The sequence below is a fragment of the Lissotriton helveticus genome, chromosome 1_2 (genome assembly GCF_964261635.1).
Source record: "Lissotriton helveticus chromosome 1_2, aLisHel1.1, whole genome shotgun sequence".
Taxonomy (NCBI): Eukaryota; Metazoa; Chordata; class Amphibia; order Caudata; family Salamandridae; genus Lissotriton; species Lissotriton helveticus.
The window spans coordinates 342758456-342902634 of record NC_136058.1 but is presented as its reverse complement, the minus strand read 5'-3'; the positions used below and the strand labels follow the sequence as shown (position 1 = coordinate 342902634).

The 144179-nt window shown below is 46.6% G+C and overlaps 1 long non-coding RNA gene across 1 annotated transcript; it reads left to right on the top strand.

The window, feature by feature from the left end:
- Positions 1–29268: 29268 nt before the first annotated feature.
- LOC144807894 (uncharacterized) lies at positions 29269–96166 on the top strand. The gene is made up of 4 exons (XR_013606504.1): positions 29269–29353; positions 64372–64464; positions 87430–87531; positions 95914–96166. It is a non-coding gene; the product is annotated as an uncharacterized LOC144807894 (long non-coding RNA).
- Positions 96167–144179: the final 48013 nt, after the last annotated feature.

Genomic DNA, 144179 nt, shown 5'->3' with positions numbered 1-144179 from the left:
TTAGAAAATTTGCGGAGAAAAGTCAAAAGGCTAACATCTATCTCCGGCGTTTCTGCCACCTTGTCCGGGAGTTCCGGCCATGGACACTCCGATTTTAGGCGATTGCGCACCTCTCTTGTGAAACTCCTTCTAAGGTTCTCATGCAGATATGCTGAGACTGCGGTGGGAGGCACCCAGTCCGAGGACCTGGGATGCATGATATCAGAAGGGTCAAAGGTGAATGGGGTGTTTGTAGGTACCGCTCCAGACGGCTGAGATGGTCTAGCCTTCTTTGGGGGAGGAGGTTCCTCCGAAGTATCAGTGTCGGTGTCTGTATTAGTGGTTGTAGTGTCAGTATCCGTGTCGGCATGGGCCCTATGCTTAGCCTTGGCCTTGCCTTCCGAATATGAGTGATCAACTGCCTTGCCGGCAGGTAACGCAGATAGTACTCGTGCGTGGGGCCAAGTTGCAGAGTCAGACGAGGCCTGAGCAGAGGTAGATGCCTCTGCCTTCTTTTTCTGCGGCTTTTTATCGTAGCCGTGCCTCTTTGCGAAGCCCTCAAGCTGCTTTCTAATAGGGCGTAACGCTGCTGCTAGAGCTTGTTGGACCGTTTGTGGGACCGTGGTCTCCATAGCTTTGTTCACCGAGGACTGGACCGAGGCGTCCAATGCATTAACTAGATTGTCCTCCAAGACAGCTTCCTGCTGTCCCTCATATGTCTCCTCCTCAGCATACTCCTCAGGGTACTGCTCCCACTCAGCCATTATCAGGGGTGGCGAGAAACCTCTATAGGTATTTGATAGAATTGAAATAGGGTCTGGTAAGCCCTTATTTAGCCACAAGGAGGGTAATGGGGGGGGGGTCAGCCCACATGCATACCAAGATCAGTCACAATGAAAACCCCCTCAGCAAAGCTGTAATCCGATGGGTCATAGACCCTGGCCAAACAAATGATCCTCTGAGCGGGTGCACACTCAATTCAGGCCAGTATTTTACTACCTTCACCAGGCGATCGTAAGGGCAGAGCGAAGAACGTCCCTAAATGCAAGGAAAACTACTCGGAAATTCGCTCGTAACGCGCGCCGCCCAAAAGCGCCTGAAAATCGCCCAAAAGTAGCCCAATTCAGTGCTTTGAGGAGCGCGTGTACGCCGAGAGCTACCCGGTCCACTACGCGTCATAGGGCGATCAGGGGAGCCCTTGCGCATGGAGCGCGCTACCGTGAGGGGAGAAGACAATCCCGGGAACAAAGGCTCACTACGAATAAGGTATCGGTCTGCCCGCGGTCAATTACCGCTACCTCCGCACGCTAAATTGCGTGAATCTATGCCACACAGGAATGCATTAGCAAAAGAAATAATTAATTAAATAGTTAAAGCAGATCAGAGCGACGCGCTCTTGGCGAGCGCTCGCCTGCTAAGCACAATCCCTCAACGTTATGAAGTGGTTTTCTGACACCTTCAATTAACGCAAAACGTGCATAAATAGTCTTAAACAATGAAAAAACAATTGCTAAACAGAAGATAGAGGGAACAAGTGCACTTATCTCGCTGTGAGCAGCAAAGAAAGAGGAAGATGGCTGCACGCAAGGGGTACTTTTGGACTATGGGGGCATGCCTATGTACAGGTCATCATGGGAAATGTAGTTGTTTAATTGTTATTTAATGAAAATACGCATTTTCATTGGCTGCTGTGATGTTTGCAGTAAAGAATGAGAAGCATAATCTGAAGCCTCCGGTCCTGTAATAGAATCCCAGCTGTCGTACCACGACTCTCCCACACAGATTAAGAAACTGAAAGAGGAGAAAGTCAGGAGAGCGCAGACAAAATGGCATGGCTAGCGCACACATATAGCACACTTCTTTATGAGACAGTGTAGGCCTCCATGAGTGGCAATTGAAGGCACAGCACAAAGCAAGAAGAGTGCAGACGGTGGTGAAAGGCAGGCTTACCCTCACTGAAGGACCAGCAGAAAGTGTAGACTTTTGCAAGCAGGCTTACCTTCACTGAAGGCACAGCACAGGACACAAGCACAGCACAAAATGTGAAGAGTTAGTGGGAAGTGGACGCCCAAGCTTGAATGGGCAGCTCCTGTAGTAGTAGTTCGACAGACGCACAGGCAGGCTAAAGTGGGCGACCGATGAGAGGTCACTGGTTGGGTCAAGGATGCCAGTTTAAGGTAGATGCTTAGCTTGAGTTACTGTAGAGTCTGTACTTTGAGTTGCTTGAAGTTTGAAGAGGTGATAGATGCAGGTTCTTTTGAAGATCGTCGCCAAACATTATAGTGATCAAGACCACGCAGGTAGATGTGATTATAGAGGTTTTATTCAAGATGGTACAAGATCACAGCAAGAGCATATCAAGACCTCATCAGGAGCAGCCAGCAGACAGCTCAGCCCAGTCAACTGTGACTCATTTGACTTACAACATTCCAAGGCATGTCATCAATGTAAGATTCTACAGGCAGGGCATGCATAACATTGAAATCAGGATGTAACACACTGTAAATAACAGGCACCTGGGTTCTGCTTTTCCAAGCTTCACAGTAAAATTTGATGGTTCTTATAAACGGCGTATAGTTACAATAAGTGAAGGAAAAGTGTCATTTCAGGGTTCCAAGTAGTGCTCTACTAACTGCTGATTGATTTATTCTAACAAGTGTAACATGAAATAAGTTGGCATAATTTAAATTTCACCCAGGCATAAACCTCAACTCTTTGCTCTTCAAAATCCTCTTTTTCCCTCTCTCCTAAATGCACATCCTCGCATCTCTTCTCCAGCCCCAAACACACAACACACCTATTCACATGTAAACACTGCATTTAGTTAATATTTTGACAACTGTTTATCTCCCTCATGCACATTTACACATGATCTTAATTGCAACTGGGATAAATTATCGTTGCTCTGTAGGCTCAGCAGAGAGGCCAATGTTTAGATGACCATGAATTCCGAACACCTTTTTGACCCATTGACAGGCACTGTGAGAAGGTGGCAGTGCCTTCAGTCTCAACGCGGGTGCTGTCAATCATGGCCCATTAAAAACACCTGAAGGAGACTCAGTTCAAAGTAGGAACTATACAAGAGCAACATGCTACACAGAAAAAAATGAATAAACAATATATAAAAAATAAAAATTCTAATATTTTAAACATGTAAAAAGAACACATAATATAATATTAATTACATATAACTAAAACCTACAAATATTATATAAAATAAAATGATAAATACATTTATAAAAAATAATTCTTTTAAACTAGAAATTATTTACAAACACATTTGTTTATTACAACATAAATATATATATTTTTTTCTTACCCAATAAAACCACACCAATAACAAAACACTTCAAACATTTTTTATTAGATGTATTTCCACAATTAACATAATTATTACACAATAAAAAATATTAATAATAAAAAATTAATAAACATGAATGGACTACACACACTTTAACACTATAATATCCCCAACACACCCCTAACTTAAACTATAAAGTATTAGAATACAATTAAAACGTATTTTTAAATTAAAAACGATCACTATTAACAACTAATAATTAAATAATTTAAATGTATTAAATAATTTAAATGTATTTAATACCCACCCTTTACCCCTTTAAAAGTAAAAACAACACACAAAACAATAAACAATTACCATAAATATTGATCCAATAATTAACATTAATTAACAACTATATATTAATTATTTAAACTGGAATTACTTCCCACCCTTTACTCCTATCAACACCACAACACACACATTAAAATTAATTACACAATTACCATCATTAATTACCAAAAGCTGAACTAAAATTAATTAACAATTAGTTATTAATTCATAAATACGCTTTAAACCTATAAAAACCACAACACACACCTAAAATGAATTACACAACTACCATAAATAATTACCAATTAATTAATTATAATTAACTAACAGCCAAATATTAATTCATAAATTATAAATATGTTACTTCCCCCCTTTACACCTATAAACACCACAAAACACACCTAAAATGTCCTACACAATTACCATAATAATTACCAAATAATTAATTTAATTGAATTGACAACCAATTATTAGATTATTAATAATGCATTGCACTACACTTTTAACACTATAACAACTCCATTAACCAAATATTAATAAATTAAAAAAATTAATACATTTAATATAATTAAATTACTTTTTACCCTATTCCCCCATAAACCCACAACCCGCTACGAAACTAAAACCGCAAAATTCAAATTAAAAAAAAATAATATATTACTAAAAATGTAACACATTTATCAAAAATACAAAGAATTCTTATACAAAAAACGTAGATTTCATATATATAAAATATATACTAAAATACATAACATTAATAAAAAAACTATATTTTTAACAACTATATTTTTGCAAATGATATTAAACACTTCAATGTTTTTTAAATCGATATTACTTATCTTAGGTCAATACTCTTGACCACAATATTCTTGCTGTAAATATTTCTGAACCATGATATTAATGACTTGATATTTGTGCAACTCGATATTTTTTAGTCGATATTCTGTCTCTGCACCCGTTTTAATTACCACTGGGTGTGAGGAAGGTAAGGGTCCCATCCACTCAAAGCCTTGGTTTTAAATACAAAGTTTCCTGAGGAGCTTGGGGTCTCCTCCGGGCATGGATTGCACTTCTAGCCTTTTTAGAGAACACAGAGAGAAAGGAATCAGTTTGGTCTTATGCGGCAAATACCAAGCAAGTGAGATGTCCAACCTTCATGTGTAATGCACACCCAGTTGTGTAAGAAAGAGAGGGTCACCCTGCAAGGCACAACAGAGGACAAGGGGCTGCTCTAAGCCTGTTTATTTAATGGAATGACCCGTAATAAAATTATGTGGTAGTTTCTGAAACTGCCTCTTACCCGAAGGTGTCTCATAGGAAGGAATGATTACAGTGAAGTCCATTGTTATTACTCTCTTAGTGACGGCAGAGCTTTCTAGGCCCAGAATCTTCAGAGCCCTTGTTGCACATGCGTTTCCAATTGACTCCATGCGTTTCTGGGTCCACCTCATGCTCTCAAAATGTGTTCCTCCCCATTAAGTAGTGTGGCTCACTGGTTAGAGGCGGCAGACCCGAGAGCAGAGGACGGCCCGGGACCAGGGTTCGATTCCCGGCGCGGCAGGTTTCTGGACCAGGGTCAGCGGACTCGATAATTCTCTCGCCTCGGTGCCCACTCTGATCAGCGATCACACTCGGCAACTCTGGGCATTAGCTTGCCTCATCTGCACTAACGGCCCCACCAGACCGCCGGGGATGCCTGGTCTCACCCTGGAGATACCCATTAAGGGACCATCTCTCAGGGAAGCCAGGAAGGGTTTCGCAGCGGTCGAAGCGCCTTGGGACCCTACGGGTAAGTAGTGCGCTATATAAATGCCTATACATTTACATTTACATTTACATTAAGACAAATAGTCCTCACTTAGCTCTATTCCTGTTGGAGGTAAGATTCATCTGCTATTGGTGAGTGAATGGGAGCAGGAGTGACAGATGGAAAGTAAATTAAATTAATACTGTCATTTATCTTCCAAATGGAGATCCCTGAAAGGAGGGCACTCTGGGTAAAAACATTCTATTTATTTTCTTTTTGTAAATTGCTGAAGTCAGATCTGGGGGCCTTTCATCTCACTCCTTTCTCAAGAGTTTAAGGAACTGACCTCCCCTACCTACCTTAGATTACTTCGCCTGACTGACCCAATATCCACACCATCAGGTATGGGCTCATTTTGTCATCATTAACATTTTTGATTATGTGTTCATTGCCCGTGGGGGAGAGGGGAGCATGGGAGTGGAGTGGTATTTGGGGTTGGTTGAAAATTGCTTGTGCTTGTGTAAGCTCGGGAGTGCACCCTTGTGCGATCTCGTATATGTCATTGACTTGTACTACCTTTGCATTGCGACAATAAAGAAAATTTGAACATAAAGTGCTGAAGTCATGGAATTTTCGCAGTCTACAGTGTTACCTGGTATTATTGCCCATGCTCATTTTTAGGTCTTGGCTAGGCAGCGCATGCGCTGTCTTTTCGAGGCTATTGTTAGCTTATGTTGGGTATTGATCCCACCTATTATTTACTATTAGTTGATGTTATTCTCACTGTCATTTCCTTGCTTCTTATTGGTTAGCAGCTGTAGGCGTCCTACTTCATTGTGTGTATCTTCACGGCACCCCAGGAGCATGGATGCATTACTTATGTCCCTCCACTGCTCATTTATTTAGGTGCTATTTTTTTCTTGGTGTGGAAGCACTCTACCAGCAGTGTTAAAAGTACCAACGCTCGAGAGCCAGCTGGCTCTGGGTAGAGGGCTGCCAGTGGGAGCGGCAGGTAATTGGAATGTCTCTGTGTAAGCACTGTTGGCTGCAAAGCATGGCACATCGTTGAGGGGGAGAGCCCCGCCTACTCATAGTGTCACTCAAAAAGGGCTATTTATGGAAAGGAGTTTCCCATATTCATGAGTATCACCCATATTGAACATCAGGGTGTGCCAGGCAGAGACTGGTGTCCAACCTATGAATTCACAGTGTGGCTCACACCTCCAGGGCATCCACTCCTGACTTTTCAGTTCATCCAAAAATCTAGGTGGTGACTGGCTGTGCCTAAGGGCAAAGTCCAGAATTTAATTCAGAGCATCATTCACTGTAGGCTATAGTCCAGTCCTCCAGCCTCCCCTCTCCTCCTCATTCTGTCCCTAGTTCACAACATGACAACTGTTGTTCCGCGCACTGCCACCATTGCAGTGCTTAATTTAAACCTGTGGTTTCCAGCGCTCGTAACTGGCACTTAGTTGTCAACAAAAGCACCAGTTGTTTATTAAACACAACATACATTAAAAATGACTTATACATTCCGCCCAAGGCATTGTTATAACTTGGGGGGCCGGGAACAGCCTGGAGTCACACTTGCAGGAGTGCGAAGGTCAGTGGTTGTGTGGGTAGTGGTACTGTCATTGGCATCCCTGGGAGGGGCACTGGGTGGTGCAAGATAAAGTGGCCTCCTGGCAAGAGCCCTGCCACTTATAATTTTACAAATTAACCACAAATTAACCACTGCTTGCCTGTAACCACTGGTGATCAGAACATACTGCCTCTACTGTAAGCATTGAAGATCTCTGCAGTGCCCCCACTCTAGGTACTTAAGAGAGATCCCAGCAGTGTCTCCACTGTAAGCAATGCAGATATATCCAGTAGTGCCTCCCATGTAATCGCTGCACATCCCAACCGTGCCTTCAATGTAAATATGTTATCACTGTAAGCAATGTAGATCCCAGCTGTGCTTTAACTCTAAGCACTGGAGGCAGATCCCTGCAGTGCCTCTGATTTAAGCATAACAATAGACTTCAGTTTCTCTACTTTTTTTGTTGTATAAGCTTTATTCGAAACAATTTTCATAAAAGCACATGACATTTAAAACAATTACACAATAATACATAATAACAGTAAAAAGACATTAAACTTACAGTGCAGCTCATACAATATTGCATATAAAAACCATTGATAAAATATATTACATTAACCGTTATTAAAAGGGATCCCTAATTACATAATTTTCCCCAGAGCCCGTCGTCTGATTGCCCAGGCCCAGCCTAGATATTTGGCCACCCCTATGACTATCGAATCCTGGGTAGTTGTACATAAGATTCTTAAAGCCACAGTACTATCGCGTGTCCCCAGGTTTTTGCATACCGGCGTAAGCCATTTAGCCCTTGGTTTAATATAGGCTTGACATACGAATAGGAAGTGGCCTATGCTCTCTTCGGCATTTTCACATGCAGGGCATAAGTTATTGGTCGATTTATTCCAGCCAGCTGTCATTTTCTTCAGGGGGATAGATCCTGACCTTAACTGGAAAACCAATTTCCTATCCATTGGTACCGTGATGTTATCCCAATAAGTTTCTAGGGCAGGTAAAATTTTTGACTCCAGAAAGCGGCCAGACATAGAGTCGGTCCTTGTGTCTTTCAGCAATTTAACACCCACCCAATCCCAGTACTGTTTTTTTAGGATTCCTTGCTAGGGAAGATCTCTCCCACAGGATTGTTCCAAAGATTTGAGAACCCTAGGTTAACTAGCATAGACTTCAGATGTTTTAACCATTTTATCTTGTGGAAGGTATCTTCCTGGATTATCCACAGAAAGCCCTCCGCATATTGTCTGATTTCTGGAGTCGTCCAGAGGCGCCTCCAGTAAAGGACTGGGCGCAATCGGGCTCTATCTATGATAGAGCGCCTACCCAGTTCCAAAAACAGTGGAGTTAACGGGGTGCTCTGTGGAAGTCCTGTGATCCCTCGCAGGAACTTATTCTCAGAAGTCTGTAATGCCGCAATACTTTCCCAGGCCCATAACTCTGCGCCGTATAATGTAGCACCCAAGACCTTTGCATCATACACCGTGAGTGCGGGTTTTATAGGCTTTGTCTTAGATTTACGGTGCTCGCCCCTAAGGGCACCTGAGAGCTGCTGGTGTCTAAGGACCACTTTGTCCACGTGATGTGCCCAACCAGTGCCCTCTGCAATCTGAACCCCCAGATACGTGAATTCTGCAACAGTATCTAACCTGCTGTTATTCAAGGTTACTTTGGGGTGATTCCTACGGCCAGATGAAAAGGCCATTAATTTTGTTTTTCTCACGTTCACCTCTAGGCCATGTTCAGCGCAAAAAGCATCGAAAATGTTCAATGCACGCTGCAGCCCCATAGGAGTCTTAGATAAAATAAGAGTATCGTCAGCGAACATCAGGATAGGAACCCTGGTGTCCGCTAACGATGGGGCATCAACGCTCGCCTCCAACATTCTCTCAACAATCCCGTTGATAAATAACGAGAACAATAGGGGGGCCATGGAGCAGCCCTGCCGGACGCCCCTTTCCACTGGGAAGTCCATAGTTGTTTCCCCACTTCCACCCCACTGGACTCTTGCAAAGTTGGACTCGTGCAGTCGCATGATTAATGTAAGCAGATCTGCGGGAATCCCCATCTTTTGCAGAACCGACCATAGCTTGCACCGAGGGACTAGGTCGAATGCCGCCCTTAGGTCGACAAACGCGACGTACAGGCAGCCCCTTCCCAGTACAACAGTCTTCCACCGCAGTATGGTGAACCGAAAGACCTGGTCAATGGTACTGGTTGCTCGCCTAAATCCAGCTTGATATGGGGAAAGGGCGTTGTTGTTATCAACCCAGTCCATAAGCTGGTTTGTTATCATCCTCCCAACTACTTTCTGCATAGTAGCTATTAAGCTTATAGGCCTATAATTAGCAGGCAGCGAACGGTCGCCCTTCTTGTGAATAGGGATAATGGTTGCACCTTTCCAGAGGTCTGGGACCACTTCCCCCTTTGCCAGGGCATTTGCTACGAGGAAGGTATACCTCGCCCATCTTGTCACATCATATTTAAAAATGTCAGAGGGAATCCCATCTGGGCCTGGGGCCCTCCCACACTTCACAGTCTTGATGGCAATTTCCGCCTCTCTAAGAGAAAACAGATTATCAGTTGCATAGACAGGTATTATACTGCTCGCCACCGTAGGATGATTAACATTGGCATACTGTGGTCTAAAGTAATCGACCCAAGCATCTTCTGCCACGTTGTTATCAGGCTTTCCGGGACCAGCTCCTCTACCCCACTTAATGATTTCCCAGAACCTTTTGGAGTCTTTATTGCCCGAGGCCTCTTTCAGTTCTGCCCAATGGTCTTCATCCCATTTCTTTTTCGCTAAATGGATGGCCCTCTTGTATAGTTTCCTTTGCTCTATTACTGCTTCACGGTCCCTACTCCTTATGGCTTGTCCCAATTCAAGTCGTGCCAATCTACACTGACTGTCAAACCACCTTCCCACCTCTTTTACTTTCTTCACTTTCCTGTTTTTGGTGAAGAAGCACGGTCTTAGGAGGGAGAACAACTCGTTATGAATTTCCGTGATACCACTATCTCCTGGTACCACTGGGGCCGTTGCTTCCATTGCAGAAATTGCACTGTCGACCACATTATTAATAAAGATCATAGTAACCTCATTTGCCACTACTTTTGGCCATTTTAACCTACGTTCGTCATTACTCATGGCCGGGATGTCATCATTGGTTTCGGAAGAGTTTCCCGCCCCTGCATTCCACCACCTGTGAATCACACAGAGGGGGTTGTGATCACTTTCGACCCTGGGCCTAATAGTCATATCAACAACTCCCTCCCACAGCTGGAGACTACACAATATGTAGTTAATTCTGCTCCTGTAAATACCATTATCATAGGTATACCCACCCTCCTTGTCCCCTTGTGTCCTCCCATTGAGTGCTCTTAAACCATGTTCCATACAAATATAATAATGGGCAATTGGCTGGCCATGGTACAGTTGGGGGTATTAGGGGTTCACTAAGCAGGCTAGTTGTTACGCTACTGGATCGGGGGTAAAAAAAGGTAAGGTCTACAATTCCAATACCTCCCTTATTTATTCCCCATCCCTGCCTAGTTATCCATCCCGCCACCCTAGGGTCTTGGAAATTGACCACTATACAGTCTCCACCAAAGGTTTTCGCTGTGTATCCCATCCAGTCTATTCTCCTTACCCCTATGATTAGCCCATCAATATCACCAGGGAGAGGACGATTGTCCTTTAACCAGTGCATGGTCTTGTTTTTAAGCGTCTGGAAAGTTTCTCTCTGCCCTGGCGCTAATGATGGTACATTTATTAGGACTGCTACATAGGGGAAGGAATCAGGAGTGAGATTAATCGGGGGTTTTCTGTAAGTTGGCTTTACTAAGGGAGGCGGGATAGATGTAGGAAATTGAGGGACTGGTTGGGAGGAGAGCCTCAACGCCTGTTGGTTATTATTTTGTTGAATTGGTACTGAGTTCTTATCTACCACAGGGCGGGCATTAGCCCTATTCCCTCCCACCTGAGTGTTTGAGGCAACTTGCATGCTAGTGGTTGCTTCTGCAGTTGACAGTGCTTTGTCCACACTCATAACAATTGGGGGATTTAGTACCTGCTGTGTTGGGGACTGTATATGATGTATTATAGTCGGCTGAGTTAAAACAGAGCCGACTTTCGATTTGTCCGATTTTTCTGAGGGTTTTGTAACTACTGCAACTAATGATTTACCTTGCTTTGGGGGTAAAGGAGAGTTATTTTGAGGCCTTCTTCCCTTTTCCTGGTTAGCAGGGTTATTAGAAACCTGGGGATTTATCCTTGCATCCACCCCAACATTCGCTTTAATCAGCGATTTTGTAGAATAGAAATTGTCTAATGTAGACTGTTCAAAATGATTAAGCCTTTCTGAGAGCTTATTAATTCTATCCTCTATAGGGTTAAGCAAGGATCTTAATAATTTTTCCAACTCAGGGAGCACATTTACAAATGAGAACACATTATCATTGTTTTGTACGGTGGAATCAGTACCAGAGTTGACTTCAATATCCTGTCTGTCCAAAAGGGCAGGATTGGTGTGTAAAACATTTTCTACACTCTCTGTTTCTTTTGTAACTACCTCTCCAGTGTTCACGATTTTATGTAACTTCCTATGCTTTTGCGGTGGTTTCGCCGCCGTTTTGCATCTCCTTGCTGGGGCTGATCTTTTCCTTTTAGACCCCAGCTTAGATTGGGCCAATATTGCCTGTGCACCAGAGTCAGGGAGCATAGTAGATTGAATGTTACTCCCGCAAGAGTTATTTGATTCTGTTGCAACATCCTTATTTCTTGTTTGAGCTTGGCCCTCAAAATATTCGGTTGCAATAGGAAGGTTCAATGATGACAAGGGGGTCACCAGGGTGGGGTACGCCAGATTTGGGAGTTTGTCAACAGAATTCTTAAGTAACTCTATGGACAATCTGCGCTCTGCGCGCTTCTCAGCCAGAGACAGCTCCTTGTCAATTGATAATGAACGGCTAAAAAATAATTTATCTAGAGGGCCAATTGCTGATGGGGCATCCTCGACCGAGTTAGTTATCAAGTGGCTAGATACAGGACTTATCGATGTAGACGTTGCCATAGTCAGCATCAAGCTCAACCACAATGACACTTACTGTAGAAAGTACGGTCCAGCAGGAATTAGGGGGGTAGCCCGGCCCGGCCTCCTGCGGCCCCGGACGGCCACAGACGGTCCCGCCCTTGTCCCGGGCTTCTCCCGGCGCCCTCCCGCGCGCTCCCGCGCAGCGGAAGTAGCCCCTGTTCTTAAAAGGTGTGATGAGCGCAGGGGGCGTGGCTAGCAGGGAGAGCGGGGCCAGGTGTTCCAAATTGGCCAAGCAGGGACTCCTGGTCAATGGAGTCCCTGCACTCGCGCTCGCAGCCCTGCCCTGCCCCTACGCTCACCGGTAACAGTTCCACCAAGCAGGGACACACCTCCTCACGAAGCGGGACCCGCGAAGCGGGTTCCGCGAGCAGTAGGCAGTCAAATAGCACGAAGGTACACACAGCGGGCAGCCCAGCAGGGACGTCGATTATCCAGCAAGCAGGTTGTAGGAGTCCCGCCGGTCAGCAGATGAAAGGGAGTTTTAAAGACCTCCTCACAGCAGCGCAGGGGGCGTGGCTAGCAGGGAGAGCGGGGCCAGGTGTTCCAAATTGGCCAAGCAGGGACTCCTGGTCAATGGAGTCCCTGCACTCGCGCTCGCAGCCCTGCCCTGCCCCTACGCTCACCGGTAACAGTTCCACCAAGCAGGGACACACCTCCTCACGAAGCGGAACCCGCGAAGCGGGTTCCGCGAGCAGTAGGCAGTCAAATAGCACGAAGGTACACACAGCGGGCAGCCCAGCAGGGACGTCGATTATCCAGCAAGCAGGTTGTAGGAGTCCCGCCGGTCAGCAGATGAAAGGGAGTTTTAAAGACCTCCTCACAGCAGCGCAGGGGGCGTGGCTAGCAGGGAGAGCGGGGCTAGGTGTTCCAAATTGGCCAAGCAGGGACTCCTGGTCAATGGAGTCCCTGCACTCGCGCTCGCAGCCCTGCCCTGCCCCTACGCTCACCGGTAACAGTTCCACCAAGCAGGGACACACCTCCTCACGAAGCGGGACCCGCGAAGCGGGTTCCGCGAGCAGTAGGCAGTCAAATAGCACGAAGGTACACACAGCGGGCAGCCCAGCAGGGACGTCGATTATCCAGCAAGCAGGTTGTAGGAGTCCCTTTCTCACTGCTCCATCAGGATTCAAGCAAGCCGGGCCGAAGAGGCTGAAATGCCAGAAACCGGTCCCCGGTAGCTTGTCTCCTTTCTGGTGAAGAATTGGCTTGGTAGTTTGGTCTGCCCTGTTCCCATGATGCACTGGGCCAGGGACAGACTAATTTGCATATAGCCAGGTTCTGAGCTGGGATGGGGCAGTGAGATAAATAACGGTGATGGATCAAGCCCTGATCTTTGGACTGGGTAAGAGTGGTCTGCTTAATTCAGACACTCTGTTCATCACCACCCCCTTTTCTGTATCGTTTTTGGCCACTATAGGTGTGGCAGGGTATACTCAGACATGAGTCCCTTTCTCACTGCTCCATCAGGATTCAAGCAAGCCGGGCCGAAGAGGCTGAAATGCCAGAAACCGGTCCCCGGTAGCTTGTCTCCTTTCTGGTGAAGAATTGGCTTGGTAGTTTGGTCTGCCCTGTTCCCATGATGCACTGGGCCAGGGACAGACTAATTTGCATATAGCCAGGTTCTGAGCTGGGATGGGGCAGTGAGATAAATAACGGTGATGGATCAAGCCCTGATCTTTGGACTGGGTAAGAGTGGTCTGCTTAATTCAGACACTCTGTTCATCACCACCCCCTTTTCTGTATCGTTTTTGGCCACTATAGGTGTGGCAGGGTATACTCAGACATGAGTCCCTTTCTCACTGCTCCATCAGGATTCAAGCAAGCCGGGCTGAAGAGGCTGAAATGCCAGAAACCGGTCCCCGGTAGCTTGTCTCCTTTCTGGTGAAGAATTGGCTTGGTAGTTTGGTCTGCCCTGTTCCCATGATGCACTGGGCCAGGGACAGACTAATTTGCATATAGCCAGGTTCTGAGCTGGGATGGGGCAGTGAGATAAATAACGGTGATGGATCAAGCCCTAATCTTTGGACTGGGTAAGAGTGGTCTGCTTAATTCAGACACTCTGTTCATCACCACCCCCTTTTCTGTATCGTTTTTGGCCACTATAGGTGTGGCAGGGTATACTCAGACATGAGTCCCTTTCTCACTGCTCCATCAGGATTCAAGCAAGCCGGGCCGAAGAGGATGAAATGCCAGAAACCGGTCCCCGGTAGCTTGTCTCCTTTCTGGTGAAGAATTGGCTTGGTAGTTTGGTCTGCCCTGTTCCCATGATGCACTGGGCCAGGGACAGACTAATTTGCATATAGCCAGGTTCTGAGCTGGGATGGGGCAGTGAGATAAATAACGGTGATGGATCAAGCCCTGATCTTTGGACTGGGTAAGAGTGGTCTGCTTAATTCAGACACTCTGTTCATCACCACCCCCTTTTCTGTATCGTTTTTGGCCACTATAGGTGTGGCAGGGTATACTCAGACATGAGTCCCTTTCTCACTGCTCCATCAGGATTCAAGCAAGCCGGGCCGAAGAGGCTGAAATGCCAGAAACCGGTCCCCGGTAGCTTGTCTCCTTTCTGGTGAAGAATTGGCTTGGTAGTTTGGTCTGCCCTGTTCCCATGGTGCACTGGGCCAGGGACAGACTAATTTCCATATAGCCAGGTTCTGAGCTGGGATGGGGCAGTGAGATAAATAACGGTGATGGATCAAGCCCTGATCTTTGGACTGGGTAAGAGTGGTCTGCTTAATTCAGACACTCTGTTCATCACCACCCCCTTTTCTGTATCGTTTTTGGCCACTATAGGTGTGGCAGGGTATACTCAGACATGAGTCCCTTTCTCACTGCTCCATCAGGATTCAAGCAAGCAGGGCCGAAGAGGCTGAAATGCCAGAAACCGGTCCCCGGTAGCTTGTCTCCTTTCTGGTGAAGAATTGGCTTGGTAGTTTGGTCTGCCCTGTACCCATGATGCACTGGGCCAGGGACAGACTAATTTGCATATAGCCAGGTTCTGAGCTGGGATGGGGCAGTGAGATAAATAACGGTGATGGATCAAGCCCTGATCTTTGGACTGGGTAAGAGTGGTCTGCTTAATTCAGACACTCTGTTCATCACCACCCCCTTTTCTGTATCGTTTTTGGCCACTATAGGTGTGGCAGGGTATACTCAGACATGAGTCCCTTTCTCACTGCTCCATCAGGATTCAAGCAAGCCGGGCCGAAGAGGCTGAAATGCCAGAAACCGGTCCCCGGTAGCTTGTCTCCTTTCTGGTGAAGAATTGGCTTGGTAGTTTGGTCTGCCCTGTTCCCATGATGTACTGGGCCAGGGACAGACTAATTTGCATATAGCCAGGTTCTGAGCTGGGATGGGGCAGTGAGATAAATAACGGTGATGGATCAAGCCCTGATCTTTGGACTGGGTAAGAGTGGTCTGCTTAATTCAGACACTCTGTTCATCACCACCCCCTTTTCTGTATCGTTTTTGGCCACTATAGGTGTGGCAGGGTATACTCAGACATGAGTCCCTTTCTCACTGCTCCATCAGGATTCAAGCAAGCCGGGCCGAAGAGGCTGAAATGCCAGAAACCGGTCCCCGGTAGCTTGTCTCCTTTCTGGTGAAGAATTGGCTTGGTAGTTTGGTCTGCCCTGTTCCCATGATGCACTGGGCCAGGGACAGACTAATTTGCATATAGCCAGGTTCTGAGCTGGGATGGGGCAGTGAGATAAATAACGGTGATGGATCAAGCCCTGATCTTTGGACTGGGTAAGAGTGGTCTGCTTAATTCAGACACTCTGTTCATCACCACCCCCTTTTCTGTATCAGTAATCAGTGCCTCCACAGAATGCACCGCAGGTCACAGCAGTGTCTCCACTTTAGACACTGCAGACAAAAACTAGCACTGCCATTGCTTTAAGGACTGCCAATCCCTAAAATGGTTCTCCTGTGTTCACTGCTGACTGATCTAGCAGGGTCTCCACTGTATGCAGGGCACATCCCATCAGTGTCCTAGCTGTAAGCACTGATGATCTGAGTAACACCTCCACTGCAAGCACTGCATGCATCCCAGGAGTGCCTCTACTGCAATCACTGCATATTCCATTACTACATTTACTGTACGCACTGCAGACACCCCAGGGGTGCATCTACTGCAATCACTGCATATTTCATTACTGCCTTTACTGTACGCACTGAAACACCCCAGGGGTTCCTCTACTGTAGTCACTGCATATTACATTACTACCTTCAGTGTACGCACTGCATGCATCCCAGGTGTGCCTCTACTGCAATCACTGCATACTCCATTACTACCTTTACTGTACGCACTGCAGACACCCCAGGGGTGCCTCTACTGCAATCACTGCATATTCCATTATTACCTTTACTGTACGCACTGCAGACACCCGAGGGGTGCCTCTACTGCAATCACTGCATATTCCATTACTACCTTTACTGTACGCACTGCAGACACCCCAGGGGTGCCTCTACTGATCTGAGTGACACCTCCACTGCAAGCACTGCATGTATCCCAGGAGTGCCTCTACTGCAATCACTGCATACTCCATTACTACTTTTACTGTATGCACTGCTGACACCCCAGGGGTGCCTCTACTGCAATCACTGCATATTCCATTACTACCTTTACCGTATGCACTGCAGACACCCCAGGGGTGCCGCTACTGCAATCACTGCATATTCCATTACTACCTTTACTGTACGCACTGCAGACACCCCAGGGGTGCCTCAACTGCAATCGCTGCATATTCCATTACTACCTTTACTGTAAGCACTGACAACCGAACTGAGTCTTTACTGAAAGCAATGCAGGTCCCAGCAGTGCCTCCACTGTAAGCACTGCAGGCAGATATAGTGGTGTCTCCACTGTATGCAGGACACATCCCATCTGTGTCCAATCTGTAAGCACTACTGATCTGAGCGTCCCCTCCACTGCAAACACAGCAGACACCCCAGGGGTGCCTCTATTGCAATCACGGCATATTCCATTACTATCTTTACTGTACGCACTGCAGACACCCCAGGGGTGCCTCTACTGCAACCACTGCATATTCCATTACTACCTTCATTGTACGCACTGCATGCATCCCAGGGGTGCCTCTACTGCAGTTACTGCATATTCCATTACTACCTTTACTGTAAACACTAACAACCAAACTGTGCCTTTACTGAAAGCAATGCAGGTCCCAGCAGTGCCTCTACTGTAAGCACTGCAGACAAATCGAGTGGTGTCTCCACTGTATGCAGGACACATCCCATCTGTGTCCAATCTGTAAGCACTACTGATCTGAGCGTCCCCTCCACTGCAAGCACAGCAGACAACCCCGGGGTGCCTCTACTGCAATCACTGCATATTCCATTACTACCTTCACTGTACACACTGCATGCTTCCCTGGGGTGCCTCTACTGCAATTACTGCATATTGCATTACTACCTTCAATGTACGCACTGTAAGCATGGGCGTAAAATCGTTTCGCGGGTGAATTTGCGGATTATTGACGATTTCGCGATCCGCAAATCGCGCAAATTCACCCAATAATCGGCAAATTCGCAAGCTGCAAATTATTTTCGTGCTTGAAAAATACAATATCGCGCGGGCGGCGTTGACTTACCGTGATTCTGAGTCCGCCGAGTTGTTTTTCTCCCGGTTTTGCATGTGCTGCGCCATTTTGGATCTTGCTGCTTGATCGCGCGAGAGTTTTTCAAACGCAATTACGTTATCGCGGCTTGCCATCTTGCACAGCGAGAGTTTGACAATGCGAGTACGTCATAAAGGCCAGCAATCACGCATTGCTGGAGTAAACAATGCCGAACACGTAGATGCACCGCGCAGCTGACTTCCCGCGGGAGATTTAAACAGCTCGCGTTCCGGAAATTGCATAAATTGCAATTCTGCACAAGAAATCCACAGCAGGAAGCATAAACCTTGTGAAAATGATGATTTTTGATCAGAATAACTCCTCAGATTGACATTTGGCTGCACTTTTAGGTGCAGGAGTCCATTTTGTGGGGTGGGGTGGGAGGAAGGAAGTGCCCCAGAGTCTCCAACTTCCTGTTCCTGCCCAGCAGGCTGCTCCCAGTGCTTTGTCCATGTCCTGGTCACTTTTTATTTGGCTGTGGAGCTGGAAGGATTACTTTTTGTGACTGCTGCTGGATATTTGTATTTGAGGACTTTTTGGAGTTTGGATCAGTTTTGGACTTGAGATTTTACAAGTAAGTTGGTGTTGTTTGTTTGGGGCATTGCAGTTGAGGCAACTACAGTTCTAAAACTTTTTTCACAACTTTAACAAAATATATATTGTGGTGGGTAGCCACAGTATCCAGCAGGCCCAGGGTTAGTCATGGGTGCATGATACAACTGTTTCTGTGATTTTTTTTTTAAACTTAATTCTTATTTCAATCAATCAATCAGGTCATTTGTAGAGCGCACTACTCACCCGTAGGGTCTCAAGGCGCTGGGAGGGGGGGGGTGCCGCTACTGCTCGAACAGCCAGGTCTTGAGCTTCTTCCTGAAGGAGAGGTGGTCTTGGGTCAGGCGCAGATTGGTCGGGAGTGAGTTCCAGGTCTTGGCGGCCAGGTAGGAGAAGGATCTTCCTCCTGTTGTCGCTCTTCGGATGCGGGGGACGGCGGCGAGGGCGTGGTTGGTTGATCTGAGGAGGCGCTTGGGAGTGTAGAAGTTGATCCGGTTGTTGAGGTAGCTCGGGCCTTGGTCGTGTAGGGCTTTGTGCGCGTGGGTGAGGAGCCGGAAGGTGATTCTCTTGTTGACCGGGAGCCAGTGCAGATCTCTCAGGTGTCCGGAGATGTGGCTGCGTCGGGGGATGTCGAGGATGAGTCTCGCCGAGGCGTTCTGGATCCGCTGGAGTCTCTTCTGGATTTATGTCATGGAACTTTAGCTCACTGTCATATGTAGGTTTTTTAAAAAAATGTTGGGGTGCCTGTAAAGCCTCACTAGCCAGTAGGCCCAGGTGTAGTGAGTGGTGTATGGACCTAGTCATTCTATGGGGTGTCTTGAATTTAAACATCATTGAGGGCATGGATGGCATGGGATAGTGGTGATTTTTGAGTGTTTTTCGACTTTTTGGGTGCTGTTGGTGCCTGGCCATGTGGGTGGGGGCCATTTTGAGGGCTGGTCCAGGCAGGGCCTGGCCATGTGGCTGGGGGTCAAGGGCCCATTTTGAAGCCAGGCACTGTGCTCAGGCCTGCACCCATTTGCCTTGCTTTCATCCATTATGCCCAGGGGTACTCTGTGGTGCATGGACCAAGTCTTTCTGTGGGGTGTCTTGAATTTAAACATCATTGAGGGCATGGATGGCATTGGATTGTGGTGATTTATATGTGTTTATCGACTTTTTGGGGTGTTGTTGGGTCCTGGCCATGTAGGTGGGGGCGATTTTGAGCCCTGGTACAGGCAGGGCCTGGCCATGTGGTGGGGGTCAAGGGGCCATTTTGAAGGCAGGCAGTGTGCTCAGGCCTGCACCCATTTTGCCTTGCTTTCATCCATTATGCCCAGGGGTACTCAGTGGTGCATGGACCAAGTCTTTCTGTGGGGTGTCTTGAATTTAAACATCATTGAGGGCATGGATGGCATTGGATTGTGGTGATTTATATGTGATTTTTGACTTTTTGGGGTGTTGTTGGGGCCTGGCCATGTGGGTGGGGGCCAGTTTGAGCCCTGGTACAGACAGGGCCTGGCCATGTGGTGGGGGTCAAGGGGCCATTTTGAAGGCAGGCAGTGTGCTCAGGCCTGCACCCAGTTTGCCTTGATTTCATCCATTATGCCCAGGGGTACTCAGTGGTGCATGGACCAAGTCTTTCTGTGGGGAGTCTTGAATTTAAACATCATTGAGGGCATGGATGGCATTGGATTGCGGTGATTTTTGTGTGTTTATCGACTTTTTGGGGTGTTGTTGGGGCCTGGCCATGTGGGTGGGGGCCATTTTGAGCCCTGGTACAGGCAGGACCCGGCCATGTGCTGGGGGTCAAGGGGCCATTTTGAAGGCAGGCAGTGTGCTCAGGGCTGCACCCAGTTTGCCTTGATTTCATCCATTATGCCCAGGGGTACCCAGTAGTGCATGGACCAAGTCTTTCTGTTGGGTGTCTTGAATTTGATCATCATTGAGGGCATGTATGGCATTGGATTGTGGTGATTTTTGTGTGTTTTTCGATTTTTTGGGTGCTGTTGGGGCCTGGCCGTGTGGGTGGAGGCCATTTTGAGGGCTGGTCCAGGCAGGGCCTGGCCATGTGGCTGGGGGGCAAGGGGCCATTTTGAAGCCAGGCAGTGTGCTCAGGCCTGCACCCAGTTTGCCTTGCTTTCAACCATTATGCCCGGGGGTACTCAGTGGTGCATGGGCCTAGTCTTTCTGTGGGGTGTCTTGAATCTAAACATCATTGAGGGCATGGATGGCATGGGATTGTGATGATTTTTGAGTGTTTTTGACTTTTTGTGGTGTATAACCTCTGGCTTCCATTGCTTTTAGGTGCACAAGAGAACCACCAGTGCCAGGAAGAAGTCCTGCAGCGGTGTGTGCAGCACAACGGCACGTGATGGCACGTGTGGCCACAGACAAGACAACTCTGCAACTCGTGCAACTGCAGCCTACTGTTCTGACATCTCAAGAAGATGGCCCCAAAGAAAGTTGACCGTAGCGCCTCAGCGAAAAAAGTTTCCAGTGCCACTGCCAGTAAGAAGGAGCAGAAGAAGCAAGTGGTACCACCTACCAAGGAAACTGGTGTGCCCACCTACACCTTTTTTGGGGAAAAAAAACTACGCCTGCAGCAGCAGCGGTGTCTACCGGGGACCAAGCTGGAAGCAGCACCTCCGCTTCATTGGGCTCAGTGCCACCATGCAAACTTAGGTCCAAGACCATGAGTTCTGCTGCGGCAGCCACTTTGGTTGTTCAATCACCATCGACCAGTGATGTTGGCTCATCACAAGAAAGTACCGTCCAATCAACGCCGGGTGTAACTCTGCTGACGAGTGTTCAACAACCACAGCCGCAATGACAACCACACGTGCAACGAGTACAAGCGCAAGTACATGGGCAAGGAGAGGCGCAAGTAGAGGCGCAAGTAGAGCCGCAAGGAGAGGCGCAAGTAGTGCTGCAAGGAGAGGCGCAAGTAGTGCCACAAGGAGAGGCGCAATTAGAGCCGCAAGGAGAGGCGCAAGTAGAGGCTGTTCACACTATCCACTTGACAACAGACATGTGGACCAGTTGCCAAGCCCTTGATTACATGTGCATCACTGCACACTGGGTCTCTTTTGCACGGTCTTTTGCAGGGGTTAGAGACAAGTCAAGTGCAGTTGACCTGGACACAGTTTTCCAAGCTACTCGGAAACATGCAACATTAGCCATGTTTGCCATGGAGAAAACTCATACTGCAAAAAACATTTTGGAGGAGTTTAACAGTAAAGTCTCTGAATGGCTGCAACCAAGAAATCGCAAAGTTGGTTATGTTTCCACGGATAATGGCAGTAATATAGTTAAGGCCATGCAGGACGGTGAATATTTCAGAGTGCCGTGTTTGGCACACTGTATAAACCTGGTTGTGCAAGATTTCTTGAAAACTGAAAACACAGTCAAAAAGTTACTGACCACCTGCCGAAGAATCTGCACACATTTCAGCCATTCTTTTAAGGCCGGAAGGAGCTGAGGAGCATTCAACATGAACGTAAAGTGCCAGTCAAAGGACTCATCCAGGAGGTGGCAACACGTTGGAACTCAACCTCTTACATGCTTGAGCGTCTGTCTGAGCAGTGCATGGTAATCAATGACTATGTCTTTCAACTAGGTTCTGATCATAAAGACAAGAGGCTAGAGTTGGAGGAATGGAAGCTAGTTAAAAGCCTGACAGACATGCTTAGTCCTTTTGAGGTCTTCACGCGTGAAGTCAGCAGGGAGGACTGTTCTTTGAGCAAAGCTATCCCATTGTTGGTCATGCTAGAGCACAAACTGAAGGCGGTGTCTTCGACGGTCAGAGATGATGATGGAAAGCAAGATGCATATCGGTTGGCGGAGAACTTATTAAGCCGCCTAGTTGCCAATGAAAGGCTTCAAAACATACATACAGAACAACAGTACATTTGTGCCACTATTCTGGATCCACGGTACAAAAAGGCAGTGGCCAGCAAAACATTCATTCCTTTTGATGAAGCAGATGTTTCAAAGTACAAACATTGGCTAGCTGTGTCAGCCACTCGGTTCGAAAAAGAAAATTCAAGGAGCCATCAGAAGTCCAACTGAATCAGCAGGCCACCCAGCATCAAGTTCCACTTCTGAATCTGTGGGCGGAGGGAGTCACTTTCCCTCACGGTCGTTACCGACACCAGCAGCAACCGTATCATCATCCTCACCTGCACCAGGCCCAGCCATAATATTGTCGGAAGGGGATTGGCTAACTCATAAAGGGTTTGTTTGCTCCAGTGCTGAGAAGGCCACAGATGGTACGCAAAGTGGAGCAACCGTGGAGAACCTTGCATTGATGGTGCAGGCCTATCTGGATGAACCAACACAGGTCTTTGTTAATACGAACCCATTGCTGTATTGGTACAGGAAAATGGCTATATGGCACCGATCACCAACCTGGCTATAAATTATTTGTCTTGCCCACTCGCAAGTGTGTCTTCAGAACGTGTTTTCAGTGCTGCTGGTGCCGTTGTAACTTCAAAAAGGACCCGCCTCTCGGCCAAAAATGTGGGGAGGTTAACACTGATCAAGATGAATCAGCACTTGATACCACCAAATTACAAAGTACGTGAATGCACGCACGAAGAAGAGGACACCGACTTAGGTGACCGAAGTTCTTCTCTGTTACCTGACCTACTCCCGTCTCAATTCATGGAGTTTGAGGACGAGCTCTACTTCCCAGACACCGAGCCCTGAAAATGAATTCCTTTTTTTTCGTCCTTATTCACTTTTATTCCTGTGTGTCTTTCTTTGTTTTGCAACTTTTACCACAACAAAACTCTAATCACCTAATCACAACAAGTCCATCAGCAGCACTGTCTTCATCTTATATTCCTTATTGATTTGAAAGTGCCTCAGTCTGCATTCCTGAGGTTCACAAGTTCACAACTCAATCATGCTCCTTTATACTCCTCCTCCAGACACCCCCTATCCATTTCCCTCAAGGCAGATGGCTGGATTACGACGAGTCCCCTCAAGTGGGACTGAAATTACTGACTGACTATCTGGCTTGCTGATTTGCTGACAGAGTTACTTCTGTGTGTTTGGGTGAAAACTAAGTGAAAACTAGTCGTAGACCTTCTTCTTCAAAGAGCGCAGTGGTTTGATTTTGTTCTGCCTTGCTGAGATTCTTGTGAATCGCTGGAACAAGAGACTGTCCAGGTGAGTTTCAAGAGAATCGAAGTAGTGGAAGTGCTGAAAACAGCAATGTTTTGTGAACAGCGCAATTTGCCATGTTTTGAATATACCAGTATTGCATGTTTTTGGGGGGCTGTTTGGGGGGCTTCTAGTTTTCTGTGGGTGGGTTTTGGGGTCTGGGAGCACTGCTGGCACAGTCTAATGTTGATTGCATTTGTTTTTCAGGAAATCCATGGTGGAAAAGGGGAGTTAGGGCCTAGCTGCAGAGCGTATTTGGACTGAATTCCAGGTATGCCCATTTTTGCTTTTTGCCTGTTTGGGGGTGTTCTGCTTTTTGGCGGGTGGCTGCAGGGGTCTGGGGGCATAGCTCGGAAGGTCTAATATCGGATAAAATTTTTGGGATAAAATCCATGGGGAAAAGGTTTTGCGTTTTTGCTTACTTTCCTGTCTTTGGGGTGCTGTTTGGGGGGCTTCTAGGTTTCTGTGGGGGTGTTTTAGGGTCTGGGAGCACTGCTGGCACAGTCTAATGTTGATTGCATTTGTTTTTCAGGAAATCCATGGTGGAAAAGGGGAGTTAGGGCCTAGCTGCAGAGCGTATTTGGACTGAATTCCAGGTATGCCCATTTTTGCTTTTTGCCTGTTTGGGGGTGTTCTGCTTTTTGGCGGGTGGCTGCAGGGGTCTGGGGGCATAGCTTGGAAGGTCTAATATCGGATAAAAGTGTTTTGGATAAAATCCATGGTGAAAACGTTTTTGCGTTTTTGATCACTTGCCTGTCTTTGGGGTGATGTTTGGGGGGCTTCTAGGTTTCTGTGGGTGCGGTTTGGGGTCTGGGAGCACTGGTGGCACAGTCTAATGTTGATTGCATTTGTTTTGCAGAAAATCTATGGTGGAAAAGGGGAGTTAGGGTCTAGCTGCAGAGCGTATTTGGACTGAATTCCAGGTATGCCCATTTTTGCTTTTTGCCTGTTTGGGGGTGTTCTGCTTTTTGGCGGATGGCTGCAGGGGTCTGGGGGCATAACTCGGAAGGTCTAATATCGGATAAAAGTGTTTTGGATAAAATCCATGGTGAAAAAGTTTTTAACTTTTCAGAGTTTTTGCTCACTTTCGTGTTTTCGGGGGCCTGCTTGGGGGGGGGGGGGTCCTGGTGTTATGGGTGGGTTTTGGGGTCTTGCAGTAATGCGGGGTATGGATACTTTTGATTGCAAGAGGTTTGAAGAAAATCCATGGTGGCAAAGGGGAGTTAGGGCCTAGCTGCAGAGCGCGCACAGAGTGATCTGGGAAGTATGCAGAAATTTGTCAAAGTGCCCATTTTTCCATTTTTGCTTTTTGGCTGTTGGGGGGTTAAACTTGTTTTCGCCTGGGTTGGCGGGTCTGGGGGCTTTGCTAGGAAGGTCTAATACCGGATAAAAGTGTTTTGGATAAAATCCATGCTGAAAAAGTTTTTAACTTTTCAGAGTTTTCGCTCACATTCGTGTTTTCAGGGGCCTGCTGGGGGGTTCCTGGTGTTTGTGGGTGGGTTTTGGGGTCTTGGAGCAATGCTGGGTATGGATACTTTTGATTGCAAGAGGTATGAAGAAAATCCATGGTGGCAAAGGGGAGTTAGGGCCTAGTTGAAGAAAGCGTTTGACTCTATTTTTAACTTAGGGCTAGTTAGGGTTAGCAGTATTGCATGTGTTTGGGGGTGTTCGAGATTTTGGCAACTGGGTTCTGGGCTCCACTCTTGGAGCACTTGTCGAGAAATGTCTAATTTTGGTTGCAAGTGGTTTGAAGAAAATCCATGGTGGGAAAGGGGGGATTTGGGCCTACTTTACTTTCAAAGTACGTTTTGTCACAATTTTCCACTAGGCCTCAGACAGGTAGCAGTATCGCATGTTTTTTGTGGTTTGATTGGAGGTATTCTACATTTTTTAAGGGTCTGGGAGCACTGCTGGGAAGGTCTAATTTTGTTCTAAAATCGTAGTTTACACTACACCTAGCTTGAGGGGAAAGATCTGCAAAATTCGCCCATACTTATTTATCCTTGAAAAGGAGACTCAGAGTACGCCCTTTCGAAACTATTGTACTGTCGATTCTGAAACTGAAAGTGTGACTTTTTCAGCGTACGTACCTTATATTTTTTTCTCAGTGGTGTTTTAATATCACTTCCTGTTTTTCCATCAACATTTACAGGGTGGCTTTCACCCTGTGCAATGGAAAAAAGGATGAAGTCAGGCTTCACATTAGCGACCCGCAATTCAGCATCTGCCAGGCAGGCAGTGGACAGGGTGTCTTCTGGTCACCAACATTGATCGAACGAGCGTCAGATGGAACGGAGGAGTACCGCAAATAAGAGGAATGGCTTGATGCATGCAACTTCCCAAATTCAACAGGACAAGTACAACAACATACAGTAACAGTATCCATTCATTTCTACTTATCTTTTAAGTAATGTTATTGCTGTGAACTTCTATGAGTGTGACTTCTTTGCTCTCTGCTTCTAAATTAATCTCTCCAGCCATTGTATAGTTTTACTTTGCTATTTTTCAAACTAATTTCATTTGTTGTTTGTACATGCTGTGTTTTTTTTTCCTCTCTCAACAAAACTTTCCCAAAAAACCCATTCCCATCCAATTTCCAAACCCTAGCCCTCTTCCCCCGGGCTGTGTGGTTTTCATTGATGTGTGAGTAAATGACAGCAATAATTCCACACACTTGCTGGAGAGGATAAGGTCATAGCAACTGAAAATGAATTGCATTTCAAGGCTGGTGAAGGAATCAAAGGATATATTCTTACTCAGCTTGACACAGACCGATGACTATTGGCAAATCAAAGCAGATTTTCGTGGGCGCCATGAAATGGATTGATAATGGAGACCATCCTCCTCCTACACGTGGCAAATGATTACGCTGCTGTGTCCTTCACCTTCAGTACTATTTCTTGTAGTAGTAGGCAATGTCAAATTCCACGCAAGTAGTAGTTATACTTTCAATACTTTAGCATTTAAAAGGCTACATTTTGGCACTGTTCTAGTGTACTGTCACGTGCTATAGTATCTATCGTACCGTTCTAATGCTCCGCTCAGGCCAAACAAGGTTTCAATTTCTTTTTTTTCATATGCTGCAAATGCCACTGTGTACCACCACTAGTACCACCGCAATGATGCCATTTCAACCGCCCAGGATTGCCAACCTTAATCGCCATTTGCCATGCAGCCAGCCCTGTGCCTAGCCCTATTTTCAAACACGAATTACAGGTAAGATAAGCGTTTGGTGGGAGGAAGAATAATGGAGTAATATGAGAGACGAGAGACTGGCGGTAGTACTGGTAAAGTCCTAGGACAATTGAATTCACTAACTCTGTGAGAGGCACTTACTTTTGTAAACATTTGGGTAATTACTTACACAATTAACAAATAACCCCCCCCTCCAGCCTCAACTGCAGTAAAAACACGTATGCTATATTTAGGTTGAAAGTAATAATTATTTATATCCCTAACAAAAATAAACTATCCCGCAAGACCCGACCCACCCCCCTACCTAACCCCAAAGAATGTCCGTGAAATAAAAAGCCCCCAAAGTCCCAAAAACCCAACTCCCAATTCCCACCCCCCAAAAGTCTTTAAAAAAGGGGCAAGGGACAGTCTCTCCTTCTCTAATGCCGCCGGCGGCATACTTTTTGGGCCAGGTGGTCATGTTCCTTGCGGAGGTTCTTGAGCAGGATTCTCAGTTTCTTCTGCTCCTGCTCAAGGTAGGACACCCTGAGGGTTAGGCGGTGCACGCGTGCCTTGCACCTGCTGTGGGGGGCAGCTGATTTTTTGGCTGCTTGGCGGTGGCGGGTGGCTGCGGTACCACGGCTCCATACCGCTGGAGGCCTGCGCTGACTGGCTGACCCAGGGAGCGCGGAGGAGGTTGCAGCTGTCCCTGTGGATGTTGTGGTGGTCTGCGACTGCGTGTCCTCCTCCTCCTGGGCCACCAGCCGCCGATATTCGGCGACAGTCGCCTCCAGTTTCCGTTGCCGGGCCCGTTTCGCCAGCTCCTTCTGCGACCGTTTGGAAGGAGCATCTATATGAAGAAAGAAAAACATAGTCTGTAACCAATGCTCTTTAAGATTAACACAAAATAATTCAGCAGAAAGTTGTGTCACAGTAGAACTAGCAACTTGCAAGCACAGTACATAACATTTGTGGCCTGTATCTATCTAACCTCCCACTTCTTCAGCCTTGCTCTAACATTAGTGGGAGTTTCAGGAATCAATTCTATGAGCACTATGGACTCACTACATTAGAGTCGACTATGACAGTACACCAGTCTTCTTCTTCTTCTTCTCTCTTGTTTAGCGAAATTGGTACGTAAACTTCTGGAATCTGGCAGAAGGCCAGCGCAGTCAACTTGCACCCGAGAAAAACAGACGCACGCCATGATGACACAGGTTTGCGTTACTGTACCAGTCCAGTACATGCAGCTGGTGAAGCTCTTACTTTTCTATTACGGGTGGCACTGAGAATACTCTGTTACAAGGGCTACTGCTTAATTAATTTAACTTTTACTCTATAGTGCCAATGACTACTATAAAATGAAAATGAAGAAGATAAATAATATGATTATCTATCCCTTCACAGGATAAGTATTTGATTACATATGGGATGACTTTAGGTGCTTTGTTTTTTATTGAGTGAACACTGATAGGCCACACATGAATGACAGAGTTGTACTAAAATTATTAACAGAGGTAGTGAGTGGCCCCCGTAATCGCCGCATATATGCTGTGCTTGCAATACAAAGTACTGCTACTATTCATAGTAGTATTCAGAAAAATTACAACTTCTTTTCCTTGCCTTTCCTACGCTGGAACAGACGTGCGGGTGCGGTGTTACATGCTCTTCAAAGTAACACTTAGTTCATCCAGTGACCGTCTACTCTCTCTACATACACATATGTACCATGATCCAGGCATCCATCCATTCAAAGTAAATGTCAATCATTCTTCTTAATGTCTCAAGTGGACAAACCTTATTTTTTCTCACGGGAAAACAACATTTTCATTTTATTTTGGAAACGCAAGCCATGCATCCGTGCTTGACTTGCATTTGAATTTCAACCAAAGGATATATTGCGCACACATACAGTTTCTGTTTCACCCACCCAGGCAGTCCTCTTTCCTTTCTCCTTCCACCCATCCTTGCTATATCCTTCAACCGGCCATGCATCATATTCCCAGCCACCTCGGGCAGCATTCAAAAACACGTATCATTCTTAGCCAGTCATCATTACTTTTAACTTGCTCGTCCTTCCACACTTACTTACACCCTTCTTTCCCTTTTCGTTCATCCCATCCATTAAGTTCATCTCTGATCTGACTTGGATTCTCGAAAAAACTTTCACAGCTGAGTTGAAGTCAATTTAGAGGAGGCTACTACCTGGTTAATAAATACTTAGTTCTAAATTTGTAAGTCTTCTTAACAGTATAGTATACTTGTACTATACAACATATACAGAGTACGCCCGTGCAGAGAGCACACTCTGCAGTCTGCTATCTCAATAAGTAAGGAATATAATAGCTTACCACTGGCCACCACTACTGTGGCATCCCCCACAGCTGCTTCCGCTGCCTGTTGCACCGCCTCCGCCCCAGGAGTGCCAACCTCCGCGCTGGCCCCGGCACCGGTAGATGGTTGTGCCGATGTTCCGCCTAGAAAATACATTTCAGATTCTTAGATGCCGTATACACCACTCCCTAGTATTTTGTCTAGGAATGAAAACATTTCACTACGACTGCACAAACAAATGTAATAATTTGTGACTGTATAGTCAAAACAAAAAATTGCACTTTTTTTCAGGGAAGGGTGTTGCTTGTCTTGCTACACTTTTTTGCACAACTGATGAATGCTTGCTTTTTAACATGCACCGTTTTTCTCATAACAGACAGAAGCTTCCCTTCTAAGAACAAGAGCAACATCAGATCATCATCACTAGGACAGAGTCAGCAACGATTCAGCAACACAAAGAAGATTTGAAGTTCCAACCAGGTGAGTGCTCGCCCACAATTAATGTATGAAATCACTAAGCACTTTTCCATTTTCAATCCACCGTTTATGTTGTATGATGAACTTGATTTTAATAAATGTTTTTACTTTTAATAAAGCTTTAAAACGTACATAGACTCTGTGGTTTTTAGTCATGAGTGAGTGAGCGAAAGGGTTTGCAATTTGCAAGCATGAGTCCTTGGCTCTGACAGTTCTGGACTCTGACTCCGTAGTCTTATGTCCTGGGTTGGATAATCATCATTGGGGATCAATCTTTGATGAATTAGGGAGCTAAATGACTCTGTCACACTAGCTAGTCAGTAAGGAGATTGGGGGTTCAAATTCTGTTATGACTGAGGTATGTGGAAAGTCTAACTGCGCCTATTATAATTGATAAACAATGCACTATTTAGTGTCCATAGTTATGTTTGTGCAGAATTGTCCCTGCAACAATAGTAGTATAGATTGTCCTCCTAGTCCTATCCAATTAAAAAGTAAACTAGTATCTTATTCTTTCTTGGTGGTTATTGACAGTTTATTGTTGGGAATTGTCAAAGCATAAACATTTAGAAGACTTCAAAAGACATTATGGACAACCCAGAGGACTGCACTCAGTGCATAGAGCTATTGCTGAATAGAATGGGAGTTTCGTTTAACACCTTTTGCCAACTGTGCAAGCTTAGTTAGCTACACAGACAGACTAATAATAATAATCTAGTAGTACCACAGGGAGTCATAGTAGAGGCAGGATAAGAATTTAGAAACAGTCTACAAGAAGATCAAAGACGATGTAGGAAAAATCGAATGAGGAACGTTAGTAAAAAATAGGTACTCTAAAAGGTAGGGAAGTATAATTATTAATATTAACATGAAAACTTACTGGGGCCAGCAGAGGAGCCCTCGCCGGACCGATCCCGGCCTTACTGGTCCTCGTCCGCCGGCGCCGCTACCTCCTCCTCTGTCCTCTTGCCCCTGGGGGGAGCTGATGTATAACATGAAAGAAAGACCCAAACATGGATGATTGTTGCAACCAAATCAAACATTTCAAAAGAACAATAACAAATTATTTCATGGAAATAGTAAATAGAGAACATTTGCACTACATTTATTGACCTATCTGGTGTGGTCTACTCGGATATTAGTATTGCTGGATTCACGGACCGTCGACTTGGAAAGTTATGTAACTCACTAAACCAACTACAAAAAGGTTTGACTAGGACGGCAGGCAGCACTCCGCAGCACGCGAAGTGACAGACAAAGTCCATCGTGATTGCAGACCAGTGAGAACACTAAAAAGTAAGTTTCCTACTACATAACCAGTCATTAAAATACTCAAACTATCAATCCACCACCACTATCTCTTCTTAGTGGCAGGTGTACAAAGGAAGGACTGGACTTGAGTCTCTAGGGGCAGATTTACAAGTCCCTTGCGGCTCTTTTGCTCTGTCGTTGCGTGACGTTTGTGACGCAGCGGCAGCGCTAAAGAGGCGCCATGGTGCGGGGTATATTAACAACGTGACGCATCTGGGAGATGCATCAGGTTGTAAAGCCCTGCGCCATCAGGGGGCGTTCCGGCGCAAGGGAGTGCGTTCCTGCGCAGGAACGCATCCTAAAAGTGGCTGAGTGAAATCTACAAGATTTCACTCAGTCACTTTTAGGCCAATGCTGCGTCACTCAAAACCCTACGCCTGCTTGAAGCAGACGTACGGCTTGACGCAGCATTGGGGAGATAGGGCACCCCAGAGCATTGCTGGAGCTGCGTCGTGGTTGCGACGCAACTCCAGCAATGCGCTCCCTTTAGGCCCCGATGCGTGACGCTTCTGTGTCATTTTTGCCCCATGGTGCGCCGCATTGTAAATGCGGCGCACCATGGGTGGTGGAGGCGTGGCGCACAGTTACTGGCGCATCCCTGCTAATTTGCAGGGCTGCGCCAGTAATTGTAAATGTGCCCCTTAGTGTCTAGCATTACGCAGTTCTGTAAAGTACACTCATACATAATTACTCAGGCCAATGAAATGAGCAAAAAAAATCAAAAACAAATAATCATAGTATTACCGCCACTGAGCAGGAGAGCAGTGCACCTGAAATGCAATCACAGAACGTTTTGAAACATAATTTACCTACAATCTAATCGGCAGCATTATTGCTCTTCGGAAAAAACAAAAATGTGAAATATGATAACACATAGAGCAGGAGAAAACAGAGTAGTTTATTTATTTATGGGTTTGTTACGCGCCGGCATCACACCCGAAGGTGTATCTCCGCGCGGTGCTGCGATGTGGACAGGTAGAGAAGCCTCCTCCTAGAATAGTACAGTTTTTAGGCGCTTCCTGAAAGCTGGGTGACTGGGGCACTCTCTGAGGGAGAGGGGGAGGCAGTTCCATAGACGTGGACCCATGATGGAGAGGGCGCGGCCTCCCTGTCTGGTCTTATAATGTCTGGGAACCTGCAACAGCTGTTGGTTGGTAGACCTGAGGATACGAGACGGACGATGAAAGACAAATTTATCTGCCAGGTAATGGGGTCCCAGATTATGAAGGCTCTTGTGTATCACACAGCAGATCTTGAATTCTACCCGTTTCCGGATAGGAAGCCAGTGAAGGGCTTTGAGGAGGGGGAGGGAAGGAGTTCTAGGGGGGGAGTTGGTCACCAGCCGTGCTGCGGTGTTCTGCACCACCTGTAGTTTGTTGAGCACTCCCTCACTGGCCGCTAAGAGTAGGCCATTACAGTAGTCCAGGCGGCTCAAAACGAGGGCCTGGACCAAGGTCTTCCGGGTGTCATCGGGTAGAAGGGGGAACACCTTCCGAAGGAGGCCAATAACGTGGAAGCATGAACCCGCAGTAGTGCCGGCATGGTGAGAAAGGGTGAGGTCCTGGTCTAGACGAACCCCCAGGTTTTTGACCACCTGTTTAGGGAGCGGGGCATGTCCCAGGCTTGAAGGCCACCAGTCTGGGGTCCAGAGGATTTTCGCCTCCCCAAATAACATGACCTCAGACTTTCCCACGTTGCACTGTAGAAAATTCTTGGCCATCCAGCTGGCAATTGCAGTCATGCCGTTGGAGAATGCTTGTCTTATCTCCGGGGTAAAGGTTTTAAAAGTGAACAGCAGCTGCGTGTCGTCAGCGTAGGAGATAGGCATAAACCCAAAGGACCTAATCATGTTGGCCAGAGAGGAGACATATACGTTAAACAACGTAGGGCTAAGGCAGGAGCCCTGCGGGACTCCTCTGATGATGTTGGCCGAGGCGGAAGTAAAGGAGCCCATGTTCACCTTTTGGGTCCGCTCTGAGAGAAAGCTGGTGAACCACGCCAGGGCAGATCTGTCAATGCCTATCTCCTTTAATCTGGAGAGGAGAATGTCGTGGGATATGGTGTCGAATGCTGCGGACAAGTCCAACAGCACCAACACCACAGACAAACCTCTGTCCAGGGACAGGCGTATGGCATCCGTAACAGAGAGGAGGGCGGTCTCGGTACTATGCCTAGGCCTGAACCCGGACTGAGAGTGGTCAAGGCTGCCAGTCTGCTCAATAAAAGCGGAGAGATGATGGTTGACGTGCTTCTCCGTCAATTTGCCGATGAATGGCAGCAGAGAGATTGGCCGCAGATTGGTCAAGTCCGACCAGGGAATGGTGGAATTCTTCCTGATAGCCTGATAGGTAGTGATTAAATAGCTACTACTACTCACCAAGCCCGGGGATCTCGACGCCGAGCAGGTCGAGCAGGTCGCGTTCACGGTCCAGGAGGTCGAACCACAGGTGCGTGGCCTGGTTGTAGGTGCGCCGGACCCGAGAGTGTTGATAGATGGCCCGGCACACCTTCTCCCACCGCTTCCGACGCTCCCGGAGCCCGTACCCGCTAACGATCCTGCCGCCTGCCGCGATGGTCTTGGGGAGGTGGCGCTGCACATAGTAAACCAGTGCGGCCACCTCCTCCGCGCTGAAGATCTCCCAGGCTGTGACTAGCTCCCCCCGCAATCGCCCGCATGGGAGCCGGGTACGGGGTGCGGGACCCTTCCCCTTCTCCTTCCCGGCTTCCTTTGCCAGGGTCCTGTACAGCAGAAAGAAAAAAAAGGAAAGAATAGGGAAAAGTAAAGTAAAAAAAAAAGTTTTAAAAAGTAGCTTTAAAAGTAACAAAAAGTTGAAAAAAAAACACAAAATATAGATCTAGAAAAAAAGAGGGATAGATATAGAGTAGAAAAGATAAAAAAAAGTCCAAAGAAACAAAGGATTGCACAGATGAAAGGAGGATTAGAAAGCATGCACAGAACCATAGCAATGAATGAAAAACAAGATGGCCGCGCCCATTGAGGACCGCGTGGGTAAGTTTGCGCGATTTTTCCCCCGCGAGTACGCAAAAACACGCTTGAACTCATAATAGCGTGTCGCACACATCGCGACATTGTCAATAGCGCCCGGAAACGGAAATACGCAACGCGCACAAGATGGCCGCGCCCATGTACGACTGCATGGGCAACCTCGCGGTTGGTGTGCTGCAAGCGGTCCGTGAATAAGCATAAATCCGGGCAAACACGCCAAAAAAAGGATTCCGCAAATTCGCACAAATTCGCGGATTGCAAGTTCGATATAGAGCGAATTCGCGCCCCCCAAATCTCGCGAAATTGCAGAAAAACTAATTTTGCAAAACTGAAAGCACTTAGCAGGTGCAAAAGTTTGTAACCATTCCCTGTAGTACTTCCCGAGGGGCCCCTCCAGAGTTCAGTTGCCTACTTGCAACTATTCTCTGACCCTGCTCTGACCCTCAAAGCAGGGTCAGAGTATAGTTACAAGAATGGCACAATGCTCCTGTAAAAAAAATTAAACTGCAACAGGAAGCACTTACAGCTAAGGAAGCAGGTGCCAGACTTGAAGCTCAAATTCAGTGACACGTTAACCAGCCCCAAATTAATTCATCTCAGTTGAGGCTGGGAAGGTATGCTTTCCCCCCATAATCTACAGTGGTGGTAGTGGTGAACCAGAGGGTGACAGTGGTGAACCAGAGGGTGCTGTGATGAACCAGAGGGTGGCAGTGGTGAGTGCTGAACCAGAGGGGGGCAGGGGTGAACCAGAGGGTGCTGTGATGAACCAGAGGGTGGCAGTGGTGAACAAGAGGGTAGTAGTGGAGAACCAGAGGGTGGCAGTAATGAACCAGAGGGTGGCAGTAATGAACCAGAGGGTGGCAGTGATGAACCAGAGGGTGGCACTGGTGAACCAGAGGGTGCTGTGATGACCCAGAGGGGGACAGTGAGGATCCAGAGGGTGGCAGTGGCAAACCAGAGGGTGGCAGTGATGAACCAGAGGGTGGCAGTGATGATCCTGAGGGTGGCAGTGGCGAACCAGAGGGTGGCAGTAATGAACCAGAGGGTAGCAGTGATGAACCAAAGGGTGGCAGTGCTGAACCAGAGGGTGGCAGTGATAAACCAGAGGGTGGCACTGGTGATCCAGAGGGTGCTGTGATGAACCAGAGTGGGACAGTGATGATCCAGAAGGTGGCAGTGGCAAACCAGAGGGTGGCAGTGAGGAACCAGAGGGTGGCAGTGATGATCCTGAGGGTGGCAGTGATGATCCTGAGGGTGGCAGTGGCGAACCAGAGGTTGGCAGTAATGAACCAGAGGGTGGCAGTGATGAACCAAAGGGTGGCAGCGATGAACCAAAGGGTGGCAGTGCTGAACCAGAGGGTGGAAGTGATGAACCAGAGGGTGGAACTGGTGAACCAGAGAGTGCTTTGATGAACCAGAGGGGGACAGTGATGATCCAGAGGGTGGCAGTGGCAAACCAGAGGGTGACAGTGATGAACCAGAGGGTGGCAGTGATGATCCTGAGGTTGGCAGTGGCGAACCAGAAGGTGGCAGTAATGAACCAAAGGGTGGCAGTGATGATCTTGAGGGTGGCAGTGGCGAACCAGAGGGTGGCAGTGATGAACCAGAGGGTGGCACTGGTGAACCAGAGGGTGCTGTGATGAACCAGAGGGGGACAGTGAGGTCCAGAGGGTGGCAGTGGCAAACCAGAGGGTGGCAGTGATGAACCAGAGGGTGGCAGTGATGATCCAGAGGGTGGCAGTGGCGAACCAGAGGGTGGCAGTAATAAACCAGAGGGTGGCAGTGATGAACCAGAGGGTGGCAGTGGTGAACCAGAGGATGATGAACCAGAGGATAGCAGTGATGAACCAGAGGGTGGCAGTCTTGAACCAGAGGGTGGCAGTGGTGAACCAGCTGTGATGAACCAGAGGGTGGCAGTGGTGAACCAGAGGGTGGTAGTGGTGAACCAGAGGGTGACAGTGGTGAACCAGAGAGTGACAGTGGTGAACCAGAGAGTATCAGTGGTGAACCAGAGGGTGCTGTGATGAACCAGAGGGTGGCAGTGGTGAACCAAAGGGTGATAGTGATGAACCAGAGGGTGGCAGTGGTGAACCAGAGGGTGGCATTGATGACCCAAGGGGTGGCCGCGATCAACCACAGGGTCGCAAACAAGCTGGACATGTAGACAACATGGTCGCTACTGTTGCGACCACACAAGTAAGTTTGCGTTCCCGAGCTTGTAAAAAACCCTCGTGAACTGGCAAACCAAATTTGCAAATTCGCACGAATTTGTGCAAATTTTGCGAATTGCGAATTCGCTTTCGCGCGAAATCGCGGAACGCGAATTTGCAAATTTTGCCCATACTTAATGCACTGCATGCATCCCAGGGGTGCCTCTACTGCAATCACTGCATATTCCATTACTACCTTCACTGTACGCACTGAAGACACCCCAGGGATGCCTCTACTGCAATCACTGCATATTCCATTAGTACCTTTACTGTACGCACTGCCGTTCAAAATAGGGCATTTACTAGAATAATGCAGGACCCAGTGGTGTCCCTACATGGTCGGCTGGTCTAAAATGCAATCAGTTTGACAGTGACAGAAGAGCTCGTCGGAACAGTTTGTGTGTGGGCTGTATTTGTGGATGTGTGTGGGCCTGTTTAATGGTCTGGTGGGCAGGATTTTAATGTTATTTTCCAAGATATTACCAGAAACACTTCATGCAGCAAGCACAAATGTATGCAGTCTCCTATACATTCCTTATGTACTTCCCCACCTCCCTGTCCCTCCCAGCTGCCCTCCATCTGTTCTCTGTAGTGTTTCCACCTGCCATGCACCCGTTCACCTTTCTTTCACTCATTCATTGTGTTGTTCTCAATCTGAAAACCTCCCATTTTCCTTCCCATTGCCCAGACCTGTCAACTTGTGAATTTTTTATTCCGCGTGAGGAGGGGGCATGGCCATGAAGGGGCAGGTCTTAGTGCCAGCACAGCCCGAGAAACTTCTAATTGTACAGCCCTGTAGTAATTACCAGAATTCAAATTGGTGGTAATTTAAGTTGTATATTTCCAAGAATGCTGCACCCACGTCCGGACACTCACGCCGCATACCAGGATCTCCGACAACTGACTAACGTTGTTGGAATCCTGGCATGCCGCGCTCTGCCTCAGATCATGGAACGACTTACAAATAATGCACAGTGTAAGAGTAACATCCTCGTGCCATGTTTCCAGCACGAGGATGTTAACATAGAAGATATAATACAGCATCTTCCCCTTTTAATGAAATAAAAACAAATTGTAAAACACATTAAAAATATGAACAGTATTAGAACAGGATTTCAAATGAACAAAATTAGAAAGAACAGGTGTTCCAGATATTAAGACATCACATAGTCATTAAATCTTGATGGTAACTTTCTGCATTGAGTTTTCAAATCACTTGAAGAGACTTGAGAGTTATTATTTGTTGCAACAGAAATGGTGTCAGAAACACATTTATGACTAGAATCTGAATCACGAAGGGAAGAAGCATTTTCATAATTAGGAACAGTGTCATGAACAAAATGAATCCAATCAGAATCATCTAAATCGTGACGGTAAAGCTTAATCAAAGAATCAGCTTTGTTAGTCAGAAAGCAAAACAAGCGATCTTTGATTCCACCAGCCCTTTTTACCAAGAAGAGCTGAGTTTTTGCTGACACCAGTGACTTGAACAGGTGGAGAAAATTTAGAAAACCCCATAAGAAATTTTTGGGATTCTTAATGAGAACCCATTCGCCAACCTTGAGTAACGTGGAATTGAAATGTTTGCCAGCATCATGAAAAGATTTCATATAAGACTGTTTATTAGCAACTCTAAATGCTATTTCTTTGTTACAATGATGAATATTGACATGCTTCTTAACTAACCAATTCGGAAACAAATTGGTATGACGAGTTCTGCCTCTCAATAGAGAAAACGGGGAAACACCTGTAGTGCAATGAGGAGATAAATTGTACGACCAAAGTCTTGACTCCAAAAAATCTTGAACATCTTGTTGAGAGGAAATAGCAGTTTGAATTGCATCTTTCACTAGTCAGTTAGCTCTCTCCACCAGGCTGTTAGATGTTGGGGAATAAAGAGCAACTTTAAAGTGTTTCACATCGCAATCAGTGAGAAATTAAGTGAATTTTTGAGAAATGAAATGGGTGCCATTATCTGACACTAAAACAGAAGGGAATCCTTCTACAGAAAAAACCTTTTTCAAAAACTTTATGGCATTAGAAGAAGTGGGAGCATCACATAACATGTGATAAATCCACTTAGAGTGATAATCAATCAGCAAAATTATGTACCTTATATCATGAGGTAATAAGTCATAGTGTCCAGAGAAATCTAAGATAACTTTGCTCCAAGGCTTTAAAGAAAAAGACACTGGATGTAAAGGGGTGTTGATGAGTTTCCATTTTTTGTCTGACAATAAACATTCAAGACAAGAGTCAATGTGAAATTTCACTTAATATTCCAAGGATGGCCACCAATAGTAAGTCTTAAGGAGTTGAGAAGTTTTGGATATCCCCAAATGACCCTGATGAGCAAATTTAATGATTTAATTCCTGATATCAAAAGGTGGAACAAACAAATCATGTCTCATGATCATATTATTAACGAGGGATAATTCAGAAGCCGCCATTGCAAATGCTTTCAACTCATTAGACAGTTTCCTAATTTCTGGCCAACCTTTAACAATATAATTTGAAACTAGTTTGAGATTCTCATCCTTTTCTTGCGCTCTTACCCAGGATTCTTCAGTGATGCTAGAGAATGAATTAATGGCATCAAGAGTTGCAATAACACATTCTGTGTCTTCTGAACTCTCATTTTCTGAAGAATCATGCAAAGCCATACGAGAAAGGCAGTCAGCTCTGAAATTTCTTCCACCAGATATATGTTTTATGACAAAATGAAACTCTTGAAGCTTAGAGAAAAGTCTAACTAACCTCGATGAGCTTTTTTCCCAAACCATTGCCAGTTAAAAGTTGAGTAAGAGGCTTATGATCTGTGAAAAGTACAAATTCTCATCCCCAAATGTAATTTCTGAATTTTTCAATGGCCTAAACACAGGCAAGAGCCTCGTGTTCGATAGTGCTGTAGTGAGTTTCAGAAGGTTTTAACATCCTTGATGAAAAAGCTATGGTGTGTTCCTTGCCTGAGACCCATTGGCCAAGAACCGCACCCAAACCAGTGAGACTACCATAATAAAGCATTTTGAGGAGTCATGAAAAGGGTGAAGAGCAGGTGCATCAATAATGAGATTCTTCACCTGAGCAAAAGAAGAAGAAACTTCCTCAGACCAGTCAAATTTTGATCCTTTGCGTAAAAGAGCACGTAAAGGCTCCACTGTCAGGGCATAACCTTTCACAAAACGTGCATAATACTCTGCAAGCCCAAGGAAAGATCGGAGAGAATCTTTATCTTTGGGAGGAGTGGCATGACTAATGGCTTTAATGAGAAAAGTTTTGGGCTTAATACCCTCAGAGGAAATTGTATGGCCCAAATATTCTAGATATTGAGTGCCAAATTTGCATTTATCAAGGCTGATTGTCATACCTGCATCATTAAGCTTGCTGAGGACAGAATGTAAATTGTTTAAATGTGATTCCCAATCATCAGCGTATACCAAGATGTCATCTTGATAAGCCTGGACTCCTGAGATGTTTTTGAAAAGGTTGTCCATGATTTTCTGAAAAACGCTGGCTGCAGAAGCCAGGCCAAAGGGTAATTTAAGATACTTGAAGACACCAAAAGGTGTAACGAATGTGGTGAACTCTTGAGAATCAACTGTCAGGGGAACTTGATGATAAGCTGACCAAAGGTCAATGAGTGAAACATTTTTTGCCCCTCCCAAGTTAGCAAGAAGTTTGTGTATTTTAGGAAGGGGGTGGCAATCAATGAGAATGTTTTTATTTAATACGCGCAAATCTGCACATAATCTGACCTCACCATTTTTCTTCCGGACAATCACAATGGGAGAAACCCACTCAGAAGAGTCAGAAGGAGCAATTACACCCTCATCACATAAAGTTTTAAGAACAGACTTAAGTTCATCTTTGGCGCTAATAGGTACAGGACGAACCTTATGCACAACAGGTTGAGCATCAGACTTCAACCTAATTTGATGTTGGAATCCTTTGACAGTTCCCAATTTCTTTGAAAATAAATTTGGAAATGTATTTAAAACCTTTTTAACTTCAGATGAATGATCTATGAGAGATAAACATTCTGTATTGGGAAATAAGTCATCTCTAGAGCTAGGAGGAACATAACCCTGAGGAGGGTCACCTAAAGAAATAGTATTATCAGAACCTGGAATAAGACGTAAGCCCATTTTTGCGAGGTCTTGCCAACCTATGATGTTGCGTCCTTTGACTGCAGCATAAACCTTTGTGAAAATCGACCTTCCTAAACATTCAAGTCTGTAATTAAAGTAACCAAGCATATCAATGCCTTTGGGTTGACATCCATTGGAGATAAAGAAATAGATCCTTGCCATTTGTTATGAAACATAACGTCAGAGAGAATGGTTAAAAGAGAACCTGAATCAGCCATGATGGGAATTTCAATACGGCCAAAGAATGCAGTACCCAATAGACCCTTGACACATTGAGAAGTGGAGATGGAATTACATTCTATAGAAACTACCATGTCTTGAAAGTGATCAGAGCAGTCGGCAATTGATTCAGAAAAGTCAACATTATTGACTCTGGTGGTTTTCTTAGAAGATCTGCAGAACCCTTGAAAGTGACCAACCTTCTTGCAAAGAATACATATGTTACCAATTGCAGGAAAATGAGGGTAATTACTTAAATTTAGATTCACATCTAAAACAATAAGTACCTTTCTTTACAAACTGTTTGGTAGATCTCTGTGTGGAAACAATATTAACTGAGTTAACGTCTTGTGAAGAAACTTTAAAAGCATTCATAGGATGTTCTTGTTGAAGTACTTTAGAGGTAACAATTGACCCTTCAACACTTTTGGCGATGTCTATTGTTTCTTGAAGAGACGGTTTCCTACAGCTAAGAAGTCGCTCCTGAATCTTCCTAGAAAAACAAGCGAACACAAATTGGTCTCAAATATAAATTTCAGGATCAGTTTCAAATTCACATGTTGATGCTAGAACTCGCAATTCTGCAATATACTCCTTCACAGACTCATCTTCTCGCTGTTTTCTTTTAAAGAAATTGTGTCTTTCTAGCATTATATTTGGTTCCTGGTCATAATGTCTAGCATGGCGTGATAGGGCTTCTTTATATGATTTCCAGTGGTCAGCATCACCACTTACACGGAGTAGGAAAGTTAGGCAAGTTTTCAAAGACGTGTTGAGCCGCAAGACCAAGACAACCATACAAAAGTGCAACTTTGCGTTCTGGTGAAAAGTTAACAGGGTCAATGGCCACAATATGATTTTTGAACGCTTTTACCCATTGCCGCCAAGGAATGCTGGGCTGTCTAGGACGTTGCAGAAAAGGAGGTGGTTGTGCAAATTGTTGAGAAGAAGCCATGTTTGAGTCTTAAGACAAGCGATTAAAGAAACTTGTATACTGTAAAATACTAGCGAGGTTTTGAATAAATGAATAAATAAAATTACGTAACAACATGAAAATATTAAATAAACAGTATAAATAAACACGTATTGAATATTCTACAGAGAATGTAAATGCCGGCTAAAAATACATTAAAATAAAATCAAAATAAATGTGATGTAAAAGTGTCAAGCGAATTCTTCAACTTTAAAGTTTAAAGTTAAACACAACAGTGCAAGTGGTGTGCCTGTCACCATTATTAAGTGCAGACATAATTGAAGAGCTGAGCGTGTGTTAAAGTTTAGTAATTTGAAAGGTGTGCCTGTCACCGTAAGACAGTTCAGGGTTAATCATACCTTTGACAAGAAGAAATCAATGTAGGAGTGAAGAATCACTCGGGCGTAGTGTGTTACCTTGGAAACCAAAAGCGATGTCAAAGATGGCCGTCCTGAATGCTTGACGTAGGCACTCAAGCGTCGTGGAGATGTCAGCAGGATTTGAACGTCACTTGGAGACGCCGGTTTCTAGGGACGTCATCAGCAAGAGGAAGAAGTGACGTAGGGTCGGCCTCGTCGAAGAAAAGCAAGCAGAAGCTTCTTTTTTTTTTTAAATCCCGGGAACTGCAATCACTACGGGCTGGAGCAGTGGGGAAGTCAAACAGCCAGGAGCGTGGAAGTCTTCCGTTCCCAAGGAGGATGATTTCAAGAAGAATCCATCAATTGTCGCGAAAATGACGTTTGCAGCTGTAGAGGTAAGTTCCTTTGTCGCCAAATGTAGTAATTACCAGAAGTCAAATTCGTGGTAATTTAAGTTGTTTATTTCCAAGAATGCTGCACCCACGACCGGACACTCACGCTGCCTATCAGGATCTACGACAGCTGACTAACGTTGTTGGAATCCTGGCATGCCGCGTTCTGCCTCAGATCATGGAACGACTTACAAATAATGCACAGTGTAAGGGGACATCCTCGTGCCATGTTTCCAGCACGAGGATGTTAACATAGAAGATATATACACGCCCCCTCTCCTGACGCGTCATCACTGCCTCCTCTACCCTGCTGCCAAAAACCAAAATCAAAGCTTTTGCGGCTATCACTGATGTCCGCAGGAGGTTTCACACCTAATAATGGACATCAGCTGAGCTAAAACTCTAAACAATTAGCTGCAAGCCTGCTCTCTTCAGAGTCCCCATCTAATTGTGTGCCCACCGTGTGAGCTCCTCACCATGTGACCGTGTGAAAGGAGCCAATATCTTGTGACACACAGTGGCACCGTGTGAGTTGGCAGGTCTGATTGTCTGTGGTGTTCCTCTCTCCCACCCTGATTCTCTTCTGTTGTTCATGGTGCCACCCATAAAACTCTCCTCTCTTCCTTCATAATAGGCACACCCCCTCTCTTGATGCCAGCACACTGCTGTTATGTGGGTGTCAGCTACGTCTTTTATTCCACAACCCTTGTCAAAGGAGTGATCCTGATCAAGCTTTGTACCTCATGTGCCTCAGGCCATTGATCTTCCAAAAGAGAAATTTCTGAGCACCCATACGAAAGCTGTTTTGGGAGCTATACAAAGCTGAAAACTGGACATTTAGGCATAGGCAGATGGCTCACATGTCGTTGTGGCTGGGGCAGAATGAGTCAGATGCCAGGTGTAACGGCATGCACTGTCTTACTGAGCTTACAACCTTTGTCCTGCAGTTTGCTAGATTGGCTAAAGGAGCTATCAGGGAGTATGTGACCTGCCTGTTTAGCTGCTTCACAAACATACTTTAGAACCTGCTGACGTTGGAGTGCTTGACAGCCGGATGTTACTATATGGCAGGTCCAGTTCAGACTCACATACTACTCCTGATATAGATTTACGCCTTCAGAATGTAGCTTTTCTTCTTTCAGCCATTTCAATGTTAGACTAGGCCCATATAGCCTTCTCCACTCCTAATAGGGCATCCTATGTCATGGAAGTCATTCAGAAACAGAAGTATCATTATATGTACTCATAAACACTACCTTAAATGTATACCTCTCCTTCTCTTGGCAAGCCTAAATATAGTACTGCGCAAGGTGTGGGACCTGAGCACTACTTCCTACTTGTTTTTGCTGGGAATCCTATAATATATTTGTCACCCTTGTTACCTGCTGTTTTCAGTCCAGCCTGCACCTCATTGATAGGGATTAAGACACAGTGGTTCTGATCCTAGCTGTCCACACCTCCTTAATTTGTCCATTGGGTCACCATCATAAAGGTGGGGCACTCTCTGCTTACTATCTCACCAGTGAGAGGAAACCAGGCCGCCCCTCTTCTGACTCTGCAGCTTTTTGTACCCTGGGAATGCAGAAATCAGGTCTACCTTTAGACAGGATTTGATATTCATCTTTGGGGATGTGCTCTGCCATGCCTCTCGCCTCCCATCCTTTGGCCACTGTTCCTAATGACGATCTCACAGCTCTGTGTTAGTGTGGCATTTAGGCTGTCCCTGTCTCACTCTCTCTTTCTTTCTCTTTCTCTCTCTCCACATCTCTCTCTGGTGAGAGGGTCTTTCACCTTCCACTACACCATGTCCATCTTTCTCACAGGCAAGGGGGTCCAGCACTAATTCTTTTAATATACAGCTGTGCATCTCCTCCATTTAGCATTTAGTATTGGAGTTCCAGTGGAGCATCAGTCATTTCATTAATGATTAGAAACTGGAGGACTGCATTTATTTAAGGTTAGAGCCTGATGGTAGCTCTTTCCAGAATCCTTATATTTATGTAAAGCATTCAATTGTTATAAATCTTTCACAGGAATGCGCTCTCATCTTTAGAGCAACACAGAATTATGAGGGAACCTAGAAAGAAGAGACCACTGAAACAACATGAATGACCTTGCCATAACTTTTTAAGATGTCTTATGTGTGACATTTCCATTGTTTCCGTGTATGTATTGTATGATTAGCATTCTACTGTAAAATGTTTTACACTTCAAATGATGCTTTATTAATATTAATAGATAAATATCACAAATGACCCTCCTTGGGCAACGAGACGCTCTAACTCTAAAAAGCCTTGAAACTGCTTTAACATGCCTGAAATGGAAGGGCAGTAACACGAGTACACTGTAAATAATTGTGGCACTATGAGAGTAAAAAATAAACTGGACTTTCGGAGGAAGTACTTCAATTTTTAGGTCTCGCCTAGGTAGCCCATGCGCTGTCTCGTCGAGAGATGCTGTATGCTGTATAGTGGGAAGCTCCGCCCATTTTCCGCCTATCTTTTTCATTGGCCTAAATCTTAAATGATGCAATCTGCATGTGTTTTGGGGAACGTAATCCCTCCTCCTGACAGCTATGTCGTCATTGTTGTCCTTCCACGGTTATCGGCCCCTTTACTTTCAAAACGGTTTTGTTCCCCTGCCTCCCAGCCATTCCCTCCCGCAGTCCGTGACTTCTGGGACCACCACCACCCCTCCACCCTGTCCCATTCGTGCCTTTTTTAACGCATGAAGGGGGCACGCTGGCTGTCCTCTGAGCCCCACGCTGTGGTCTGAGGCCCTATTCAACATCGTCAGCTCCCATATGTAACCAAACAATGCCCTTCTGCACTCCCCACTTCCAGATACGAAAGGACGTTTTGGGAATATAGATTTTGTCTGGAGAGTCCAGTATTTCATGCCTTGGTGCCAGAGCTGACGAACAACACCTTCATCAGTGTCTGAAAGAGACCATACAAACTAGGAAAAACTGTTAAATGTGCTTCAATTCACACCACAGCAGAGTCCGTTATGTGCGTGACGCAAGGATGTGAAGAAACCACACTCGCATGTGCTAAACGCTGCCCAGGAAAATGTACCAAAACAGTTGAAATAAGCGAGTTCACCGCACTGCTTGCATGACGCGGTTCAGGCAGCGAGCAGAGCTTTCTTGTTCAGTTGCTTATTTTTAAAATATAAATGAATTAAAGGAGCATTTTGGTGGATTTTACACCATGGATCAATTAAAGGAGGTGTGATAATTAAATCCGATTTCAATCACTTTGCGTGGCTGGCCCTCGGGAGCTGCAGCAAGCCGTTTGTGTGCATCTGAGAGTGAGTGTGGGTGCGCTAGCACGCTGGAAGGCCGGCTTCGCACAGATCCCTCCAGAAATCACCGCTTACCCCAGCAGCTCCGTGAACAAGCATTTGCAATGCAATAGGTCTCGCAGCATTCAAGTTTGAGTTATTGGCATTGTATATGACAATGTGTTGCATGAATTCTTTTCCAAACTCTGTATTGGCTGGTGGTGTTTGTGCCCGGTGAAAGCGTGCACTGACGGATGGTGGTGTTTGTGCCCGGTGAAAGCGTGCACGAACAACTTATGGCGTCTGTGCCTGGTGAAAGTGTGCACTGACGGCTGGTGGTGTTTGTGCCTGGTGAAAGGGTGCACTGGTGGCTGGTGGTGTTTGTGCCCGGTGAAAGCGTGCACTGACGGCTGTTGGTGTTTGTGCCTGGTGAAAGGGTGCACTGGCGGCTGTTGGTGTTTGTGCCCGGTGAAAGCGTGCACTGACGGCTGGTGGTGTTTGTGCCTGGTGAAAGCGTGCACTGATGACTTATGGTGTCTGTGCCTGTTGAAAGTGTGTACTGACGGCCGGTGGTGGGTATGCCTGATGAAACCATGTACTGATGGCTAGTGGTGTGTGTGTGCCTGTTGAAAGTGTGCACTGATGGCTGATGGTGTGTGTGCATGGTGGAAAAGCGTGCACTGACATGTTTAGAAGTAAAGTGCGCCATACTGCGATTGCTACAATAGTTAATTGTGGATGTGCTAACCATTGATGCGTGCACTGATGGCTGGTGGTGTGTGTGTGCTTGTAGAAAATGTGCACTGATGGCTAATGGTGTGTGTGCCTGGTGGAAGTGTGCACTGCCAGCTAGTGGCGTGTGTGCCCGGTGAAAGCGTGCATTGACGGCTGATGGGGTGTGCCTGGTGAAAGTGTGCACTGACGGTTGGTGGTGTGTGTGTGCGCCTGGTGAAAGCGTGCACCGACGTCTGGTTCTGTGTGCGTGTGGTGGAAGCGTGCATTGATCGCTGGTGTTGTTTAAATAGCAACATACTTGGGTCCAGCATATAGAGCACTCTTTTTAAACAGGCATTAAGAGTGAGACAGCACACAATGATCCAATGGTAATTACTAGTTGAAGGCAAATCGCATATAGAACATTAGGAACACTGCAATTCTTTACATTGATTCAGACGGTCCTTGCTGCATTCAGGACATTATCAAAAATCAGTCTGTTTCGTGAGAAGTAATACCTTACATCCTAAACAGCTGTTTTAACAGAATGTTCCCGACTTTAAAAAGAGAGATGACTAAAACATTGGCAGGGAGGCAGCATCCTGAATTTAGGTTGTATGAATGTTACTTTATTGTTTGACTGAAAGAAAAAAGCTCAACTATAATAAACTCCTAGCCAACGCTGCAACACCATTCTGCCAGCTAAGCAAGCCGAGTAAGAAGGGATGTGCGGACTTCACCCGAAGGTGTCAGAGCGAATTCACAATAGAAACAGAACTGATACATGAGAACATTACTAGTGAACAAAATACAAAGGCAAACGTTACATTACATGAGGCAAAAGTGACAATGATAACAAACCGTGCCTTACACAGTGTGTAAGGCACTTTTTGTTATCTTAGTCTAAGCCCGCCTGATTCTATGAAATGGCGGCGGGACGCGGGACAGGCCTTTATCCTTTTCTTTCACTTTCCGTTCCGCACTTCCGCCGCCGCGTATGCGCGTGCCGCGTGCGTGGGGGGCGTGGGCAGCAGGGCTGGCTGCTGCTGAGTGGTGGTGAGCAATGCCAGGCAGCCCCAGGGCACGCACAACATTATGCGGGCCAATAAGCAGTAAGCCCCTGTGCGTGGCATATGGGGCGCGGCAGGCGGCGCGCATAGCCAAAGAAGAAGACAAGAGAAGAACAACGAAAACTACGAACTTAACTGCCTTCCAAGTCCAAGACAAAGCAGCCAGGCGGCCAGGCCCGCCCACGCTGAGCTGCCCTGTCCGATTTCCGAATCCGAGTCCGAAGACCAAAGTAAGTCACTCAGAGTCTGTCACTCCGTCTCCGTCACCGACCGGCGGGGCAGGGCTGCTGCTGGCTGCCTGCCTCCAGGCCTGCTGCGTGCACTAATTAGTTGCTTTCCTGTCGCGCATTTGCCTGCTTCTTATTTATGTCCCAACTTGTCACTCGTGTTTGTCCCTCCTATAGAACATGCTTTCTCGCTTCTGTACTTCTTTGCTCCCGGGGCCGCACTCAGTGTTGCTCTCTGTTCTTGCCTGTGTGCCGCTTCCCTCCATATTGGGTTCGCCCTTGCACTCAACCAGCCCCCCAACCCCTGTTGCTTCCTCGCCTGCTCCATTTGCCCTCGGCTGCTGCTGAAGCAAGCAAGCAGGCAAGCCTATATTATAATAGTTACAGTGCGCAACGCACGCCAGGGACGGATGGTAACGGGCCCCGGCCTATAAACATTAATTATGGTGCCGTGGTGCGCACGCCCTACCGGCCTGGCCTGAGCCTTTTTAAAATTAATTAAATAGTTGGTAGTGGTACGCACTGGAGCCGGGCCGGGTCTTCATAATTAAAATGGTGCACGGGAGTGGCGGCGCGCAGAGTAGTGCTATTTTTATTTTGTATAGTGGTCATTTTCCTGCAGTTTTGCTCTTTTAGACTACTGTAAATAAAATGCGCTTTTATCAGCCAACGTAACGGTGTTCAATGCATTGGTCTTGTTAAGATGAATAGCTAAAATACTAGATTGTTATTCCATCATGTTTTTAAATGTTCAGCATCACATGCTTACTTTCGTGAGCTTTCTATGTACTTATGACATATGCATCATCGTTATAGTTGCTTCAGTCAAGGAAAAAATGCGTGTCTCTGCATCAGATGTTTGGTGATTAGCAGCTGTCCTAAGCAGGTGTTACAAAAGGAACCTTACATTATTAATCTAGTATGTTTGCACTCCGGAATTTTTCAAGCTAGCTCAGTTGGTTGATGCACCTGTTACAATGATGCAACTCTGAATCTGCACTCTGAATCTCCACTCTGAAGCTCCACTCTGAAGCTCCACTCTGAAGCTCCACTCTGAAGCTCCACTCTGAAGCTCCACTCTGAAGCTCCACTCTGAAGCTCCACTCTGAAGCTCCACTCTGAAGCTCCACTCTCCACTCTGAATCTCCACTCTGAATCTCCACTCTCCACTCTGAAGCTCCACTCTGAAGCTCCACTCTGAAGCTCCACTCCACTCTGAAGCTCCACTCCGAATCTGCACTCTGCACTCCGAAGCTCCACTCTGAAGCTCCACTCTGAAGCTCCACTCTGAAGCTCCACTCTGAAGCTCCACTCTGAAGCTCCACTCTGAAGCTCCACTCTGAATCTGCACTCTGCACTCCGAAGCTCCACTCCGAAGCTCCACTCTGAAGCTCCACTCTGAAGCTCCACTCTGAAGCTCCACTCTGAAGCTCCACTCTGAAGCTCCACTCTGAAGCTCCACTCTGAAGCTCCACTCTCCACTCTGAAGCTCCACTCTGAAGCTCCACTCTGCACTCTGAAGCTCCACTCTGAAGCTCCACTCTGCACTCTGAAGCTCCACTCTGAAGCTCCACTCTGCACTCTGAAGCTCCACTCTGAAGCTCCACTCTGCACTCTGAAGCTCCACTCTGAAGCTCCACTCCGAAGCTCCACTCTGAAGCTCCACTCTGAAGCTCCACTCTGAAGCTCCACTCTGAAGCTCCACTCTGCACTCTGAAGCTCCACTCTGAAGCTCCACTCTGAAGCTCCACTCTGAAGCTCCACTCTGAAGCTCCACTCTGAAGCTCCACTCTGAAGCTCCACTCTGCACTCTGAAGCTCCACTCTGCACTCTGAAGCTCCACTCTGCACTCTGAAGCTCCACTCTGAAGCTCCACTCTGAAGCTCCACTCTGAAGCTCCACTCTGAAGCTCCACTCTGAAGCTCCACTCTGAAGCTCCACTCTGCACTCTGAAGCTCCACTCTGCACTCTGAAGCTCCACTCTGCACTCTGAAGCTCCACTCTGAAGCTCCACTCTGAAGCTCCACTCTGAAGCTCCACTCTGAAGCTCCACTCTGCACTCTGAAGCTCCACTCTGCACTCTAAAGCTCCACTCTGCACTCTGAAGCTCCACTCTGAAGCTCCACTCTGAAGCTCCACTCTGAAGCTCCACTCTGAAGCTCCACTCTGAAGCTCCACTCTGAATCTGCACTCTGAATCTGCACTCTGAAGCTCCACTCTGCACTCTGAAGCTCCACTCTGAATCTGAACTCTGAAGCTCCACTCTGAATCTGCACTCTGCACTCTGAATTTGCACTCTGAATCTCCACTCTGCACTCTGAATCTCCACTCTGCACTCTGAAGCTCCACTCTGCACTCTGAAGCTCCACTCTGAATCTCCACTCTGCAGCTCCACTCTGAATCTCCACTCTGCACTCTGAAGCTCCACTCTGAATCTCCACTCTGCACTCTGAAGCTCCACTCTGCACTCTGAAGCTCCACTCTGCACTCTGAATCTCAACTCTGAAGCTCCACTCTCCACTCTGAATCTCCACTCTGAAGCTCCACTCTCCACTCTGAATCTCCACTCTGAAGCTCCACTCTCCACTCTGAATCTCCACTCTGAATCTCCACTCTCCACTCTGAAGCTCCACTCTGAAGCTCCACTCCACTCTGAAGCTCCACTCTGAAGCTCCACTCTGAAGCTCCACTCCACTCTGAAGCTCCACTCCGAATCTGCACTCTGAATCTGCACTCTGCACTCCGAAGCTCCACTCTGAAGCTCCACTCTGAAGCTCCACTCTGAAGCTCCACTCTGAAGCTCCACTCTGAAGCTCCACTCTGAAGCTCCACTCTGCACTCTGAAGCTCCACTCTGAAGCTCCACTCTGCACTCTGAAGCTCCACTCTGAAGCTCCACTCTGCACTCTGAAGCTCCACTCTGAAGCTCCACTCCACTCTGAAGCTCCACTCCGAAGCTCCACTCCGAAGCTCCACTCTGAAGCTCCACTCTGAAGCTCCACTCTGAAGCTCCACTCTGAAGCTCCACTCTGAAGCTCCACTCTGAAGCTCCACTCTGAAGCTCCACTCTGAAGCTCCACTCTGCACTCTGAAGCTCCGCTCTGAAGCTCCACTCTGAAGCTCCACTCTGAAGCTCCACTCTGAAGCTCCACTCTGAAGCTCCACTCTGAAGCTCCACTCTGAAGCTCCACTCTGAAGCTCCACTCTGCACTCTGAAGCTCCACTCTGAAGCTCCACTCTGCACTCTGAAGCTCCACTCTGAAGCTCCACTCTGCACTCTGAAGCTCCACTCTGAAGCTCAGCTCCACTCCGAAGCTCCACTCCGAATCTGCACTCTGAATCTGCACTCTGAATCTGCACTCTGAATCTCCACTCTGAATCTCCACTCTGAAGCTCCACTCTGAAGCTCCACTCTGAAGCTCCACTCTGAAGCTCCACTCTGAAGCTCCACTCTGAAGCTCCACTCTGAAGCTCCACTCTGAAGCTCCACTCTCCACTCTGAATCTCCACTCTGAATCTCCACTCTCCACTCTGAAGCTCCACTCTGAAGCTCCACTCTGAAGCTCCACTCCACTCTGAAGCTCCACTCCGAATCTGCACTCTGCACTCCGAAGCTCCACTCTGAAGCTCCACTCTGAAGCTCCACTCTGAAGCTCCACTCTGAAGCTCCACTCTGAAGCTCCACTCTGAAGCTCCACTCTGAATCTGCACTCTGCACTCCGAAGCTCCACTCCGAAGCTCCACTCTGAAGCTCCACTCTGAAGCTCCACTCTGAAGCTCCACTCTGAAGCTCCACTCTGAAGCTCCACTCTGAAGCTCCACTCTGCACTCTGAAGCTCCACTCTGAAGCTCCACTCTGCACTCTGAAGCTCCACTCTGAAGCTCCACTCTGCACTCTGAAGCTCCACTCTGAAGCTCCACTCTGAAGCTCCACTCCAAAGCTCCACTCCGAAGCTCCACTCTGAAGCTCCACTCTGAAGCTCCACTCTGAAGCTCCACTCTGCACTCTGAAGCTCCACTCTGAAGCTCCACTCTGAAGCTCCACTCTGAAGCTCCACTCTGAAGCTCCACTCTGAAGCTCCACTCTGCACTCTGAAGCTCCACTCTGAAGCTCCACTCTGAAGCTCCACTCTGAAGCTCCACTCTGAAGCTCCACTCTGAAGCTCCACTCTGCACTCTGAAGCTCCACTCTGCACTCTGAAGCTCCACTCTGCACTCTGAAGCTCCACTCTGAAGCTCCACTCTGAAGCTCCACTCTGAAGCTCCACTCTGAAGCTCCACTCTGAAGCTCCACTCTGAAGCTCCACTCTGCACTCTGAAGCTCCACTCTGAAGCTCCACTCTGCACTCTGAAGCTCCACTCTGCACTCTGAAGCTCCACTCTGAAGCTCCACTCTGCACTCTGAAGCTCCACTCTGAAGCTCCACTCTGAAGCTCCACTCTGAAGCTCCACTCTGCACTCTGCAGCTCCACTCTGAAGCTCCACTCTGAAGCTCCACTCTGCACTCTGAAGCTCCACTCTGAAGCTCCACTCTGCACTCTGAAGCTCCACTCTGAAGCTCCACTCTGAAGCTCCACTCTGCAGCTCCACTCTGCAGCTCCACTCTGAATCTGAAGCTCCACTCTGAAGCTCCACTCTGAAGCTCCACTCTGAAGCTCCACTCTGAAGCTCCACTCTGAAGCTCCACTCTGAAGCTCCACTCTGAAGCTCCACTCTGCACTCTGAAGCTCCACTCTGCACTCTGAAGCTCCACTCTGCACTCTGAAGCTCCACTCTGAAGCTCCACTCTGCACTCTGAAGCTCCACTCTGCACTCTGAAGCTCCACTCTGAAGCTCCACTCTGCACTCTGAAGCTCCACTCTGAAGCTCCACTCTGCACTCTGAAGCTCCACTCTGAAGCTCCACTCTGCACTCTGAAGCTCCACTCTGAAGCTCCACTCTGAAGCTCCACTCTGAAGCTCCACTCTGAAGCTCCACTCTGAAGCTCCACTCTGCACTCTGAAGCTCCACTCTGAAGCTCCACTCTGAAGCTCCACTCTGAAGCTCCACTCTGCACTCTGAAGCTCCACTCTGAAGCTCCACTCTGCACTCTGAAGCTCCACTCTGAAGCTCCACTCTGCACTCTGAAGCTCCACTCTGAAGCTCCACTCTGCAGCTCCACTCTGCACTCTGAAGCTCCACTCTGAAGCTCCACTCTGCACTCTGAAGCTCCACTCTGCACTCTGAAGCTCCACTCTGAAGCTCCACTCTGCACTCTGAAGCTCCACTCTGAAGCTCCACTCTGCACTCTGAAGCTCCACTCTGAAGCTCCACTCTGCACTCTGAAGCTCCACTCTGAAGCTCCACTCTGCACTCTGAAGCTCCACTCTGAAGCTCCACTCTGAAGCTCCACTCTGAAGCTCCACTCTGCACTCTGAAGCTCCACTCTGCACTCTGAAGCTCCACTCTGCACTCTGAAGCTCCACTCTGCACTCTGAAGCTCCACTCTGCACTCTGAAGCTCCACTCTGCACTCTGAAGCTCCACTCTGAAGCTCCACTCTGCACTCTGAAGCTCCACTCTGAAGCTCCACTCTGCACTCTGAAGCTCCACTCTGAAGCTCCACTCTGCACTCTGAAGCTCCACTCTGAAGCTCCACTCTGCACTCTGAAGCTCCACTCTGAAGCTCCACTCTGAAGCTCCACTCTGAAGCTCCACTCTGAAGCTCCACTCTGCACTCTGAAGCTCCACTCTGAAGCTCCACTCTGAAGCTCCACTCTGAAGCTCCACTCTGAAGCTCCACTCTGAAGCTCCACTCTGAAGCTCCACTCTGCACTCTGAAGCTCCACTCTGCACTCTGAAGCTCCACTCTGAAGCTCCACTCTGCACTCTGAAGCTCCACTCTGCACTCTGAAGCTCCACTCTGAAGCTCCACTCTGCACTCTGAAGCTCCACTCTGAAGCTCCACTCTGCACTCTGAAGCTCCACTCTGAAGCTCCACTCTGCACTCTGAAGCTCCACTCTCCACTCTGAATCTCCACTCTGAAGCTCCACTCTCCACTCTGAATCTCCACTCTGAAGCTCCACTCTCCACTCTGAATCTCCACTCTGAATCTCCACTCTCCACTCTGAAGCTCCACTCTGAAGCTCCACTCTGAAGCTCCACTCCACTCTGAAGCTCCACTCTGAAGCTCCACTCTGAAGCTCCACTCCACTCTGAAGCTCCACTCCGAATCTGCACTCTGAATCTGCACTCTGCACTCCGAAGCTCCACTCTGAAGCTCCACTCTGAAGCTCCACTCTGAAGCTCCACTCTGAAGCTCCACTCTGAAGCTCCACTCTGCACTCTGAAGCTCCACTCTGAAGCTCCACTCTGCACTCTGAAGCTCCACTCTGAAGCTCCACTCTGCACTCTGAAGCTCCACTCTGAAGCTCCACTCCACTCTGAAGCTCCACTCCGAAGCTCCACTCCGAAGCTCCACTCTGAAGCTCCACTCTGAAGCTCCACTCTGAAGCTCCACTCTGAAGCTCCACTCTGAAGCTCCACTCTGCACTCTGAAGCTCCGCTCTGAAGCTCCACTCTGAAGCTCCACTCTGAAGCTCCACTCTGAAGCTCCACTCTGAAGCTCCACTCTGCACTCTGAAGCTCCACTCTGCACTCTGAAGCTCCACTCTGAAGCTCCACTCTGCACTCTGAAGCTCCACTCTGAAGCTCCACTCTGCACTCTGAAGCTCCACTCTGAAGCTCAGCTCCACTCCGAAGCTCCACTCCGAATCTGCACTCTGAATCTGCACTCTGAATCTGCACTCTGAATCTCCACTCTGAATCTCCACTCTGAATCTCCACTCTGAAGCTCCACTCTGAAGCTCCACTCTGAAGCTCCACTCTGAAGCTCCACTCTGAAGCTCCACTCTGAAGCTCCACTCTGAAGCTCCACTCTCCACTCTGAATCTCCACTCTGAATCTCCACTCTCCACTCTGAAGCTCCACTCTGAAGCTCCACTCTGAAGCTCCACTCCACTCTGAAGCTCCACTCCGAATCTGCACTCTGCACTCCGAAGCTCCACTCTGAAGCTCCACTCTGAAGCTCCACTCTGAAGCTCCACTCTGAAGCTCCACTCTGAAGCTCCACTCTGAAGCTCCACTCTGAATCTGCACTCTGCACTCCGAAGCTCCACTCCGAAGCTCCACTCTGAAGCTCCACTCTGAAGCTCCACTCTGAAGCTCCACTCTGAAGCTCCACTCTGAAGCTCCACTCTGCACTCTGAAGCTCCACTCTGAAGCTCCACTCTGCACTCTGAAGCTCCACTCTGAAGCTCCACTCTGCACTCTGAAGCTCCACTCTGAAGCTCCACTCTGAAGCTCCACTCCGAAGCTCCACTCCGAAGCTCCACTCTGAAGCTCCACTCTGCACTCTGAAGCTCCACTCTGAAGCTCCACTCTGAAGCTCCACTCTGAAGCTCCACTCTGAAGCTCCACTCTGAAGCTCCACTCTGCACTCTGAAGCTCCACTCTGAAGCTCCACTCTGAAGCTCCACTCTGAAGCTCCACTCTGAAGCTCCACTCTGAAGCTCCACTCTGCACTCTGAAGCTCCACTCGGAAGCTCCACTCGGAAGCTCCACTCGGAAGCTCCACTCGGAAGCTCCACTCGGAAGGGGCAAAGATCGGAGCATCACGGAACTAAAACAAATATAAACAAGGGCTGTGAGTTACTCTGCGCATGCGCGGGGGCAAGCCTGTTCATTCCAAGCCAGCCTCAGCCAGCCTCGGGAAAAACGAAAGTAATAAAAAAGCGAAACTGACACTGCCACTGCAGACAATGCTGCGCGCTCCCGAGGTGAAATCCGGCACTGAAAACGCTCGTAACACTTTGGTGTCCACTCTCCTAAAAACGGATCACATTAGTTGTCGAGCTGACAGCATTCATGCTTCGCATGAATGCTAACGTCAGCTCGACCTAAAAATGGTTGGGTGAGTGACAGACCAGCTTACTTTTAATAGCTTTGTCCTGTGCCTGAGAACAGTAGTAAGACAGGTGCCTTCTGCTCGGCCTCAGTCAAGGGGTTAACTTATGTATCTGGTCCTGAGGTAGCCATACGTTATAGGTTCGTGCTGGTGTGAAAACAGTGCCCACCTTACCCACCCCAAGCACAGATGTAACAGCACCGGATTTTCCATCCAAGTCTCCTTCTGCACTAAAGGGGTTAACTGGTATCCTAAAGGTCCGGGGAGGTCGAAAAACAGCCGCTAAAGCGAATCGCACATCAAGGCACATCAGGCAGGGCAGCAAAGGGGCAGAAAAAAGCAAAAAGGCGGCCGCTAAAGCAGGCCGCCGCAACACAAGAGAACAAAAAGGTAACACTTACCCACAGCACAGCCAGGTAACAAGGCAACTGCAATGCAGAAAAAAAGGAACAGGATGTTTCTCTACTGCACTTCCCCCTTTATTGTCACATGATGGTAACGCCATGCTGGGGGAAGTGCAAAAGCTCAGCTAGGTAATAGGTTTCTGTAGAGCAGACTAGCTGCTCACTGTTAAGGAATGGGACGGGGAGGTAATGAACTATTTCTGCACCAGCTACAGGTTCCTCAGCTCAGCCGCGACGTGCATCGTCAGAAAGGTGGGGCATATTCGTGGTAACATTGGAGGCGTGTTTGTTTGGGGCTAGCGTCGACCAACTTAAAGCACTTATCAGCCTTGTAGCTAGTTACTTCCAGAGTCTAGTGAACTAGTGATCCTGTGGTGATGCAGGTCTAGACTTGCCTTGCTGTGGTCAGAGAGGTGTAGGAAGAGGGCAGTGCTCTGCACACATACCGTCCACTTAACCGTGACTGTATAGTGTTATTTTCCTAAATATAGACCCATTGATGATCGTTCGGTGTCACTTTTATGTTATTGTGCAGTTGTCTTGCAAACAGAATTCCCTTAAGTTGTACATAACGTTTCTCATAAGTGACAGGTTCTAGGTAGACGTTTGCTTAGATGATCGAACTACTAGTGGTAAAGAAGTAGTTCTACGTTGTACCTCTTTGGAATGTGAAGAGTGGTACTTAGGATCCATAGAGGATGTTGGTATCTGGAAGATGTTGGAGATTTAGATATTTAGGGATACAAGGAAGGGTTGTGAATGGTTAACTGAATTGGAGGTGTGGACACACATCTGACACCTAGCTCATGTGTGGTGGAAAGAGTAGGGGGTTGGAGTGTGTCGGGGGCAGGAATTGTGGGATGGGGTTTGGAGGTGTGTAGAGAGGAGAAAAGTTTGGATGTTACCCCCCTGTGGGGAAAAAGAGAGCCGGGCGGTGCAGAGAGAAGATGTCTATGTGCATAAATACAAGAATTGGAGCCTTAGCTGTTACGGCGTTGTTTCTAAGCAGTCTGTAAATGTATAGTAATTATATTATCTGCTGCACAACTTTATTCAATCAGAGTTTGTGAAAATTTGCTTGCCTTACATTTTAATTTTGATATGACATATACTTTCATTATTTACAATTGATACATCAAGCTACGTGAAAATAGTGCATTATCCACTTGTAGTAGTGACTTGCATCAGGACCTACAAGCACACTTACCAACTGAGTAATTGAAACCACTGTCCCGTTTCCAACTCCTACATGCATTCCTGCTGTGCAGTAAATGTGGTGTACACAGTAAAGTGCCCTGCAGCAGTCTTTTAGCCGTGATGCAATATATCTTTTTCCCCATTTATTTATCATGCAGGTTTGTTTACTCTGCTTTATTTGCGCTGTGCAGACTCTTTCATCACGGATGCCACACTCGTTGTGTACTTTAGGCAGCCGTCCAGTAACTGTCTCTTCTCTCTCCCAAACTTCGGATTCTCCCCATTCTTGGCCTCTCCCCTTCCTCCTTCAGTCTTGCAGAGCGGCTGGAGCTCTCAGCTGGCATGTATCTTTGTTTTGCATGCACCATGGAAACTGCCAAATAATGCCTGTTCTATTAATCGATTTTGTAAAATCGAATCTAAATCCCCAAGTTTTTGGGTTGACAACCTTTTAGTAGCCAAGCAATTGCAAATTCCACTTAACAATTTGCTGTGTTTTCCGAGGAGGTTGCTATAGGAGGAGTGCAGTATGCGATGGGCTAAGTAGCTGCACTCCCTTACAGTACAGCATGTACTAGGTGTAGCTGTATGTACAGTGCCATATTTGACCCCCCACACCAGTCATCGGAGACAGTTTGTGTTGTTCTGGCTAAACTAGCTTGCCTTATCATGCTTAAGTAAAATACTTAAATGTTCTCTTGTTTGGCTATGAAGTGGTTATTTAACCCTGCTAGTACATGATATGCATCCCGTCTCAGGGCATTGGACGCCGGAGTTGTTGCTGCCCTAGGAGGGGTAGTACCCACGGGTGCTGTGTTGCCTAAACCTTCGGAGGGAGAAAACCTTCACTGCCGCACGCTGCACGCACAGGGACTCCAGCGCCCAGGAGTCCATGCGCTACACCAGCTGTGCTGCGGCCCGCCCACTCACCCTCGAGGCCCTCATTACGGCTCACGGAACCCGCTGGCGCGGGTCCCGCATCGCGTCTCAGGGCATTGGACGCCGGAGTTGTTGCTGCCCCAGGAGGGGTAGTACCGACGGGTGCTGTGTTGCCTAAACCTTCGGAGGGAGAAAACCTTCACTGCCGCACGCCGCACGCACAGGAACTCCAGCGCCCAGGAGTCCGTGCGCTACACCAGCTGTGCTGTGGCCCGCCCACTCACCCTCGAGCTAACGCTCTATAAATCTATAACAGTCTCCGCTGTGCGGGACGCACACGGGACGCGCCGGACGAAGCCCGGACAAAGGGCGGACAGTCTGTGACAGTCCGGGGCAGAACGAGGCAGGGCTGGGCCATCCCCCTTGGCCGTCGGAACAAAGACCCTTTTACTTAGTAAGTTACAAGCTATGCGAACATCTGACCGTTCCATATTTTAAAATATATTTTCTTACGCCTCTCGTGCCACATAGTACCTTTATACTTCTTTTGCTTTTTGAGTCCAACTGCTTACCTGCCGCTCATCCTTCCACACCTCTACACTGGTTTTCCAAGATGTCCAAACATAAATCAACCATGGACAATTACCTAGTAAAGGTTGTGAACAAAATTAACAACGATCGTAGAAAGTTGTTAGGCCGGGAGAATCCTCCGGACTTGCCAACTGTATTGCCTGTAATTAGTAATGATTTGCCCGGGGACGATAATGGTGATCCTGATGATGCTCTAATGGAAATACCAGCTGATCCAGTCCAAACCCAGGATTCCTCTGAATCTACCGAAACACCTGATGCCATTACACCACCGCGCTCCATGGCCCTGAGAACAGTGAGGGCCTGCAGGAAAGTACAAACCAGGCGCGGAGGAATTCATAATAAAAAGAAAGCGGAACCTACCCCTAATAATAATGCCAGCGAGATTGATACTATGAATAAGAACTGCAAGGTTAACTCTAATTTAGAGCAATTTGATTTATTGGTTAGTATTATAGAGGGGAAGATTGAAACAATTGTCAAACCACTTGTGGACAAACTAGACTTTCTGACAGTTGAGGTGGGTAGATTGGGCAGACTACTGGATGCGCATATTGGCAAGAACGACAACCCTAGGCCTACAGAGAGGGGGGTAATTTCTAATGACACTGACCCGAAGCCACCTGGGAGATCTAACCTAAGTAATGTAGTTATAGCCGGCCCACCAGCGGATCATAGGATTGTTCGTGATAATGCCTCGAAGCCACCCGCTAAAAGGCCAAGCTTAAATAAAGCAGCTTCACCTGTTCTACCAGGGGGTAGTAGGATTGCACAGGTAACAACAGTACCAACAAATACGTTAGGTGGATCTGCGCCAAAGAAGAGTAGTTATATCGATATTCCACCAGACTGTGCTCCTTATGTAGTTGTTTTAACTAATGTTCCGCCTCTCGATACTAGTCAGTCACATACCCCCCAAATTCAGGAGTCACACGATTCTCTAAAGAACAAAATGGTTTCGTGGCTACACAGACAATGTGGGTTCCCAAACAACTACTCAGACCAAATACTAACAACTAGAAGAGTTGATTGGATTGGGAACTCAAGTAGGTCCAGTAGGGGGGAATGTGTTATTGTTAATTTTAAATATCCTCAGCATGCGGCAACTGTCCTGCTTAGAGCTGCCTCTCTAACCCCAAATGCTAATGATGTACTTGTACACCCTTTGGGTTACTTTTATAATCATCTGAGTAAGATGCCCCAAGCTACCAATAGAGGTATACCCTTTACCCTCAACCAAGGTTCAATATATGAGGTACCATTACAGAATAGATTTCAAGCTCTGAGTTCCTTGGATCAGAACGATTGACATCTAAAGTTCAGCATATCTCAGCCTAATTCACCCCTTAACGTCCAAGGAACACACTTAGGTGGGCCTATTTTAGATCTGGGGAAACCCAAGGATTCTACCTCTATAGTGCCTGACAGTGTTATGGTACCTGACACGGCTATAGGGAGGGAAAAGAGTAATCAACTAACAGCATATGCCGAGTCCTCTAATATTGATCCCATCGAGGTTGATGTTAATCTCATTGTTGACCAAAATGAACATAATAAGTGTATTATAGGGGGAACCTCCATTGTGAGCTGGAATATAGCTGGTTGGGCTTTGAAAAAGAACAATTTGGGGTGGGAGAATATGATCAGGTCTTACGACATTTTATGCCTTCAAGAAACGTGGTGTGTTATAAAACCTAGTTTTGAAGGGTATGTATGTTACAGTTTAGAAGCTGTTGAGTCGAGGCATGGGAGAGCTAAAGGAGGTTTAATCTTTCTCCTATCAGTGGACCTGACGTTGAAAGTAGTAAAACATGTAACAGTTGGGACTCACTCCCAAATTTTATGGGTACAATTGAAAGAAGGTACAGAGGTCCTTTTAATTAATTTCTATAACAATATTTTTAATAATTCACGGCACAATGTTATAGATGGAAAGTGCCCTCATGAAGCTTGCAGCAGAAGCAACTTGTACTTGTACCTATATTTGGTTAGGCGATTGTAATTTTTCAATTTGTCCTTTGTCACTTTCTAGGGTCTGTGGGGTGTTAAACTATAATGGTGTTAATACAGCCCACTTTCCACATAATGACTATGGGGAGGCAATCAACGGTATTATGTCAGCTTATGATTTGGAGTTGGTACAACCGGATAAAGATGTTAGTGGACAAATTATCCCTACCTTTACCAGGAGAAACACTAATTCTAACATTGATCATATTATGGTTTCAACTAGCATATCAACTTATTGTTTAGCTGCAGTTATTGAGGTACCTAACCTAAGTGATCATAACTGTTTAGTCATGAATATAGAAAATTGGAACTGCACGGATAAGCGGGTCCCGAGAACCCTAGATAATGTTGAGCCCCACAGGTCAAATGGGACCAGGATGAGATGGAAAGGGGAAAAATCCGAAATAGTTCTGCCTATTATTATAACCAGAACTTTGACGGATATTAACGACATCTTGACTCTAGGTAGTGGGGCTGTTTCTATTGTTAATAATTTTGTCAATATTAACAGAATTATTAACAGCGTTTTTACGGGAAAAAGGCCAGGTTCGACCGACCACAGTAAGGGTTGGTTCGATCACACCTGCACAGCTCTTCTATCCCAATTGAAGCAGGCCCTAGCCACTAAACCAAGGGATAGGAATCAAGTCTTACTACTGAGACATGATTATAAAATGGCACTCAACAAAAGGAAGCGGGAGTTACAACAGGAAGAGTGGGATAGATTAACGCAGGCAGCAGCAACTTCTGACAGCTGCCTGTTTTGGTCCACCGTTAATTCCCCCTTCCTCAAAGACGACAAAACTCCCCTACTCTCATCTAACGTCAGTAGTGAGGCATGGGTTTCCCACTTTTCAGCCGTATTTCAAGCTAACGGCGCAAATGAAGTAGTGCAAAGGCATTGGCCTATAGCCCCTCTGGACATAACCCTGGGGGAGGTCGAATGCAGCATCAAAGCTAGTAAGGGGGGAAAGGCTCAGGGCCCTGACGGAGTCCCAATAGATGTGTACAGGGCTCTTCCTTTACTTTGGGGACCGATACTCACTTTGGTTCTCAATGCAGCAGTTATAGCCACGATTCCACCTACCTGGGGAGATTCGATTATCATCCCTATATATAAGAAGGGCGATAAGACAGCAGCAAGTAATTATCGACCTATTAGCTTACTTGACTCATCGGTGAAAATCATGAGTAGGGTGCTGCTGTCCAGGTTGGAAGACTGGGCAGAGGAGAAGGGGATTCTTGCTACCTCCCAGTATGGCTTTAGAAAGGGTTGTGGGACCCTAGATCAATGCCTGAATTTAGAACTATTGATCGGCAAGTATACCAAGGCTAAGCCGGGTAATTTATATCTCTGCTTTGCCGATCTAAGCAGTGCATTTGATCTGGTTGATCACTCCCTACATTGGCAAGCCCTGTTAGAACTTGGCGCACCAGAGGAAATCGTCTACTTTCTAGCTAGACTATATAACAAGATGCAAGCCTGTCTGCGATATGGGACAAGTGGTGAGTGCACTCCTAACTTTGTTTATTAATGGCATAGACTCCGTCCTGAAAACAGTTAAGGCCGATGCCCCACAGGTAGCTGGGTCTAGTGTGCCCGTTCTGCTCCATGCAGACGATGCCATACTTCTATCACGGACCGCCATTGGCCTACAGCGCCTGATGGATCGGTTCTCTGATTTCATCAGGGAGAGGAAGTTGTTGATCAATAAAAGTAAAACCCATACCATGATCTGTGGGACAAGAACTTATAAAAACCTGGCCTTCTATATTGAAAGGGTGAAAGTACAGCAGGTAGAAAATTTTTGCTATTTGGGTGTTATTTTTTCTAGTAATGGAAGCTGGTCCCAGGATTTATTAAACGTAAGAACGAAGATAGTAAAAAGCTCTTATGGCGTTTTTAAATTCGCCTCCAAGTTAGGAGACAGGCGAATTAGAGATATGATGGAGATCTACAAGGCAAGGAGTGTCTCTATTGCACTATATGGGGCTGGGTTGTGGGGTTACACTAATATAGGCTTGTTGCAAAGGGAAGAAAATATCTTCCTTAAAAAACTCCTGTGCCTACCTGCCTCAGCAGCAACTGATTTAATCCATAAGGAGGTAGGGGCAGTCTATTTAGGTGACCTAATCCCGTTAAGGCCTTTGATGCTTTTTCAGTCGATTTGGCGTAAGGATGAGACAGTGTTCAATCAACTTGTTATCAGGGATTGTCTCAACCTGGAAAATTGTACCAAGAAACCCTGGCTTAAATATGTCGTTGACAGTTTTCTAACCATCTATGGGATCAACATAATGTTAGATCCACGTTCCATCGGAAATATCTCTAAACAAGAAATGAAAGATACTTTTTTGCTATATAGATCCCAAAAACGTTCTGTAGCGAATAGTTGTCTTTCAACAGTCCAGCTTTATAATAAATACATTGAAAGCGAAGGCAATCAGCTATACCTGAGTATGGTAACTAGAACAAGTCATAGATTTGTCCTAACAAGACTCAGATTTGGATTGGCTCACGTCTTGGTGGCCTTTCCTCATCCGAAAAAAGTACCCTGTTGGCCCTTGCCCGTGTGACGGGCATTCTAAACAAAGCACCCTGCATTTTATGTTAATCTGCCCCCTTTTCTTGAATGTTCGGGTTACCTACCTGAAACCCTTGTTTGTAAAGTATGGTATTTTCAATGTGGAAGATGCAATGAAGTTGATCTATAATACGAACTCCCCGGACAAATGTTTTTATATTGCCACTTTTATATATAAATCAATTGAATATAGGAAAAGTACGTCATTTTAATAATTTGTCTATATTAAATTCTGTTTTAATCTGTATTTTTAAACTTGTTATTGCTCTGCTTGTATTGTATTGCCTGTGCTTTTATGGTCATGTTTTTAAGCACCGAATAAAGCTTCACGAAATGAAATGAAATGCATTGCCTAGTTCAGCAGGTCAAAAAGCATAAGTAAAAAACCTTGTCATTTACAATACTAATAGCTCTAAATTTCAAAAATGCGAGACCGATTGCATTGCAAATGCTTGTTTAAAGTTGTATCAGCAATATAAATCTGCCAGATTATTTAAATACACAAAGTAGACCTAGATGTGAAATACTACTGCTCTATAAATAGAAAATACATGGTTAACCCAAGTTTATCCAGTAATTAAATGCATTCAGGATATATAACGTTATATATACGGTATAACGTTTTCAGATTGGAGAGAATAGCAAATAAGAAGACAAACAAACTTCTAGAGATAATAGAACAATCAACGCATCCACTGTGAGGGCGTACATGAACCAGGGACTGTTCTATGTTCCTACATTTTAGGAACTTCAAACCTCTGATTAAATGTATAATAAAATAACACACAAAGCTAACAGTTTAACTTGTGTTTCCATGTGACTAGGATGGAGAATATATGTAAGATACTTCATAACAAGGCGTGTTACTTTGAAAAATTAACATAAAAGACAGGGTTCTATGCTGCGACAAACTGGAATAAAACATGTTTTTATTCTTTGTTCTTCTTAGAAATTCACATTGCTCATCAACATTGCTGTGCAGCAATGAAAATAATATGGCTACTTTTGAAAGAAGGCAGAACATGCTACTTTGAGTGTCAAGTACAGTGAATTCTCAAATGGAACTCTCAATGGAATGTCAAAGTACTTTACCCCATTCTGGTGAATCTCCACTTTCAACTTTTTTCCTAAACTTCACAAGCACAAGAATGAGGGACTGTCATTCTTCTGATGTGAGATCAGGTACGCTGGCACTCGAAAACCTCGGAAATGATTGTACGACATCAACATGGAATGCCCTAATCAATAGTACAACAATAAGCATGATCGTGCTGTCGTAGAGGAGGTGAATGACTGGGTCTTTCCTTTGTGGCAAGAGGTTAAAACTGAGAAACACAGATAATAGAGTCAGAAAGAATAGACAGGAGACTTAAGCCTTAATGTTCTTAAAATACTAGTCAATTCTGATGAATCTGGCCCAGTTAGCTTTCTTACTATCAGGCGTTGCCAAGAAGTACACACAGAGAGCATCAGAATGTTTGTTACTCTGTTTCCAGGCTTTCAGTTGTGAAGAACCTGAATAACCACCCACAACACAACAATGACGCCTGCTATTCTTCTTGTGTTCCTTGGAGTCTATGTGTGCTCAAGTAAGTAGAGTTTTTATCTATCAGTCGTAAAATGTGTGCTTCCGATAGGGGTTGGTTAATTGCAGCTGTGGGAATTCGATGGATCATTTGGAAATTGTACTGGTCGGTTGGATTGCATTTGAAAATACTTGACCAGTCATTAGAATTCCAAAAGTCCAAACACAGAATAATTCAGTGCTTACTTTGTAGGTTTTAAGTGTTGTTTTCCATTTTTCTGCCTAGACATCATTGCACAAACATATGTGCAGCAGTATTTTGGACACAAGGAGTTCAAATGATAGGGGTGAAGAAGGTGTGGGTGTGAGTTGGTCCGTAAGCCTGTTTGAGTAGCAAGGGAGATTGTTGGTATGAATTATTTCTCAACACTGCACAAAGCCATTATCAATAGAGCTGTACATAACCAGAGTTCATTAGAGTATTAGGAACCTGAACTACTGTCTCTGTCATATGTGCATGAAGTTTTATACACATTTCAGAAAATAGTGTACAGGAGGTTTTTGACAGACTTAGAGCATGCAAATAATGTCCACAAAGGGGTCTGTCAAGGAATCAAAATCAAACCACTTTTCATTCCTCCAGGGACATTCTGAACAGCATTTAAATACAAGGGCATTCTTCATCTTTTATCCCATTTAATGTGGAGGACTTGTGCCCAAAATAACTCCAATCTGTGGTTAATGCACAGAATAAGATGGATACATCAGCTATCTAGCACCACAAAAAGATGATGGATAGAAAGGGACCATTGTCAAGCATTCACCTCCAGTCACAGATTTGGGTTTAATTCATCACCTTTTTGCCTGCCACACTATGCCAGTTTTGACAAAGCCATATGCAAATCATCCTTGACCCTGATCACCAAGGGAACATGCCAGTCCAGCTTGAATTGCCAGGCCAGGTCCTCTCTCAACCAAAAAAGCAAGCATTCTGGGACCAGTTTCGGGGTATCACCCCTTATCAGCCAGGCTAGAGTTAATCCATTGGCATATTGAGCACAGGACCCACGTCTTGGCAGACCCTTCCCACTATGGGGCACCGCAGTTCGGACTGGAGTGTTTCCACGGGGAGCAGTGTCAAGACTGATTTGCATATGGCTGAGTCCAAACTGGGGTGGCATAGCGAGCACAAAAACAACATATCTGTGACTGGGGATGACTGTTTGACAATGTTCAGCATTCCATTCATCGTCTTTTTTTATTGTTATAGTCACCTTAAGTGGGAGGGGTATGCCCAAGCATGAGTCCTGTGCTCACTTTCCCACTGGATTCAAGCTAGCCTGGCTGATGAGGGGGTCACACCCTGAAACCAGTCTCAGGATGCTTGCTTTCCAGTCCAGGGAGGACCTGGCCTGGCAATTCGGGCTGGACTGTTCCCATGAGGAGGAGCAGGTTCAACACTGTTTTGCATATGACTGGGTCCTACCTGGGATGGCATGATGAGCAAACAAACTATGGATTTAACCCAGAGTTGTGAAAGGGGGTGAATGTTTGACTATATTCAGCATTCCATCTATCATGTACTTTGTGTTGCTACACCACCTATCTCTCTTTCAAGGGAAACTCTTGTTGCAGCACCTGGAGATCCCTTGCTACCTATCTATCACCAAAATCTCTTCCACTCTAGATGAGCAAACATTGCAGACTGGCACCCAAATATTATCTTAATATGTTCTAGCCACTGCAGGGCAGGTATGTCTGAACTCAAAGCTTCTCTTTTCCTTTCAAATCTATCATTTTCTCCGGTGCCTTCATCCCATGCAGATTCCAAGCAAGAATAACAGCATGGCTGCTTCAGCCTGGCTTGACCATCTGATCAACAAACCAAATTAAGCCTCCTCTATGAAACACAAGTTTTAGTTTACCACATGTCTGCCAGGGCAGGGGGTTGAAATGTGCTAGATGTCCAGAAACATGAACGTTTTGCAAAATCTACATAGATAAAAGGAACAGGATTTCACCGCATGGCCAAGGGCCTGATTTCACCTGTAGCCAACTCAAGACTCTTCTTTTAACTCCCATGGGGTGGTGGAAACTCAGTCTATTGCTAAATGTCCCTCACCCCCATGCTGTTAATATAAAATTCCATAGAACACCACCAATATCTCTAGATAGACTGACTGTGAATGAGGCAAAGTGTCCCAGAAAGGAACACTTGATGACGCCCACCAGAAGCTCCCTTTCAGAGCAACATGAGCTCTGGTACGAGAGGACTACCAAAGATCTGCCCCTGAAGGATGGTGAAACCCACTGGCCCACAAGCAGCAACCTTATATGACACAGAAAAAAACATAGACTAAGGAGCAGGATGGTGCATCCCAAGCAGTATGGTCCCTGAATATTGAGTCTTTAATTTCGTGCTACCTTTATATTGTATCAAAATTATGAATCACCAAGAGAATAAATGGGTAAGAATATGTGTGCTAAACTTTACTCTCCGTCAGTATTCCTTGATGATATATATATCTCCAAAGTACGCACATTTAGAGTTAGGAATAATAAATATAGACTTTCCTGAAAATATTTACTTTCATTCCATTTTGTTTGTTGATATTATTGCTACAATATTTTAATAGTACAATAATAAACTAGATATTTTGGCATACAATGATCTTAAACGCCGACGGGACGGAAGCACTTGAGGCAGAGAGACCCCAACCAAGTGGAGATCCCCTAAATGGGATGGAATGGGATGTTCTTTGCCAGGGGCATGGTGCTGGAGGCAAGGGCCAGGAAACCCCCCTTCCAGCTCTAAATGATCCCAACAGTGTGTATGCCGATAGCAATACACCCATCTCCGTCTTTCGGCGTCAGTGATTTATTTATTTGCTACTTCCCACAATTGCTGCAGCCGCACACAAGTGTTGTACCACACATCCCTATGATGTCCCTCAAAAGAGAGCACAAATAGAGCAGAACCTCAGGTCATTACTACATGACATTCTGAATGAAAGCGTTCCTGGAGAGTCAGAACTCAACAAAAAGAATGTGATACCTCAGGTTGACTTCAAAGACAGAGGAAGCAACAATCAGTTACCAGATGCCCTGGGCACTTAAAAGCCTGCCTACCTCTCCCATCAGGAGAAATAGCAATATTCTTCCTTTTTGCCTCCTCTATTGTAAAATGTGACAAAATTAAGCTGCAGTTTAGCCCAGTACACTAACAAAAAGATTGAGTTTATCACTAAGGGGCCGATTCTATTTCGTAAACCAATCGTACAACCAAATCAAATCCGTAGCCCTTTCCTTATGACTCGTACAATTCCATCCGAATCGCATAGTACGATTCGTTTGAAAAAAATATGACCGAATTGTTGCGAACTGTACGAAAAGCAAGGGAAAATCCGTACGACACGGACCATCACAGTGAACTGTACGAATCGTAAACATGCTGTACGACCCGACAAGTACGATCCGGACCGGGGAATGAGAACGCAATTCGTACGGAAAACGTCGCATATGAGCGATTCGTACGGAGAGCCACACAATCACATATGCACCGTACCCCTGAAATCATGGAGTGTACGCATCGTACCCCTACGCACCGTACCCCTGCAATCATGGGTGGTGTACGCACCGTACCCCTATGTACCGTACCCCTGCAATCATGGGGTATACGCACCGTACCCAGGGGGGGTCTGTTTCGTACACGGTTCGATTCGAAATCTGCTTTTCCTGAGGTTTTGAGCTCCCGTAGAAAAAGAATCGTACTGGGATCTGCTTTGGGTCTGACTCGTACTTCATCGTACGTATGGGGACGCTTAAGGGTACGATTCGTATGGGAAATATGCTCCATACGGCTATTTGTAAGGGATTTTACCGAATCGGAATCGGCCCCTAAATGTTTTACGCTTGTGCACCAATAATATTATTATTTGACCTTCATTCACAAATCCATCAGAAAAGGCAAATCCAACAGGTTTAGTTCAAATATAATCTTTATTTAAAGTCAGCCCTCTATATGAGTGGCTCCCATAGTCCTATTAATGACAAGCACAGGCAAAGATTTGAGTTATATTTGTGCTGAGAAACACAATACTGGCATGGAATGTCTATAACAATCATGTGCAGCAAAAGTAGACAAAAACGCTTACAGAGATGCCACTCTGTCAGTACAACTGAATTCTTTCTTTCCTCGTAGGGCAGCTGATAAGGTATGGCAGGGCAGCTTGACTTCATGAATGCATCACCAAGGTAGAGAAAGCTGAAAGAGTAAAAAGGTGGTGCATGCAGCAGATTGGGGGTGAGGCTGACGAGGGAAGAAAGAAAGCATGCAAAATCAATACACCTCCTGTGGTATGGGAGCTGAATTGTGATGATGCCTTGTGACATGCATGCTGCCAGCCCACCTGCGCTGCTCTGTCACTTCCAGGTCAAAGTTAAATTAAGAAGAATATTAGAACAAATGGCATTTTCCCACACCCATTAAAGGTTTTATATAAAACCAGTGTACTAGCTCTATGATGTATCCGCAACTCACTTGCCTTCTCTAGAGCTTGACCTCATTGGGTGGGCCTGAGAAATTATGCAGGCCCACCCTCATCTCTGTCAACTCATGCAGTCTTCAACAGTCTTCCATCTACTAGTCTTAGCCATCAGGCCCACCTTCATCTCTATCATCATATGCAGCCCTTAATCTACTAGGCAGCCCCAGCAGGCCCTGCCATATCTTCCTCTTTTTACTGAGTAAAAATGGAGAAGAAAGCACATTTGCTTGAACTATTCAAGGCTAAATGAAAACACTTTTTGTGTGTGTACCTTACAAGATGGTAGGCAGACGATCATGCATTCTGCAGTGGCTCTTGCAGTAGCGTGAAGCAGTATGAGTGAGTCCAGGTGCAGTGCTTGTTCCACAGTTTGACATGGACAGCAGAGTAGTGAACTCCGGGGCTAGTTGGAGAACATGCTAAAAGGTATCATTCTCTGCAACCTGCCGCTATCTGGTGCTGCAGCTACAGCTTGCAGAGTAGCTGTAACAAGCCACCCCTCGCTCTGACCGGAGATAGCCACAAATGAAACAGATCCCAAGCCATTTAGACCCATCAATGTAAAACCACCATTGCAAGCACTGCAGAACACTCCTGTGAGCTGACACAAACTATGAGGATGGTGGTGGTGAGTAGTGCCCCCATCACACTGGTTGGATGCCTGCCCACCATATCTAGAGGTCCCAGTTGGCCCTGTGGCGATCTCCGTTCACAGGATCCACCACCACGGTAGCTCCTGTGAAGGGCACAAGCAGTTTTGAGGCATGTGTTCCCAAGTGTCACCTGCCTGTGAAAAATAGAAAAAAAGAGTAACATTTTCCGACAATGGAACTGAGATTTAAAAGACAGCAGAAACATGTAATTACAAATTTGTTCAACAAATACAAAATACAAATACAATTATTTTGGCTGAGAATAATTGAAAGCCATACAACTAAATAGGAACTAATTAAAAATGGGGAATCACCTTGGTAGGACCAGTTCCTCATCCCCCATATTTATTTGATAGTTTTAATAGCATCACTAACACAAAAACATCTACTATTTTATTTAAAGTCATTGGTACTTCCACACAGTTTGTGATTTATTATGCTGCTTAGATATTAACAGTTAGTATCATACTCAGTAGAAGAAGGGTTTATTACCCATTTGAATGCTGGTTTACGGGATCCAAAGGCCATATTTTTCTTTTAATTAATTTGATCTGAAGAACATTAGCAAAATTAACCTTGTACAAATTATTTAGCTGTTTAGAAGGACAATTTGGACCATTGATTAAAAAAATCAAGTCCTCAGAATGTGATGGGTCTGTGATTCTCACCCCACCAAGCTCCAGAGCAGGATCATCCAAGTGATGCAAAGAACCCAACAAATCTGCCATATAAAAAAACACAGCCAAGAAATATACCATTTATCTGTGTTTCAGTACATTTGGTGTTTTTTTATTCTAGGTGTTGGGCCATTTCATTTGATAATTTTACCTGCATCCAAGTATCAGCATAACATTTTGATTTCAATTGAAGCAAGGTATGGTCAATATACCATTAGTACAATTAGGCCAGTGGCGGTTCCTGTCAACTTTATTAGAAAGCTGTGGAATAGCTATTATTACAACCACAAAGCTTGTGGCAACGACTATCCAGTGCTTTTCTTGCCAACGTAGTAATGGCGCTCACCCAATGTGGACCAATTAGCCCTGAAGCCCATTTGAGAACATTTTAACCCCATGCGCGCTCGCCGGTTTTCCCGCTGCACGTTGAAATTTTTAAAAAATGCGGTTTGTGACAAAGCGAGCTCGTCATGCACGTAGCGCAGGTAACGCCCATGACGAGCTGGCTTTGTCATTAGCGTCGAAGGGGTTAAATAATTTTTAGTGTAATGCTTGTATGTAACTGGGTTGTTAGTTGAGAGGGGTGAGATCTCCACTTAAAAAATAAACTCAGTCCTTGTCATGGTGAACCACAAATTTGCAAAATAAACCTGTGCTTAACCCTCTGTTAGCTTGCCACAGAAGTAGGCATGTTACACTTAGAGAGAATTTGTAAACTATTTATGCAGCACTCAGACAGTAATAAAGTGAAAGCACAACACATGAACAATTCAAAACCAATTTAGAAAAACAGGGTACATTTTAATACATAAATGATACTAAAACATCAATAATCCGAAAAGTTGAACCAGATTTGTGAATTTTAATTTTAGGTAAAAATAGCACCAAGAAGTGAAAAGTACCAATCAAGGTTATCAGGTCACACTAGTCCAGGTCCAAGTCAAAGGTTCAGGCAGAGCGCGATAGAGCAGAGGTCTGATATACAGACCAGGTTTATCCCAGTAGAAGGTTGACTTTCTACTTTGTCCAGTTCCACATCAGGAGACTCAAGGAGAGCTTTGCATTGGCACGGGAGAGCAAGGAAATCGTTGTTGGCGCAGAGTCGGTCGCTGGTGGACATTTGACTGTGAGGAGATCACTGCTGGTGCAAAGAGCTGGTTGCTGGTCAGAGCTTCAGATTGGTGGGAAACGTGGGCGGCTGTTGCTGATGTGAAGAGCACAGTGTGAGTGAATTCCACAGTCTGTTTCCCATCGTATGCTGGTCCCATATTGAACTCAGTGAAATCCGCTTGTGTTGATGAGAAGACAGGGAATGGTTCTTTTCCAATGCAAAGACCCAAGGACCTCTGGATTTTAAGCTGGAGTCCAGTTGTTGCAGTTTTGAGGTAGGAGTTCACTCCAAGGCCCACATTTTGGGGATTTTGGCATAGGGCTGCACAGGAAGTCACCGTGCTGCGCTGCCTTACGGAAAATTTAAAGGGCAACAATGCACCGTATATTTATGCAATTCGGTGCATTCCTCTCCTGTCTCCCAGCGCTGGTGCCCTTTTGGCAGCCTTGCACCAACTTATGTTCCATTGCATGCAGGATTATTTTTGTGTAGGAAGGGACACCTTCCTGCACAGAAACAATCCTAAGAGGTGTTTTGCTCTTACTAAGTGTGCTGCAGAATGCAGCACACATTGAATGCGGTACAAACTAGGAGAAATAAAGATATCAAAAGGCATAAGGATTCCCCAGGTTTACATGATTTTGCCAATCTGGGTCAGCATCAAAATGGTGTTGCATGGAAACACCCACCACGATGCCCAAGTAATGCCTTTTGAGCATACTGTAAATTGATGCAGCGATTTGAGCTGCATGGCCTTACTCAAGATCCACGAGGCCACTCAAAGGGTGGCTTTGCGTGGCTTCAAAAAATGTGATTGAGAGCCTTGCATCACGCATGTCCCACTTTACGAGGTGCAAAAGTGAGGGAAAGCTCTCATAAATAACCACCCAAGTGTCCAGGACGCACATATTGGGGTGGTCAGGACTCACTCCAACAATGGTTAGCAGCAGGGTCCTGGCAGGTCCAGTTGGTACTGATTAACTGACCCTTGGAGAAACGCCTATGATCCTAGGTTCAAGGCAAGCAGCTCCAATCTTCCTTCAGGCTTCAGAAAGCAGGGTAGTCCTTTTTCTGATTGTCCACTGGTCCAGGAGTATTTTATTGAGAGGTCCTGCTACCCTGTGTGTTGGGTGTCACCCCTTTTGCCTAACCCTAAATGGTTCTTGTAAGTTCTGCGCCTTCCCTAAGTTTGGCTCCATTTTGTCCAGGGTAACACAGATCAGGCAGGCCCAGGTGGGGGTTCCATATGCATGTGACAGTACAGCCAGATTCTGAAGTCAGGAAGGGTGTGGGCACAGCCCTCATGATATACTTTGAAGCTCAGGAAGGGCTGAGCAAACCCACCCAGGCCATCGTGCCCAGGGGAGGAATTCCATTCATTACACCCAAGGCCCTTTTGTCATCACACCACTGGAGGTCAATTAACAGTCATGTGACTGAGGACACCGGCAGAAAGGCACATTTGGTTAAGGCAGAAAAATGTCAACTTTCTAAAAGTAGTTATTAGACCCAACAGCCTTATGGTGGTCTTTCTTGACTTTTTGACTGCCTTACTCCATTTTCTGCCTTCGTTTTGAATACATGTCTGGGGTGGTTGACATCTGGGTTTTGTGCATTTCCTCTAGAAAGCCACACACACATGGAGCTTAGGTGTGATTGATGGGCCATGTGCATCCTGACTCTGAGTCTGGAGCCAGGTAAGGAAAAGAAGATCTCTATGCACTGTAAAATGTTCGTTGACGCCTCCCCCACTTCAAAGGCACAACTGGATATAAGTACTGGACCACTGATACCATGACTTCAGTACACTTCTGGACCTTTGACCACTCTGCCAGGAAGAGAAATTGCTGTGCTGATGGAAGGACTGCCAATCTACTGGACTGCTGCTTGCTGTGCTCTTGCCTTGCTGCCTTCTGTTCTCCTGACTGGGTGCATCACTTGAACCCAGAGTGACTCCATGGGCCTGCTGGCTGCCTCCTGTTATAAGTCTCAGAGATATAAAAGACTTCAATTACCTACATCTGCATTTGGACTTTCCAAGCTGTGAGTCTGGCCTGCCAAGTGGTGCCAACCCAGCTCTGGACCCTTGGAAATGAGGCCTACGGTGCTACTACAACAAAAGCATATGCATCCTCATTGGATCTGGCACATCTTTGCGTGGGTCGGAACCGGCATATCCTCGGTGAAGCGTGAAACAGAGCTGGCAAATCGCAATAGGAGCCAGCCCATAGTAGTCAGAATAGGCAATTCACATGCTGCTGCAGCAGTAGCCACACATCGCCGTCAAAACCGGCACCTCGCACTCAGAACTGACGCATCGCCGCCATTGTGTGGAATATCTTACCTCATTTTGCCCTTTGCGTGGCTCAACACCGACACATCGCTTTGACTGCAATTTGCATCTTCTTTGACGTCGATGCAAGCCCGGATTGAGGTTACTTTGTTCGGCGGGGATCACTCACATAATATCGAGGGACATAATATCGACTAGCAAAAATATCGGCGAAAAAATATCGACAGACATAATATCGACTTTGTATCTACAAACAGGTAAGTACAAAAATATCGAGTAAAAAATATCATTTACAAAAATATAGTTTATAAGAATATCGACTTTATTAAAAACAATGTTAAATTAAATTAATATTAAGAATTAATTACTAAAATATACTTAAAAATACTTAAATTACCTTATATTAATTAATTAATTAATTAAAGTTATAAAAAATTTCACAATCATATTTGTTAAAACATATATATATATAGTAACATAATATTATTTAAAAATATCCAATATTATTACCGTAGGGTAGCGGAAGTGTAAAAATTACTATTCCGCTCCAGAGAGTGCAACAGTAGGGAAAGCATTGGATAGCGTAGGGGTAAAAATTACTATTCCCACTCCAAAGAGTGCAACAGTAGGGAAAGCGTTGGATAGCGTAGGGGTACAAATTACTATTCCCACTCCAGAGAGTGCAACAGTAGGGAAAGCGTTGGATAGCGTAGGGGTACAAATTACTATTCCAACTCCAGGGAGTGCAACAGTAGGGAAAGCGTTGGATAGCGTAGGGGTAAACATTACTATTCCCACTCGAAAGAGTGCAACAGTAGGGAAAGGGTTGGATAGCGTAGGGGTAAAAATTACTATTCCCACTCCAGAGAGTGCAACAGTAGAGAAAGGGTTGGATAGCGTAGGGGTAAAAATTACTATTCCCACTCCAGAGAGTGCAACAGTAGGGAAAGCGTTGGATAGCATAGGGGTAAAAATTACTATTCCCACTCCAGAGAGTGCAACAGTAGGGAAAGCGTTGGATAGCGTAGGGGTAGAAATTACTATTCCAACTCCAAAAAGTGCAACAGTAGGTAAGGCGTTGGATAGCGTAGAGGTAAAAATTACTATTCCCACTCCAGAGAGTGCAACAGTAGGGAAAGCGTTGGATAGCGTAGGGGTACAAATTACTATTCCCCACTCCAGTGAGTGCAACAGTGGGGAAAGTAGATACTTCATATATTATTTTAAAAAATATATTTATTAATATCTATAAAAAAATTAATTAAAAGTAATTACCAATTTAATATAATAATTAATTAATTACAAATACTGATTTAAATTAATCATTACAATTAGTTAACTATTAATACTAATTAATTACAAATTAACAATTAATTAATTAGTAATTAAAAAGTTACTTAACAATTAAAATCTAATAAATACCAAAACAATTAACATATGTAATTAGTTATAATTAAATTACTTCCCACCCTATTCGCCTATAAACCCACAACCCGCTACAGAAATTAAATTAGTTAAATAAACATAATTATCAATTAATCAATTAAATAAAATAATTGGCAATTAAAATTTTATTAATTACCAAATAACAATTATTTAACAATTAATTATGAATAAATAACACAACATAAATTAACATATTTAATTAATTATAATTAAATTACTTCCCACCCTATTTCCCTATAAACCCACAACCCGCTACAGAAATTAAATTTGTTAAATTAACATAATTATCAATTAATCAATTAAATAAAATTAATTGTCAATTAAAATGTAATTAATTACAAAATAAAAATTAATTAACAATTAATTATAAATAAATACTAATAAATAGATTTACATATTTAATTAATTATAATTAAATTAATTCCCACCCTATTCCCATATAAACTCACACCCGCTACAGAAATACATTTCGCAAAATGTAAATAACATTAAATTAATTAATTAAATTACATTATAACATAAATAAACACTTTTAACACATAAAATACACTATAAAAAATTCGATATTATTAAATGTTCGATATTTTTACTAACCTATATTATGTACTTCGATATTTTGACTATCTATATTTTAAAATTCGATATTACATTACTTACCTTCAAAACGATATTTTTGATGTCTATATTCTGTCCATTCAATATTTTGTCCATCCTATATTTTGTACTCGATATTATGTCCATTCGATATTTTGTCTGTTTACCGTTCGGCGGACCTAAGTGGGTCCCTGTATCCAGCTTGCGCCCATTCGCAATCCGTGTGAAGTTTTGACTTTGCCCCGGTCCGGTGCTACCAGATATCCCATTTGAGCGCCTATTGTTTTAAGCACTACTTTACATGTATTCTTTAAAAATTCATATCTCAACTTCTACTTGTTGGATTTTTGTCATTCTGGTCTCAGTTTAGTTATGGAATTAAGCTTTATTTTTCTAACCTGGGGTGGAGTCTTTTTGTGGTGTTTTTCACTGTTACGGTTTGAAGTTTTGCACAAATAGTTTACACATTGACTAGTAAGTTATGCCTTACTGCTCTGTGCCATGCTACCAGAGAGTGAGCACAGGATAATTTAGGGTTTGTTGTGTCTTATCATGATGAGGATTGTGGTTCCTGCTTTGAAATGGTGCAATTTCTAACACTGGCATTTTCAGCATAATCACCTAAAATTCAACTTTACCGTTAAAGAGGATTTTAAATTACAATTCAAATGAGTGGAAGACATATTTCTCTTTTGTATCCCAAACTGCTTGGGAGCAGATAGAGAAATCTGCATCCAAAGTTATCACTCAATAAATGTGGCATGAGACATGTTGTGCAGTGCAACTCCATTGGGTGGCACAATGTGTGCTGCAACCCACTTGCAGCATTCAATTTATAGGCCCTGAATTTATGTAATACCATTTACTAGGGACTTATAAGTAAATCATTTGTGCCAATTGCGTGTACACCAATCTTACTATGATTGGAAGGGAAAGAACAATCGCTTTACAACTGCATTGAAGGAGAAACTGAACAGAATCCTAACACCAACAAAATGAGTGCAGCAAAAAATAAGATAGTGAAGGTGAAAATCTTGAGGAATACCATGCAAAATGTGGTCATTATAACAATATATTAGCAAACAACTCACCGCCTGACTCTAATAATGCTAGTCAATGATAGTTTCTGGGACAATGAAATTCATTTGTACTTAGGTTGTTAAAGTTTGCCATTCCAGAATGACACAATTATCCCAGTTCTAAAAAATGTTTTATACAATAAGCTCAATGTAAAACTCAGTTTAAGGAAATATGCATTGAGGACAGATATAGAAATACCATTAGGGCCAGGAGCTTATGATGGATAGCAACTTTTAATTAATGTGAAAACGTTGTCTATGGAAATTCTAATAACATTTTAACAATTTAAATGATGGACTATGAGGAGCAGCATTTAGATCTGTAATGAGCAAATACCACACTTTATAAGAAATATGGTTATTTCCGGAATTTTTGGAATTGTTAGTTACAAATCCAACCAGATTTTAGAATCTGTGGGTATCCTTAGATGTTTTGGAATCAATTAGAGCACACCAGATTTGATATTGTTTGTTGCAAATTGAAAAAAAGGTTTTTACATTCAAATTTCAACTGCTTTAATGATATGCAAATTAGTGCCTTGTAGTTTTTTTTTTTAAGTAATCTAGCATACTTTTTTTTTAAGAAACATGAAATTTAATGTATTATGAAGTGTAATTCTCTTAAGGTGTGATATCAGATAACTTAATACTAACATGAAGTGCTCCCAAAGGCGGAGCAATAATTTTTATGCAAGTGACTATGATATAAATATTAGTGTATTGTTCAACTTTTTGAGACCACAGATGATCAAATTGTTTTAACAAATAAATATTCTAACATATTCTTTTATCATTAATTACTATAATGTGTGTGGGGCGGAGCTAGCCAGCAAGCGCAATGGACGCCTAGAGCCGGAGCTCCGCCGAGCGCAGACGAATAATCCGCAATTATCCTGAAAAGAGCGACTAACTGGACTCCCCGTCCACCCACCCAATTACCTGAAAGAGTGGCCGACTGGCGTTCTTGAGGAAACGAGCGGAGGTGAATCCTGTGCGACACTGCGGCCTGGCGCGGTTGCGGCCCTGGTAGGCCGTGAGGCAGCGTCCTTGTGTGCGTTCAGGGTCCGGGCGACGTGACACGACGAGCGGCTGCCGGTGGAGCTGCGACCCGGTGCTCCAACACTCGGGGGGCCTGGAAGCTGCAGACGAGGCGAGGAGGCAGGATCAGCTGCCGGGGCACCGCCGGGTACGTTCCCCTGCTACCGGTGCTGTGTGGTGTGCTCCTCTGCTGGCTGGGGCGCCTGTGGTCCCTCGGCGGGGCGCTCCGACGGTGGGGGACCAGAGAACTGTATGCAGGCGATCTTGGCTGCTTGGGGTCCGCCCGTGTGGAGATCGGTTGGCCGGACCGGCGCTGACAGGGAGAGCCCTTCGCCCCACTGAGTGGCAGTCCACGGTGAGCAGCGCTAGCTGGACCCCCGCGAGCGGTGCGTGCGATGCCCACACGCCCATTACCTACGCACTAACACATGGTGCTGACCACGCCGGGCTTTGGGACCTGCCTAGCCCGAGGAGGACTGAAGGTTCAATTTAACTGCTGAGACGCCCAGAGCTTGATCGTCTCCCTTCTCTGGCTGCCCCGGGCAGGGGGTTGGCTGACCTGGTCATTGATAGCCCTGTGCGTGGGGTACATATGGATACTGCGCCGCAGCATTGCACACTCGGGGAACTGTTTGGTTTTGGCTGCGCCTCCCTACTGCGCCTCGTGGGACATTCCTCCGAGGCCACGAGTGGCACTGATCCATGGGGGATTGCGGCGGCATACTTGGCGACCCCTTGGGCCGCGAACAGACTTTGTGCTTCCCCTACTGGAGGGTGGTCTCCCGGCCACGAGATGGGCAAAGGCGACAAAACCCAAAGCAAACTGCCCTTTTCGCAAAGACGACTGACGCAGCACAGCCCGTCGCCGGAGGCTGTGACGGTCACCCGAACGGAGGAAGACCCGGGGGCGAACTCGGACATTAAAGCAATGCTCTTATCCATGGAGCAGAGCCTCCAATCGAGTATATCTGCGCTGGGCACAAAAATAAGCGCCATGTCGTACCGCATGGATCGAATGGCCGAGCGGTTAGATAAGCACGCGGAGAGGCACGATATGGCTGAGAGGAGATTGACAGAGGTCAAGGAGGCGCACACTGACCTGGATACCACGCAAAAGAGGATGGAGAGGATGATGCAAGCCTTACAGGACAAGACCGAGGATTTGGAGGCCCGCTCGCGGCGCTGTAACCTCCGCATCACGGGCCTTCCAGAGAGCGCCCACACAGGCCCCATGGAGCTCTTTGTGGAAAAGCTCCTTACGACAGTCCTGAGAGAGGGAGTGTTCTCGAGCCTGTTCACAGTGGAGCAGGCGCACAGGTCCTTGGCCCCGGTCCCCAAGCCAGGGGCGCCGCCACGTCCTATAATAGCGAAGTTACTTAACTACCGGTACAGGGACACGGCTCTTAGACTGGCGAGATCCAAACAACAACTGCAATACGAAGGGTCAGCTATATCTTTGTACCCAGACTTTACGGCAAAAGTCCAAGAAGAGCGCAAACAGTTCATACCACACAAGAAACGTCTCAGAGAGATGGGATTGGACTATGCACTGTTGTACCCGGCTAAGTTACGTGTTAACAGATGCGGACATTCGCATATATTTAAAGATCCCAGGGAACTGCAGAAAGCCATGAAGCGTTGGTTGAAGGAACAGCCTGCAGACAATACTGGTCACCAGGAGGAGGGCGAGAACGGAAGCCGCTTGGATGATCAAGACTGAGACTCTTTTGTGCAGGTGCGCTTCCTACTCATCAGCTCGCCGAGTGGGGACTGTGTTTCTATTAGGCGCACCAGGCCGGATGCGGGATAAGGCGGCAACGGCATCGAGGTCGAATGACACTTGCAGATAAGTGATTCTAGCTAGGACTCCAGTGGGATGCCGAACACAACGTGAATGACCTGTTGCCACTATCGTTTGCTACTTCTTTACACTTTCCGCTATCACGTGATGCGACCACATCAGTACAAGAACCCTCACGATAGGTATCGCTGTGGGGGCGGGGGGGGGGAGACTGGGGTATACGTCTTAAGGAATAGTTTACAGGGATCTGTTGCTCTGTTAATACAACTGTGCAAGGTGGGGGCAGGCAGGCGGCCTCCGAGAGTTCTGAGACTTAGGAGGAGACTATGACTCTAGGCTACCCTGGCCCCTGTGCGTTTAGCATGGATGCTCTGTTAGCATTTAGAGTTGGGGAATGGATGTATGGGTGGAGGGTGGGGGATAGTCTTCTGTCGGACCAGGTTGGGGAGGGTCTGCTGTGGGCGGGATGGGAGAATGCGGGGTGGGGTGTGGGAAAGTTCAAAGTATTGTTGTTGGTTCCATATGCTTGTATGGTGAAGTTGTGTCGCATTTTGAAGACTCGCTGTTGTTGCCCGATCAAATGGCACAAGAGACTGGCGTGCCGGCAATGCCTGATAGTGGTGCTTCGGAAACCCTTAGAGCTTTAACCTGGAATGTCAGAGGGTTGAACGATTACCGTAAACTACGAAAGGTGTTGAATTATCTGCAAGGACATCACGTAGATCAGGCACTCATACAGGAAACACACCTCCCACTAACAAGTAAGATGCTACAATGCAGGGGTCTGTTAGGGAACACAACAGCAGCGGGGTTCACTACGCATTCCAGGGGCGTCCTTACGTGGATTAACCCCAGAGCTAAGTTAGATCTGAGATTAGTATTAGCTGACCCGGAGGGTAGGTACTTAATATCAAGATGCACGGGGAAAGGCCACGATTTAGTTGTGGTCAACGTGTATGGCCCAAACTACGATTCTCCAGACTTTTACGAGAAGTTGGTGAGGATCTGCCGCGAATACTCCACAGCGCGCATGCTCTGGGGGGGGGGGGGGACTTCAATCTGGTATTGAACCCGGACTTGGACAGATCTGCAGGCCCCCAGCGTAGACCCTCAGCAGCTGCGATCTCGCTCCAGGCTGAGTTACTGACGTTAGACCTGGTTGATGTGTGGAGAGGGAGAAACCATGGTAGGGGGGGTTACACGCATTACTCAGAGTACCACGACATTCACACAAGGATTGACTACTGGCTGTCCTTCATATCAGTTGCTAGGCACATATTGTCATGTACAGTTTTATCACGCACACTCTCAGATCACTCGCCAATCCTCCTAGTGTTGGAGACGCCGATAACCCGTGTTCCACCATTCACGTGGCGCTTCCCCCCGTATTCGTTGCTAGATGACGTCTTTAGAGGGGAACTGGCTGAGGAGATTGACACCTTTTATGACAGGAACATAGGCTCGATCGAGAGCTTCCAAACGGTCTGGGAGGCGTTTAAGGTCTTTATACGGGGTGTGGCAATGGCCAAGCATTCGAGTGTCTTGAAGGCCATACGGCAGCGCTTGACCTACTTAGAGTCTCAGCTGTTGGATCTAGAGAAGCACCAAGTGAACGACCCTGATCCCGATAAATCGGACAGAATCAAAGCCCTCATAGCGGAATTCAACGAAGAGGCAGACAGGGAAGTGCGGCACAGGGGGAAATATGCGACTGCCAGGACGTATGGTGAGAGTGAGCGCCCAAGCTCTATTTTTGCAAAACTTCTGCGGAATAGCAGGAGGACCCCAAAATTGACTACACTAATGACTGCGTCGGGGGCGACGGTCACGTCGGAGGAGGAGATCCTGAATGAATTCAGGGACTTCTACTCTGATTTATACACGGCTAAAACTGCCAATCTGGAATCGGACATAGATGATTATTTAGAGTACATACAACTGCCCTTCTTGTCACAGTTTCAACGTGAATTTCTAATGTCTCCTATACAGAAAGACGAGATTTCAGACGCATTGGCTAGCATGAGAGTGAACAGCGCTCCTGGGGCGGATGGCTTAACGGTGGGGTTCTATAAGGCGTTCAAAGACAAACTCCTCCCCCACCTGGCTGCTCTATTCGATGACATCTGTATGGAAGGCTGTATGCCGCAGTCTATGAGAGAGACACTAATAGTCACCATCCCGAAGCCCGGCAGACCCCTCAGCGAGTGCGGTTCATATAGACCACTATCGCTATTGAACGTTGACGCGAAATTGTATGCTGAGGTGCTAGCCAAGCGTCTGGCCTTGTTAGCCCCGGACTTGATAGCCCCTGAGCAGGCAGGTTTTGTTCCGGGTAGGAACCTAACCTATAATATACGCACGATACTTGGGACCATACAGCATGTCGGTCAGGACACGAAAGCGGTTGCCATCTTCCTGGACATGGAGAAGGCTTTTGACTCCGTGGAGTGGCCGTTTATGCTGCGGGTCTTGCGGAGATTAGGGCTGGGGGAACCCTTCTTGCAAATGATTGGCGCCTTGTACTGGAGACCGACGGCGAGACTGCGCATTGGCGATTGTGTATCTGACCCCTTTGAAATCAGCAGGGGCACTAGGCAGGGCTGCCCGCTTTCACCGTTGCTATACGCACTGGTGGCTGAGCCGTTGGCCAGCGCACTGCGGAAATACCACTGGCATCGGGGAGTTAGCTTCCCGACTTACAAAATTATTATCTCTACCTATGCAGATGACACATTGCTTTATGTGCGTAACCCTGAGATGAATCTGGCCTCGGTGCTGAGAGAAGTGGTCCGATTTGGAGCGCTCTCCGGACTCCAGATCAATTGGAACAAATCAGTGGCGTTTCCACTGACCCCGGTCACGAGCCAATTTGAAATGGAATACCCTCTACGTTAGTCGACCGAACCGGTGCGATATCTCGGCAGCATGATCCACACAGACTCTGAGGTGTTGTTCCGGGAGAACTATGGGGTGGCGTTTAACAACTGTGAAGAGGATGTAGAGAGGTGGTGTAAACTTCCGCTATCACTGATCGGCCGTATAGCCATCATGAAGATGGTGGTACTGCCCCGGTTTTTGTTTTTATTCAACAATTTGCCCATTGTTCTGTCGAGGGCCTTCTTCAAGAATCTAACGTCTCTCATGGTCCGCTTGGCCTGGGGAGGTAAGCAACCTAGGGTGCAATGGTCTACGCTCACGCTTCCGAACGAGCTGGGAGGTCTTGGAGCCCCGGATATGGAGCGGTATTATAACGTGTCACAAGCAATCCACTTACATACGTGGATACATGGAGCTGGAAACATTCCACACGTGCATATGGAGCGGTTATTCGCAGACCCAGTCCCACTACCGGCTACGATATGTTCCCCTATGGACCGCAGGACCGGAGTATTGGACTCGATCACGTCCACGAACCATGCGTGGAACGCGTTGCTAAAGGCCTGGGAAGGAGCGTTGGTATACTCCCCCTTAATGGCGGTGGAATGGGCCCTTTGTCTGAAGCCTATCGCGGAAAGGGGTGTCGTGCAAGCACTGCACGTGCTGGGAATTGAGAAGGCTGGCAAGCTTTTCGTGGATGGCAGGGTGAGAACCTGGGAAAATGTCTGTCAGGCGGCGGAGGGTTCAACGCTATTGCAACGGTTTCAATTTCACAGGGTCCGCTGCGCATTGAAGGAGGCTCTGGGCACAGAGTTGGAGGAACCCCTGGAGCTTCCGGAACTCTCCCATGTCATTAAAACGGCACAATCGCAGAAAATGATATCACATCTGTACAGAGCCAATACAACGCATAGAGCGCAGGAACCCTCGAAGGCCAGACTCGCTTGGCAAAAGGACTTGCAGATCACTATAGACGATCCAATGTGGAGGTACTGCAGCTCTAGCACCAAGAGGCTGTCCTTGAATGGGCGACACCGGTTGATTCACTTTAAGTTTTTACAGAGAGTGTATTACACTCCTGAACGCCTGCACCGCTACGGGCTCCGGCAGTCCCCCGAGTGTGAACGATGCCATGCACCAAATGCTGATTTTCTGCACTTGGCATGGAGCTGCCGCAGAATACGCCCATACTGGAATGCGGTGATAGCGGAACTTGGAGTGATACTGGGTGTTGTACTCCTTTCGGACCCAGCACTAGCGCTGCTTGGCCACTCCAGGGGTTTGCCTGTGGCGGTTCGACGATTGGCGGACATGGGTATGCTAATGGCGTGGTATGTAGTGGCGCAATGCTGGATGAGAGGACCACTACCTACGAAGAGGAGATGGGCTCGGGACATGGTATATTGCTGCACACAGTCGGAACACTACAGTGAGCTTCTCCCTCCCACTAGCCGCCCAAAAGACTTCTGGAGTCTATATCGCACCTTTAGAGATACACAGGAGGATACGGCTGACACACAAACGGATGCAATACATGGGGACACGAGCGGTATACCGGTTGGTAGCCCTCTAACGCACCACTCTCCAAGACGCAGCCAGGACGAGCTGGGACACAGGCTGGCCAGTGATCACGTAGATGCGGCAGGCGTGTGAGTGTTGTGAAGGGGCCCCACTGGGTGGCTTGAGGCGTGTCCAGATCAGGTGAGCTGGGTCCGGGTACCAAATTCTTAACTTCTGTAGAGGGCACACGCATGGCGAGCTGACACAAGTACAGGAGCTATATGCAGTAAGATACATGGCTGTCGTACGAGCTAGGGAACCAGTTATCTAGTTGGGGGGGAGTTCGGGGGATGTCTGTCACGGGGGGGCAGTATACAAGAGGGTGCACATTAGTAGGGGACTTATATAAAAAGTTAAACACACCTCTGACGACTACATACTCTGGAAGAACCATCACTGTACTGTCTCTCATGTCAACGGGATGCCTGGCGTCTGCCATTGCTCTGCACTAACTGCCAAGTGAGTTATGATCTTGTCTTGGTGAGAAGTACGCCGCCGGACCCCAGGGTTGTCGGCAGTTTGGCTGTGTATTGCTATTTCATCATTCGGAAGTTAATTTGGATAGTACGCTGCCGGCCCTGGAGGTTCTAGGCTGCATGCTGCGTATAACCTCAGTACATGAATAAAGGTGTTTAAAAAAAAATAAAAAATAAATTACTATAATGTGTCAAGCATGGAACAACATATATTCTGAAATAATGTGTGTTCCCTAGTTCTTTTGTTATTTTGAGGACAATTTTTGATTTCAGATAACGGTATTATTTCATAATCTTCATATAAACAGGTACTCTTGGGGGTCCATTAAATCTGCTATGGGGGTCTGCGGCTGCTTCGGAAAGAAAATAATATTAACAAATTAATAAAATGTATATAAATGTAGAATCATAATGTAGAACAGAACATTTTAAACTGTGCTGTAAATGTTAAGAAGTTTGAAAATGGAGGCTACAAATTATGTTATTATCTTCAGATTCGTTCGTGGGAGCACTCTGCACATGCATCAAACAGAATATAACATAGACAATGAGCGTCCTCAATTAAGATTACAAAAGCTCCTACCTTCCTATTAAAAGTAGAATTTTGTTTTTTTTAAATATTTGCTTGTGAATTATACAAAATATTCCATAATATGTATGTTTGTTTGAGGAATGCCTGTTTCTTTATTGTTTATGTATTTTTTATGGGTCTAATTATCAAAAATGCTTAGGAAGGGATTCTTAGCATCCAGTAATGACTCAGTGTGGGTCACCGGTTCCCAACAATGATTCAGTGGGGGGGGGGGGGTTCCTGGATTCCAATAGTGATTCAGTGGGGTTCCAAAGAGGTCAAAAAGTTAGGAACCACTGTTCTAGTTCTTACAACATGGTAATGGTGAATACCCAAAAGTAGTAAATGTACTACAAAGTGTAGGAGTAAATTTACACATGAAGATTTACTCAATGATTCACCTAAGTAAAATAGACCTACTGTTCCAGCATTATTCTTCACCGATGATACTATCCTGATCTCCGGACCCCTAGGGACATAGATATAGAAAATGTATTGGCCTCTTTTCAATCCCATTGTATAATTAAGGGTTTGGAAACAAACATCTCTAAGTCAGAGAAAATGATGTTCAACATACATAAGAGCTACAAGGAAAAAAATTAGACTGGGAGATAAGAGGCCAGACATGCTGCTAGTTCCGAGCCATTTCACCAGCTGTTGAGGTATACTGGGCCAAAGACCAAAATCTGAGGATACTCATTGATAACCCATCTAGCTGTTCAAGAAAATAATTGCATAAGATCATTAGGTAATCTTCCCCAGAGAAGACTGTAAATTCCCTTATTCATGGACATCCCCCTTAAACATTGGCTAGGTCTTTCTTCATGAAGTTTGGTTTTGGAGTCCGTAAAATCAATATGCATACAGCCAAGTGGAAAAAGGGTTCCAATAATGGGGCCTTACGTGAAATGTGCACTAGTTATGCTGTAGAAAATATCAAACATGTTTTAATTCTTCTGTCCAATGTATGTGAAACTCAAACGCAAATAGGTTTGATTTCTGTGTCTTACCTTTGGTTTCCGCACTTTTCAACCAGCACTTAGATTATTTGTAACCAATACCTTGCCTAGTTGTTTTTGGCCTGAACATATTTATGCACATTGCATGCTTCATTAGAAAGATGAAAGGGTAAGAGTTAATTTTTTTTTAGCATATTCTAGGGCCATTGAATTGATGTTTTATTTAATGTATTTGTATTATTTTTTGTGTACATATTAGTTTACACTATGAAGGCACTTTCTGATGTCCCCTATTGTATTTTATTTGTGCCATTTGCAGCTCGATACATCCTTACTGACTGTCTATTATATACTTATGTTTATGCACACAGGTGCTGCCCTCTACAACACTGGATCTACAGGTTCTATCAGTAGATTTTTAAGCACAGTCAGATGATTAGTAGACTGATTTTTAGGTTTTCGTCACTGGACTGTGCTTTGATCTGATTTTCTTCTGACCTTCGTGTTATGATGCACTTTGTTGATACTACGACAAAAAATGAATTGTGTTGTATTGTATGTTTTATGTATGTACAACTTTTTAAGGTTTATAACCAAAAAAATGCAGTTTTGGATTATGATGATGTAGCTACTTTAGAAGGGTGTTCATATGGTATTCACCCACCTCGTCTCCCAAAATAGTTTATCCTGGCTCATGAATCAAAGGAAAGTAAGGGGATGAAGAGCATGGTAAAGAAGGGGCCAAACATTCTGGATAAAAAAAAAAATCTTAATTATGTCTCTTTTATTGGCCATGCCCTCTTTTACATCCCCTACTGTATTTGTATTTGTAATTTCTACTTTCAGTTCATACATCTGGATTTTAATGCCTTCTCTATATGTTTACTTTTTCTTCTCTTTATCTCACTTTCAAACATTTTCTTTCATGCACCCCTTCTCCTTCTCCTCAAGAGCACTCTTCTTTGCCACACTTCCTTTATTTGTTCCCATTTCTCACACTGGCTGACATATGTTTAATGTTGATCTCCTTCTCTCACCCACTTGCCCGCTTTCCTACATTTGATCACCTCTGTGTCCCTCTCTTTCCACATGTGCATTTTCATTCAACTTGCTGCTTTTTGACCAACAAATTACCTATTCTCTCTTTTTCTGTCTACTTTTAAGGTTCTCTCTTTCTCTCTTTCTTCTATTCTACCATTTGCCCCTTGTTCTCCCATTACCTTCACATCTTCTCATTCTTGTTCCTTCTTCATCATTGGCCTTTCCCCTTCTTTCCTTTCCTCTCCTCTCCTCTCCCCTCAATTCCCTTCCTCTACCTTCAATTGCCTTGCCTTGCCTTCCTTGTAGGTGGAGCCCTCAGATGTCACGATTACAAAAAGGGAACTAATGAGAAGATCGTGAATTGCGATCCTAGTCATGATGTGTGTTTTCACTTCAGGGATCGTTTTAGTGAGTATTTATATATTTTAATTATTTGAAAAGTTTATAAAGCAAACCAGTGACCAAAGGGCCTCTTGGCCCTGATTGGGACAAGTTGAGGCAGATGACAATGCTGCAAAGATTAAAATTCCCCACACACTCAAATGCAAGGATTATGTTTGAATAACTCCATTCTTAAGTGTCTTAAATTTAGTATTATTGCTTTGAGACCCAACCAGCAGATTTGAGTTGGTTCCAGACTTTAGCTGTGTGATCAGAAAGAAGAGCTCCACCGCAAACACTTGCTTCAGAAATAAGCATATTATTTGCTCCTTGACGTAGACTTCCTCAGTGTCACATCATGGGCATCAGTTCAAAGCAATGTTGAAAGTGACATCCTGCTCCCTTTTCAGAATTTACCACATGTCACTCCCACAGCTACACCACATATTCCAATTTTTTGCTAGGAGTACAAGGACCTGAACCTATTCCATTGCACAGAGGAAGAATTATCAATGGCAGTGACATGGATATGGAAGTTAGGGCAAGGGTTAGGAATTGGAACCATGAACTACTCCTAATTAACTGTATATCTAATAATCACATTAAGGCCCTCATTCCAGGAGGTCTGGAGGAGTCTGACTGAATTGGGAAAGAACTGTTACAACACATGTTTTTACACCGCATGCCTTTACAATGAAATGGCTAGCTGTAAGGGGTATAAGGTGTTGGATTTAACTACAACAAATTCCCTACTGTTGCCAAGACTGGAGTTGGAATAATAAACTATACTATTCCAAACTCCATGAACCCCAATATCAAGTCGTAGTAAAAACTTGCGTTGTAACGGCATGCAGGGTAAAAGCATGCATTGTAACGTCATACAACCGACTGAATTAGATACCACTCAGGGCCATTCTGAGTACCCTGGTAGTTCCAAGCCTTAGATCAATGAATCTGAAAATACTGGGCCTGTAAATTCTTAGATCCACTAGAACCGAAGCCTTGCAGGATGTTATGCAGCTGCACCCAGCCCTTGCCCTCCCATGCAACACAAACAAAAATAAAAATATGTGTAAGAATACTTAAATTATTGTTGAGAGACAGAGGTCACTCGAAAAGAAACAGAGGCCTGGGTTATTTTGCCTACAAAGCCAGGCTGTGTGAAGTATGAAGAGATGAATTGTAAAACACACACACTCCTCCTCTTTCTCATGCAATGTAGCGCTCAAATTACTTACTGGTAATCTTCATTACTCCAATTTTTCCCTACTTGTCCCGGTACTTACATAATGAATGAATGTGTCCATTCTCCAGAACTGCTCATCACTTCCTAAATTTGTTTTCTCTTTCTGTACCTGGTATAAATATTTACCCATAAATCCCTTTCCTCCTCCTGGGACGGCCTGTTTCCCGTCAAGCCCTCAGCAAAAAAGGCTGATGAGGTACAGCAGGTTTCGCAAGTAATGGGATGAGTAAGGAAAATCATAGTAATGAAGATTACTCATAAATAATCAGAGTATTACTCCTTTTTATCCTACTTCTTCCCATTCCTTACTTAATGAGGCATTAAGAAGCTAACCCCTCCCTTCATCAGCCAAAAGAACATATGAAAGAATAAACACTTAATAAAGGTGGGAGAATGTTATTTAATATCCATTCCTTACTCCTGATGCATTTAAATCATACATAACGTTGTGTAGGGTACAAATATTTACCGGATCTCAGGATCCCATTAAGTATGAAAATGAAAGTAAAAAATGCTATCATCAATCCCAAAATAATCTTTAACCCAAAGGATAACTCAGAGTTCTGAGCAACATGCAATCTATCAGGTAAAATATATGTTGAAGTTGCGACCCATATTGCAGCATTACAAACCTCTCCAAAATAAACCTCTGCCCATACAGCCCAGAAGCATATCATTCCTCTAGCCGATTGAGTCTTTATTTGCTCAGTGATCCTACTCACAACCCTGATAAGATGAGAAACTAAGTGATCTTATCCATCGTGCTGTAGTGGAGGAAGATGGTTTTCCCCCTCTCTTAACAGGTTTGAAATTTGCAAACAGGGCACCAGAGAGCCTATATTCGAACTCTTAAGGTAGATTTTAATAGACCCTACTACATCCAGGAGCAGTGGCGGCTTGCACAGGTAACGCTGTGGGATTGTGAGGTGTGGTGGGGGTGGGGTTGGGTGGGGGGAGTATTGGAGTGTGACATACGACAGGAAAGTCAAGAGTAAGTTATTAAATACATAAAAGCACTTACTTTGCACTTGCAGTATCGCCGACTCGGTGATGCTGCAAGTGCAAAGTAAGTTATTTTATTTATTTAATAACTTACTCTCGACTTTCCCATCCTATGTCACACTCCACTACACCCCCATCCACCCCACCCCTGCCCCGCCCCAAAGCATTACCTGAGTGAGCCAGCACTGTCCAGGAGATGCATCAAAGCTCCTTATTGCCATTATCTGAGGGCAAGTAATGGAGGTCAATCTCTTGATTTCCATGGAAGTTAGATTTAATTTTAGGAAGAAGTTTGAGATCAAGGAAAATAACTGCACAACTAGGACAAGATTAATATGCTAGGTTTGGGTGTACCACCTGTTGTGGTAAGCTCTCAGCATTAAAATGTTCTCCCTCCCAAGTTGATATAGTTCCACTCAACCATCTTCTCTCTCACAACCACAACATTTTGGCAGGCAGAAATCTCATGGTTCCCAGGGGTCGGACACAGCGATTTGAGAGTGGACCATCAGCACCTCACGCTTGCATCACTCATGTATCAATATGGCTCAAAGCACTGACATCCGATCCCTCACCCTAAGCATCCGGAGCATGCACACCTCCAGAAAGCTCTACTCCTACATTAAACTCCAGCAAGCGTAGGTTATTTTACTACAAGAGATACATGTCACGGCCAGGGAATTGCACCATTTGCGCATGCACTGGTAGGGCCTTTTTTGCGCCACATCCTATTCAGTGTATACACGTGGCGCCCTGGTGTGGATTCCTCTAGGGGTCTCATTTTAGGAAACCTGTAGGACAATAGACAGGGATAACGACCTGGCCCTCCTGGAGGTCTGCCTATGTGGCCGGCCAGTACTTATTGGAAGTATTGATGGGCCCAAATCTAATCAAGGGGCTTTGACTTTAATGTTGGCCGCACCCCTTTGTTTAGATGATGCTCACTGTAACCTGAATATGCAATCAGCGTCTAAAAAAGTTGCGTGGCCACCAATACAGTGCTCTCGCATTTGTGAGAGTTTGAGCATCTCGCCAGTCCCTTTTCCTCTGTGTTCTCTGCTGCCCCCTCCTGCACCTCACTACCTCTGCTGTCGGTGCTGATGGACTCAGCGGGGCTCAGCCAAGGCAAGAATGAACTCTAGTTAGTCTGCCGCAGCAGGAATTGAATCAGCCATGGCAGGAGTCAGTCATAGCAGCAATGAGTGGCAGTAGTCAGGAGTCAGTCACAGAGGGCGTTAGGCACATCAGGAGTTACCTGTCATGGGAATGAGCCAGAGAAGGAATCAACCAGAAAAGAAGCAAGCATTTGCATCGCAATAGGTCTCGCATGTACACGTGTTTAAGATATTGGCATTTTAAATGACAATGCCTTTTATTTATGTTTTAAAAACCAAAATATATATAAAAGGCATTGTCATTTACAATGCCAATAGCTCCAACTTGCGTACATGCGAGACCTATTGCATTGTAAATGTTGGCTTTATCTACTGAGCTCAAGAAAGTATGAACTGAATCTTTTTCTTTCTTGCTATATGCAGTAAAATGCCATATGTTGCTGATGTTTAAAATACAAAACCCAATAAAAAGTAAAAAAAAATTAAAGGAATGAAACTACACAATACTCACAAATCCTTAGGTAAGGATTTTGGCAGACTAGAGAACCAAATTCACCTAATACACTATCTGATGTAACTGAGACCAGGGAGATGGTCTTAAGAATGAGAAACTTTAGATGAGTCCTTCTTGGGTTCATAGGGTGTCCTCTGAAGAAAAATAGAACCAAAGGAAGATCCCCAGGTGGCAATGGATTACAAATTCTTGTCTTAAGAGATAAAATCCTCTGCTAATAACTTATTCCAAGGGCATCTGAATATCTTTCTTGCAGAGGATTGCAATTTAAGTGTGGCCACAGACAGTCCCTTATCAAAGCACTCCCGTTGAAACTGGAGGATATTAGGAACTAAAGTCTTAACAGGAGAAAAAAACTCTCTCTCTGCATGAAGAATCAAAAAGAACCTCAATGAAGACTATAAACCTTATTAGTGGATTATCTTCTGTAAGCTTGTAATAATCTAGAAACAGAAAATAGAGACCTTTTATTCAAGAACCCCTCCCTCTCATTCTCCAGTCCAACAGTATTAGGCCAGAGAATTCAGGGGTAGTAGTGGCTGTAAAAGGGAAGAAGGGTGCCATAGCAGAATCCATTATTGCCCCAATGCCACCCTCCTCAGTAGTGGAAACAACTGTCTCCTTGTCAAAAATGGCAAAACGAACATCACTCCCTCTGGAGTCTTGACAGAACACTTTTGAACAATAGAAAGGACGGAAAGGCGTGAAGAAGCCCTTTTGGCCAAGCGCTGGTCATGACATTTATTGCCACACCTGGATGATCCTGAAACATTGACAGAAAATCCAGGAGTTGAGAATTGTGATGAGTTGCGAATAGGTGACATATAAGACACTCTTATCTTCTAAAATCTGCTGGAAGATTAAGATGATTAGGACAAAGTCTTGAAAGCTTGGAAACATTTGGCTCAAGTAATTTAACTGAGTATTTGGGGAACCCCATGATGTAAATGGCTCTGAGATCAAGTAGATAGGGCTGCTCCCACGTGCAAATCTATTGTGCCACCTGATTCAGAGAAAATAACGAGTCAAGTAGGACATTGCCTCTGTATTGACAGTATTATCCACCAGAGCTTTTCCCTTCCACAGAAGTGCTAAGCACTGAACTGCTCTCCAGACAGCTGTTAACACTGTTAAGTAGTAGCATCCTACCAGTTCTGAACCCTGCCAGAGACTCTGTGTTTTTAAATACTATATCACTGTCCCTCAACCCCTGCTGCTGGCATCCCTTGTGTGAGGATCTGAGTGCAATATATGATATGAATGTGGGGCCTTATAATGGAGGACCCTCGCAGTTACCATCCTGGGCCCAGTCAGTATTGTTTACCTAACCTTAGTTCAATCCTGGGTAGTTGTGGCCTAAGCAGTAAGGCTTGGCAAGGGAACTTAGCATTACGCATTTAACAGCACTAAACAATGAAATAAGAAAATCACACACCAATCGTTTATAAAAATAGAGCATATTTTAATTCATTTTTAGAGATCTTGATCCCTAAATTCCACTGCAGGTTTCAAGCGATACAGATTTTAAATGTAACCACAAACAAGCATTTGCAAAGACACAGTTTGAAAAGTTTGAAAGAGTTAGTGCAAGTATTTTGGCCTGGTTTGGGTGACCAAATCCAGCAGGGAAAGGTCTAGGAGGCCAGAGGGTTACTTTGAAAAGTTATGTGGCCAACAAAGCATTTTTGAAGCAAGTTCCTAACTTTACCGGGCAACCGCCATAAAAGTCAATGGAGTGGTCCTGATGCTGAGGGATGCTGGCTAAAAGGTGCTCAAAGGATGCTCCTCATGCTGTGTGGTCAACAGGAGTGAAGTATGGTTAATCCCTCTGTCCACTAGCAGCTTTGACCATGTCACTTGGGGTTCCATAAACTCCTCTTTGCAACACTTGAAGTCCAGCAACGTTGAAGTACTCATTCTCGTGGCACAGGGAATATCCTTGGTGGGGGCTGGTGTCCCTTGGGTGTGGTGAATCTGACCACAAACAACACTCCTGCGTCTGACAGACTCAGGCGCAGGTTTTGGCTATTTTGTATTTGTCCTCCTTCATACCTGGTGACTGTTAGCGGCACGGCAACTGCAGTGGCTACCACTTTGTCCTTTTGGGCATTTTCAACTCTTGTGTCCCTGGAGTTGGTTCCAGGGAACAGCGGCTGGTCCTTAGAGTCACTGGAGTTGGCAAGGTTTGAAAATCAACCTTTCCAACGGTCAGGAGCTGTAGCCACAGTCCCAATCTCACTAGCCCAAAAATGTAGCAGATGCAGTCTTATTGACAGTGAAGCCATTCTTTGTGTGGTTCAAGGGCAGCAGGGCAGTCCTTCAGTGCTGTCTTGTACTTCAATGTTAACTGAGGGGCAGGGTGCCAGGGATGTCATATTTATTCCAGAATCGAGCCCCTGTTCTTGACTCAATGTAAGTATCGCTAAGTGAAAGGAGGGGAACAGTGTGACTTCCTGATATGCTTCCACATTATAACCACAAGCAGGCACGGGTGAGATGGTCCACTCAAATACTGTGAAAAAGTGCCCCAACCCCCACACAAACCCACAACTTACTTCTTAACTCACTGCCGTTGTCTACATTCCTCCTGGGTCCTGATGACAACAAGGTCTGGAAAAGAAAAGACTAAACAATAAGAACGAAATATTCTTCGTTCACACAGGGCGGAAACGACTCAATACAACAGACTAACCAATCAAACAGCGGGGGAGTGCAGCAGAAGGCCCAATCAGCAAACACAGTAGGAGGAGAAAAGAAGAGGAGGAAACAGATGAAGGATGCCTGAGAGGCAGTATGTGACACAGAAGAGGGTAAATGTGGGGAGGTCGGGAGGTTGTCACATCTCCGTTGACTCACTTATACTCCCCACCCCTTTTATGTAAAAAACACCCGGGAGTAGATCCAAAGGGACTGCTCAAAGACAGTCTAAAAACGGGGCACACAAGGCTGGACTGTCTATAAAATATGTTTTTTCTGCTCTGCACAAATTCCTTCACTTGGGTGTGGTGAAAGGTTGATACGCCCAGCCACCGTGGTCATACTTACCATTTTGTTGTTGTTGTTGTGCTTACTTTGCAAGCCTCCTGGGATCCCCCTCCAGAACACCAGAACACCTAGAAGGAACCAAAGAGGAGAAAAATAACTGAAAGAAATCCTATTTAGCTAAGCCTTTATTGGAAAAGAACTTCTACTGTTGTACGTTTAATTTGTATCTGGAACACTAAACGGCCCCAATGTCACACCAATACGGCCTCCTCGCTCCTGTTTCTGCCCGTCCCTCCCACAAATACCCACCTGGGTCCATAACTGAGAGGCCCACCAATTACCTGCTTAAAATTAAAAGACAAGGAAACATCCAGACTCCTAAGGTTTCTCTTAAAAGAGAGACTCTATAGAACTCTGTAAGTTCCCAAGGGGGCGGGGTTTACTCTGAGGCGCATATTGCAACCAGCACTCAAAGCCAAAAGTGTTACCCTTTAACAGTCTTTACTTGCAAAAAGGAAATCTATGTTGTTTTAGCTGCTATGCCACTTTTGTATGATATATTCTGTATATTGTAATGATTTAAAGGCGTGACTGTATTGATGTAATTGTATGTAGCCTTAGAACTTGAGCTTGTAGAATACCTGAGGCCCATCCTGTTCAGGTCTTTATAGTTTTTATGCACTGTCATTTTCTTGCACCATATATCACCCTTGCTCTTGCACTGTAGCTGCCCAATGTGTGATAATTTATTGGATTTTTTAACTGTATATTTTATAATGTAATTGTATGCGTATGTAATGGAAATATATCCTATGTGAATTTCAACTGTCTCCTCCCTCACTCTCCTTCCTTTCCTCTTTCTATTTTTCTTTTCAAGAGAAGCATATTAGAGCTACAACAGAGTAGAGAGGAAGCTGCAGCAGCCATAGGGACCACATATTCAGAAGCCCCCCCTCAGCTCACTGTGCAGAGAAGTGGGTTCTACCACGTGGCGCCCTTGGCCATCAAGAAACTATCTAGAATGCAGTACCACTGTAATTAAACGAACAGTGCTCACTTGAGACGTTTAGTTCCCAAAAGAACAAAGGCTACAGTATGAGACAAGTAAGAGATGCTGCTTGCAGCCATCATCCCCTCACAGCCAAGTGAAGAGGACTCTTGAACCCCCAGCCGGGCACTGCCACCGCAGGGAGATTTAAACCAGCCCTTAACAAATGCAGGAGCAACGTTTACCAAAATAAAATAGAAGGTTCTTACCACTAAACAATGTCTTCGATAGAGGGGCCTTAGTACCCCCTGGACAAAGAAGAGTGCATGGACAAGCTGGAGGATTTATGGGTAAGACTCTATTCCAGGGGTAGAAAGAGAAAACATCTGTAGGAAGTGTGAGCAGCACTAGAGAATGGGCCCATTCACTCATTGAGGAAGCAATGGGAGGAGGAAGGAGAAGAGGAGGAAATACTATATTTCCTCCCCAATTCATGTCCTTTCCTTGTAAAAGCAAATGAAAGCAGAAGAAAAACTAATGAGGTTGTTGTTTTCTACAGCGGAATTCAAACTATGCGCATCGATGGAATATTGTAGCGTCCTACACCAAATCGCCCATAGGACGGCTGAAATTGACTGCTGTTTCTATGACTTGTGCAACAATAAACCATTGAAAGTCAGATGAGTTCTCCGCTAACAGCCATCATAGATTTGGAGCAAACCACGACAGTTAAACAAGTTGGTCTCCGAGTTTAAGTCAAGCGTGTGATTTATTTCTGCCCTCGTGTCATGAATACGATTCTCTATTTTTCTTTGTGAACAAGTATTCTGCAATTCGTATTATTCCTGGCATTTCCTTTTCAGTGGGATGGAAAGAGTTATAATGCTGATAAAGGTTTATCTTGTTGTAAACAATATATCCAGCATGTTTCTTCAAAGACCCCCAGCTTGTTTTCTTGAATTGATCCCGTTCCAATTCTATCACTTTGAATGACGATTATTCTTCACTTCATTTCTGCTTCTTCTCTGTAACAGTTGTAACTCTTGAAAGTTCTTTCTGGCTGCGCTGCTGCTTAAACAATATAGGATTTGTATTTTTCCCCAAAGTACTGAAAAATTATATTTTCTTTATCAGTTTAACTTTTGTGATTAAACTCTCATTATTAACGTGCAAAGAAAATCATGGTCTTGATTCAGAGTCTCTGTGCCTGTTAGCTCTGTTGGATGCGTGGGGAATGTAAGAATGTGTCAATGTATGAATTGGTGGATAGGTATCTAACTGAGAGCCTGGTGAGTGAGTGCATTAATGAATTTAAGGATGAATTCTCGAAGACGTGACTGCATGGATGCATGGAGGATGAAAGCGGTGACTATCAGTTGATGGATGGATTAATGAGTATATGGATAGCCTCTGACAGCAGCATGTTACAAAAATACAACAAACTACCAATATTAGGTTACTTCAATATTTATAGCAGAACAGGGCACTGAAATCCGATTAGTCCCACAGTATATCGAGAATGCCTACCATGATGCATGTGCAAGCATAAGTTATAGATGAGCAACACTGCCAAGAATGCCCACAGTTTGCCAAGAATTATCACCATCACATGTTCAGATGTGTCCCATCACTCATGAACCCTTAATGTATTATCAGGCTCGCTCCATCACTCATTATTCATAACAGAATTCTAACATTCCCCCATTACTCAGTAATCATTATTGCATGTTGATGATTGCCCAACAACTAATGAATCTTGACTGAATGCTGAGATTTGGACCAGCAAACCTGGAGCATCTGTTCAGATTCACACTAACATTAGTGCATTTGGCTGTGTCAGTATCTTGTACGGTATCACAGTTAACACTGCTAATCCCTGAGTTAAATAATGGCAAAGGACAGAATGTGGGTGTTAGTAACAGTTTGGAGCGTAGGATTCACCATAAATCGTCAGGTCTCCAGCCCAACAACCTGTGGCTCCCTTGCTTCACTTTTGAGTGGGAGAACACTCCGGGGCTTATTTATGAGAGCCCTGCTACACTTTTGCACCAAGTATAGTGATACATGCATGATGCAGGGCTTTCACCAAGATGTATCAACCCATGCACAGCCAACCTTATAAATCATGAGTAAGCCCACATAGCGCAAATCGCTGCATTGTCTTACTCTACACCCAAGTAATTTGACACTGCCCCAGATTTCCAAAGTGATGTAAACCTGGACTTTGCGAAATCTTTTGCTTGTTCGCGTTCTCAAATACGTGTTCGCAAGATATTTCCCCCCAGCACGCAAACAGCAATTGTGAACAGTAAAAAAGCATCGCGAACAAGCAATTCTGCGTGTTCGCGGAATTTCTGCGTGTTTGGCGAGAATTTTTACCCTTTGGCGGAGATTTGCGTATCGCGATTACGCAAATTCCGCCCACCCCTAATCTGAAGGGGTTTGTGAGACAGCGGTTATGTGGACTTTGCAGATACGTTTGGCAAGCTCTTAAGTTGAACTTGACCAAAAAATATGGTCAGTTATCCCCAGGATAAAAGTTAGGTAAGTGATTGGAAAGTGCAAAGAAGCAGATTGAGGATAAATAAATGGCATGCAGCATTACTTGCGGGAAGCGGTAACTAGTCTGCCTCATGTAGAGTTCTCAAACAACTACCGTTTAAAAAAGTTTTTTAAACACCATGTAATAAGCACAATAACTGGCAGTGGGGGGGGGGCTTGCTGGCCACAGAGAGTGTCCAGGAGAGGTCACTGGCACCAGAGTGAGGCGGTTGCACAAGACAAGGAATGTGTAGGAAGGGGGAGTCTCTAGTTGGCGCAGTGCAGCACTGGCGACAAGCAGGGACTCTCTCTTCCCCGTCAGGGCTGAGGGTTACCTTCAAGACAACCTCTGCTTACCCTCTAGGTAGTGTGGCTTAAGCAGTCTTAGGCTAATCTCTGGGGTACATAGGGTTAAACATTTGCAATATTACACCATCACCACCAACCCACCACACAATGACACCAAACTGTATTTGTAAAAATATATATTCTTTATATAATTTCAAGCAGGCTTGTAAATACAGTCTTGGTTACTTTCTTGAATGCAGGTTCCAGTTATTCTTTATCAACAGTCACAGTTCTTAAGTAAAGGCACTCTTTTGGGCCTTCTGCCCAGCTTTAGAAAGGTTCAAGTGTCTTATAGCGCTTCAATGCGCTTCCCGCTGTCTCCGCTCTAGAAATGAGTCACCCTTCGGGGCTCGACTCGGGGAGAGGAGGCCGCGGGCCACAGGAAGCGTCAGGCGGGGCCTCGGGGGCCAAGAGCAGAGCGAGCCTCTGATTCAAGGGCGGCTCGCGCTGCCAAGCAGACAGCAGCTGCGAGGCTCCCGGGGTGCCCGAGATCAGTCAGCGCGGTGCGAGCTCAGATTGCAGGACGCTCGCACCGCGAAGGGCAAAGACACAGTACCTTTTCAATTCTTGTGGCGATCTTTGAAGAGGACGGCTGCAGGGGGGAGCTGTCCCACGTCGCGTTGCTTCCTTGACGGGCGAGGCGAGCTGCGGCTCGAGGCAGCAGGTCACGGGTCACCCGGGGGCGGCGGTGCTTGATGGGGTCACAGGTCCTTCCCTCAGGGTTCGCTTCAGTCCTGACGGCGGCGGCTGAGTGTGGCGCAGTGGCAGTACGGTCCCCAAGTGCGGGACGTACCCAGCCAAAGTGCCGGTCGCGGTGATGTCCCTTCAGCGGGGCAAGCAGGCAGGACGCTGATAGCGGGGGAGGACGAAAGGGCGGCAGTCCGTCTTTGCGGGGGAATCTACGGCGCTTGAGCCCAGTAGACCTCGATGCTTGGACCGGACGGGTCCTCCGTTACTTTGTTCTCATGGGGCAGAAGGCAGACGCCGTCACGGTGCTCGGGCCAGCGGCGGCTGGGCCTCACGTTGCTAGGGCGACTGGCTTAACCCACGGTCACGGTGTGCAGGGGGTGTAGATGCCCTCGTCCTCCTCAATCAGCGCTGCAGCGATAAGCAGCACACACAGCAGATGCCTTGGTCAGGGGGTAGCGCTCACTGTTCCTGGAGCGCTGGTCAGGGGGCAAGTTCAACAGCAAGCCCTTGGAGATCTTTCAGCAGAGTTTGGCACAAAGTTCAAAATAAAAGCAAAAGTCTCTTGTAGTCTTTTCTCTTCCTCTCCTTTGGCAGCAAGGCACCAGACACAGGCCAGAGTCAGCACTCCTCCTTGTAGTCCTTCCAGGTCCTTCTCTTCGGGCAGAGTTTCTTCTGTAGCGCAAACAGGATCTAATTTACAAGGAGCAGGGCTCCTTCTTTTATACCCAGTTTCTTTTGTTCTAGCAAGCCAGGGGGGCCTCTGCATAACTGCTCCAGTCTCTGAGCACTTGTTGTGGGTACTTCTGGCTCCTGCATGCAGTGTGAGGGCAGGCACATCAGCCGCTCCCCAGGGGGGCGGAGCCGGCATTGTGAAGACAGGGGCAGCTTGAGCACTTTGTTGACAAGCTTCGGTCCTTCCTGGGCCAGGTGCAGGCTGAGTCATCAGTCGCTCCCCAGGAGGGCGGAGCCAGCATTGTGGAGGCAGGGGCACAGCCTGATGCATCATTCAGGGGAAACTCCCACCACCCACTAAGGGGTCATCCTGCTAATCACTACCTGTCAACTCCCAGCCCTGTCACTCACACACACCAGACAGTCAGATCCACATCCAAGCAGAGGCGGGCTGAAATGGTTAGGCCAGCAAATGCTAACTTTCTAAAAGTAGCATTTGCAAACCCAGGATATTAAAATAAACTTTACTAAAAGAAGTATTTTATTATTCTGAGTTCAGGCATACTAAACATGAATTTCTAACATGTTCCCTGAGCCTGCTGGGATTATAGAGTGTAATAATTCCAGCAGCCCATCTGGCCTAGAAGGGAACTGGTAGCCTTACAATAGTGAAAAACGAATTTGGCAGTAATTCACTATTAGAACATGCCACACACATCAGGGCATGTTCTACCTTACACTTACAATGCACCCTGCCCTCAGGCCTACCATAGGGGTGACTAATATGAAGTTAAGGGAAGGTTTAGGGGCTGGCAAGTGTGTGCACTTGCCCAGCCAGCATGACAGTACCAGACTGCACGCAGGTTCTGCAATGGCAGACCCTAGACACATTTTTAAGGCTGCTTCTGTGGGTGGCGCAACCAGCGCTTCAGGCCCACTAGCAGTGTTGGCATTCACAAGCCCTGGCACTCCTGGTGCACTTTACTAGGGACTAACAGTAAATCCAATGAACCAATCATGGACATCAATCACATGTACACTTTACAGTAGGGAGCACTTGCACTGCAGCACGGGTTGGCCGTGGCGCAGTGCCCTGAGTAGCAGACACCAGCAAAACATTTGAGGCACAACAGCAAAGAGTGGAAGGGAAACTCACGCCAAGGTGCCAGGTCTAACACGTGTCCCCTCCAGCTGAAATGTGGGGGGAACTACCCTTCCCCAGGGAGTTCCTCATCACTAAGGCGGAAAAATCTGGACAGACCATCAGTCTTGGCGTGATCTGTGCTAGGGCGGTGTTCCACCGTGAAGTCCATACCCTGTAGGGAGATGGACCACCTCAACAGTTTTGGGTTCTCACCCCTCATTTGCATCAACCATCTGAGGGGCCTGCGGTCTGTCTGAACCCGGAAGTGAGACCCAAACAAGTAGGGTCTTAGCTTCTTCAGCGCCCAGACCACAGCAAATGCTTCTCGCTCTATTGCACTCCACCTACTTTCCCGTGGAAGTAACCTCCTACTGATGAAGGCTACGGGTTGGTCCCAGCCCTCCTCAGTCATCTGTGAGAGAACAGCAGCCCCTACACCATGCTCTGAAGCGTCTGTTTGCACTATGAATTCCTTGGAGAAATCAGGAGCCAGGAGCACGGGTGCCGTGCACATGGCAGTCTTCAGGGTGTCAAAAGCCTTCTGACAGGTGTCAGTCCAAATCACAATCCTGGGCTGCTTCTTAGAAGTCAGCTCTGTCAAGGGGGTCACAATAGTGCCATAGCCCTTGACAAACCTCCTGTAGTACCCAGTGAGCCCCAGGAAGGCTCTCACTGCAGTCTGGGTCTTGGGGGGTTCCCAAGCCAGGATGGTTGCAATTTTGGGTTGCAAGGGTGCCACCTTGCCACTCCCCACTTGGTGTCCCAAGTACACCACTGAACCCTGCCCAATCTGGCACTTGCTTGCCTTGATTGTGAGGCCTGCCTTGCGCAGGCTCCAAAATTAGAGAGTCTCCCAGGGACCAGAAAGGACTGGGTAACAGGAACTATATAAAAAAAAAAAAATCCTTTCTGTGTATTAGTCTTTCAGTTGGTGACCATGAGGCCTACACACTTCAATTATTATCCCTTTTTGGATTATAATTTTTTGATAACCAATAGTACGCCACACATGAATGTCATTCTTTATAACTCTCCAAGTTTTATTTTTTATAAAAGGTTTTCACGAAAAGAAAGAGAAACATATTGCACTGGTAAACCTTGTAAATACATCTATAATTATAAAAAGTGTGCTCTGTTACACTCTTTACCACTTTCTAACAAATCCAAATTACGGTATCTAACGCAGAGTCACACCACAGTTAAAATGATTATGTAATCAAATTAAATACATGATACAAACAATTTATACATAATAAAAAGTCCCATTGTCGACGCGTTTCGGTGCGTAGAAGTATATTTGTGGCACCTTCCTCAGGACAGACGAAATATTAAAACCAATGATTTAAACTTCTTTCTAGAAAAGACAAAATAAATATAATCAACACTTTGTTCCTATCGAGAGTTTTTTTTAGACTAACTGTGGGCTATTTAAGTAGAGTTCACTATTGGTATATTCAATGCCCTTACTTGAAGTATAGGGTTTACGGTCCTTGTATTAACTTTTCAGGACTTCTTCGCTTTTCGTTTGGCGTTTGCATAAACTTGCTTACACCATAACATTTTTCTTTCAATGGCCTTCTATGGAGGGAAAGCATGGAATTATACACCATACTGTAACAAGGTATTGGTTAATTTATCCCTATCTCGTAGGTTACTTACTCATAGGGTTTTGGATGACCCCTTAGAAAGGATGTCTTATCAAAGCAGAAGCATTTTTCCAAAATACGGTCCGTATATATTCCGCAATTTTACCGCGCCTATAAAGAGTGCACAGTTACTCGAGGAGTTTTTTTTCCCTCATTGACAGTAACTTATTCTGCATGGGATCAATCACACCTATACATACCGGTAGCTTTTGTCACTGTTGCCGGCACCCAGGCTGTTCTTGCTCGCACCCACTCACATAGTCTCTTTTTACCTGTGCTCAAGTGACATAGACTTATATTTTAGTAAGTTCAATGTCTAGTTTCTTACATTTATACCCTGACACAGGATGTGGTGTACATACCTAGTTGGGGTGAAGATTTCTTTTAATCGCCCAAGATGCAGCTGTTAGTTTTCTTTGGCCGCTACTCGTTTACCCATTTGGTGGAGATTTATGTTCAATTCAATCTTTTCCAGCCTAAATAGTAAACATGGTATATTTTAGTTGGGTACTAGGTAAGTCGATTTACTTTACTTTATCACACTCGTATGATTACACTATATCACAGCAACCGGTACAGGTCGCTGCTGCTGGGACTTTAACCAAGTCTAAGGCTCCTTTTCCGTGGCACTCGGTTTAATCAGAGTTAAATGCTCTATTCGCGCTATTCGCCCACAGAACGATTACTATTATGATGATCAAAACATTAGTCTAGGATCAGTAATTTACGTCCCAGGGGCAAAAGTTCACCCTCCTTATCAAACCCTACCGCTACCTGACTCGCAGGGATAGAGTGCTCACCTTTTAATTGCGGGCATTCGGCGGACCTTCTTGCGACGGCTTCCAGCTTCCGGCTGCTTCTGATAGCATCGGTCAGAAGCGCCGGCCTTATATACCTATTCCTGTGTTTAATTGATCTCAATTATTCAATTATTCAATTACAAAGCGACTCCGGCGCCATAGTTGTAGTTTTCACCACTATGGACATAGTTGGAAACTACCGAACTCTCGCTTGATTATTCGTCTATATTTTATGGTTCGTTGAGATGACCCAGAATCAGGCACTCGTTTTCCTTTATTTATGTAGAACACAGAGTTAATCATACTCTCAAAGTGTGGCTCACACTTACTGTTTGTTTTCCTCTACCATCGCGGCACCCGTTTTTCTACGCCATTTTGGTAGTTTTTATTACTTATTCATTATGAACTACGGGGATGCGTGTTCGAGCCCCCTATTCTCCAGGAATTTTTTACTAATTTCCACTTTTTTACTTTTGCGGGATAACTGCGCACTCAATATTTATAATTATTTTCGAAGTATAGCCCGGACTCTTGCTATTGGGTTGGGGCTTTTTTCTAAAATAAGGATCGTCCTCTACGGACCCCGTGGTTACCGGTTCAAGTCCTGAGCTCGCTATGTTCCCCCAATAACCCTTTGGTTAATCATCCATATTTAAACATAGTTACACATTGTATATGGAATGCGCAGGGCCATCAACACTTCCCAGAGGTGCCGCAGGTGTTCTGGCCAGGTACCACTGAACACTGCGAGGTCATCCAGGTAGGCGGCACTGAACTCATCCAGCCCAACCAACACCTGGTTGACCAACCTCTGAAAGGTGGCAGGGGCATTCTTCATCCCAAATGGCATAACCCGGAACTGGAAATGCCCATCTGGTGTGGAGAATGCTGACCTCTCCTTTGCCCCATCGGTCAAGGCGATCTGCCAGTACCCAGACGTTAAATCAAACGTGCTGAGGAACCGGGCAGCCCCTAGCCGATCAATGAGCTCATCAGCTCTGGGGATAGGGTGCGCGTCAGTCTTGGTGACTGAATTGAGTCCTCTGTAGTCCACACAGAACCGGAGTTCAGGTGTGGCTCCCGGCGCAGCAGCCTTTGGGACCAAGACCACGGTGCTGGACCAAGGACTGCTTTAAGACTCAACCACCCTAAGAGCAAGCATCTTGGAGACCTCCTCCTTGATGCAGGCCCTGACCCGGTCAGTCACTCTGTAAGCCTTATGCTTTACAGGTAAGCTGTCTCCTGTGTCCACATCATGGACGCACCAATCTGTGACACTAGGAACCAGGGAGAACAGATCTGGAAACTGCCCCAGCAATTGGCGGCAGTCTTCCTGTTGCTCAGGGGTCAGGGTGGGTGAGAGGTTAACTCCATCCACTGACCCATCTTTCTCACAGGCCACTAAGAGGTCAGGAAGAGGCTCAGACTCCTCTTCCATTCCATCATCAGTGGCCAACAGCATGCCCACTTCGGACCTTTTCAAGTGGGGCTTGAGGCGGTTAACATGGAGGACCCGTAAAGGGTTCCTGGGCGTCTTCATGTCCACCAAGTATGTCACTGAGCTCTTGCGCTCCACAACCTCAAATGGGCCTGTCCACTTATCCTGAAGTGCACAGGGTTCCACTGGGGCCAAGACATACACCTCCTGTCCAGGCTGAAGCTCTACCAGAGTGGCATTCTGGTCGTACCACCGCTTCATCTCCTCCTGGCTAGCTTCCAGATTTGCCTCAGCAAGTTGTCTGAAGCGCCTGGTTTGGTTTCTGAAGGCCAGCATGTAGCTATATACATTTTGGGGAGGTTTCCTGGGAGATTGCTCCCAGCCTTCCTTTACCAAACTCAGTGGTCCTCTCACGGGGTGACCATACAGCAGTTCAAAGGGGCTGAACCCTAGGGACTTCTGTGGCACCTCGCGGTATGCAAAGAGCAGGCATGGTAAGAGGACGTCCCACTTACGCCTCATTGGACCTTCCAGGCCCATGATCATGCCCTTCAGGGTTCGGTTGAATCTTTCAACCAACCCATTTCCTTGGGGATGGTAAGGTGTGGTGAACTTGTAGGTTACACCACACTCTTGCCAAAGGGACTTCATATACTTGGATATAAAGTTGGTCCCCCTGTCGCTCACCACCTCTAGAGGGAATCCCACTCTGGAGAAAATTCCCATCAGTGCACGCCCCACCACGGGGGCCGTCACTGTCCTCAGAGGGATGGCTTCAGGGTACCGGGTGGCATGATCCACCAAGACCAGGATGAACCTGTTGCCCATGGCTGTCTTGGGGTCCAGAGGCCCAACAATGTCAATACCCACTCGTTGGAATGGAGTACTGACCACAGGGAAGGGTTGGAGGGGAGCCTTGTTCTTCCCTCCGCTCTTCCCACTTGCCTGGCAAGTTGGACAGGTCCTACAATGAGCATCTGAGCTCTTGTGCATTTGGGGCCAGTAGAAGTGGGTGACAAGCCTGTCATAGGTCTTGTCCATCCCCAAATGTCCTGCTAAAGGCACATCATGAGCCAGTCCCAGTAGGAAGGCTCTGAACTTCTGGGGTACCACCAGCACACGGGCTGACCCAGGTTCAGCAGCCTTAGGCTCTGAATACAGGAGGTCATTCTCCCAGTACACATAATGTGTTTTGGCCTGAACACCATTGGCCTGGTCTGCAGCCTGCTGCTGCATACCCACGAGAGAAGGGCATTATTTCTGCTCCCTGCAGAATTCCTCCCTGGAGGGGCCTCCTTCTTGCTGCCAATGGGTCAGCTCAGGCAGGTCCCCCAGTTCAGCAATCTGTTCCCCAGTAGGCTCCAGGGCATCCCCCTCAAGGTCTGCTTCCTCCTGGACCGTGGGAACTTCAGGGGCCGGATTCCCGCGCACCCTGCGCCTTCTCCCTAAGGCCGGTTCCTGGGCCTCTCCTTCAGGCCCCAGGACCTCTTGATCACCCCTACTGGCTGCCATTGACCGGGTGGTCACGCACGCCAAGTCAGGTAGACCCACCATCTTCAGGTGAGTCGTTTTCTCCACCTTTTCCCAAGGGGAGTCCTCCAAGTCATTCCCTAGCAAACAGTCAACAGGCATGGCTTTCCTCACACAGACCTGCAGAGTACCAGAGACCCCCCCCCACTCGAAGGGAACTTGAGCCATTGGACATTGGCTCTCTGAGTTGTCAGCATTGACAACCCTACAATAGGCATGGGGTACAACCTGCTCTTGAGACACCAGGTGATGCCTCACTGCAGTCACACTGGCTCCTGTGTCTCTAAGAGCCTCAGCTTTCCTACCATTGATGGTAACCACCTGCCCATATTTTTTAGTGTTAGAGGGCAGGTAGTTTGTAGGGACCATCTCACTGTCTCCTAGTGAGACTAGGGTCATCTGAACAGGATCTCCACCCCCCGGGACCATCACTTCTTCTCCTAAGTGAACACTGGTCACTTGTCGGGGCGGAGCGCCAGTGGGTGCTGGTTTTCCACACAGGCGACACTTGGGGTCACTGGCTATGTGCCCCGGGTCACCACATTTGAAACAATTGAAGGACCCCTTTGGAACAGGTCTACCTGTCGGGCCCCATTCTGCTTTGGGGGTGGGGGAGGCTGAGAACCTTTCTGCTGGTCCCCTTGAGGATTACTTTGGGGGCCTTTTTGGAACCCTTTCTGTTTTCCCTTGTCCCCCCCACTCTTCTGCTGGGGACCCTGCCCACCCTTGGCGGAGTCTCCCACTGGACCCTTGTGGACCCTGGTGCTGAGCCAGCGGTCCGCCTCCTCAGCAAGCTTCCTCGGGTTGGACAGCTTGCTATCAATCAGGTGCTGGCGTAACTCAGGAAAACATTGATCAGACAAGTGCTCCCATGCAATTAAATCAAAGAGACCTTGAAAATCATTCACTTTGTTACCCTTCACCCAACCATCCAGTGCTCTGCAAAAAAAAGTCACACACTCCACATATGTATTCCCAGGCCGCTTATTACACCCCCTAAACTTCTGTCTATACATTTCAGGGGTAAGCCCATACCTGGTCATTAAAGCTTCTTTCATATGGGGATAGGATCTCTGGTCTTCAGTGGGCAAATCTAGCAGGGTGTCCCGCCCTTCGCTAAGGAACCTTCCCCATAACCCCGCTCCCCAATCCTTGTCAGGGACCCGGTGGGAAAACATGGCTACCTCATATGCCCTAAACCACTGTCCTATGTCATTCCCCTTAAAGAACTCTTTAACTACATCTTTGGGGATGTGCACTCTAGACTCTACCTGCACCGGCGTTGCGCTGCCACCAGAGGGAGGATGATCCAAGGTTTTCTCTTTTAGACTCATCTCCCTCATTTTCACTTCATGCTCCATTTGGAGTTTTCGCTCTTCCAGAGCCATTCTTTTGCTTTCAAGCTCCATTTGGCCCTTTAAATTCAATTCTGCCAACTTCATTTCATGATCCCTGGTTGCCTGTCTGTCTGCCAGCTCCTCTGGCGACAGGCCTCTGCCAAAGCTAAGCACGCTGTCTGTTTTTTCCAGACTCACAGGATCCACAGGTGCATCCTGATCCTCAGGTGCCTTCCTAGATTCAAGCCAGGCCCTCATGGCCTTGTAGAACTCAGGTTTGTTTCTGCACCCTGCGTGCTGAACCTTGAGTTTCCTGCAAAAAAAACTCAACTGCTTCTTTGTGTAGTCATCCAGCTTTGATGCATCCCATTCTAGCTCCTGCGCACCAGAGGCTATGGATTCTCCTCCATCAATGCTGTTTGTGCCAGGCATGCTTTCAACACTAGGGATCTTCTTCTTTTAGCAAAATTAAGAACCAAAAAGTCTGTGGCTAAGATACTGGACTGTAATCACTATGCAATGGTCAGTAGCTAAGGTAAAACACTGCAAATGTAAATTCGCGAATCCTCACCGCTGCGTCCAATGTAGGAAGGGGGAGTCTCTAGTTGGCACAGTGCAGCACTGGCGACAAGCAGGGACTCTCTCTTCCCCGTCAGGGCTGAGGGTTACCTTCAAGACAACCTCTGCTTACCCTCTAGGTAGTGTGGCTTAAGCAGTCTTAGGCTAATCTCTGGGGCACATAGGGTTAAACATTTGCAATATTACACCATCACCACCAACCCACCACACAATGACACCAAACTGTATTTGTAAAAATATATATTCTTTATATAATTTCAAGCAGGCTTGTAAATACAGTCTTGGTTACTTTCTTGAATGCAGGTTCCAGTTATTCTTTATCAACAATCACAGTTCTTAAGTAAAGGCACTCTTTTGGGCCTTCTGCCCAGCTTTAGAAAGGTTCAAGTGTCTTATAGCGCTTCAATGCGCTTCCCGCTGTCTCCGCTCTAGAAATGAGTCACCCTTCGGGGCTCGACTCGGGGAGAGGAGGCCGCGGGCCACAGGAAGCGTCAGGCGGGGCCTCGGGGGCCAAGAGCAGAGCGAGCCTCTGATTCAAGGGCGGCTCGCGCTGCCAAGCAGACAGCAGCTGCGAGGCTCCCGGGGTGCCCGAGATCAGTCAGCGCGGTGCGAGCTCAGATTGCAGGACGCTCGCACCGCGAAGGGCAAAGACACAGTACCTTTTCAATTCTTGTGGCGATCTTTGAAGAGGACGGCTGCAGGGGGGAGCTGTCCCACGTCGCGTTGCTTCCTTGACGGGCGAGGCGAGCTGCGGCTCGAGGCAGCAGGTCACGGGTCACCCGGGGGCGGCGGTGCTTGATGGGGTCACAGGTCCTTCCCTCAGGGTTTGCTTCAGTCCTGACGGCGGCGGCTGAGTGTGGCGCAGTGGCAGTACGGTCCCCAAGTGCGGGACGTACCCAGCCAAAGTGCCGGTCGCGGTGATGTTCCTTCAGCGGGGCAAGCAGGCAGGACGCTGATAGCGGGGGAGGACGAAAGGGCGGCAGTCCGTCTTTGCGGGGGAATCTACGGCGCTTGAGCCCAGTAGACCTCGATGCTTGGACCGGACGGGTCCTCCGTTACTTTGTTCTCGTGGGGCAGAAGGCAGACGCCGTCACGGTGCTCGGGCCAGCGGCGGCTGGGCCTCACGTTGCTAGGGCGACTGGCTTAACCTGCACTGGCTGCATGGTGTGCAGGGGGTGTAGATGCCCTCGTCCTCCTCAATCAGCGCTGCAGCGATAAGCAGCACACACAGCAGATGCCTTGGTCAGGGGGTAGCGCTCACTGTTCCTGGAGCGCTGGTCAGGGGGCAAGTTCAACAGCAAGCCCTTGGAGATCTTTCAGCAGAGTTTGGCACAAAGTTCAAAATAAAAGCAAAAGTCTCTTGTAGTCTTTTCTCTTCCTCTCCTTTGGCAGCAAGGCACCAGACACAGGCCAGAGTCAGCACTCCTCCTTGTAGTCCTTCCAGGTCCTTCTCTTCGGGCAGAGTTTCTTCTGTAGCGCAAACAGGATCTAATTTACAAGGAGCAGGGCTCCTTCTTTTATACCCAGTTTCTTTTTTTCTAGCAAGCCAGGGGGGCCTCTGCATAACTGCTCCAGTCTCTGAGCACTTGTTGTGGGTACTTCTGGCTCCTGCATGCAGTGTGAGGGCAGGCACATCAGCCGCTCCCCAGGGGGGCGGAGCCGGCATTGTGAAGACAGGGGCAGCTTCAGCACTTTGTTGACAAGCTTCGGTCCTTCCTGGGCCAGGTGCAGGCTGAGTCATCAGTCGCTCCCCAGGAGGGCGGAGCCAGCATTGTGGAGGCAGGGGCACAGCCTGATGCATCATTCAGGGGAAACTCCCACCACCCACTAAGGGGTCATCCTGCTAATCACTACCTGTCAACTCCCAGCCCTGTCACTCACACACACCAGACAGTCATATCCACATCCAAGCAGAGGCGGGCTGAAATGGTTAGGCCAGCAAATGCTAACTTTCTAAAAGTAGCATTTGCAAACCCAGGATATTAAAATAAACTTTACTAAAAGAAGTATTTTATTATTCTGAGTTCAGGCATACTAAACATGAATTTCTACCATGTTCCCTGAGCCTGCTGGGATTATAGAGTGTAATAATTCCAGCAGCCCATCTGGCCTAGAAGGGAACTGGTAGCCTTACAATAGTGAAAAACGAATTTGGCAGTAATTCACTATTAGAACATGCCACACACATCAGGGCATGTTCTACCTTACACTTACAATGCACCCTGCCCTCAGGCCTACCATAGGGGTGACTAATATGAAGTTAAGGGAAGGTTTAGGGGCTGGCAAGTGTGTGCACTTGCCCAGCCAGCATGACAGTACCAGACTGCACGCAGGTTCTGCAATGGCAGACCCTAGACACATTTTTAAGGCTGCTTCTGTGGGTGGCGCAACCAGCACTGCAGGCCCACTAGCAGTGTTGGCATTCACAAGCCCTGGCACTCCTGGTGCACTTTACTAGGGACTAACAGTAAATCCAATGAACCAATCATGGACATCAATCACATGTACACTTTACAGTAGGGAGCACTTGCACTGCGGCACGGGTTGGCCGTGGCGCAGTGCCCTGAGTAGCAGACACCAGCAAAACATTTGAGGCACAACAGCAAAAAGTGGAAGGGAAACTCACGCCAAGGTGCCAGGTCTAACACGAACATTTGAGGCACAACAGCAAAGAGTGGAAGGGAAACTCACGCCAAGGTGCCAGGTCTAACAGAATGTCTTACTAGGTAGACTTATATAAAGCTGCCCTCCGTTAATCTGTTTCTGGGTGAATTCAAATGGCACTCTCAAATAAATCAGTAAAGAGTTAAGGGAGACTAGAGACGGCATATACGTCTTGGAAATATAGAGATGCCATGTAGAGATGACTGTGATGTTATTTTACTGTGCATTTTGCCCTGTGAACGTATGCACCTTATCCATCGCCTGGCTTCGCAGAGGCCATCTGGCCTTGCTGAAGAATGCAGAATTAAGAGCCTTAGTGGTCTGAGGTTCTTAGCATCAGTATAACTTCCTTATAGTAGCCACCAGTGCCAACATTTCAAACTAGACACCAATGGCAGCTTCTCATAATTCCCACCGAAAGTTTGTGGTGGTCAATGTTCCATGCCCATTCAATACATGGCCTCTTTGCCAGAAATTTGGAAGACCCAATGCTGTTAACATTGTAATGGTGGTAGTTTTATGGGGAAATCTCAGCTGTGTCCACACAGAGGAATTTTAGCTGCTCTGTAGTCTTCGACAATGATGTTCTGTCATATAGATATGCTTTGCCTCCACACTGTGTTAAGTTAGCATGAGCTTATTAGGAGTTTAAACGCCATTTTACCTTTCTGCTGCTTCTGCACACGGCACATATTGTTATTAGAGCTTTGAGCCTAGTAGAATATTTTGCTTCACACGAGAATAATATGTTTTGCTATTGTATCAGCTTAGCTTGGTAAGCTATGTCTGTACAGTGAGTGCCGAGGCCTTCAAGGTTATTTCAACGCAGTGGTTGTTGTGAGGTCTGATCTTCGCACGTCCTAGACATAATATATATGCAGCTGCGGCCAACTCTGGCTTGAGGCGCGTTTAATATTGCACTGCGCTGAGCAGGCACACACACTTGATGATGCTTCACATGCAGAGAGCTGGTGAACGATGATGTGATCCCTTTCCACTAGGATCAGAGGTATGGGGCCACCCTGCTAAAACCCAAAGAGACCTTCTTTAGATGTAATATAATAAACTAGCAAGGGAGGGTAAGACTTAGGTGCCATTTAGCCTTCTTCCCTTTAGCATTTTAACATGCTTTCTCCCTTTGTATTTTATGGACTGGTAACTATGCTGATTACTTTGTTTCTTATACTATGTTTGCTTGTATTAGCTAAGATACTGCGCTTGAGAACACTGCTTCTTTGTTTTATTAACATTGTAAAGGTTTTAAATAACCATGTACAATAAAGTATTATTATACCAATAGCATTAGAAATAAACATTTCAAACTTGCACGTGTCTTCATTTACTCCTCGTTCTGGATTGATATGTTGGTATAAAGAAAGAGTGTTCATGTGTTCCACGTTACCTGAGGTGTTCTAAGTCCATGTTCTGGGTTGTCTAAACATTGGGAGTTTGTAAGAACCAAAGAGAAACTGATTGCTAGTCTGGTAGGGGATTTTGGGTACTAAGGTGAGTTTTGGCACACCCCGAATTCACTGAGGTTCCAAGTCTCTATGAACAGTTCTGTGTGAGAGCAGGATCCCTGCGACATGGCGCCCAACCATTGGTGGTCTTATTATATGACACTTGAGTAGTGCTTCTATCAGTCTTTAACCCCCTTCAATATTGTTTCCGGAAGACAGTGGTGTCGGACGAACCTACCTATAGTTACATAGGTCTTTTCAAGATTGATTCTTTTCAAACGGTTTCTTTTTTAATTACTGCCCAGTTGTGCTACCTAGTTTTTATTGTACCTCTTTCTTACTGTGTTGCTATGGCTGATGCCGTTGATATTCCGCAGCATAGTCGGATTGCGGTTCACAATCATTTACAGACTTATAATGTCCCTGTGGATGGCATGGCTGTGATCATGGTGGTGAGTGCAGAAGTAGCTTACCCATACGAATGTTTTTACTCATGGGTGACCTTCCCGGCTGTGAATGCAAATACTAATGTGTTCGACACGTACACTGCGACTGCCATGCCACCGGAATATGTTCCCTATAGGACACAGGAAGTTCCGATTAATGCTTGGCAGCACCGAGTTTGGTTTAATGGCGCCCTGCCCCTAGTTAAGGTCCTTTGTCCATTCCAGGCGCAACTTGACCTGTTTTGGCTGGATTTACACCACATCCTCAACAAGGGGCGTGTCCCCTTGCTGATTAAAGACGACTACATGTAGTCGCAATTAGTGTTATTCGGTCGTTAGTGCAGTACATTACCCGCAATCTCCCGGGCGGGGCCCCGGTTGCTGCGGCGCTTCCTGCCGAACAGGGCGGTATGAAGCTCAGTCCTGTGGTGGTGAACGCAGTAATGGGCAAGCGCCCCCAGAATAAGGATGATTTTCCTTTCTGGCTTGCCGAGTAGTTTGACCAGCTGGAAGCAGTATTTCCTAACACTACTCCTGGTGAAAAACACAGGATTCTGACAATTAGCATGCCAAAAGACTTGGTCCCGGAACCTGGTGACTGTGAGACATGGGGTAAGACCTTTGCAGCAGTGTATACGAGGTGATTCGGCACTCCGCCAATGACTGTCCTTCCTACGGTCCTTAAGCGTGTTCAGGATGGGCACGGACCTGAGGCGGCGGTTGAATTGGGTATGCGCCTATGCGGCACTTTTGACGTAGTTTCCGATCTCGTACTTGCGAATGTCAAGGGAGATGCTGTGAACTTTCAGGTGTCTAATGCTTTGCAGGCTGTACCCGATGTCGACAAACCCTGACAAATAGCAAGAATTATTGTGGCGGCTTATAAGACCATTGGCCGTAATAGTTTGGGACTCAAGCTTTTCTCAACAAAAGAGAAAAAACAACCCCAAGGGCAGAAGTCAGAAAATCACGAACAGCCCAAGGCTAAGAAGCAAAATTGGCTGAAAAAACAACAAAAGCAGGGAAAACAACAACAGCAGAAGCAGGAGTCTCATCCTGCATCTCCAGTGCCTGCACCTGCAGAACGTATTTATGACTTGCGCGATCACGCGGCGATAATATCACCTGATCGTTTTCAGGTTTCTGAACAACGCTCTCCTCGTTCTTTTCAGGAATCATCGGCCTCATCGACCGGTGGTGGAGGAGGCGGCGGCAGAGGTCGGGGCGGTCAGCCGGAATGCGTCCACCCCCACCCGAAAACCGTTAAAGGCAAGCAGGACGATTCAACACCAAAAAGACCCCAGTTTCAGAAAAAGAAAGTTGCTGCTTTAACAGCGAGATATGCCACAGATAGTGAGAACGCAGCTTCAGAATCAGACATGGGCTCTGACCTTGCTGGACAGCGCTGCGGAGATTACCATAGTGCGAGAGGCCCTGTGTCCACTGCTGAAGGTGACAGCGACTGACCGATACGTTGTTGTGGAGACTGCCGACACTAGAGTAGCTCCCCCTGATAGACTTTATGAAATAGTCCTTTTAACCCCTTTAGAGCTTGTAAATAAACCTCCCCAGTGCTGCGCTGTCCATTGGAACTAGTGCTGAATGGACGTCCAACGGTCGTGCGCAGCACTGGGGAGGTAGTGGCCGTGACGACCGTTGGCCGACGGCAGCAATTAAGGGGTTAATTGAAGGTGGCATGCAACGTACCATAAAAGGGGTATTTTGGGAAAATCTTACGACTACTTATGACATTTTGTTACAGGAGGGTGACTGGCCCCCACCTTTTGTGCTCGCAGCTCCGAGAGGGGAGGAGGTAATCCTCCCTAGTTTCGTGCACACTGTCTCGAAGGAGCTTGCGCTGAATTTTGCAGAAGAGTGGGCTAAAGCCCTTGTGCCGGCTCTGTACCGTACACACTGTGCGTGGGATACATTTTCTCCACATCACGAGATTCCTTTACGGTCTATGCCACAGCCTCAACCTCAATATCCCATCAGACGTGAAGCTAAGGCTTCCGTTGCGGAAATCCTTGAACAATTGGAATATCAAGGTGTAATTGAAACTTGTGTGTCACCGATGAATAACCCTCTTTTTACTGTGACCAAGCCTGACGGATCATATCATTTGGTATTGGATTACCGGCATTTGAACTTGCATTGCAGTACCTGTGCAGTACAGAATACTCACGGCTCTGCCTTAGTGGATAGTCTTGTGCGTAAGAGGTTTAAAACCACGCTTGACATATCCAGCGATTCTTTTGCCCACCATTTGGATGGTCAAGTTCACAATGGACCAGTTTTATGAGCGGCGGCAAAATAAACCAGTTCCAACGTTTACCAATGGGCTATAAGAATAGTCCAGGCATGTTTTCTGTCCACATAGTCTCTCTCTTAGAGAGAGTGGACCCAGATGCGTGTTCGTATGTGGATGACATTTATCTCACAGACGACGAACTTTGAGCGCATCTGTGTCGGGTAGACCGCATAATTTGTTGCTTTGCAGACTTCGGTTCCATATTTAACTTTGCAAAGTCTCACATTGCAGAGTACAGTGTTGTTCCTGGGCTACGAGCTCAACAATGAAGGTCGAGGATTGGCTCCTCACTTCTTGGAGAAATGCGCACAACTGCGCGCTCCGACAACTCTGAAACCATTACAGTCCTTTCTGGGATTTCTCAATTTCAGGCGTACGTACATTCCTGAATATGCCCAGCGTATCAAGCCTTTGTATGCTTTGATACAACCTACTTTTACCAAATCTTGCTGGCTGCCAGAACACCCAGCTACTTTGCAATCTTTGCAGGGTGATCTTCTAGAATCTAAATTCTTACTGACCCGTGATAACCACACCAACCTGGTGATAAGCATCATCCCTGGGGCGGTGGGTTTCACTTACCTAACGTTTAACGTAGGAGACACAGGACCTATTGCTTACAAGTCACACTTGTACACTTCGGCAAAAATGCGGTTTTCCACTGTGGAAAAAGTTTCGACAGCAGTGCAAATGGCGATTCTTAAGGAACGTGCACTGTCGCAGGGAAAACCCATGTTGGTTTTTACCCCGTTTTCTGACTTAGAGGTGGTGACGAAAGCCAGTGTACCTAATTCTAAAGCTTTGCACCCACGGTGGATACAATGGGCAGCATCATTGACGTCTCCGGATGTCACATTTATTTTTGATGCCTCCCTCCAGTCGCAGGAGTTTTTGCAGTATGAATTTGTTCATCCTGCGCCTTTGACTATGTGTCCTATGGAGGATTTCCATTGCATCATATACACTGATGGTTCACCGCAAGTTGAGAATGGGTCTAAACACGCATACGTTTCAGCTTGCACCATTGTGGTCGGTGCCATGGTGAATGATGAGTTCAAGTCCAGGGTCGTGCACACGCAGACTTTAGGGGACTGCACCGCACAATTGGCAGAGCTTCGTGCTCTGATGCTTGCATTGGAGTACGCTGATACTAGTGTGACAACTCTTATTGTGAGTGATTCCTACTACTGTGTCCAGTCTTACAATAAAAACCTGTTCTTTTGGATTCAGAATGATTTTAGTGATTCCAAGGGTAGCACAATAAAACATAAAATGATCTGGGTCCAAGTGGTTGAGCTGAAAGAGCAGTTGCCGCTCGTGTTTGTAATTCACACTTTAGGTCATCAGGGCGTAGGAGTCCATGCTGTTGGCAATTCGTTGGCAGATGAGGCCGCGAAATCAGCAGTATCGTCATATTTAGTTGCAGCAGTTACACAGTCCAAAAGTAAGATTGATGATGAAATCTTGGCAGCTGTTGCTGCCACTAAGAAGGGAAGTAAATATCCTAAGGGGTTCCCTTCGAAGTATACATACCACTTAAGTCCTGATAAAGTTCCTTCTGTGAAAATACCTGACGTTGGTGAGAGATTGATTCCCAACGCAGATCGCAGGCACACATTGCTCACAGCGGCCCATGAAGGCGTTGCGTCTGCGCATGCGGGCGTTTCGGGTACTGTGGCTCAGTTACAACAGTGTTTTTGGTGGCGGGGACTGTACAAACAGACGCGTGATTATGTCCTTCAATGTGACATTTGCCAGCAGCTTAAGCCTTCAACTGCTGCAGTCCGCTCCAGACACAGTTGTACATATCTAATAAACCACTAGTTTGTGTTTATTTAGATCACTGCAGTCCTTTTTCTTCTGATACTGCTTATAAGTACATCTTAGTAGCAGTTGATTCATGCACACACTTTGTGTGGGTGTGGTCTCACCACAGCGCTGATTTACGAACTGTCATAAGAGACTTGCGTGTCTTTGTAGGGATTTTTGCCTGTGGTACCTTCCATTCGGATTGGGTCCAGCTTTCGCCTCCAGGGCGTATAAGGATGCCATGACTTCGTTGGGGGTCCAAGTCAAGTTTTCGTCTCCATTCGGACCTGAGGGTAATAGTGTTGTGGAACGGATAAACCGTAACTTAAAGCAGTCTTTGACAGCTCAAGTTAAAGTCACTGGCAGGAACTGGCTGGCCTACCTCAATGGTGTGCAGCGTGCTCTTAATAATCTCCCTAGATGGTCTCTGGGTGGGCGGACCCCATACGAGATGTTCTTTGGTATCAAGATGTTTGTACCGGACCTTGACGGTCTAGACTCGGTGGCTGTTGCTGCCTCCTTTGTCGTAGATGAACATTGCAATGTTTTACAGAATCTACAAGAGATGAGAGACAGTCTTGCAAAGGAACATTTGCCCTCCACCTCGGATGATGCGTTGCAGATCCCGGTAGTTGGCTGGCTACCCCAAGTTGGAGAACTGGTTCGGGAGAAAATCGAAAACAAGAAAGAATTTGGTCCCTCTTATCGAGCTCCAGTTCCAGTGCTTGGTGTGAAGGGCACAAGAACAGCCATTTTACCACCACTTCCAGGTCTATCTCCATTGACAATGTCAAGATACACATGGTGGCCGATTATTCTTAGTATGATACCGGCAGTCTCAAGTCCTTCGATTGTGAGAAATTCTGTTTTGGCCCCGGCTTCAAATCCAGTGCCTGATGTTGCCTTCGAGATGCCTGCAATTTCTAGTCCTTTCTTGAGTACACAGCCTGGTACTCAACTTGATGAAACTGACTACACTTACCCAACTGACTTATTGATGCCTGATTTATTAACTCGCTTTGCCACGGAATCCAGATTTTCATTTGACTCTGTTTCACACACATCAAGAAAGCCTTCAAGAATTACAGTTTATGCAAGATTGTTTAAAAAACATTTTTCATTTCCCCCATGGACATACATTTGGATGGTGCTTTTTTCGATTTACCTTTTTATGTCAATTGGTTTTGTATTTTATTTTTTCCGTCTCGTCAATGGACACTATGTCGAGGAGAGAACATGCATTCGACAAATCAATGGAACATTGGTACCCCATTCCTCATCACACAGATTGAAAAGAGACTTGGCTTTTGTTAACATTACTGCCTGGCCTGTCCTGGATGGGATTGTATGGGATGGTGTTAAGTTTCAAATCCATGGCCCCACTGAGGTTATAAATGTCCCTAATGTGCTTAGAGTTAACATGGGGGATGTAGTTAAACAAAATATACGTTCTGATGATTGAGATGTTCAGGCCGCAGAAGCGTTGTTTTCTGATTTGAAATATTATGCTCCTTTTGATGCTGAAGATTTGTATTTAGAATCTGCTACTTACTGTGATTTATATTGTTACCAACATTTTGGCAATCACTACCTGCATAAAACTAAAACCAGGAGATACACTGTAAATTGTACACAATGGGAGCATTGTCCAGCTCCTATACAAGGCAGTTCTGCTTCCTTTTTGAAAAAGTTCACTTATTTTACTGATTTTGATCAGTCAAATCCCAGTGCATTTTATTTTAAAATGACTGAAAATTCCACATCCAAAAGTTAGACTTACTGATACTAAATTAATGTACTCAAAGTTCTTTCTAGACCAGCTAGCTGTTGGAGGCTACGAGTTGTGGAAGGAGACAGTTGACCTTAAATCTGTTTGGGGTTCTAAAAGGTGGCAGGTGCAAGGCACGGAGGCTTTGCACCATGCATGTCTCATCCCGAACCATATGTTGTTTTTGAATTCTACAATTTCACAGACCACCTGCTTTGGATTGGCTACCTCTAAAAAATTAAGTGCACCTTCCTTCCCTGATTTGGAAGAATATTCGGGTTGGGGTAATACTACTAAATTTTCGATCAGAGAGTTGCAAACTCTGTTGCTAAATTCTTCTTTTAACATATCCAGCTTGGATCCCAATGGCTGGTTGCTCTGGCACAGAAGTGCTGACTCGTGCCAGCATCGTTTTCTGGGTTTGGCTCAAGGCTTTACACAGGTCTGGGTGGATCCCCATTTTGAAAGTGACCATTCTGTGACTACCTATTCTGTAGGAAAATTATGTCAGAATTGGCTCAAACATTCTACCTTGGCGTCAGTTAAACAGCATTTATATAAACTGACTGACGATGTTGATCTGAATGATTTTATAAAAGGCTCGGCTAAAGGTAGATCTAAAAGATGGATATATGCTGTTTATAACGAATTCTGGAAAACATCACAGATTAAGGCGGCTACCCGTACTTAGGGCTATAGATCAAGCTAATTTAGAAAAAGTGCTAGCAGTTGTAGATAATAGCATTAACACGCGTTCTTCCCGCATTTACATATTGGAAAATATTGTGTCATCTGTTGTTGATATTGTGCAAGATGAAGTGTCTGTATTGCACCATGGTCAAAATCAATTGCGTTCTATTATGCAGTTTGCATGGACCCTGCAGACGCTAAAGGCAGGAAAAGTGCCATGGCATTACATGAATACTTCTTCCCTATTTGCCCCGTTTAATTTGACTGACAAGCAGCATTTACTTTCGATGAAAGATGTCTCTTTTTTCATGTTACACATTGAGCGGTTAGAGTCTTTACAGTTTTCTGTGGCAGAGGCCACTACTGCAACGTGGCTTATCCACGGATTGGACGATGCCTTGAATGTATATTATGTAGAGTGTGTGCAGTCTGTGTGTGTCACACTGATGTGTGTGTATATTGTGTTTTCCCGGCAAATGGCGACCGGCCTACCTAAAAATATCATGGCCCCATAACATCCCCCACACCCCTTCAGCCAAGCCCAGCTCACTACTCTCAAGCTTCACCATCTGCCACTGTGTCTGTTCCTGTCTCTCTCCCCCTCCGGCTCTAGTTCCACCTCTCCATTCTGTCTCTTCAACCACAAAGAGGGGTGTCTAGGGGTGGTATACTGGGTGATGGTATTAGGCCCCACCAATCTCTAAGCCTTATCCTTGCCCATTTTGCTTCCTTAAATGCAGCCACCCTGCTCTCAGTGATAATCAATTGTTATTAGTCCTGTCATTGCCCTTCTCCAGTGACAACCTGAGGCCCTACTCAGCCAGAGCCCCATTACTCACACAGCCCCTGGTTCATAGGGGGTGAGTTTTACCTGCCAGACGGGTGTCGACCCCCTCCTCTTCAGCCCCCTTTTCGGGGATGACACTCTTCCAGACCCTGAGTTACAATGGTGGCATCAATTGCACTTCACTACTCTCACATCCCATGCCGCTACATATCGCAGCATCCCCCAGAGTGTTCTGCAGACAGGTCCGAGCCCCCTCCAGCATGGACAGTATGCATGCCACAGAGCCAAGCCGGGCCGCACCCAAAACTCTTGCCTCAGCTACTGCCTTCAGAAGATATGATTTTGCTGACCCCGCCGATGTTCTCTCTCTCTTCCTGCAGCTTTCAATATATAACTGGGGGGGGGTAAATAGCCTTTAGCCTCACCATCACTCCGGTGCTGCTTGCCGCGTCACTCACAGTGCTCGACTCCATTGCGCATGCACTTCCAGGTCTAAGTAGGGCTCCGCAGAGGATCTCCCGCGAGTCCTGGGCCAATCTCTTTGCATGCCGTGCCCTCCACTAGCATCAGCACACAGCATCTCTCCGGCTTCTCCAGTGCGGCCCAGCAGGTACACACCTCTGCCTGGCCGTGGCAGGTCCGAAGACTGCTGCTCACTTTGGGCAAGGTCAGGACCCCAGCAGAATGCCACCGCAGACTGCTGTCCACCACATTAATTCCCAATATGTGATTCCAAGGTGCTATGTAGCCCAAGTACGCTCCTGCCGGGCGAGTCACGGCATGGGAGCCCTTCAATGCTGCATCTCCTCACGCAGCAGAGGGCATCACGAGGCAGCCCAAAGACAGCACAATCAACGCCTGCCAACTCTCGCCCGCCTGACCGGCACAGATCGTCCGTGGGGCAGCGGCTACAAACATCAATCCTCTGCCGTCCCCAACCTCAGGCCCACACAGTAGTCACTGCGCAGTACTGGTTCTCACCCGCTGCTACCACTGCCGGCCCACCTCGATCAGCTCCGCTGGGTCAAGGGGCCAATGTTTATCTATTCCTGCTATGTGAGCGGATTTCTGCCTCTTCCAAACAGGATAATTGCAGTATTTATGGGCGGACGGACTCAGAGCTCAGAAGGCTCACGTCCTGTCGGCCATGTTGCTTGGATACGTTCCCCAAACTAACATAATTAATAGTTTTTTATAAAATGTTAATAATCGTTTTTAAATTTAAAAGCAAATGTAAATGTAATTACAAATAATTAAAATATTTTTTCAATATTTCTTATTAATGTTTACTACACAATAAATACATATAAATGTTATTCTTTCAGTTGCCTTTTTTGCAAATTTACAATTATTTTGGTTTACATATAAAATACATATGTTAAATGAATTTAAACTTATATTGTAAATACAATTTTTGTACTATTTTTTTTTTTACATTTACAAAACTTGTAATCTTTTGCCTAAAATTCATAACAGAGAAATCTCCACCCCGGCGGTAGAGACCTCTAGCTCCATGTGAAAAGTTGCGAGGAATAACTTTACACTTGCAATCAGGCTCTATTCTCTGAATTCATGGGGTGGGTACATATACGTCTTCACTTTTAAGTAACTTTACACTTGTAAATGCTGACTTGCCAACAGTAGCAAAGTTATTCAAATGTGTATGTTTAACCATACACATATAGATTTACTCAGATGTACATTTTTGTGAACAGCTCACTAGCAATCCAATGCTGCAGCCAAAGGATTCAGGTAAACAAGCTTCCAAAGTGTGTCACGAGGGCTTGATACACAAATAGAAGTCTATGAGGACAAGGCTTCAGGCAGGTGAAGTGGAAAAAGGATAACTACTTATTAAACAGAGGGAATTATCCCAGGCACCTAATACACTGAACCACATTAATGAGTGTCTTTTCCATTTGATGCAGTGCATCCCTCACCAGTTTTTCTTTCTAGGCTGCAATGATGCCATGATCTGAGTATTGGTGTCTACCTATGTCTATTTTGTATGTGACTTGTGGCAGAACATTTTCAACAACAAAAGAAGAAGTAAGCAAGCATATTCATATTTGTGTTAGCCCACACTGGGCAAGCTGATTTCAGGTGCAAGGTTGGCATGGGTTCTACTCCCATGGTGGCCACTTGGACCTGGCATCACCTGTCTCCTCAAAGTGATGCAGGAGACATGTCTTCTGGCCACTAATTACCTTGCCATGACTTGTGATACAGCTTCCCATGTCCTATATTTGAGGTCATAACCTTTCCAATTGATAATGTAATAAAGGACTCCCTTTCTTACCTTGGAATCAAGCATATCCTGTTCTTCATATTCTTTCCCACTGATTGTTAAGGACTCACTTTAGACTGAATCCTGTGTCTGTATGAATGGGTTTTTAAAACAGCTAAATGACAGACAGAATGAAACATTAGAGTGTTAATTATAGACCTCCACTTCATTGATTTTCTCATCAATGTAATCGGCTTTCCTGGAGCAAAGTTGTAACTCTCAGTTTATTCAACTGACATTTTTTTGTTAATAACCTGACCTTGTCTCTGATGCAACATCAAGGACATTAGATGCCTTTTTTGAGTCTGTGGATGTGGTTGGGCCATCAATAAAACAACTGTTCATCCATCTCCTGCATTTGAGCATCGTACACCCAATTTAGAGTTTGGCAGTTTGATAAACAAAAATCTGGCACCAGTCTGTCACATTACCTCATTTCTCTTCAACTGTTGACTATGGTATATACATGAAATGGTGGTGACCTGATGGAAAGCCAATATACTGTGTGCCGTTTTTAGTCAATAAATTCTGCCGATGAAAGCATGAAAGTTTGACCTCCACACTTTTTTTTTTTTTAATGCGATGTTGTGATGGTAAAGCATCTGTCTCCCCAGTTGGCTTTTCTTGTCCGCGGAACCTTTAGCAGGTGAGCAGAAGAGGAGCGCAAGGTTCTTGAGTGTTCAAGCGGGCTGAATGCTATTTTTAGATATGATGGACCTAGATTGTTGATAGCTTTATAGGCAATGCATAAAGCCTTAAATTTGGTCCGGTTTCTCACTGGGAGCCAATGCAGCTGTCTAACAAACGGGGAGATGGATGCAAACTTGGGAATGTTCAGTAAGGTCCTGGCTGAGGCATTTTGAACCGTCTGCAGTCTGTTGAGGACCCTTTCTTGGGCATTGAGCAAAAGGGCGTTACAGTAATCTGTTCTGGAGAAGACCAGAGTACTGATAAGAGTTTTACCCGCGGAGGAAGGAAGATATGGAATTCGTTTTTTTATCCTCTTTAGGATGTGGAAAAATGAGGAGACCACTGAGTTGGCGTGTTGATGGAAAGTCATTTTGTTGTCGAATATGACTCCCAAATGACGTACCTTAGACACAGGTTGAGGAGGCATTCCCATCTCAGGTGGCCACCATTGGGGGGACCAGGTAGGTTCCAGTTTCCCGAATGTCATCACCTCTGTCTTATCGGAATTCAATTTGAGACAGTTTGATGACATCCAGGAACTTATTGCCCTCATTCCCTCTTGGAAGTTGGCTGCGACTGTTATACCATCATTATATACAGATAACACCAGTTGAGTGTCGTCCGCGTAGGTTGTAAGGGCTATTCCATAGGATTTTATGACCCTCGCTAAGTCCGACACATATATGTTGAAAAGTGTCGGACTCAGCGAGGAGCCCTGAGGTACTCCACAAGGAAGAGAGAAAGTCTGGGATGTGTAGTTTCCCATCTTCACTGTCTGAGGACGGTCGGCCAAAAATGAGGCGAGAAGTTCTTTAGCTTGTTTTTTTATTCCCATGGCTGAGACACGGTCGATCAAGGTGATATGATCGACCGTGTCAAAAGCTGCTGAGAGGTCCAAGAGTATTAGTACCACAGCTCCTCCCTTGTCCATTGTAATTCTTATCTCATCGGCTGCCTTTAAAAGCGCTGTCTCTGTACCATGACCCTGTCTAAACCCGAATTGGGTGTCATCAAGTAAATTATTTTCATTTATGAATTTGGAGATTTGTGAATTCATAATTTTTTCGAAAATTTTAGCAGGGAAAGGGAGACAAGCAATTGGTCTGTAGCTGGCCGGAAGGGAAGTATCTAAAGTGGGCTTTTTCAGAAGTGGTTTAATTATGGCCTCCTTCCAAACAGATGGATAAATGCCAGATGAGAACATTGCATTGCAGATGGTAGTTAGAGCGGGGGAGATGGCTTCCGGGATAAGATTAAGGACAGCGACAGGGCAAGGGTCAGCTGGTGACCACGATTTAGTCCGGGCGACCAAAAGTTCAATATATTCCTGCGTAGTAGCTTCAAAGACTGAAAAAGTTGGTGTAGTAAGTAGGAAAAAAAGGAGAAATAACCAAACCCTGCCCACAACTTTGATGTTACCTACTCTATTAAAAAGTGGCCTACCTGTGGAAAAGATCTTTCTGGTGGATACTCTATCTACCTGCAGATTCCTCACCTGTAAAACATCCCCGGTTCTTAGAACGGAACCAGAAATCTTTAAAGTCCTCACATCGCTGGTAGGGGATGCAGGCTTCTCCTGACACCAGAAGTGGTATCAGGTGGCGTCCCCAAATCTATATCATGCCCACCCCAGCAGAACAATGTCAGTTTCCATCAATTTTTCCCTACCTTCAAGGGGAAGAGGACATACGGACATAGAGAGAGTAGTACAAAACCAAAATATAAACTAGGTTCATAGTAACTTTACCTGTAGCAGGTCAAACAGAGAGGTGGGCGTATCGGTGAGGAATCTGCAGGAAGAAAGAGGATCTACCAGAAAGATTGTTACTGTAGGTAAGCAACATCTGCTGAATACTTCTACGTGCAGATTTCTCACCTGAAGAGTGCATTTCAGAGCAATATCTTAATACTGGAGGAGAGATGTTGAATCCATACTAATATAATAAAGAGAGAGCCCAAACCTTTGAGGCGGGTAATCTCAGGAACCACAGCACCAATCACAACACCCAATACAGCGTTGGAAAGGGCAGTTGCAGCAGAAGGACATAGGCTACGCAGACGCCCACCATATACATTTAAAAGGTAAAAGAACCATGCCAGCAAAGTAGTCCCTTGTGGGCATGTCTGCATTGTGCTGTGGGCGTGTGCCTGGGGGGCGTGACAAATGCTGGGGGCGTGTGGTACGTTCCGCCCTTCGGGCTGGACTGTTCCCATGAGGCACAGGGTCAAGGCTGATTTACATATGGCCATGTCTGAACTGGGGTGGTGTGTAGTGCAAAAAACGATGGATTTAGGCCCAGATCTCTGTACTGGGGTGAATGTATGACATTGTTCTGCATTCTGTCCATCAACTGTTGTTTTCGCATTTGTCACCCCGAGTGGGATGGGTATGCTCAGACGTGAGTCCCATGCTCTCCACACCACTGAAGTCAAGCTATACTGGCTAAAGACGGCTGATAGCCAGAAACTGGTCCTAGAATGGTTGATTCTGGTTCAGGAAAGACATGGCTTGGCAGTTCGGGCTGGACTGTTCCCATGAGGCACAGGGTCAAGGGTGGTGTGGAGTGCAAAAAAACGGTGGATTTAGGCCCAAATCTCTGTACTGGGGCAATTGTATGATATTGTTCTGCATTCTGTCCATCAACTGTTGTTTTTGCATTTGTCACACTGAGTTGAATGGGTATGCTCAGACTTGAGTCCCATGCTCTCCACACCACTGGAGTCAAGCTATACTGGCTGAAGACGGCTGATAGCCAAAAACCTGTCCTAGGATGCTTGATTCCCGTCCAGGAAAGACATGGCTTGGCAGTTCGGGCTGGACTGTTCCCATGAGGCACAGGGTCAAGGCTGATTTGCATATGGCCATGTCTGAACTGGGGTGGTGTGGAGTGCAAAAAAACGATGAATTTAGGCCCAGATCTCAGTACTGGGGTGAATGTATGACATTGTACGGCATTCTGTCCATCAACTGTTGTTTTTACGTTCCGCCCTTCATGCCATGTCTCATATCGTGTGCTGGGGGCCTGGGCGTGTGCGGGGCGCGGGATTACGGGAAAAAAAAGCAAGCTTTGTGCCAAATATTTCATTGTTTTTTCGTCCCAGGTTATGTACATTCCAGCTCCAGGTGTCCACCCTGCTCCCTTTAAATACCCCTGCACCCCATAATCATAACCCACCTTTACTCCTTAAAATACCCCAACACCCTTAAACACTAACCCATCTTAACCCTATAAATATACCCTGTACCCCAAAACCCAAACCTATCCCTAAACCCTAAAAATATCCCTGTACCCCAAAACCCAAACCTAGCCCTGAACCCTATAAATACCCCTGTACCTCAAAACCCAAACCTACCCCTGAACCCTAAAAATACCCCTGTACCCCAAAACCCAAACCTAGCCCTGAACCATAAAAAACCCTGTACCCCAAAACCCAAACCTACCCCTGAACACTAAAATACCCCTGTACCCCAAAACCCAAACCTAGCCCTGAACCCTAAAAATACCCCTGTACCCCAAAACCCAAACCTACCCCTGAATCCTAAAATACCCCTGTACCCCAAAACCCAAACCTACCCCTGAACCCTAAAAATACCCCTATACCCCAAAACCCAAACCTAGCCCTGAACCCTAAAAATACCCTTGTATCCCAAAACCCATACCTATCCCTAAACCCTAAAACTACCCCTGTACCCCATAACCAAAACTATATCTGAACCCTTAAAATACCCAAACACCCCAAAACATATACCTTAGTACCCCAAAACAAATACCCCTATACCCATACTTACCTTATCCAAACATTAAAAAAAAAACATGCTTTTACCATTCATGCATTTACAACGAATTTCGTTGTAAATGTATGCGTGGTAAAAGCATATAAAATGTAATGCCATGCGTTATAATGGCATTGCGGAGTCATGGTACTTTCGTAATGAAAGTATGCGGAGTGATGGTATGCGGAAAGAAAGTAGCCCAATAATGGGTGTTTATCCTCCCCCGGTAAGTACATTGGTGGCACGGCAGCCCACATCTCCAGCAACATACTCATATTTTTTCACCGCCGATTTGAAAAATGCACAGGTCTCTCTCATTGATGGCCAGCACCGACATACACTTTTAGGCACACCTCCCGCCACAAGTTCTAGAAGTGCGAACTTTAGAGCTGGGGAGCTACGTTCGAATCTCGGCATCAGCTCAACATCCTGTGATTCCAGGCAAATCGCTTTGTCTTCCCATGCCTACCAAAAATGAATGTGTTCTTCTGCAATGTAAATTGTGCTCATGCCATGCTGTCGAGTTCTCGCTATATAATATTGCAAGGAAAAATAAAGTAGGAAACTCGAGTTCACACACTATTGCACGCGCACTCTTAAGTGCATCAGCAGTGCACTGTGAATCGGAGCGTTTCACAGGCCTGTCACAGATAAGAAATGCTATCAAAACGAAATCCTACAAAACAATATACTACTGGCCGGCAGCAATTCATACCCGGACAACGTCGGGATGGGCTGCTAGTAGTTAAATAAGAAACTCCTGAATGGAGATGTCAATATTGCTGCCTTGCGGATCTCTGACATAGAAACGCCTCTGGCGAGAGCAGAAGTGGTGGATTTGGACCTTGTAGAATGTTCACCCATCCCTTCTAGAAGGTTCTCCTTGGCCAAAACATAGTAGGTCTTGATAGAGAAAATAATCCATCCGGAAAGGATTCTTTTTTGCACAGCTTTACCTTTTTTGGAACCACAGTCCCCAACAAAGAGCTTGTCATCCAGATGTTTGCCTTTGGTGTCTTCCAGATAGAAGTTGATGCCTGTCCAGGTTCAAATCTATGCAACAGCTTCTCCTCCTTTGTAGGGTGAGGTCTGGGATAAAAGGCTGGAAGGACAATGGACTGACCCAGGTGGAAAGGGTAGCTGAGGCCACTGCAGGTAAGAGCGGTGGGGCCAGGCGTGGGGGGTTTCAAGAGACGAGCACGAGGGAAAATTAATTATTCATTTAATTTTCCCTCGTGGTCGTCTCTCAAAATCCCCCCTCACCTGGCCTCACCACTCTTACCTGCAGCGGCCGTGGCTGGGCAAGGGGGTCACCACTTTGGGCAGGAAATCACCCCTGATTCCAAAACTATCAGATCAGAACATTTATATTCAGCTGCCGTGCAGGCATAAAAGTACAGAAAATTATCAGTTGTACAATAAAAAAACTGATTTTCAACATAATGTTTTTTTCAAACACCAACCAATTACAATATCACATATACTTTAACGATAAAAGAAATACACACATATGTAAAGTGCTAAGTGCTTCTAGTACGTTGCTACAGTACATTATTCCGAACATGCAACCCTGCAAATCAGAAGCAGCAACTCTTTCGGGGTGCATTGAGTGTTGAGAACGTTCAGCCACCTGCAAAATCAGCCTTACATAAAATCAAGTTTCTTCATCCTGAACATGTTTTAGAAAAAGCAGTGACTGCCTGCAGTGCAGCAATATTGTTCGACTTCACAAAAGGCATTGCAAACATTTTGGAATATTTCTGATAAAGGCGACAGTAAAAAGTAAAATGTAACATCGACTTTTTAAGAGTATTGTTACACAGGCATACAAGTGATTGTAGATTGTGCTGAAAGCATTGCGGAAAGCAGAGTAGGTATTTAATTGTGTCTGCCCGTACGCGGAACATTAAAGAACAGTCTCATCTTCCTCTAACATCACATAATTATTGGTTGAGGCCACGTTCATGGTTCACAGGCAAACACATTGACATTTACTGGGTGCAAGCTAGCAGTAATTCTTGAACTTGCTTTCTGCCCATTATAAAACAAGTTCAGTGTAAATAAAAACCTGGGGAAGGTCGATGACATCAAAAGATTGTTTTATAGACGCTAGCCATGGAATAACTATGGGCCATATTATCAAGAACTGGCGGAACATTATCGCCGCTTTAGCGGCAGGAAACTATCGCTAAAGTGGAGATAAGGTGCTTGATAATATGCCCTTGAGAATTCCAATAGAAGCCCAGGTTTGATGTCCTTCCCACTGGAACCTGGGCTCCTATTGGAATTCTCTAGGGCATATTAGCGACCCTTGACCTTGCTTGGTAGGTCGCTCCCCCCGCTGCAGCTCTGCCTGCACTCCCGCTGTTGCCTGCTGCTGCCTCTGAAGTTGAGTCCCTCCACCACCCGCAGGCTACCACCTGCGCCTCATCCCTGGTGGCCAGTGGAGGCCCTAGGTTTGCATCTGCTTTCTATTGTGCCTGTACTCTGTCTGCCCGTCTCTCTCCTGTACTTCTCTGCCCTCGTTCTGTACACCCTCTCCTCTTTTGTTCCCCCCTGTCCCCCGCTCACCGTCGCGGCCTCCTTTACTTCTCTGCCCCCACTGCCCGGTATGCTCTGAGCCCCTTCTCTGCTCTGTACCCCTTTTGCCTGTTTCCTACCCATAACCGCTCCGCTTTCCTGCTCCCGTTCCCTGCCGCTGCTTCCCCTGCGGCCCTGCCCCCTCCACGTCCATTCGCTGCCCCTACCACCCCCTCCCATCCCCCAGCTGCTCCTCCCTCCCACCTCCCCATATATGGCAACCGCGTGCATCGGGCATGCCACTAGCGCGCCGCTGGCGCGCCTAAGGCAAGCCCATCTGCACCCGTCCACACCTGGACCACGCCCAGCACCAGAACCCCTGGCCTCCACACCAACCATGGAGACCGACTACGCTACGACGCCAGCACCCTCGTTGCCCTCAACCCAGGAAGGACCCACACCTGCTGCAAGGCCGCCCCGAAACGCATCCACGGTCCCTTCGCCTGCCGGAACTGCAGCTTCTCCTGCCTCAAAGCCGCCGAGACACCCGCCACAACGGAACCCAACCAGCTCAGATGCATCCCGATCAACACTCGCTCCGCACGCAAAAAACGCCGTCGAGCTCTGGGACCTGCTCAACACCGCATCCCCGGACGTCGCCTTCCTGACCGAGACCTGGATGAACAAAGCCTCCTCTCCAGACATCGCCATAGCCATCCCCGACGGGTACAAGATCACCCGCAGAGACCACACCAACGGAGTCAGAGGAGGAATCGCCATCATCCACAAGAACACCATCAGGGTCTCAACAAACACCAACGAAACTATCAGCACCGCAGAACAAATGCACTTCCAGATCCACACGGACCCCAAGACCACTCTTAGAGGCACCGTCGTCTACAGACCGCCCGAACCCCAACCACAATTCTGCGACTCCATCGTCAACCTCATCAGCACGCACACGCTGACCTCCACCGACTACATCCTCCTCTTCGGAGACCTGAACTATCATCTGGAAAACAACAACAACTCCTCCACCCTCATCGACAACCTCACCAACCTCAGACTAAAACATCGGGTCAAAATGCCGACCCACATCGCCGGTCACACGCTTGATGCCATCTTCTCCTCGAGCCCCCACGTCGCCTTCAGCCACGCCTCCGAACTCACCTGGACCGACCACCATTGCATCCACTTCACCTTCCGTAAACTCCTCACACACCACCGCACCCTACAGATCCCCCGTCGATGCTGTGGCAAAGTCACTGAAGAACAACTACAGACAAACCTCGCACTCAACCCACCGACCAACCCCACCAACCCCGACGATGGTGCACGAACCTTCAGACGCTGGATGGACGACTGTCCCAACAACTTAGCCCTGCTGAAAAAACCAACCAACAGAGACAGCAGCAAGAGAGCCAGCTGGTTCACCCAGGAACTCCTAGCATCAAAACACACCTGCCCGAAATTGGAGAACAAATAGCGCAGCGACAAGACGCCAGAAAGCCGGGCTGCCCACAAAGACGCCATCCCCAACCATCACCACCTCATCAGGGCCGCCAAAAGGACCTCCTTTAAAGACCACCTTGACAACAACACACACAACAGCAAGGAGCTCTTCAACATCGTTAAGGAACTCTCCAACCCCAGCTCCAGCGCCAACGACATCCCGCCATTGCAAGCCCTGTGCAACTCCCTCACCACCTTCTTTCACCGTAAGATCACCGACATCCATGACAGCTTCAACCCCCGGACGACCCCTACAGGCCTCGACACGCCAGACCCACTGCACCCTATCGACCACGACTCCCTGACAACCTGGGCCAACGTGAGCATTGAGGACACAATCAAGACCATGGGCACAAAACACTCCGGCTCCCCGTCTGACCCTCTTCCACACCACATCTTCAACAAAGCCGGCAGCTCCATCGCACCCCACCTGCGCAGCATCATCAACCTCTCGTTCGAGACCGCCACCTTCCCTGAGAGATGGAAGCACGCCGAGATCAACGCCCTACTGAAGAAACCCAAGGTGGACCCGAGCGACCTCAAGAACTTCCGGCCCATCTCCCTGCTTCCGTTCCCAGCAAAGATCATCGAGAAGATACTTAACACCCAGCTCACCCGTCACCTCGAAGACAACAGCATACTTGACCCATCCCAATCAGGATTCCGCAGCAACCACAGCACCGAGATCGCACTCATCACCGCCACAGACCACTCAGTGCATCCCAACCCTCCTATACGTGGACAATGCCATCCTCATAGCTAGCACTGCCAATAGTATGAAGGGAGTGTAAGACACCGCTGCTGAATTTATGACCACTCTAGATTTGTATCCAAATTATGGTCATAGGCCAGTGAGAGAGATGAATCCCTGTATAGAGCCAAATGCTGCTCAATTGCTACCTCTATGTTGGAAGTGTCGGGGTATCACATCTGTGCTAGGCTTCAAAAAGTTTACTTATGGTACCACTGGGTTCGCCCCCTTTTTTGTGTCACTCTGAAGTGGACTTAAATTACCTGGAAGATGTTCTTGAGCTTGCCCCACTGTTCTTATGGTGAAAATTTGACAATATTCTCAGCTAAGTCTCAAAATGTATTCTTTTGGATTGCCTAGTCCTGGGCAAATCTGACAGCACCTCTTGGCTGGTCTATGTTTAGAGAACTTTTATCAGACTGGGAGCCCGCTCTACAAATCTGTGAGATCTTGTTTTTTAATCCCTCTTTTGTGTCCACTACATTTTAACGCACATAAGAACAGCTTTATATACTTACAGCAATGGACTCGCCAGGGGTTTGTTGCATCAGAGTGTCTCTAATTACTTCACAATTTTATCTTGGTTTTGAGGGAGTTCTATTGTATATTCAGTTTAAAAAAAGTCTTATTTGTATACAGTGAATTAATAGCACTATGTACATTTTTCCTACCAGGTGAATTTAATTGTAAAGATGGCGTGGAATTTTGTTTATATGCTGATTTGTATGGCTGATTTGCCATATACAGTTTATTAATCACTGAGTGTACTAGTAACTATTTTACTTCTAATATTATTGCGTAATCCATCAGAAAATGTTAAACCCACAGAGTTTGTTCAAATGTAGTTTTTATTTACAGTGAACTGCCTAATGGGTCTCTAACAGAGCACGATTAATGACAACCTTGGTCACAGATCGGATTTGGCTTGCAGTAGAGCACTTGGATTGAAAGGTTATTACAACCATGCTGCACAAAAAAGAGGTAAACGCATATAACTATTCTACTGTCAACAGAGCTGAATTCATGCTTTGACAGATGATTACATCTGGCAGGGTTGCTCGACTTCATTAAAACTGCACAATGATAGAGAAAGCTGAAAGAGAAAAAGTTATGCATGCAGCATATTGGAAACAAGGCTGAGCCATCTGAGAGGGAAAGCCTCAAATAACAAAACCAGTCAGTGCCCAGTGGTGTAGGAGCTCAAGGCCATCTGTTAGGGGGTCGCTGTCTCATAAGGTGCCACTGGCTCACAGATAGATGGTCTGTCACTTCCTGGCAAAAGACAGAAAATCTTTTAATAAACGAAATATTCCAACTCCTCATAATAACACTCAACTCACTTCCACATAACTACACACCACATAAAAGCAAACTATACCACAGTGCAACAACCCACATAAAAACACTGCACACCATGCCACATATTTTCAGCAACATATTTTTCTCCACACCACACAGTTCCACACTACACAATTCAACTAAACACATTTCCATTCAACACCTTACAATTTGACAACAAACCACATAATTCTAATCCAAACACTTAACACAATTACATAACATACCAGATACATCCAATACACACCACATGATCACACATCATACCACAAAATTCGAAAAAACACCACATATTTACACTTCACTACATAACACTACACAACAGAAAATAACATTGCTCATAATTACACACCAAAACGCAAAATCCCACTAAGCAGGCATCCAATACACTCAAATACACCAGAATTATTATTCACATAATTCAACTGCACATTATGCCACACAATATTGCAACACAAATCCGCACCACACAATTCCACACCACCCAATTTCACAACTAGCAGTTTCAAAATAAACAACATAATTCCACTACACACCACATACATCAACTACACTCAATAACGCATGGGTAAAAGACATATCCATTTACAATGCCAATAACTCTAATTCTCATGTCTCTCCTTGTCCTTACTTTAAAACCTACCTGCACACCACACACCATTATGCAAATGCTGGCAGCAGCTGTCATAATATGAGTTATATTGTAACATTATTTCAAAAAGCTTTGCTCTTACTTTGATATCCAACACATATGCTGTGTTAACTATATTTTTGGCAACATGTATGGCATAGTTCTGTGACCTGGTCAGTGCCGGTCGCTCCACCCGCCGCGTGGCCCACCTGCGTGTGCCCAGTCCCCGTTTGCCGCCGCCACTGCCAGGAACTGTTTTTGTTTTTGTTGGATTGATATTGTATTGTGCCAGTACTCTGTTTCTCCCGCTGTTGTGCGGTGTTGTTCCCTGATTGTCACTCTTGTGCCCCTGACAGGTTTGTCCGCTCCATCGCCGTTTTTCTCCCGCTGTTGTGCCCCTGACTGTTTGACTGCGCCCTGTTTTGTCACTGCTGTGCCCCTGATTGTATTTCTGTTCTCTCCGTCCTCCCGCTGATACACCCCGCTCCCTGCCGCTGCTCCCCCGCGGCCCCACCGCCGTTCCTTCAGCCTCACCTCGCATCGCTCCCCTCCCCACTCGCCACCCGCTCCCGCCTCCCAGCTGCTCCTCCCTCGCTCCGCCCCCTCTACTCTCCATTTATGGCAGAGTCCACGCGTACGCGCAGCGTTCACGTGCAGCAGGCGCGCCGATTGGGCGCCGAAGGCGCGCCAAAGACAGGCCTGTCTGCGCCCATCCGCGCCTGTACCGCGCCCAGCGCCAGACCCCCTGGTCCCTGCAGATGCCATCCCACCCGTCGGACGTACGACGCCGCCACCCTGAGAGGACTCAACACCGGACGCCTCCCCGGGTGCCACCAAGCCACCCCAGGACGCACCCACGGACCCTTAACCTGCCAATCCTGCAAGTTTGCCTGCATCCGGACCTGCAACCCACCCGCACCCGCCAAGCCAAGCGCCAACCGCAACCACCTGAAGTGCATCCTGCTCAACACCCGCTCCGTCCACAGACACGCAGTGGAACTTTGGAACCTGCTCGACACCACATCCCCGGACGTCGCCTTCCTCACAGAGACCTGGATGAACGCCTCCTCAGCACCCGACATCGCCATAGCCATTCCGGACGGATACAAGATCACCCGGAGGGACCGCGTCAACCAGACTGGAGGAGGCATCGCCATCGTCCACAAGAACACCATCTGCATCTCCACCAACTCCGAAGACACCCTCACAGCCGCCGAACATCTCCACTTCCAGATACACACCGACTCCAAGACCACACTCAGAGGCACCCTCATCTACAGAACCCCAGGACCCCGCACACAATTCAGCAAAGACATCGCAGACTTCATCAGCCCACACGCCCTCCCCTCCGCTGACTACATCCTCCTAGGGGACCTCAACTTCCACCTGGAGAACAGCAACGACAACAACACCACCACACTACTGGACAACCTCGCTGTGAGAAGTTGGCCTGATGTGCAGTGCTCACTATTCTAGTGATCACTATATATCAGTCCAAACAACCCTTATTGATGATTGGTTGTAAGTCAACCTTATAGACCAGCTATCCTAGTAGCATGGATACGAGCAGTCTAAGGCTAAGACTCTAGAGGGCGTGTTAAGCCAGCTGTTTTACCATCACATTACCCCTTGAACACCCAGTGAAAGGACACCACACAAGTGTTATGAAAATAAACAATGTATTTATTAGAATCACAACAACCCTGTACTCTTTATGAGGACAGGGTGCTAAGCACACAACAAAACTCTTACGAAAATACTTTTAAGTTAGCACGTTACACAAATGCCCGAGGGGCACGAAAAACCATATACTTTCAAAGTGGAATGCGAATTACTAGCAGGTAAGTAACGATTCTCAGAGGCTTTGGGATCGCTAGGACTGGACTACTGAACCTTTAGATTACTAGCAGGAGGCCTAGGGAACTCGGGTGCAGAGTGTGCACTCTCACGCGGGATGCGGGACAAAGTCTATGGAAGCTAGAAAAGGCAAAGTTAGTGTTCACGGGCGAACCCGACCTGGTAGGAAGAAAACGACAGTGGATCCTGACCCTAGGATAGTGAGGCTATGCTGGGACACCGAAGTGCCGAAGTTACCTAGCCCAGGGGCTGCAGCTGCATAGGTCTGAAAAGACGTCGGGGATCTCGTTGCCGGACCAGGAGCCTGGAAGGAAGAAGTTGCTGGCAGGCGACCAGTGAAGGAAAGTTCGATGGATCCAAGCCTGGATCAAGGAAGAAGAAACCTGAAAGCAGAGGGGACCAAGTTCTTGAATCACTAGCCAGTGATTAAGTGGGCACCAGGATGGCACCGGGCGAAGTCACCGCAGTCAGGTGAGTGGGCGCTGCTGGGCTCTGCAGTCTCTCGGACCAGGAGGCGTTGTCGGCGACCAGGATGGAGGTGCGAGCTGTCCCACGGAGGATGAAGTCGTTGGCGTCGAAGTTACCCAGGATTGGGCAACAAGCCTTGGCTAATTCAAGCCCACGCGGTGGACTCAAAATGGCGTCTTGAGTGGACCAGGAGGGTCCGGGGTGCTCCTCTTCTGGGAGGGAGCAAGGGCCAGTCTGGAGCAACCAGACCAGCAGCAGAAATGTCGTCGGGCGTCGTCAGGGAGGCCACAAGCCAACGGGCTAGTAGCCAAACAACGCGGTGAGCAGCGGAAAGCAGAAGGGCCCCACGCAGATCGTGGAGATGCTGGGGGGCTGCTCTTCGGTGCTGGAGCTGCTCAGGGTGGGGGCTTCTCGGACCCCAAAGCACTCACCAGGAATTCACTCGGCGGGCTTGCTGGAAAGAAGTCGTGCAGTCTTGCAGATGGCCGGTCCCTTGAGGTCTCGTCGCACCCACGGTTCTCAGCTGGGCTGTAGAGGTGGGTAGAGGTCAGAGGTGCCAGGAAAGCCGGTTCTCGTCGAGCTGGGCAGTCGGATTCCGGAGGAAGGACTTACAGCAGACCGCAGTGTTCTTAGATGGTGCCTGCGGATGCAGGGTGACTACTCCTTAGTCACAAGGGAGAAATCTTAGGAAGAAGTCTTGAGTTCCTTTCGCAGAAAGTAGTTTCAGGATTCAAAGATGATCTGATTTGGAAGGGGGCCAGTCTCTACCTTTATCCTGTAAAAAGGGGCTGGCACGCGACTAAGTCCTGCCCTATGGGTGGGACTAGGAGGGGGGTGGTTACACCCACTTCCTTGGCGGGCTTTTCCCCAGCACAGGGTCTGGAGTGACCCTGGAACTGGTTCCAGCCAGCCTATGCACAGTGAGCACCGGGGTGCCACTTGCAGTCACCTTCCTCTAAAGCCCTGCCTACCTACAATACACAAAACCCTGTCTGGGACGGTGCTGGCACCGCCCCTGGCAGGAAACCCTTTGTCCTTATCTCCTGCTCTGGGAGGACTCCCAGCAGCAGGAGGGCAGACTTGTGTCTCGGTGGCAGCATCCATTTTGTGGATGCTAAGGCTCTGTCTGACTTTTAACCGGGTTATAGGTTACAGGCATGTCGTGTCCCTCTAGAAGGGTGGAATGCTAACCCCGTCGCCAGAATTGGCGAGGGGTTAGTATTCCAATTCGTATGACACCTTACTCGACATGTTTTGATAAAGCGATACCAGAGTTGGCACATAACCGCGAGGATTATAATGCACTTAAGAGTATATGGTATGCGATATCATGGAAACGGCTAAGGGATGGATCCCGAAAGCCGCAGACAGGCTCAGCTCATGCCAGAGCACCATCTCACACGATTCCAAGCACTCTGCCTTCAGGATTGTTAAGGCCTGCCATAGGAGTGACTGATAGGAGATCTGTGTGTCCATTTTAGGGTTAGATATAGGTATACTATATCTAAAGCAAAGGGTGAGTACACCACCTTGCCCCAGCTGTCGTGCAGCCAGTTGTGTCAGATTTGGATGGCCATCCAGGGGTGGCATAATACATGCTGCAGCCCCTGGTAGGCCCTGGGTACACCTAGGCCCTGGGTACCTAAGGTACACGGTACAGGGACTGATAAGGTGACTCAGTATCCGATTTAGATATGTACCTAAGGTACATGGAATCCATTTTACAGAGAGAGCAGTGGGCCTGAGGTCCTGAACAGCAGGGCCTCAGGTCAACTAAGTCAGAAAACCAGCAAAACACCAGGCAAAAAGTTGGGGGCAACCATAGTCAGGGGTCAACCTTCCTACATAACCCCCCCCCAAACGAAAGGAGATAAGGCTATCCTTGTCCAGGTAAGCCTATATTGCCTAAGTGGCCATTTAAGGAAGTACCAGCACTGGCATGGTTACCCCCTATGTCATGGTCCACTAAGCAATCCCTCACCCTAAGGGTGTCTGAGGGTCTCCACCATAGGGAATCTCTACCTGTGGTGTGTTTTGTCAAAGAAAAAGGCTGGTGCTGAAATGGAGTACTGAAGTGAGGCTCCACTAATTTTGGGCTCAGCTTCCTCCAATCATTTTCCACCATATAGGCCTTTCTTTCCAAGACTGAGTTGTTTTGGGCTCTCAGGGTCAACCTCTGGCTACCTACAGCTGGAGGTTGGGTCCCTCTGTGTGGCTTACTGGAGGGACAGGTCAGGTCTGGGGCCCTCAGGTCCCAAGTTTGGCTGTGCCCAACAATGTCCATCTGTGGGAGGTCCCTAACTAATTTTAAGGGGGATCCCTCAGGAGTATGTTTTATTTTCACTTGGCTAGGACTACTAGCTTCAGTGCCCTTAATCTGCTGATTGGGAAATTCTTTTGGACAGGGGGCCCTTTGGGGTCCAACACTGGCCTCCCTGACCTCTACAGCCCTGGGCTGACTGAGGCAGGGTAGAGAGGGGCAGGTTACCTGCTCCAGACTGGGTCCCACCTTGGAAGGGTCCACTGACATCAGGGGTTCTGCCAGGCTAGGCCTGACTACCTCTGTGGCAGTTGCTTCACAAGGGGTCAGATCAGTTCCCTGAGGAGGCTGATCTGTTCCTAAAGTCTGGTGGGAGGGAGATTTCTCTTCCTCCTCAATGCTCTCTGTCTGAGTGGAGTGATCCATAGTTTCAGGCTTCACAACACTATCATCTGTCTGAGTTTGAGCTGTGGCCATCACAACTCTCCCAACCTTTTCAGGAGGGGGCTCAGTTTGGGTGTGGGCTGTTACCATGACAGCCTTGACAACCTGTTCTGGGAAGGAAGTTGTCTGAGATTGGGTTGTGACTGGCACAACCCTCCTGACCTGTTCAGGGAGGATATCTTGGACTGGGGCTGTGGCTACCACTGCCCCACTAACCTTACCATGGATGTTCACCATTCTAGAATGGGTCTCTTGCTCTACTTCAGCCCAGGCTGAGAGCTCTAAATCATTCCCCAGTAGGCAATCTACAGGCAAGTTTGGTGACACTGCCACTCTCTTGTGGCCAGTGACACCTCCCCAGCTGAGATTGACCACTGCCATGGGATGATCTCTCTGTACTCCATCAATATTGGTCACCTGGTATGTGGCACCAGGTAAAAGTTGCCTTGAGGGGACTAGACTCTCAGTCACCATAGTGATGCTAGCCCCTGTATCTCTATAGGCCTCAACTTTTATACCATTGATGAGGGGCTCCTGTCTGTACTTGCCCAAAGTGTTGGGACAAGTTGTGAAGTTGGCAAACCCCATGCCAGTCTCACAGACAAGAGTATCTAAGTTTGGGGACCTGGTTAGGCCAGAGTCCCCAGGAACTCCCAAAGTAAATGCACCCAAATTCTTGGGGGCACTCCCACCACCTGGGGGATTACTACTAGTAGTAACAGGAGGTTTGGGAATGTTACTTGGGGGTATGTTTTCCTTATTGTTATTCTTGGGGCAACTGCTGTCAGTTTTTAAATGACCCACCTGTTTACAGGGATAACAATAAGGTTTCTTCTGGTTGTTGGAAGGATTCTGGGACCCACCCCCCTCAGAGGATTTTTGGGGCCCTGATGTGGTTTGATCTGTAGATTTATTCCCACCCTTCTCTTGAGGCTTGGTTGATTCCTTTTTCTGGTCACCACCTTGGTTCTTGGGCCTAATCCTGGTTCTGACCCATTTGTCTGCCCTCTTACCCAATTCTTGTGGAGAGGTCAGATCAGAGTCTACCAGGTGCTGGTGTAATAACTGGTTCTGACAATTATTTAAGACTTGCTCTCTCATAATTAGATTATACAATCCCTTGAAATCAGTAACCTTACTACCCAGTAGCCAGCCTTCCAAAGCCTTAGTGGCACAATCAACAAAGTCTGACCAGTCCTGAGACTGAGTTTTCTGGGTGTCTCTGAACAGCAACCTGTACTGCTCAGTGGTTAAACCAAACCCATCAACCAGTGCATTTTTCAGGACCTGGTAATTGTTAGCATCCTCCACTCTTGTAGTGAGGAGCTTATCTCTACCTTTACCATCAAAGGAGAGCCACAGTATAGCTGCCCACTGACTCTGGGGAATGCACTGCACAGTGCAGGCCCTCTCCAGAGCAGCCATCCATTTCTGGATGTCATCCCCTTGCTTAAAGGGGGGCACTATTTTAGTCAGGTGTTTAGTATCTAAACCCTTCTCTCTATCTCTTGGGAGATTGCTGCCACCAGTGGGAGCTAGCCCACTCATCTGCTGCTCTCTTGCCAGGGCAAGCTTCTCTTTGGCCAGGGCAATTTCTTCCCTTTCAATCCTCAGTTCAGCTTGTCTCATCCTAGCCTCATGCTCCCTTCTCTGAGGGGAAGTAAATCTCCTCTGTGGAGGATTCCTTCTCCCCTGAGAAGAGGCATTAGAGTGCAGAGATCTATTGGAGTCCCTAGAAAGAGATCTATCTCTCCTAACTCCAAGGTTAGGCCCACTTCGGGTTAGTACTGGGGGGCCCCCAGATCCTAGCCCAAGTAAGTCTAAGTTGGTCCTAGTTAGCCTTCTGACTACCTCAAGACCCTTGTCTACCTCATCCCCAGAGAGTACCTCCTCATCCTCCTCCTCAACTGCTGAATCAGTGTTGGGGAGGTCTGGATCCCCAGAGGTTCCCTCTAAGGCTGGCATGCTCTCATGTAACTGAGAGAGCTTTCTGGCATCATATGTCTCTAAGAGACCTATCAGAAAGGGAAGGGTGGGGTTAGACCCCTGCTTCAGTTTCCTGGAGACACAGAGTTGCCTCATCTCCTGAAAATTGAGAGCTGCATATCTTGAAGTGACCTGTGGGGGGTCAACACTGACCAGGGGAGTCTCAGTAGAGTCCCCCTGAGTCGACATGCTTTTCTAGTGAGGTGTAAGTGGTGCACTTACCTACACTATATGTTTGCCTACTGATCCCTTGCTAGAGTTGTAGTTTAGGGTGTGCTAGGCCCTAGGAGCTACAACAGCTGGTTCAGTAGAACTCAGAGTATTCTAAGCTAAGTTATATGTACCTTTAGTACTTATGTGATCTTTCACAAGATATTCTTAGGGCATGTGTGGTAAAACAACAGCAAGCTCAAATCCCAACCGCTGCTCACCAATGTGAGAAGTTGGCCTGATGTGCAGTGCTCACTATTCTAGTGATCACTATATATCAGTCCAAACAACCCTTATTGATGATTGGTTGTAAGTCAACCTTATAGACCAGCTATCCTAGTAGCATGGATACGAGCAGTCTAAGGCTAAGACTCTAGAGGGCGTGTTAAGCCAGCTGTTTTACCATCACATTACCCCTTGAACACCCAGTGAAAGGACACCACACAAGTGTTATGAAAATAAACAATGTATTTATTAGAATCACAACAACCCTGTACTCTTTATGAGGACAGGGTGCTAAGCACACAACAAAACTCTTACGAAAATACTTTTAAGTTAGCACGTTACACAAATGCCCGAGGGGCACGAAAAACCATATACTTTCAAAGTGGAATGCGAATTACTAGCAGGTAAGTAACGATTCTCAGAGGCTTTGGGATCGCTAGGACTGGACTACTGAACCTTTAGATTACTAGCAGGAGGCCTAGGGAACTCGGGTGCAGAGTGTGCACTCTCACGCGGGATGCGGGACAAAGTCTATGGAAGCTAGAAAAGGCAAAGTTAGTGTTCACGGGCGAACCCGACCTGGTAGGAAGAAAACGACAGTGGATCCTGACCCTAGGATAGTGAGGCTATGCTGGGACACCGAAGTGCCGAAGTTACCTAGCCCAGGGGCTGCAGCTGCATAGGTCTGAAAAGACGTCGGGGATCTCGTTGCCGGACCAGGAGCCTGGAAGGAAGAAGTTGCTGGCAGGCGACCAGTGAAGGAAAGTTCGATGGATCCAAGCCTGGATCAAGGAAGAAGAAACCTGAAAGCAGAGGGGACCAAGTTCTTGAATCACTAGCCAGTGATTAAGTGGGCACCAGGATGGCACCGGGCGAAGTCACCGCAGTCAGGTGAGTGGGCGCTGCTGGGCTCTGCAGTCTCTCGGACCAGGAGGCGTTGTCGGCGACCAGGATGGAGGTGCGAGCTGTCCCACGGAGGATGAAGTCGTTGGCGTCGAAGTTACCCAGGATTGGGCAACAAGCCTTGGCTAATTCAAGCCCACGCGGTGGACTCAAAATGGCGTCTTGAGTGGACCAGGAGGGTCCGGGGTGCTCCTCTTCTGGGAGGGAGCAAGGGCCAGTCTGGAGCAACCAGACCAGCAGCAGAAATGTCGTCGGGCGTCGTCAGGGAGGCCACAAGCCAACGGGCTAGTAGCCAAACAACGCGGTGAGCAGCGGAAAGCAGAAGGGCCCCACGCAGATCGTGGAGATGCTGGGGGGCTGCTCTTCGGTGCTGGAGCTGCTCAGGGTGGGGGCTTCTCGGACCCCAAAGCACTCACCAGGAATTCACTCGGCGGGCTTGCTGGAAAGAAGTCGTGCAGTCTTGCAGATGGCCGGTCCCTTGAGGTCTCGTCGCACCCACGGTTCTCAGCTGGGCTGTAGAGGTGGGTAGAGGTCAGAGGTGCCAGGGAAGCCGGTTCTCGTCGAGCTGGGCAGTCGGATTCCGGAGGAAGGACTTACAGCAGACCGCAGTGTTCTTAGATGGTGCCTGCGGATGCAGGGTGACTACTCCTTAGTCACAAGGGAGAAATCTTAGGAAGAAGTCTTGAGTTCCTTTCGCAGAAAGTAGTTTCAGGATTCAAAGATGATCTGATTTGGAAGGGGGCCAGTCTCTACCTTTATCCTGTAAAAAGGGGCTGGCACGCGACTAAGTCCTGCCCTATGGGTGGGACTAGGAGGGGGGTGGTTACACCCACTTCCTTGGCGGGCTTTTCCCCAGCACAGGGTCTGGAGTGACCCTGGAACTGGTTCCAGCCAGCCTATGCACAGTGAGCACCGGGGTGCCACTTGCAGTCACCTTCCTCTAAAGCCCTGCCTACCTACAATACACAAAACCCTGTCTGGGACGGTGCTGGCACCGCCCCTGGCAGGAAACCCTTTGTCCTTATCTCCTGCTCTGGGAGGACTCCCAGCAGCAGGAGGGCAGACTTGTGTCTCGGTGGCAGCATCCATTTTGTGGATGCTAAGGCTCTGTCTGACTTTTAACCGGGTTATAGGTTACAGGCATGTCGTGTCCCTCTAGAAGGGTGGAATGCTAACCCCGTCGCCAGAATTGGCGAGGGGTTAGTATTCCAATTCGTATGACACCTTACTCGACATGTTTTGATAAAGCGATACCAGAGTTGGCACATAACCGCGAGGATTATAATGCACTTAAGAGTATATGGTATGCGATATCATGGAAACGGCTAAGGGATGGATCCCGAAAGCCGCAGACAGGCTCAGCTCATGCCAGAGCACCATCTCACACGATTCCAAGCACTCTGCCTTCAGGATTGTTAAGGCCTGCCATAGGAGTGACTGATAGGAGATCTGTGTGTCCATTTTAGGGTTAGATATAGGTATACTATATCTAAAGCAAAGGGTGAGTACACCACCTTGCCCCAGCTGTCGTGCAGCCAGTTGTGTCAGATTTGGATGGCCATCCAGGGGTGGCATAATACATGCTGCAGCCCCTGGTAGGCCCTGGGTACACCTAGGCCCTGGGTACCTAAGGTACACGGTACAGGGACTGATAAGGTGACTCAGTATCCGATTTAGATATGTACCTAAGGTACATGGAATCCATTTTACAGAGAGAGCAGTGGGCCTGAGGTCCTGAACAGCAGGGCCTCAGGTCAACTAAGTCAGAAAACCAGCAAAACACCAGGCAAAAAGTTGGGGGCAACCATAGTCAGGGGTCAACCTTCCTACACTCGCCAACCTCGGACTCAAGCAACTGGTGAACACCCCCACCCACTACGCCGGACACACGTTTGACCCAATCTTCTCCTCGAGCAAGCACATCTCCTTCAGCCACTCTACCGGACTCCACTGGACAGACCACAGCTGCGTCCACCTCAGCTTCAGAAAGACCACGACTCACCACCACCCGCAACAGGTTCCCCGTAGGAGCTGGAACAAGATCACCACCGACCAGCTCACCACATCACTGAACCAGAACCCTCCCGCCAGATCAACGGCCCCCAACCAAGCAGCCCTCAACCTCGCACAGTGGATCACCAACTGCGTTGACGACCTCGCACCACTGAAAACCCATCCCAACAGGCCCGGAAGCAAGAAAACCCTGTGGTTCAATGACGACCTCAAGAACTCCAAGAAGAACTGCCGCACCCTCGAGAAAGCCTGGCGGAAGAACCCGTCCACAGACAACATGACCGCCCTCAAGTAC